Source organism: Muscardinus avellanarius, assembly GCF_963383645.1.
Source record: "Muscardinus avellanarius genome assembly, chromosome: 18".
NCBI classification, from domain to species: Eukaryota; Metazoa; Chordata; class Mammalia; order Rodentia; family Gliridae; genus Muscardinus; species Muscardinus avellanarius.
In genome coordinates, this window is record NC_137804.1 from 7608070 (window position 1) to 7748374 (window position 140305).

Below are 140305 nucleotides of genomic sequence, written 5' to 3' on the forward strand. Positions count from 1 at the left end.
ATAAACAGGTGTACGGAACGGAAGAGCTCTGGCTTTCATTTCTTTTGAAAACCTGACAGTCATTTTATGTTCGTGTGTGTGTGTGTGTGTGTGTGTGTGTGTGTGTGTGTGTTGGGTACTGGGGATTTAACCCATGGACATCCTACCTCTAAGCTACGTACACCTCCAGCCCTTTTTTATTCATTATTTTGAATGGGGATCTTGCTAAGTTGCTGAGGCTGGCCCTGGACCTACCATCCTTCTGTCTCAGCCTCCCAAGTACTGGGATTACAAGTGTGTATCACCAAGCTTGGCTTTATGTTAGCTCTTAAAATAAAAAACTGCACACACTTGGTAAATAAACAACAGTGTCACTTCCTGCCTGTCACCATGGTTCAGGATCCTTCTAGAAAAGTCTCTGTACTGGTCAGCTATGAGGCGTGTGTCCTTCTGCATGTTTTTTAAAGACCACCCAACAGTGTTCTCTACCTTGCATTTTAATCTAACAATCTAGTCACCTCTCTTTTGCGGTACTGGGGATTGAACCCAGGGACATTCTAACTTCAAGCTGCACCTCCAAGCTGTATTTATTTTTTTAAATTTTGAAACAGGGTCTCACTAAATTGCTAAGGGCCTAAGTATCTGAGGCTGGCTGCGAACCCGCAGTCCTCCTGTCTCAGGCTCTCCAGGACTGGGATGACAAGCGTGCCCACCACGCCCGCTGGGTCAGCTCTCTTCTGCCGGCCTGAGGCTTCTTCCTCTTCTTATTGGCTGTGTGGCTCACTGAATCGGTGGATCATAACATAACCAAGTGCGTGTGTGTGTGTGAGAGAGGGGGGGGAGGGAGAGAGAGGGAGAGAGGGAGAGAGAGGGAGAGAGAGGGAGAGAGAGGGAGGGAGAGAGAGAGAGAGAGAGGAGGGCAAATTCCCAGCAGAAGGTCTGTGGTCAGAGTTGTCTTGCTTTTTAAGTTTGACAGATGCGGCTTAAATGGGCACATCTGGCGGCATTACCACCTATCTCTGTGGCTCTCTAGATGAATGTGTGCGTCCATCTGGAGCCCACCTACCGTCCGCCTACCAGCGCCTGCCCATACCTCTCAGTCTCTATGGATCGCGTCCTATGTGCCCTAGATGCATGGACTGACCTGGTACCTAGTGTCTATTCCATTTATCACCTATCATTCCACGTGTCTATCACCTGTTCTTTGGCTGCCTACTTACCATTCTATGTGTCTATAGACGTATAACCGACCTGTTATCTACCACCCACTCCTTGTTGCCTGTCATTCTGTCCCTGCCATCTATCAGTCTATGCATCTATCATCTCTACCTGCTATTCTGTGCATATCTATTACCTACCACCTGCCCACTGTCGACTCTATCATCTACCGTCTCTGCGTCTCATCGCCCAGCCTCCCTATCATCCGTTGTCTGACCTGCTTTCTAAGCCGAGCGTTGGTGAGGCTCGTCGGCTCCCCTCGTGGCCCGGGGCTGCTGGCGGGAGGCTTCGGGTCAGCCCTGGGCCTCCCGACCCGCTGGCCACCAGGAGTGAGGCGCAACTGGTGTTTTCCTCCTGCCGTGCTTGCTTATCTCTTCACGTTAACAGCGCTGCCGAGGTCCAGTAACTGTAAACTGCAGGTATCTGAAGTGTAGAATATGGTCCGACGTGCGCGCATAGCTGAGAAACCATCCCTCGCCATACAGTTTGCTTCCCCCCAGGCTCCCTCCATGCCTTTGACCCCCGCCTGACCTCTCACCTTCTCTTACCAGGAAAGTCTCTTCCTGCCACTGCAGACAAGCACGCATTTCCCAGAGGTGTATGTAAGCAGAAGCTCAGCGCGCACTTTTTGGGTCTGGCTTCCTAGCGTGATTCTTTGAGATTCCCCGCGTAGCGGTGTGGCTCAGTCACGCAGCCCTTACTCCGCTGTCTGGCCCATCCACAGCTCACTCGTCCATTCTGTGTGAAGGAATCTGGGCCATTGCCAGTTGGGGCTGTTACTGATACAGTCGCCATGACGTTCACACACAAGACTTTGAGGGCCCATGCTTGTGTTTTTCTTAGGTAAATACTTAGGAGTGGGGTGGTCGGACTGGGTAAGTATATACACAAAGGACATCAAGACATGAATGCACGTGCGCGTGCACACACACACACACACACACACACACACACACACACACACACTCCAGGGCTTCATGCATGCTAGGCAAGCACTGTGCCATGAGCTACAGCCCCAGTCCTTGGACTTTTTTTTTTTTTTTCAGTACTGGGGACGGAACCCAGGGGCATTCTATCTCTGAGCTACACCTCCAGCCCTATATTTTATTCTTTATTTTGAAACAGGGTCTCACTGAGTTGCAGAGAGGCTAAGTAGCTAAGGCTGGCTACGAAATGCGATCCTCCTGTCTCAGCCTCCCAAGTACTGGGATTACAAGCGTGTGCCCTACCACGCCCGGCTGCTCATTGGACTTTTAAGGAGCCACACGAGCGGTTTCCCACAGTGGCTGTACCGTCCTTCATGTATTAGAAACCACTGTCTTTTCAGAACAGCGAAGTGGGCCTTGACGAAAAGGAGCCAGCAGGTTGGGGGTGGGTTTGTGGAGGGAATATTTTCCCTGGAACCTTGGGGTGTGGTACGGAGCCATTTCTTTGGGGTGCAGCATGCTGGCTGAAGGTGGAGAAGGCCCAGCCTGCCAGGGGTGACCCCTGCCGGGCAGCTCCAGCCATTGCCTGAGTAAGGGTGGTTCTTCTCACTACCTGTGTTATCAGACATAGAGATTCTCAAAGTAGTCACGGCCTGGTGTCTTTAGCCAGTCCCTCAGTTGAGGGAACGGGTGGCGGCAGGGAGAGGCAGGAGCCATACAGCAGTCCAGGCCAGAGAAGCTGGATCAAGGGAGTGTGAGTGGGTATGAGAAGAACAGGCTGGAAGCCCAAGAGCCCACCCTCGTGCTTGTCCTCAGCGGTGGCAGACGCACTAAGTGTTGTCCAAGCAAAGAGAAAGCAGGTCCTAGTGCTGCGGTGACCGGCAGAGTCAGGGCAGTACACAGTAACGTCTAAGGAGCTGTTCCCGCTCTTCTGGGTTAAACTCAGCCTTGAAGCCCAGGGTCTCTGACTGCCGCTCGCTGGGCTCCTGCAGACCACGGCTGGGTCTGCTGTCGACCTTCGCCAGACTGTTTGGCTGCTGGTGTGTGAGCCAGGCCTCTTTTTGACTCTTGCCCTTTCTTTCTAGGAGGCTTGTGTCTGGCCCACCATGACACCCACAGAATTTGCGGTGAGTACAGTTGTGCCCCCGAGCACCTCAGAACACACTCTGGCTTCCGTCTTTGGGAGATGTGTGAGGAATCCATCGTTGGGGGGCTCTTCCTGTGTGGTTCCCCAGGGTGGGGTCTCTGCTCCCAACCCAGGGCTCCCGAGGGAGGAGAGGGGAGCCACAGTCACTGGGCTGAGGCCCCAGCCTGCAGCAAGGTCTGGTCACATGAGCCAGGTGGTCCCTCAGGATCCTGGGCCCCGAGTCCCGTGCAGCGTGCTTGTCTGGGATTCCGCCCTTGGTGGTGAGGTGTATATAAACCAGGCCTTTTGTGTATGAATGGAATTGTGGGGCTGCTGTGTGTGCAGCTGAGACGGCTGTGTGTGTGTGTGCCAGCCTCGTCAGGGCACGTCCTGCACTCTCTAGCTGTTCATCTGCTTGTCTGCACCCTTCATGGATGCAGTTCCCCAGTGGGAACCGCCCGGCCGGCCACTGTATCGGCAGCAGCCGGCACAGCTACCAGCCTGCGGAGTGGGCTCAATAAACAGCTGCGGGGTGCACAGAACAACTGGACGGCCAGACCTCTGTTGCGGTGACACAATACTGCATGCCGGGCCATGCATATTTATCTAGCTCACAGACCTGGAGGTGGGAGTCCGAGACTGGGCGGCCCCCCATTGGCTCAGCCCCGGTGGTGCTGTCTGGCTGCATTTTGACGTGGCAGGCGGCATCCAGGTGGGCACACATGGGAGAACAGACCCAGAAACAGAAGGGACTCGGCCGGCTCAGTCTCTAACAACCTGTGGCTGCAGGAACCACCAGGCCCAGGGAGAGCTGTGCTAACCCCTTCCGAGGGCAGTGTCCACCACTAACCACCTGCTGCCGGGCCTGCCTCTTCATGTTTCTGTGTCCACATGGACCCAGCCCCACCTTGGGGGACACGCCCAGCCCAAGGGCACCCTCAGAAGGTGAGGTGGTCCTCACCTCTGCCACGAGACGGGACTCTCTGACGCAGTGCTGCTTCTGTTCCCCTGCAGAGCCTCGTCTCTGACATGTCTGACGACTACATGTACGAGTCCACCCCGTCCATGGACGACTACATGAGTTTCAACTCCACTGACGTCTTCTGCCAGAAGGGCGGCGTCCGGCGCTTTGCCGGCCTCTTCCTCCCGCCCCTGTACTGGCTGGTGTTCGTGGTGGGCGCCGTGGGCAACAGCCTGGTAGTGCTGGTCTACTGGTGCTGCACGAGGGTCAAGACCATGACCGACACCTTCCTCCTGAACCTGGCGATCGCCGACCTCCTCTTCCTCGCCACCCTGCCCTTCTGGGCCATGGCAGCTGCCGGCCAGTGGCATTTCCAGGCCTTCACGTGCAAGGTGGTGAACGGCATGTACAAGGTGAACTTCTACAGCTGTGTGCTGCTCCTGGCCTGCGTCAGCGTGGACAGGTACCTGGCCATCGCGCAGGCCACCAAGGTGCAGACCTGGAGGCCACAGAGGCTGCTGTGCAGCAAGGTGGTCTGCGCCGCCGTCTGGGTCCTGGCGGCCGCCCTCTGCACCCCGGAGATCCTGTACAGCCAGGTCAAGAGGGAGGCGGGCCTCACCGTGTGCACCATGGTGTACCCCCGCGAGGGCGCCGGGCTCAAGTCGGCCATCCTGACCCTGAAGGTCGTCCTGGGCTTCTTCCTGCCCTTCATGGTCATGGCTTGCTGCTACGCCACCGTCATTCACATGCTGGCCCGAGCCAGGTGTTCGTCGCGGCACAAGGCCCTCAGGGTGACGGTCGCCGTCCTCGTGGCCTTCGCCGTGTCGCAGTTTCCCTATAGCTGCATTCTGTTGGTGCAGGCCGTCGACGCCTACGCCGTGTTCATAGCCAGCTGCGCCGTCTCCACCCACCTCGACATCTGCTTACAGGTCACGCAGGTCCTGGCCTTCGTCCACAGCTGCCTGAACCCTGTTCTCTATGTTTTTGTCGGGGAGAGATTCCGCCGCGATCTTGTGAAGACCCTGAGGAGCTTGGGTTGCATCAGCCAGGCCCAGTGGGTCTCGTTTACGCGGAGAGAGGGCAGCTTGAAGCTGTCGTCCATGTTGCTGGAGACCACGTCGGGGGCGCTCTCCCTGTGAGGCTGCCCTCTGGGGTCCCTTGGGAAGTAACAAATATATGGACGTGCTTCCCCCACTGGTGGGATCAGAGAGAAACCAAGGGATAAAATGGAGGTCAGAAAAAGGAAGAAAGAAGCAAAAAAGCTCCCAAAGGGGTGCACCTGGTTGCTCTTGTCACTTGGGGTGAGAGTTCGCCAAGCCAGAGGTTTTGGATCTGACTCCCCTGAGGACCGTGGGTGGCTCCCAGCTGCTGAGTGCAGTGGGGCGGGAGGAGTGCTGGTTTCTCTTGGCGTCCCTGTGTTGTGGTGGCTTCAGATCCCCTTCCAGAGGGGAGACAGAAGCTTGGCCACTGCTGCCCCCCAAGCAGTAGGGTTTGTGAAAAATGCTGCCATTGTGGAATCCCCACCACGGGCTGCTCCCGAGACACGCTCACTGTCCTGACTGATCTGTCGCTCAGCTCCCCACCCACCCGGATGGAGCAGAAGAGCTGAGAGGAGGGGCGTAGGTAGAGCACGGACATCTTTCTCAACAACTGGCCGCCATGTTTGAGGTGCAGAGCGACCGGTTCGATTGCCCCAAGCCACAGCCAGTAGGTAGGCTGATGAGCCCTGTTTGTTCAGAGGTTGATGAGAGCCTAGCTTATGACTATCTGATATTCACTTTCTTTTTTTTTTTTTTTTTTTTTCGGGTCTGGGGATTGAACCCAGGGGCATTCAACCTCTGAACTACACCCCTTGCCCTATTTTTTTATTCTTTATTTCAAAACGGGGTCTCACTAAGTTGTGGAGGGCCATGAGCTCAGAGATAGAATGCTCCCTGAGTTCCATTCCACCGTGAATCCTCTGGTCTCAGCCTCCCGAATGCTGGGATTACAAGTGTGCGCCACCATGCCCGGCTTGATATTCACTTTCTGAATGTTGTTACACGGTCTCCAGAGTTCAAGCAGAGTTCCAATGGTCAATTCACACCACAGAATCTCCTGTCACACGGGCTGAGTCTATGTGATCAGCCCCCAGAAAACCCTGAGCAGATTGCGGCTTCCTCTCGGCCCCTCCTTCTAGGGCTTCATGCTGTCGAGCTTGTTGCTAAGTAGGCAACACTCTCACATTTAAGACTTCACCCATTGTGAGTTGGTTTTGTGTATAATGAGCCCTGAGAATCCAGTTTCATTCCTCCATAGGTGGATATTGTTTTCCCAGCAGCATTCATTGAAGAGACTGTCTTGCCCCTAACGTTTATTCTTGGTGCCTATGTTAAAAAAAATCAGTTGATTATAAATGTATCTATTTGTAGGTTATCTATTCTGATCCCTTGTCTATTTTTATGCAAGTCCCATGCTGTTTTGGTTACTATTGCTTTGTAACTTTTTGTTGTTGTTATTGTTAAGGGGGTCTTGCTATGCTACTTAGGCTGTCCCCAATTCCTGGGCTCAAGTGATCCTCCAGACTCAGCTCCGGAGCAGGGGACTGCAGACCTGTGCTGCCACGCATGCTCCCAGTGTATCTTGAGCTCAGATGGTGTGCCGCCTCCAGCTCCACTCTGCTTCAGATTCCTTTGGGTACTCATGTTTTTTTTTTTTAATTAAAAACTCTAGGATTGTTTATTATTATTATTATTATTATTATTATTATTATTATATATTTTTGCGGGTCTGGGGATGGAACCCAGGGGCATTCGACCTCCGAGCTACACCCCCTTCCCTATTTTTTATTCTTTATTTTGAAACTGGGTCTCACTGAGTTGCAAAGGGCCTCAGTAAGTAGCTGAGGCTGTCTGCGAACCGCGATCTTCCAGGTCTCAGCCTCCCAAATGCTGGGATTACAAGTGTGCGCCACCACGCCCGGCTTCTCTATTTTTTGAAGTAACTTGCATTTGGATAGGACTGCACTCAATTTGCAGATTGCTTTGGGTGCAACGGACATTGAAACAACAGCAATTCTCTCAATCCATGAACACGGGGTGTCTTTCCACTTATGTGTGTCCTCTTCAATGTCTTTCATTTGTGTTTCATAGAGCAAATCTTTCATTTCTTGGGTGAATTTATTCCTATGGTTTTTTAGGGGGATAGGTATCGTAAATGGGATTGCTTTCTTGGTTTCTTTTTCACATACGTCACCGTTGGCATATAGGGGCACTACTGACTTTTCTATGTTGATTTTGTATCCTGAAACTTCAATTAAGTTCATTTATGGGTTCTAGTAGCCTAACAGGGCACACAGCCACAGGAACCGAATGTCTTGCCCCCGTTTGTTGCAGCACCACGCACAACAGCCCAGGTATAGAACCCACAGATGGTGCTTATGTTTGAGGCACAGAGTGGTTACTTCATGAGCCCCCAGTGTATGGGTAGTGACGCCAGGAGTCGATCAGTCAATGGTCCAGGTCTTTTGACGGACATAACATCGCCTTCCTGGACATGGTAGTTGGCTTCAGCTCGTGGCCACTGTCCCTTACCCCAGGAAGGAGGCTGGCCTCTGCCAGCTGAGCCCCCTGTACTGGGAAGGCCCTCCCTGGCGTATCCCTCTTCTCACAACTTCTCGTTCTCCTTTCATCTGTACGCCTCCCTCCTCACCAGCGGCCTTCCTCATGCTGGGGAGAGGTGCTCAGGCCTCTGGGGAACGGCTCCCTTCTCTCCTCCATGGCTCAGCCAGAGTCTGGCCCTGCAGGCCCAAAGCCGAGCAGGTCTGGAGGCCAGGCATTTGTCTTGGTTAGGACGCAGCACCTCAGGCGTGGTGAGGTCCGTCTCGTCTGTGCACTTTGGGCTAAGACTTCGTTTCCTCCAGGCTCTGAGATAACCACAGTGCAGACGTGCCAGGAGGTGTGAGGACTACACAACTGCCCTCCCACAGAGCTGGGCCGGCCACATCAAAGCCAGGGAGATCGCACCTTGCTCTCAGCTGCAGCAGCAGCCCTGTGGGGAAGTCAGGCTGCCCTTTCTCTCACCCTGAACCCACTTTAAACACCTTCCGGGACAGCTCCACTCACTTCTGGCTTTTGATGGCTTCAGCTTCTCTTGCTGCTTCAAAAGGCCCACGTGCTCATCTGGGCGATGGGGTTCATCAGCTTGCTTCACGGATGTGTGTGGGTGGAGAGATTTTTCCCACGCATCTCAAACTGAAAGGGCTGACCTGTGGCACGTGCCTGAGTCACTGGGGTCACTGGGTCCTCAGCACCTGTGGGCGGTGCCATGGCTGGTGGGGCCCCTGGGTGTCTCAGAGAACTGCGCTGAGCCGGGGTTACCGGAATGGGCTTGGAGATCCTCCAGCTGAGACTCTTTGTCTTGGGTTACTCGCAGTCTGGCGGGTGGGGTGGAATGGGGTGGGGTCTTGAGCATCCTAGATGCACAAGCAAGGCTACTGCGCCTGCAGAGGGGTGGAGCCAGCTACCCCCCCCCCCCCCGCCTGACAGGCAGGGCTCCAGTTAGGCACATCTAACGCAGAGGACCGAGCGGGCCAGACCAGGCACGGCCCCAGCCGGCTGGCCGGGGTGCCCAGGACCTTGTGGCTGGCCCGAGGTGCCCTTACTGACCTTTGTGGCTGGCACGCTGCAGGGGGTGGAGCTGAGGATGAAGATGAATGAGACTCAGGAGGATGAGTTACAAAAGACAGTCATTCAAGAAGCCACAGAAAAGCAGGGCGAAGTGGCGCATGCCTGGAATACCAGTAGCTGGGAGGCTGAGACAGGAGGATCACAGGTTCGTGGCCAGCCTCAGCAACCTTCCACAACTTAGACCCTGCTCTAAAATAAAATAGGACTGCGGATGTAGCTCAGAGATAGAATGCTCCCTGAGTCTTCCACTCCACAGTAACACAAAGTAAAAAAAAAAAAAAAAAAAAAAAAAAAAAAAAAAAAAGAAAGAAAAGCCACAAAAAACCTGGGGCAGGGGTACTGGGCAGTACCCTGAGGAGAGGCACACAGGGACGGCACCCTGGCTGCCCATATGGGGGTGTAAGGTACGCACATGTGTGAACTGCCCAGCCCGAGCACAGCCCTGCCGGTCCAAGAGAGGCTGGGGTCCAGGCCCTGCCGCCCTGTGCTGCAGCAGGCTGCCCTCTCCCTCGCTCTGCCGGTGCCACGCACCCACTCATCACAGCTCACGGCCACCTGTGGTCTTCCTGCCCCACACCATCATTCCAACCAACATGGCCTGATCACCGTGCCCTGTGGGGTCTTGGGAGCGGGACACTGGCTCACACGTCTGACCTCACCCTTGCGGGGGACCTGGGAGCACTGGTGGAGACCTCCAGAAACGACCCGCTGGAGCCCCACGCAGCCACTGGGGCCGCAGCGTTCCTCCTGTGGCCAGTCCTTCTCAGGGGAGTGAAGCACGAGGCCACTCTAAGTGTTGTAGTGTTGACTTTATTCAAATCCTGAGGTTAAAAATATCTCCCACTGGCACAGCAGATGCCATAGAGGAATATGTTTCGGGGATACAAAAGCTTCTCACTCAGATTGTGCTGGTGGGGTGCAGAGATTTGATGTGCTTCTGGGGAATTCTTTGGCAGAGGGGATGACGTGGGGTTCCAGGCCCACCATCCCATAAGGCCACATGAAGTGAGGATCCGTCGGCTAAAGTGCATCCCAGTTTCCCAGCCTCCCACTGGGCCCGAGGGCCCTGCAGCGGCAGAGGCAGGCATCCCTAGAAAACACACTCGCAGGTGCCACATAGCCCTTTTCCCATCAGAAGACTCCTGCAGCTTAGATAGACCTCATCATCTTAACAAAGTGCTCCAGAGGGCAAAGGGGACTATGCATTGAGTGTTTCCTCCGAGGAGCTGCAGGGGCGGAGGGACCAGCGCTGCACCTCAGCGGTCCTGAGTGTGGCTGCGTCTCGCTGAGCTTTGCCTGGCTCTCCTTGGTTCTCAGCACCAGACGCGGCCCCGCCTGGCTTCCCAGGCCCCCAAGCCAAGGTTCTCTTGGAGGTCTAAGAGTCCTCACAGAAGAAGCAGCAGGTGGACTTTGACAAACAAAACTCCTCTTAGGTGCTACCAGGGACCATCTGACCAGATCATGAAACAGGCCCTGGGCTTCCTCCCAGCTGGGCCTGGAAGGACTTCACCACCTTAGGAGACCAAGAAACTCCAGGGACCCCGTCTCCTCTAATATTAGTTCTATTTCGGGGCTTTTCCTTTCTACCTCCTGAACCCTGCAGGGTTGCCAGCTCCAGGTTCTGCTTGAAAACTTCCTTGCTGCTCTTGGTCGGCCCACCTGGAGTCCAGTGTGCCTCTGACAGGGTTCTGCAGAGGCCACTGGGCCGGAGGACCTCCTGCGGGCGGTGTGCGTGGGTCGGCTTTCTGGGGTGGTTGGTGGTGTCAGAGACGAGCAGCTGGTGTTTACACTAAGATGTGACTGTCACCCAGGGTGCTGGGCTGTGGGGCTGTGAGCGGCAGCGATCTGGGGTGCGATGTCTAGTGTTACAGTCCAGCTGGGCTTCTTCAGCTGTCATTTGCATGTCACCCCAACCTCCAAACCTCAGTAAAGCCGGGAACTGTCTAAAGTAATACAGCTGTCTGTGAGAGCCACACTTAAGTAGGCCAAGATGTTCTCTAGCTACGTAGTGCACAGCAAGCTGGGGCCTGCACGGTGACCCAACAAAGTACAAAAGTCCACTCAGCACAAAAATAACTAGGCCATGAAGCCTAAAGGAAGGGTGCGGGCGCCACTCTGCAGAGCCGGGTGGTGCCCGCTGTGACCAGAACAGGCGCTCAGAGTGGAGCTGTCGGACCACACCAGGCACCACTGAGGCCGCTGCCACTTGGGACAGAGGTGGCGATAGCACCAGCAGGGCCGTGGGCTGCAAGGTGCCGTGGACAGGCAGCCCCCCGTGAGACGCACTGTGCCTGTGCACCCACGGCTCCTTCTGCAAACAGCCGCTCCGGGTTGCCCCTGGTGAGGGGCGGGTTCAAAGGTAGTGGGCTTGCTCCTGAGCAGTCTGGGGACTCTGGGGCCTGGCAGTGGGAGATGAGTCACCTGGCAGCTCCCCGAGGGCAAGAACACGAGGGCCGGGCTGTCCGCTGGCCTGCTCGTGGCCCAAATCTGCTTTGCTGGTGCTGGGACTGAGGCTGCGGTGCACAGTGGGCTGGCCCGAGGTGGACTCAGCCTGGAGGCCCTGGCTCCTCCTGAAGCTCCTCTGGACAACAAAGCCAAGCCGAGCCCTGGAGGCCACAAGGCCAGCTGAAGGGCCGCACTCTCCCTTTGACAGACGTCCAGCTGCGGAAGGCCCAGCCCTGGCTGCAGGGGCTGGCTTTACACAGGGCAGAGACCATCAAGGGTCCGTCCGTGGTGGGCCAGAAGAGGAAGAACATCTCAGCCCTGTCCAGGAGGCGGCTTCTGGTGTCAGGTGCAGGCTGAGCCGCCGTGAGCAAAGGTCGCGGGGAATCTGGGGCAGGAGGGCAAGGATGGCTTGTGCCTCACGCCCTCGCATGCCTGCTTCCTCTGCAACTCTGGTTCTTAAGGAACCAACGGCTTCCGCTAGAAGCCCACTTTCCAAAGTGTTTCCTGCCAGGGCTCTGCCTGCCGCTGGCCCGCAGGCAGAAAGCTCTTGTGTACATAGATGCGGGCAAGCGTCCGCTGAGGAGTGAGCCCCAAGGCAGGTGTGGCTGATCTCGGTCAGTGTCCATCCTGGCTGGCAACCGGCTCCAGCGTAGTGTGCACAGCCCTGCAGGCCCTCGGTATGGTGGCTGTTGTATCCTGGACTATTTTTGATTCTTGGGGTAATGTTTTGAGAGGCTTGGCTGAGTGGAGGTCAACCGCCTTGGCCTGAGGACAGAACCCCTGGGACGGGGGTCAGGAGAGTGGGGCTGAGGCCTCCTGAACTCACTGTGGTGCCGAGGGACCGTAGTAAGATAGGAGGCAGGTGGGGCCATGGGGCTCACACAGCAGCCGCGGCCTCCTTTTCCTGGGACTGCGCAAGAGCTTGAGGCCTCACGGGCAGTGGTCAGTGCCCGGGCTTGGGTCGCAGGCTGCTTGCTGAGGGTGGGCAGCAAGAGCAGGGCGCCTCCCTCTGGTGTGGGAGTCGGGGCCTCTGGTGTCTGCACCCCTCCACAGGAGGCTGCGGCCAACAACTGTGTGCCCAGGAGAGGTGGTGGCTCCGAGTCTGCTTCTTTGGCAGCACGCGCCTTTGGGTGTGAGGATGGCGTGGCCCTCCTGGGTGGAGCCGGCAGGAGCCCAGGGCCGAGAGACCGGACTGGTGCTGAGGACACGCAGCTTGGGAGGCCCGGCTACCCCCAGGCTGCAGGGCGCGGCACCTTCTCTGCTTTTTTGTTTCCTTTTTTTTTTTTTTTTTTTTTAAACTTTTGTGCTTCAGGGTTAGGTGAGGAAGAGCAGCGTCTCCTGTGGACGAGGCGAAGCCCTTGAGGCCCGGCCGGGCTCTATGGGAGATCGCTTCCGTCGTAGATCACGGGCCGGTCGACTGCCAAGTGGTAAAACACTTTTTTGGAGATAAACCTGAGGAGACAGAGCAGAAGGAGCCGTCACCCCGAGAGCTGAAGCCAGAGGGAGCGGCTGCCGCGTGGTGCTCGGCTGAGCCTGCGTGTGGTGTGGGGTGCTCGCTCCCTGCCAGGCCGGGCGGTCTGGGCCCTCGCGGTGGCTCTCCTGGGCCGGGTGGGACTGCAGTGGGGACAGGCCGTGGCATCTTTGGCTCAGCAGCGTCAGCTTGGCCCAAGGTGGCCTTGGTGACCGCTGGAGGCCGGGCTCTGCCCGCCTCGTCTCTGGGCCTTGCCATCAACCAGCAGTTCTCGCCGCCACTGCTGGAGTTGGTGCGGGTGTAGCCCAGAGGGGAGGTGACTGGCCCGCTCTCCACCCACGTCCGCCCTGCTGCCAAGGGGCCAGCCAGGCCCACTGAGGGGCTCCAAAGGCAGCCCTGGAGCTGCGGGGCATGCTCTGAGCCCTGCCGACCCGGGGGACTTCAACTCCGTGGTGGAGGACCAGGAAAGGGGCCTCTGCTGCAGGGGCCATGGGGGCCACAGCCCGGAGTCCTGGGCCCGGGGGCGGTGTGGGCTGTTGCTGCTTCCCCAGTGCCGTCTAGTGATCCTGCTAAAGCGAGTGCCTGTGTGGGGACAGAGGGGCCAACGGCCCGGGAGGAGCAGAGGCCCTGCCTGGGGTCCTCGCTCCCACCCCCACGGTCACCCTCAGCTTCCCTCTCCACATCCCCTGCTGACCCCTGGACTAGACCCCTGGACTAGCCCGACAAGTGCTTCCCAGAGGCGGGAGCCGCCTTCTCAGCCCCGCCCAGCTCACGCTCTACCTTCCCTCGCTCGCTCTTGCCGATCCTTCACGGGAAGCCCCAGCCTCTTGCCACACTGGCCGCGCTGTGGGAACCAGCCTTGGACACCAGGGGAGCGTCCCCCACCCTTGGCCTCAGACCTGGGGGGAGGCGGCAGCCAGGGCACAGGCCTACCTGGAGAAGGTGTTGTCGAAGACGAGCATGTAGATGCCAGGCATGCGCACCTTCAGCTGGCCCCGGATGCTCTCCTTGTGGGAGTTGCACCGGGTGGTGGGGATGAGGACCTGAGGGGCAAGCGGGACGGGGTGTCAATAGCCAAGACCCATGGCTCCTCGGGTAGGCCTCCCGTCTTTGGGGAAGAGCTGAGTGCCCGGCCACTGGGCTGCAGTGGGGTGCACCACGCCCCTCGAGTCTGGAGAGTGGAGTGCTATCCACAGCCAGAAACAGGTCCCCGTGCCGGCTTCAGAGCCAGCTTGCTCCCGGGGCGTCCGCTGTCTGGCCCACGCCCCTCCTGGCCCATGTGGTGCGGCGGCCCAGTGCCCAGCACCATCCCCTCCCCTCTGCTCCCGGTCACTCCCTGTTTCTCTGGGAATCATGAATCTATCCCAGGGATGGTTTATTTTCTCGGGCCGTTTTCCAAGGGCCTGTTGTTAGAGGCCGATCCTGAGCAGATGGTGTGTGCCGGCCAGGCCCGGGGCGGGGTTCTTGGATGGTCAACCTTGACCATGGAGGCAGGCACTCTACCTGCGGCCAGCTAGGGCAGAGGCCTCGGTTTACCACCGAGGTGTGATTGGAGAGGAGACATAACATTTTATTACCCCGCCTCCTACCAAACGCAAGTACCTAGAGGGCCCTGTCTCTCAGCACCCTGGGCGCTGCATCAGAAAGGCCTCCTCTTACCCACACACAGGCCAGGGGCTGGAGACCCTGTGACATCTCCACAACTCCGCCCCGCCACCCGCCGCGGTGATATTTGCCCTGGATCCCAGGTGCCTCTCCTGGGCCTCCCTGGTCACTCGGAGGCAGCTCGTGCTGCCTTTTCATGTCTCTTCCCCAGCGGGCCCCTCAGAGCTGGGTGCCAGCAGAAGAGCCACAGCTGGCTGTCTGGAGACGGCGAGCGGGCACACCTCCTGCCCGCCTGAGCCCACGACCCCCGAGGGCTGCAGCGCAGGGCCCTGTCACTTCCCAACAGGCCCCGGCTGCTCCCCATGGGTGCTGAGGACACAGGTCAGGCAGCCTGGGTTAGTGCTTCCCAGAGGCTGGGCAGAGAAGTGTACACCTGTGTGGCGCCTGCTGCCCCCTGCTGCTCACGGTGGGAAAGGCAGTGGCCAAAGCTCCCGAAAGGCAGGTTTCCAAGGCCTGGACAGCTGGTTCCCTCCCTTCTTCCTGCCCTGCCGCCCTGCCAGCCCTCCTGTGTAGCTGGGTGGGCGGTATCTGGGGAAGCTGAGGTGGCAGAGGAGGCGCCCTGACAAGCCTGTCAGCGGGCAGGTTCTTCATGCAGAGCCGAGAGCTCACCAGCCACACTGCACTTGGCCAACTGTGGCCGGGTGAGTTCCTGTGCCCCTCAGGACCGAGCCCTTCTGCAGCACGAGCCAACACCCGTCCGTGGGTGCAGGGGCTACAGCCCCCTCTAGGTGGGTTCCCAGGGCTTGGGGAGGGAGGCCCCAACGCTAGGCACTTGGCCCTGGCGACAGGCCCCGAGCGAGAAGAGGGCAGGGCAGCTTCAAAGCAGGAAGCTCAGGAGTCCTGTGAATAAGGCCAAGAGGATGGGAGGACGAAGCAGCCCCTGCTACCAGCGGACTCCATCCCAGCAGAGGCTGGAGAGCCGGCCAAAACACCGGACCCTGAGCAGCGTGGCAGTGTCCCACGTCCCCCTCTGCCCTCTGCGTCCCTGCCTGTGAGCCCCTGGGGTTGCCAGGGAGCTAACACGGTGCTGCAGGGACACAGAAGAGCTGCATGTCCTGTGACCTCAAGATGTACTCCTGTCTAGACCTGCCATTCTTGAAACAGAGGGCTGCAGCAGGACCCGCAGCCAGGAGCCACCTTCTGCTCCAGGCTGGCGTGCGTGACGCCTGCACCGTTCCTCCTGCCCAGTGAACCTGCACCCTACCATACCGCTGCCCTCCATCGCCCCCAGGCCTTCCTCCGCAGGGCTCCCTCCTCCTCGCCCACACCAAATTGCCCTGAGTTGATCGCTGGCCCAGCCTGGCTGCCCACAGGGTCAGGGACACCGTGCCCTGCAGACCCTGACTTGGCGGTTGGGCTGTGGCTTTGGCTTTGAAAGCTCTCTAGGTGCTGGCAGGGTGCAGCCAAGGTAGAGACCCAGCAGCTGGGCACTGTCCATGCCACCTCGGAATGTTGGAGCTACCAACTGGTGTCTGCTGCCCGAGTGACACCGGGTTGTCTCTGCTGTCCTTGTAGGCAAGATGCTAAAGACCCAAAGCTAATGACCAGGGGCTGGGAGGGCACACCTTCCACAGCGGCCCACTCCACACCACCGCTCTGCAGAGCTGTGAGAAAACTGTCCTTACACAGAGCCTTGTGTCTGCAGCCCTCTAACTCCACCAGCCGGCCACCCCAAGGTCAGACCAGACCTCCCGAGCCTCTGGGCCTCCCTGCAGCAGGCCACGCAGGCCCAGTGCTCCGCCTGTGGTGTGTGTGTGTATGCGCATGTGGAGGGCCCTGCAGGGCGCCACCTGCCTTGCACTGGTCCAGAGGGGTGTCCTCTGCCTCTCGGAAGACCACGCTGAAGGAGATGCTCTTGGGGTCGGAGGAGAAGACCCAGCTGATGGTGAGGCCGGCCTCGGCCACGGTGATGGGGATCAGGCTGTAGGTGCTGGACCTCACAAACAGCTCCCTGTTGCCCTCCCCAAAGTGGGCGATCTCATCCACCGTGAGGGGCAGCTTGATCCTGAAATGAACACACAGAGGGACCTGACCCTGGGCCTCACACTTTGTGCACTGGCTGCGTCCCCTGGGCTCAAAAGTGGCTGGGGCTGTGGCAGTGACGGAGGCCCAAGGAAGCTGGAAGCATGGGGCGCCGGTGCTCCCCACCTCCCGCAGGGGATGTGCCCGGGGCGAGGATGAGCTTCTGGCCCCTCCTCAAGTCAGGGGTGAACAAGGTGGTGAGGGTGGCAGTGTTCCTTCCACAGGCCTCAGGCCCCAGTGGTGCCCGCCCCGTCAGCTCAGGATGCACGGGCTCCAGGTGGGGCGACCTTGGGCAGGTCACAGAGCCCCACTCCCTCATGGCCTCTCCTTCAAGACCCCACAGCTATGGGAGACGGGCTGCGCCCATTCTGCGGACAAGGAAACTCAAGGCCCAGAAAGAAACCTAGTCCAGTCCACGCAGTCTCGCCCAACGCCATCATCTCTCCACCAAGCTGCCCTCTGCGGCTAGGACACTTTACTGTCCCTTCCACACAGGGAAGGGACTAAAGCGGAGGTCAGGTCCACCTGCCCCACAGCCAGGCCGTGGTGGAGCAACTCCCCACAGCTACCCCGAGAGGAGCGGCGGGCGCGAGGAGCACCGTGCGCTCCCCAGAGCAGCTCCGTGAGCGTCACTGCTCGTGAAAAGCTCGTGCTGTTATTTTGTGAATCCGTTTTGGAGCGGTTCTCTCCTGAGGTGGGACGCCTGCTGGACCGCCACGTGTGAACTCGCTGTGGTAGTGATCACACAGGCCTGTCATCAGAACCTAAGCACTGCACACCGCAGGGGACCTGAAGCCTCGCCCCACTCACATCAGCTCCCCCGACTTCAGCAGGCAGATCTCGGCGTCCTGCCCCACAGGCACGTCCTCCACGTCCTCAGGGGTGGGCGAGTGCGACGTGGTGTCCCTGAAAGTCACCAGCGAGAACGTGCCCATCAGCCAGCAGCAGAGGCCTCGCACCCTGAAGGTTGGCGTCACGTGGCCAACCTCAGGGTGCCAGGCCCGGGGCAGGGGGAGCACAGGCAGGTGTGGTGGCTGCTCCTCCCTCCAGAGCGTACTCTCAGCCGACCAGCGACCCCTGCAGCAGCCCGTCCACCGTCCACCCGTGTTACAGCTGCTGCGCAGCCTTCCTTCCTGCCCTCCCTCTGGGCCACATGCCCGATGCAAGGCTGCTGTGCTCGTGGAGGCCCCGGGCCAGCAGCGCGGTCAGGCTGGGGCCACTCGGGCCCCACGTCACTGTTCTTATCCTTGTCCAAGTGCAAACACCAAAACAGAGTTTGAGGAAGTGCTATGGAGGGGGACGCTCTGGAAGCCCCTGTGGGTTTCCTGGTTCCTTGCACTTGGGGTAAAAGCTGTGCGGTCATTCTCTTCCCCCCAGACCCCCTTTCTGACCATGCCGACGCAGGACTCTGTGTCACGCTTAGTCACCTGCAGGCAGAGGCCTAATGGGTGGGGCACATCCTCCAAGGTGACAATTAGTCGCAGTTTCCAACTGTGGGTTGTGATCCATCTGGTGGGCTAGGAATCAGTGTAATAGGTTGTGGCCGGCAAAAAAGGGCTCAAATAAGACTCACCGTGTGCTGCAGGTGCTGCGGGGGCAGGAGGTGCTGAATGCCTGACCTGGCTGAGGCCCAGGTGCGCGCTCCGCACGTGCACGCTGGCCAGCCCTTGGCGCGAGTGAGTGCGCAGGTCCGACCCCCCCCCCCAGGTCCTCCACCTAGACGTCTGCCTGGCCACTGAGGCAGACCGCACGTCTGGCCCAAGAACACCATGGTGACTGTGTAAACACCAGGAGCCACTTCCCTGCTCTCAGGCCAGCTGGCCGCGTCCTTGGGAACAAGGAATGACCTGGCTCACAGGGCTCAAGTCACTCGTGCAAACATGCCCCCCCCCCCCCCCCCGAGGATCACACTGGCTGGGGCTTGCTTCCAGAGCCCTAGGGCGCACACTCTGAAGCCTCGTGCGTGGGAGAGCACATGTCCTGCCTGGGAGAGTTGGGACTCTGCCGCTGTCTACAGGGGCTTCCTGGCCATGATGCTCCTTACCCCAACTTGGTGTTGCATATGTGCCGTACATGGCCCTCTGCGGTGACGACCTTGGTGAGTGTACGTACACACTGTCTGGCACGCTGCAGCGTGACTGTTTTATTCCTTTGCTTGCTCTTATAATCAAGTTTCCTTCATAATAAATTACAGTTGTTTCTAACAAAGATTGATTCCTCCAAATAAAACATCAAGTAAAACATATGACTATGAGCTGGAACATGGTGGCGCACGCCTGCAATCCCAGTACTAGGGAGGCTGAGACAGGATGATTGCAGGTTCAAGGCCAGCCTCAGCACCTTAGAGAGACCTCATTTTTTTTGGTGGTACTGGGGTTCCTGGAAGCCCTTCTACCTCCAGGCTACACTCCCGATTCTATTTTTATACTTTTTAAATTTGGAAACAGTGTCTCTTAAGCCAGCTGAGGCTGGCTTCGAACCTGCGCCATCCTCTTGTCTCCGCCTCCCAAGCGCGGGAATTACAAGTGTGCACCACCACACCTGGCTGAGAGACCCCATTTAAAAACAACAAAAATAGCCAGCTGTGGTGGCACACACTTGTAATCCCCGTGCTTGGGAGGCGGAGACAGGAGGATCGTGCAGGTTCAAAGCCAGCCTCAGCTGGCTTAAGAGACCCTGTTTCCAAATAAAATATAAAAATAGGTCTGGGAGTGTAGCCCGGAGGCAGAATGCCCCTGGGTTCCATCCCCAGTATTATAAAAAATAAACAAACAAATAAATAGGGCTGGGGGTGTAGCTCCGAGGTAGAACCCCCGTGGGTCCAATCCCCGGTGCGCCACACATACACACATGCACACGCACACGCACACCCACGAGGTGTTGAGGGATGGCAAGTCTGAGAGTGACAAATGGCCGGCTCGACCACCAGGGGGCAGAAGGCCCCTCCGGTGGCCATTTCCTTCCCTTGCTATTGAGAAAAGCTGGGTAAGCTGGCCGGAGGTGGCCTTGCTCCCGTGGCTGATGGCACGCCACCGCTACTGCTGGGTCTCCATCTCTCTCTGGAGCGGGCAGGCCAGGCTGCGGTCCCGCTGGGTGCACATCTGGGTGCTGCTGGGCCCCTGCCGTGCACCCAGCCCATGCTCAGCAAACGTCTGCACCAACAGAGGTGCCGTGGCCGTCTCCATCCTGGGCTGAGGTGCCCAGCCCGGTGTAATGAGCCCAGCATTGAGTGGTGCTGCCCAGCTCCACAGCCTCTGCTCGTCGCCTTCTGGGAAGAGGGTGGCCTTTGGGCCAGCACTGCACGTCCAGCCCGGCAGCCACTACTACACTGCTTCAAACTGAGCAAAAGGCGGGCTCCTGGGGAGACACACGGGACGGATGGCGCGGTCCCCGGGGCTGGCCACTGCGATGGCCAGCGGCTCTGTTGGCCGGCACAGTCCGGATGGCTGGGCTGCAGCACGCCTCCAAGCACCGTCCCTCTGGATGCAGTATCTACTTTCCTACTAGGTTTATTTTATGGCTATCTGTCATTTCATTAAGTTACGTAGTTAAGCTTCGCTCTAAAGTTGGTAGTAAAGCCCTAGTAGTTTCTCCTCTGGTCACTGGCTCCCTTCCTGCCTACAGCCAATTGGGGGCCATCAGCTCTGGAGTGGACGAGCACCTCTGGAGCCTGGACTTGACTTGGCGTCAGCGGTGGGATACAGTGGCACACCGGGCCATCCTCCAGGCCAGCACAGGGGCTAGCAGGTGAGAGCAGGCCGGGCCTAGCTCACCAGGAGGCCAGGCTGGGTGACCGTGACCAAGACTGGCAGGACTGCCTCGGACCAGGGGCCAGGGCCCCCCTCGGAGGGAGGGAGCAGGCGACAGGCTGGCGCCCATCTGCGGTGGGTATCCTCCCTGACTCTATTCAGATGTTCAGTATTTGGGGGAAATCCAAGACACACGGCTGGCTGTCGCCCTTCAGGTTAGAGCTTTGTTTCAAAGCAAAGTAATAGGCTTGAAACAATGATCTCTCCAAATTGGCAGGAACGACAACCGTGTTTGAAAAGTGGCTCTGAAATAAACGTGTGGCCCCAGGTGGTCCGCATGTCTCTGGCGACATGGAACTTCCCACTGGGGAGGACGCAGGAGAAGGGTGTCTCTCCCTCAGGCCTGCTGTCTGGGAGGGTGCTAGGGACCAGGCCTCCATTCCTCCCCCAAGGCGTGCCAGTGATTCACCTATGAACGACGCCGACAAGGCGCAGGCCATTCTAACACCGCCTGTGACCGTACCCTGACTGGCGTGGGCCGGCTGACCCCTAGAAAAAACCCTCTCAGAGCTTAAAAATCCAGGGTCAAGCAGTCCTTCCTGCCCAGAGGCCGGGAGGCCGCTGTGAAAGGGCGCGGCCATGTGCTCACCACCCACCCTCCGGCACCCCATGGCCCTCGGCCCCTCCTCAAGGACTGCCTACGCAACTGCTCCTGCTTGGTGGGAGGCCAGATTGCCCAGGTAGTCCCAGTGAGGCTGGAAGCCCACTAGAGGCCCCAGCTCTGAGCTCCGTGCTGTGCTGTTGGGGGCAGGGCGCTCTGGCTCTGCAGTCAGACAGACCAGGACACTGCCGGACAAGCACGACCCCGCCCTCCACTAACCCACCGGGCACTCACTCGGAGTGGCTAGGGCGTGTCTGGATCCTGAGGCTGCTCCAGGACCCCACTCCTGACTCCTGGCCTGCCCTTAGGAGGGGCCCGACAGGGGTGCCCAGTGAGGGGAAGCAGAGGGTCCACCCTGGCTGCCTGCCCCACTGGGACGGGTGGGAAAGCAATCCAGGCGGCCCCCCACTCCTGTCCTCAGGGTGTGGCTTCCCAGGAGGGTGGGGCCGCCAACGGGGGAGGGGTCCCGAGAGGGAGAGGGCGGCCCAGGGAGCTGCACACCCTGGCCGGGCCTGATGGGGCTGAACGGAGTCTGGATCTGGAATCAGCAGCTGCTGCCTATGTGCATGCGGTGCTGTGATTTTGGCTCTGGCCCCATGTTCTCTACACAAGGGATAATGCCCAACCCGGAGGGCGGCCATGAGGATACAGGGCTGCTGGGCACCTTGGAGCCATGTGCACCAGAGCCTTGGGCACAGTGAGGACTTTGCCTGGGCACAGACTCAGGCTCTTCTGAAGGGGTGTGCTATGGGCAAAGCCCACCATCTTGTGGGCCGACAGAGCCAAACCCGCCCATCACCCCCTTACTTTACAAATAAAACCCATCTGGCCTGGCAGAGCAGAGTCACCTGCCGGAAAGAAGGGGGCGTGGGCTGTCTACCCGGCAAGCCTTGTGCCTCGACTCTGACGACAGGGCCGCAGGCTGGTCATGTGGGCCCTGGGAGTCACCAGCAAGGGCTCTTAAATATTCAGCGGAAACACAGACCACATCACAGGGAGGCAGAGGCAGACCTTGCTTGAGCAGCCCCTCTCTGGAGCTGCCTGCCTGCGGGCGTCTCTGCTGGTGAGTCTGGTGGGTCACTTCTTTCTCTTTATGGTGGAAAGAAGGTGGGGACCTAACCCTGTGCTCGGTGTGGGAGCAGGCTCCCCTCCCGGTGTGGGAGCAGGCTCTCAGGGGGCCTCCTCAGGGAAGGCTGGTGTGGGCTGGCCGCAGGGGCAGCCCCCTGCAAGCTCTCCAGATGCCTTTCTCCGCTGCCCCCTCTGCTTGCTGCTCACTTTATTTTCTCAGTATAAATCAGTAGCCACTGTGAAAACTACTGAAATATTTAAAGAACACGGTTTAAGAGCCCCTAGATTACTTTTTGGGAAGTGTCTGCAGCTTTTATGAGATTTTCAATGGGGTTTATGAGCAAAAGATTAAGAACCAGGAGTTTTTATCGTCGATATAAATATAATTATTTTACATATTTACTTGGTGGTTACAGTATTCTGAACAGTGTAAGTGTACTGTGCTTTCCAAAAATCAAAGTACTACTTTTTTGGTGATGTTGGAAATCCAGGGGTGTTCTACCCTGAGCTACACTCTTAAGCCCTATTTTATTTTCTACTTGGAAACAGGGTTCACTAAGTTGCTGATGGCCTCACTAGGTTGTTGAGGCTGCCTTCGAACTTGTGATCATTCTATCTCAGCCTCCCAAGGACTGGGATTATATGTGTGCGCTGCCATGCTGCGGTCTGGGCAGTGGCTTTTAATGCGCTATCTATAGAGAAGTGTCCAGTCCCTATCTGCCAAGATACCATTTAAATTTGCCAACTACTACACATGAACCTATACTGGTCCTTTCAGAAAACATGTGGTGCCAATGTAGGAATCCAGCAAAGCTGCAACAAAATTTTTGAAAAAGACATGAATAAGCCGGGTGTGGTGGCGCACACTTGTAATTCCAGTGCTTGGGAGGCTGAGACAGGAGGATCACACAGGTTCGAAGCCAGCCTCAGCTGGTTTAAGAGACCCTGTTTCCAAATAAAATATAAAATAGGTCTGGGAGTGTAGCCCAGAGGTAGAAGGCCCCTGGGTCCCATCCCTTAGTACCACCAAAAAAAAAAAAAAAAAAAGACATGAATAAAGTCACAAAGGAGAGTTGAACTCATACTGTGTGTGTGTGTGTGTGTGTGTGTGTGTGTGTGTGTGTGTATGTGTGGTGTGTGTGTGTGTGTACAGTGTGCATGTATATGGTGCTGAAAATTGAGGCCAGGGGCATTTCTCTGAGCTACATCTCCAGCCTTATTTTATTTTTTATTTTGAAACGGGTCTTGCTAAATTGCAGGGGCTGCTCTCAACTCTGCGATCCTCTTCCCTCAGCCTCCCAAGTACTGGGATTACAAGTACATGCCACCATGCTCGGCAGACCCATATTCTTAAGAAAAGCAAAGCGGCCTGTTTCCTGTTTCAAATGATAGAAAGGTTTTGTTCTACGTGAAGCAATAACACATAGACTTCGTTATCTGACCTACTTAATCTAGGGCTGCAGAGCCTCGTGGGGCCGGATGCCTACTGCTTGACCTATCACCCTGGCAGATCTGACCCCCTGTGGTCTAGGTGTGAGACCATTTACCAAGCCAGGTCCTTCCTTGCTGGTGAGAAAAGGGCTCTGGGCCCAGGAGGCCGAGGCCCACAGAAAGCCCTGGGGCCTGTTCCAGTTAGGACTCGACTTCAGCCAAGGAGCGCCCAGGGAGGACAAGGGGACACGCAGCCTACAACCTGCCCTCCTCCAGTCAGGTGGCTGTCCAGACCATGCTGAACATGTCCTGGAGGTGTAGGGCGTGAGCCTGGGCCACTGGGGTGGGCCAGCGGGGAGGGTGGCCGGGATCCGCCAGCCCAGGGCCCGCGGTGCTCCTTAGCGGGATCAGGGCAGAAAAGGCCAGGCAGCGGGGACAGTCCTTGCAGGCACAGAGCCCTGGCCTCGCCACAGCGGCCACCCACAGGAGCCCCATTTCAGGTCTTCCGTCTGTGAAAGAAGCTGCAACCCCCAGAGGTTGACAGGTGCGGAGGGGAGGGGCCGCTTGGCTGGCAGCAGCGCCCTGGCCCGTCCGGTGCCAGGCTCTCCACTAGTCGCCCTTTCAAATCCACGTGACTGAGGGAAGAGCACTGTGATGGCCAGGCCACGCGCTGCGACCTGGAACTCAAGAGCAAACAGGCGGGGGTGGGGGTGGGGCAGCTGCTGAAGACAGGCTTCCCACCGGAAAGCAGCGCCACTTCCCAGGCCACGGCCCCAGTGGGCTGCGTGGCAGCTTGTTTCCACAACAATGGAGCACTGCGTTTTAGGACAGGCATGGGGTTTAGTTGGGGGAAATCCTGAGCATTTTAGGGCCAAACAAAAGTCCTTCCTCCTGTCTGGGCAGGTTCCCCTGGAACAGGTCACCTTCAGGGTGCTGGCGTAGGAGATGGCTATCTGTCCTTGCATACGTCGTCCGTCCGGTGTTGCTCTCGGCCCCGGGTATGACTCCTGGGTTTTCACTCACAGGTGCACATCGGGACGAAGCCATGGAGGAGTACGACTACCAGGACACGGAGCTGGGCGGCTTCAACCACAGCCGCCAGGCGCACCAGAGCTTCCTGCGGTTCAGGGGGGTCTTCCTGCCCTGCGTGTACTTGGTGGTGTTCGTCTGCGGGCTGCTGGGGAACGCGCTGGTCTTGGTCATCTACGTCTTCTACCAGAAGCTGAGGAGCATGACGGACGTGTTCCTGGCGAACCTGCCCCTGGCCGACCTGGTGTTTGTGTGCACGCTGCCCTTCTGGGCCTACGCGGGCAGTCACGAGTGGGTGTTCGGCAGGGTCCTGTGCAAGACCCTGCGGGGCACCTACGCCATCAACTTCTACACGTCCATGCTCACGCTCGCCTGCATCACCGTGGACCGCTTCATGGCGGTGGTCCAGGCCACCCAGGCCTACGGCCAGCAGGGCCGGCGCTCGGCGTGGGGCCGGGGCATCTGTGCGCTCACCTGGGCCGTCTCCCTGCTGGTCTCCCTGCCGCAGGTCCTCTATGCCGACGTCCTGCAGCACGACAGGCTGGTCTGCGACTACCAGGACGACAGCATCTCCACCGTGGTGCTGGCCACCCAGATGGTGCTGGGCTTCTTCCTGCCTCTCCTCGCCATGGCGCTCTGCTACCCCGTCATCATCAAGACCCTGCTCCGCGCTCGAGGCTTCCAGAAGCACAAGTCTCTCAAGATCATCTTCCTGGTGGTGGCCTTGTTCCTGCTGACCCAGACGCCCTTCAACCTCGTCAAGCTTGTCCGCAGCACAAGCTGGGAGTACCACACCAGGACCAGCTTCCACTACGCTGTCGTGGTGACGGAGGCCATCGCCTACCTGCGGGCTTGCCTCAACCCTGTGCTCTATGCCTTTGTCGGACTCAAGTTCCGGAAGAACTTCCGGAAACTCGTGAAGGACGCTGGCTGCCTCCCTTACCTGGGGGTCTCAAGCCAGTGGAAGTCTTCCGAGGACACTTCCAAGACTTGCTCTGCCTCCCACAACATGGAGGCCACCAGCATGTTCCAGCTGTAGGCCAGGGGCCTTGCAGCCACCCCAGAACGCACGGGAGCACGGCATGCGCTCTGGACGAATGAGGAGGCTTTGTGCATAGCACATGCATTCCCAAGAGCTGGCTGGTGCAGAGTGCCCCTCAGACAGACAGAGCTCGCACTCTTCCTAAGACCCGGCCCAAGGCTCAAAGGTGTCGGGCAGCCTGAGCGTCGTAAGGGCTCCCCAAATGCGGGAGTGGAAGGGACAGCACAGCGCCCTCAGGTTTGTGTGGCTGGGACTGGGGCTGCAGGCTGGAGAGGGGCAGACAGCACAGCTGCAGGCAGCCTCGGCTCAGAAGACCCCGACTGTGGGCAGTGCGCCCGAGCAGCCTCGAGGCCCAGCGCGGGGCCGCTCAGCCACCAGGCGCCGGGGCGGCCGACTCTTGCATGCATAATGCTTGCGCGCCCTCTGATTAATCCTGGAAGGACTGCCACCGGGGCTGTAAACGGACTTGACGAGCCAGAGTTGGCTGAGAATCCCAGCGGTCCATAAAATGCTCACAAAAGGTGGAAAATAGAGCTTAAGGCTATCATAAATCTAAGCAGCTCATTTAAAGTACAATTATCCCATGCTGGTCACATACACATATAAATGTGCACACGCACACCAAGCAGTGTATGAGGTTCACGTCTAATAAAACTTTTGGACTCCAAGCTCCTCCCGCCTTTGGCGAGCTCTGCTTTGCTGTGGTGTGCCGGGCCGCGCTCTGGGCAGTGGTGCAGGCAGGAAGCAGGAGTCGCTGCGGAGATGCCCGCTTCTGCGCTGTGCCCCTCGGCCTGGGGCCAGTGTGGGGCACTTTAGAGTAGCTTCCGTGGCACAGTCAGGAGGCGGCGTGGTGTCAAGTGCTGATTATGTCCTGACGAGCTGTTCAAAGGCTTCAAGAGGATTGCTGGACTTCCGGTTCCCCCAATCCCCGCCAAAACAGTGCACAGGTGGAGGGCTTGGTGTCGGTGAGGCCCTGGCCGAGCATCGCTGGCTATCTGCCTCCTTGCCCTGTGGTGGCGCATGGCTCTAAGGGCCTCCCCCAGTGCTGGGTGCACGCAAAGCCCCGCACCGTGTGTGCGCGGGCGGAAGCCCCACATGGTAACAGGTGTGATTTCTTAGGAGAGGGAAGCCCTATGTCAGCTCTGAGCCAGCCGGTGAGGGGCGGCTCGTCCGGGTGCACACAGGCCAGGCGCCAAGGCCCCCTGGTGCACTCAGGCGGGTGTCCCAAGGTTTCCTTACAGCGCTCACGCCGTACTCCCTCCGGCACCCAAGGGTGCCTTCTGCAGGAACAAGGCAGCACTTACACTTTTTTTTGTGGTCCTGGGGATTGAATCCAAGGGTGCTCTGTTTCTGAGCTACACCCTCAAAACTATTTATTTATTTAGGGCTGCAGTTACGGACTGCGCTCCGGCAGCTGCGGTCAGGGGAGGCAGGGCCAGCTCCCTCTCCAGTCCCACATGGCGCCAGAGGCCTGGCACGAGGAATCCAGTCCAGACAGCCCTGGGTTGGCCTTGAGGTCTGAGCAGCGCAAAATCCCTTCTGGGGGTAGGGGGTGCTAACGCAGAGGCCATGGGAGGCTGCAGCGCTTGAGATGCGCTAAACACAGGAACCCCGCCCTGGGGCTGATGGTGACCCTGGCTTTCTCGGAGGAGACAATGCCCCAGGAGGGGAACGCCATCGTGGGGAGCCCCGGCAAGGTCCTCTCACCGCTTACAGAGAGCTGGCTCCTGCAGCAGAGTGGGCTGCACCTGTAAGCCCGGCCAGAGGTGCTGGACAGCTGTCCCCACCCCCATGCTGGTGGCAGAGCCACAGATGCCTGTCAACCCTGTGCTCGTCTGGAGCAGAGACCTGGGTTGGCTCAAGCGCAAGGTGGCTTCTAACCATATCCTGCTCTTGTTTTGCTTCTGAGACACTGGGCTGTCGACCACAGCCCCCACTGCGCTCTGACACAGACCTCTGGCTCCGCGCCATTACTGGCAGAGGCTCTGCGGTGGGTCTCAGCCCCCATGTCACCCGGGTGTCTGGAGAAGATGGCAGGCATGAGGACATAGCAGGAGACGCACAGCTCAGTGCAGCAGCAGGGGTGAGCCCTGCTGGAAGGCTCTGGTGCCGGGCCTGGGCCTATGCGTCCGCCCGGTCCCTCCCCTGGAGCTGCGGCTGCTCTTGGAGCTCGAGCCCCTTACCACACACAGCTGTGCAGTGGCACCCTGCCTTGCCCTTCCCGCTGGGAGGGGAGTAGACACCTCAGCCCTGGCGATGGCGGGCCCCAAGGCCGGGGGGATTCAGAGGAGAGGGCTCGGCTCCCCTGCTCCACCAGGAGCCTGGGCTGCAGGGAGGGCTCGGGTCCCCGCTGGTCTTAGGAAAACAGGACGAGTGACCTGGCCTGCTAAGGCCTCACCCCTATACCCCCGTAAAACGTGGAGGCGCCTACTGGACCTCAAGGACTTGTGACGTGTATCAACCAAGACACTGCAGCAAAATGCAGGCCTCCTTCCTCCTGCAGCTCCCGCAGGCCCAGCTGGCATTTCCCAAAGATGAACCCAGCTCACCGACAGCCCACTCAGCAAACCCACGCCAGCCCCGCACACAGCTGCTTCTGCTGCTCTGGACGACCCTGCCCCGCAGGCACGTCTTCCCTCCCACTGTGGCCCATCACACTCAGCCGAGTCCTGCCCCCAGGCTGGGCACGCGGGAGGGAGCTGGCAAGGTGGGGTGCCCGTAGCCCAAGGACTCGGTGGCAAAGGTTGTAAAGAGCAGCCGCGGGCAGCACACAAGGAAGGCGCTGTCGCCTCTCTCCCAAAGGCACGAGCTGAAGCCCCAACCCAGGACCTCAGGGCCAGAGGCAACCAGGTCACACAGCCTCGAGGGCGGGCCGAGTCCTGTCAGACCAGTGTCCTTAGCAGACAGGTCAGGGGCCACCGGGTGTGCACACCGAGAACACTGGCAGGTGCCCATCTGCAGCGGAGGAGAAGAAACCAGCTCTGCAGCAGCTGGGTCTGGGCCCCGCCGTGCCTCCAGAACCAAGAGGAAGTGCTTCTCTGTGGTTAAACCACCATCTGAGCTATCTAGGCAGACTAGGGCAGCTGCCCAAGCCGGCGCCCCCAGGCTGCCCACCTCTGAAGGGCTCTACCAGACCAACAGACTGACCGCCTGCCCTCTGGTGCTGCGCTCCAGGGCCCCCACCGGGCACCACCCCAAGGCCCTGCCCTTCTACAAGGGCAGCCAGCCCTGCTCCCAGCGCTCTACTTCCTGCCTCCGCAGCCAAAGCCCGAGGGGCGGGTGCACAGCCAGCCTGGAGAGGCGCGGCCTCCACTCACTGCTCAGGCCCACCGGGATCCAGAGAGTCAGTCTCGGTGGGCGTCTCAGGCAAGGAGGAGCCGGACTCCTGGGCCTGGCACAGCTCCTCGTCCGTGATGATGTCAAACACGGCGTCGTCGGGCGGCCTGCGCTCGGAGCTCGCTCCTGTGGCAGCGGGAGAGAGGACACACCATTACACCAGGAAAGCGGTGTGCAGCCGCGCAGAACAAGCCCTGACACGCTTTAAACAGCCGCTGACAGCATTCTGTCCAGGTGGGGGATGCCTGTCGGGACACTCCAGGAAAGCAAAGGACCACAGGTGGTCTGGACGCGTGGCCCGGAGACTTCCAGAGTCAGGCTCGGCGAGGCTCCAACCTTCCCTTCTTGGGCCTTTACTTACTTCAGTTTGGTACTGAGGATTGAGCCCAGGGGCATTCCACTTCTAAACTACATCTCAGCCCTTTTATTCTCAAACAGTTTCACTACGTTTTTATTTTCACTGAGGGTTTCGCTAAGTTTCTGAGGCTGACCTGAACTTGTGATCCTCCTCTATCAGCCTCCAAGTATGGGAATTACAGGCTTGGGTCTTAATTTTGAAGGGAAAACTCTATCAAAACCTTATTGGTGCAGAACTCAACAAGAAAGAAACCACTTTTGTGCCGAGTTCCCTGTAAGACATGGGCAGTCCTTGCTCTTGCCTCTGAAGCAGGACTGTCTGACCTGCACATCCCCCAAGCCACTAAGGGGTGGGGCAGAACTCTTCTCTGCTCAGAGTCCAGCAGGCACTGCACTCCCAGCTGAGCCTTGTGTGTGACCTCATAGGCCACTGGGCAGGAAGGCTGTGTCAGAGGTGCCACTATGCCAGCCGCCCGCCACAAGCCCTTGCAAGCATGTTATAGAAAGCAGCAGGGCGGGACTGTGGCAGAGAAAAGAGGAAAGAGAAAAAATTGAGCAGGCCGGTGTGGCGGTGCACGCTTGTAATCCCAGCATTTGGGAGGCTGAGACAGGAGGATTGCAGTTCGAGGACAGCCTCAGCTACTTAGCGAGGCCCATTGCAAATCAGTGAGACTGTTTCAAATTAGAATAAAAAAAAGAAAAAGCGCCGGCCGTGGTGGCGCACGCTTGTAATTCCCGTGCTTCACAGGTGGAGACAGGAGGAGTGCACAGGTTCAAAGCCAGCTGTGCTGGCTTAAAAGACCCTGTTTCCAAATAAAAATATAAAATAGGTCTGGGAGTGTAGCCCGGAGGTAGAAGGGTTTCCAGGAACCCCAGTACCACCCAAAATAAAGAAAAAAAGAAAAATAGGGCTGGGGCTATATGTAGCTCAGAGGTAGAATGCCCCTGGATCCATCCCCAGTCCAAAAAAAAAAAAAAAAAAAAAATTGAGCAGATAGGAAATGTCAGAAGTCAGAACAGTGAGCCTCGGCACCCTGACATGAGGCTGCGCTGTCACTCCTGGAAGACCTATGAGCTGGGATGAGGGAAGCCCTGGGCTGTCTAGTGGGAACATTCATGAGCTATGAACTAGAGTCCTTGGCTTTGGAAGGAGCATTCTTCCTTTCATCTCTAGTTTGTACAATGGAGGGCATAAGGCACAGGCTGCCAAGAGGGACCATAGATCAGTTTCTTCCCACAGATCCAATCATACTCTTGAACTTGTCTTCTCAGGTTGGCAGAAGGATGGCAAAGCAGGCAACAGATATCTAAAATGATAACCACTGAGGAAAATCAAGGAAGAACTAAGTAAAAGGGAAACTATACCATGTTCATGGATTGGAGCAGTCCATTTAAATAAAATGTCAATTCTCCAATTAAAATTTCACCAGGATTTTTTGGGTAGAAATTAGCAAACTGATTCTAAACTGTATATGGATAAGCACTGAGTCTACAATAGCCAACACTGTCATAAAGAACAGAATTGGAAGACTCACTGCACCTGATTTTAAGATGTCTTATAAAAGGATGGCTGCCAGAACGGCACAGTATTGGTGAAAAGCAGGCACAGACAAATAGAGTGGAACAGAAACTGATTTCTGTTGGTCAAGTGGGAGATGCCAAGGACGGTATGTCCTCTTTGGCCATTGTGAGAGTGTGTGAAGTATGTGGACTGTTCCAGATATAATCCCTGGAAGGACAGACACCAGGGCTGAGGCTCTAGGGGACAGCATTTTTCAGTGTGGGTGTATTCCACTGTCTACCCACAGGCCTCACAGTAAACCACATCAGGAGAAAGTTATTCCCTTTTCAATCCAGATTACAGCAAAAAGAAAGTCTCAGATTGGTGGTAGTATATTTTTAGCATCATGGAATTAAGCTTGCAAGAGCTACCTGGCCACAGTGAGGTAGGGCAATACCTATATGCAGTGGGCGAGAGCCTGACCTGGGCTTCCTGTGGCCGGGGGCCCAGTGTGGGCTGGTGACAGCACAGGGCTAGCCTCTCCCTGGCTAGTGCCTGAGCCAGTGCTATCAGGGGAGCCAGGGCCTTCGCCAAACTTCCGGAAACAGGCTCGGCAGCAGCGCTCCTTCTTGGCCCCCTGCTTGGTCAGGACGTAGTTGTTGCAGCAGTAGTAACAGAAGATGTGGCCGCAAATCCTGGGAGTGAAAGGGGCGTGAGCCATGAGGGTGAAGCCCGTGGGCCTTACGTGATCCATTCGGCTTGTTGGGCTCTGGTGCCACGTGGCTCTGCAGCCCGGCTCTGCCCTCCCGTTTCAGAAGATCCCACTAAAGACACCTTGACAAGCTCAGTAGGAGAGTGTTTGCTATCTCAGTCCCAGGAGGCAGAGAGTGTAGATGGAGGTCTTCCCTGACACCTTGCTGGGCTGTGCACCCCACACCTCAGGGTAAGAGACCAGGCGCTCACAGGCCTGTGCTCACGCCTCTCCACCTGCCCCACTCCGCCCTTCATCTTTACCCACCTCTGCCTGCAGGAGACCAGGACCAGAGCTCAGGTTTCCAGTGGCGTCCTCCCGCCCTTCTGGTGTGTTGTATCTCTGCGGGTCCCCTTAGCCCTGTCTGCCCTTTATATTTAACTCTTCCCTTTCAGAGAACCCTCCCTGGGTGTCCCACTAGGACTCTAACCGCACACCTGCCCTGGGCTCCTTCCCAAGCCACCTGTGCTGGCTGACCTGCAGTGGTGCCGCCGCACCATCCAGCTAAATTCCCGCTTGCAGTCGTGGCAGTGGCTGGCCTCCGTGTCCCCCAGACCCTTCTCCTCGGCACTGAGCTTCTGCTGGAATTCCAGGGCATCCGACTTCTGCCACAGAGCATCCTTGTCCCTGGGATAAAGCACATCAGGAGAAAGAATCCATGAGAACAAGGGAACCATCCCTGGCCATCCCAGAAGGCTCTCGAAGGAGAGTGCCCTCTTATGGTGGAAGTGCTCTGGCCCACTGAGGCCCTGGCAGCCCAAATGCGCAGGCTCTGAGCACACCACCTGTGCAAAGCGCAGAGGCACCAAGGACTGGAGGCACTGACAGGCGCGGCACTGTACGTGAGGGTGGGCGGGAGGTCCGAGCAGCAGTGCAGGTCACCATGGCAGCTCAAGTTAAATAAAACATGGCACGCTGCTGGGTGTGGTGGCGCACGCTTATAATCCCAGCATTTGGGGGGCTGAGACAGGAGGATTGCGGTTCGTGGACAGCCTCAGCTACTTAGTGAGGCCCTTTGCAACTCAGTGAGACCCTATTTCAAAATAGAGAATAATAAAAAAAAAATAAATAGGGCTGGAGGTGTATCTCAGAGGTAGAATGCCCCTGGGTTCCATCCCCAGTATGGCAAAACAAACAAAACAAAAAAAATCCCAAAAAACATGGCATGCTGATGGTCTGCATGTGGGTGTCTGCAGCAAGCCCAGGGCTCATGATGGTCACTTGATGGCTCATGATGGCTCATGATTCCCACTTGAATCTCGGGGTTATTGGGGTCCTGTGTGTGATGGTCTGCTCAAGTAACAATCAAATGGAGGCCAAAGATGTCCCAGCCTAAATCCTGACCAGACGCTCTGTCTTTGCTCTTCACAAAGATGGCATGGTCATCCTGGATGCCGGATGCCCTGGGGATGGGTACAGAGCGGACCTCCTGGCTGCAAACTGTCATTTTTAGGCTTCTGGTTCCTAACTTGGGAAATGCACCTCTTCTGCATCCGGAACCCAGCCAGCACCCTGGGGACAGACAACTAACACCAGAGCCACTCAGGTTGGGAGAAACTGGCTCCGTCACCAGTCAGAGACTGCGAGTCAACCACGAGCCTTTCCCTTCAACAACAGGCCTGGACATGGAAGCGCCTGGCTTCTCCAAGGATGCTTGGTCATCAGGAGGCAGAAGGCTGTTCTCTGGGCCAGCCTGGCTCTCCTAGCCAGTCTGCCGTACCAGGCTTCTCTGCCCAGGCCGGGTGCCCTCAACTGTGGGAATACTGTTGGGAACGCCACTGGGCTCTGCCATCACCCTCTCAGAAGATGGGCGCGGAGGGCACAGAGGTCTGGACTTCCAAGGCAGTTTTTAAACTTTTAAATTACTTGTAATTTAATTTAATTAATTAATTTATTTTTTTGGTGGTACTAGGGGTAGAACCCAGAGGCTTCCTACCTCTGGGCTATACTCCTAGATCCATTTTATATTTTATTTGGAAACAGGGTCTCACTAAGTTAAGTTGCTGAGAGCCTCACTAAGTAGCTGAGGCTGGCTTCGAACCTGTGCGATCCTCCTGTCTCAGCCTCCCAAGTTTGGGGATTATAAGCATGCGCCACCACGCCCAGCTTACTTGTAATTTTAATATGGCCATTTTGAGCCAGGTGTGGGATTACATTTGTAACCCCAGCATTTGGGAGGCTGAGACAGGAAGACTGTAGGTTTGAGGCCAACCTCAGCAATTTAGTGAGGCCTTCTAAAACTCAGACCCTGTTTCAAAATAAAATAAGAAAATAGGGCTGGGGTGTAGCTCAGAGGTAGAATGCCCCAGGTTCCATCTCTAGGAACACACAGACACACACACTATGGCCATTTTGAAACTCCTAAAAATTAGCATACTTAGGCTCAGTACAGCTAAGGTCATAAACAGAGGGTGAACCGGATCGTACCTATTTTTTGAGGAGAGACCCAAAGCTCTAAGCCAATTCTATGATATACTGCCCACAAAATTTTGTTCCCCAGTTGGGGTAAGACTCTGTAGAGCAATGGTTCCCAACTCTGGCTCCCTGGCTCTAGAGGTCCCGCTCCCGAAACGCCCATGCATGCACACTGGGCAGGGTGTCTTGAATAGCTCCTGAGTTCTCGGCCATCCATTTACAGGCGGACAAAGAGAGATGCCAAAGGCTGCGTGCAGCGAAACCCAGGCGGTGGGGAAACGCAGACCAAGGGCCGGGCTTCTTTAAAACAAAGTGCAAAGAAACCAAGTGAGAGAGTTGCTGCGTCACCCCTCAGAGAAACGTGTGCGCATCACGATGGCAGCGTGTGGATCTAGCTTAGATTCTGACTAGGTGCTAAGTCTGGGGTTTGCTTTGACCAGTCCGGCGGTGGGGAAGCAGATGGGACCCTAAGTGCACAAGAGTGGCTGAGAGCTGAGCTCCGCGGGGCTGCTGCGGGGCTGAGGAGTGCCTTACACTCCTGTTTCCACATACTGGAAAATTTCCCTATGGAAAAAGTCACAAGTGACTCGCTAACACTTTTTGTTTTTTGGTGGTACTGGGGTTCCTGGAAGCCCTTCTACCTCTGGGCTACACTCCCAGACCTATTTTATATTTTTATTTGGAAACAGGGTCTCTTAAGCCAGTGAGGCTGACTTTGAACCAGCGTGATCCTCCTGTCTCTGCCTCCCAAGCGCGGGGATTACAAGCACGCGCCACCATGCCCGGTGTGACTCACTAACATTTAAGTCAGAATGTTTCCACCTCTTGAGAAGTAAGGCGGTTGATGCCAACATGGCCCTGCTGGCAGGAGCAAGGCGCTGGGGCCTTCCTGGCCCAGTTCCACTTTTCCAGGGCTGCCTGGTCTCTGCAGGGATTGCTGATGCTGGGGAAAGGGGGATGGCAGAGAAGGAGGAAGGCTCGTGGGGGCAAGGGAATGGTGTGACCCACTCCACATCGTATGGTCAGCCCCGGGCAGGCCCCGCAGGCATGTTCCCTTCACAGCAGAACCTGTGCACACAGCGAGGGGCGCAGGCCCTCACCGGGGCCCACCTGAGCAGCTCGATCAGCCGCTCCTCCAGGTACTTCTTGGTCCTGTTCAGGTCATCCAGGTCTGCGAGCATCTTCTGGTCGCTCCTCTCCCGGCTGCTCACCTCCTCGCACAGTCTGCTACAGTACTCTTGGATCTTCCGCGTGGCTTTCTCGAGTTCCCGCTGGGTCCTGAGGGAGGAGTGAGTGTTCTTAATTAGCGGTGACGTCTGGCTTCCCCCACCATGAGGGATCCTGCTGCCCCTCGGCCTCCCTCATTCCAGCAGGAGCCCCTGGGCGCTATCTGCTCATAGCTGACTCGCCTTCACACAAAAGTGCATTCTGGGAGGACACGGCGGCCGCAGGTTGCTGGGAGAGCTGGCCTCTGCACACCTTGGCTCTTGGGTGAGACCGAGGCTGCGCGAGGGGCCTGAGGTGGAGGTCCCGTGGGTGGTGATGGAGGAGGACAGGAGGGACTAGAAGTCGGGACAGCTGTAGCTTCCTGGAGGTGGCTGCACTGGGGCCCTGGGACGCCACAGAGGAGGCTTCCCTGCGCAGCGGGCCGTTCTAGGCGCTGTGGGCTCTCAGCGTGCAGCGGGGACCTGGCTGTCCTCCCACCCCACCCACTGCACTTCCAGCCCGCTGTCCTCAATATGGCTGTTTAAGGACGCGCCACAGCCCCGGCCCAGCAGGACTTTGTAAGCACCACTTCCACGTGAAGGGAGGCCCTGCAGACCGGTCTGTGCCCAGCCTTAGCCCCCTGTGCAGCATGAAGTTGACAGCGCTCATCACCCACTGCCCACCACACATCATGGCATGCACGGGCAAGTGGCGTAGTGCCCAGCCCTGGCAGAGGGAGCACGCCGCTGAGCACCAAAGCCAGCGTCTTGAGACCTCGCCAATAACAGCCGTCATGGAGTACTAGCATACCACTGACTGCAGAGCTCACCGCTGAATCCACACAAGGACCAGAGACCAGGATCCCGGAGCCAGGCCTGTGGGGCAGGCAGGAGGAAGGCCGGGCCCCGGGGTGTGATGTGGCCAGTGCTAGAAGCTGCCCTCTTCACAGAGAGGGGAAGGTGAGGGCAACAGCACACTCTACTCCAAGATAAGGCACTAGAAGCCCACATCAAGACAGGTGGGCACGGACCTCGGCATCCTCCTCCTCCTCATCAAAACAAAGGTACGAGACAGGAGGACTGCGGTTCGTGGTCAGCCTCAGCTACTTAGTGAGGCCCTTTCAAACTCAGTGAGACCCTGTTTTAAAATAAAGAATAGCTGGCGTAGTGGCGCACGCTTGTAATCCCCGTGCTTAGGAGGCAGAGACTGGAGGATCGCGCTGGCTTAAGAGACTCTGTTTCCAAAAATAAAAATAGGTCTGGGAGTGTAGCCCGGAGGTAGAAGGGCTTCCAGGAACCCCAGTACCACCAAAAATAAAATAAAGTAAAATAAAATAAAGAATTAAAAAAAAAAAAGAGCCGGGCATGGTGGCACATGCTTATTTTCCCAACGCTTGGGAGGCTGAGACAGGAGGATCGCATAAGTTCGAAGCCAGCCTCAGCTACTTAGTGAGGCTCTCAGCAACTTAGTGAGACCCTGTTTCCAAATAAAGTATAAAATGGGTCTGGGAGTATAGCCCTGAGGTAGAAAAGCCCCTGGGTTCCATCTCCAGTACTGCAAACAAAACAAAAAACAAGGGGGAAATACTGTCCTTGTAGGACGGTTGGGAGGATTCAACGGATCCTAATTAAAACTGAAATCCAAAATGCCCCAGAACCCAGACTGCTTCTGGCCCTAAGCATCGGATGAGGGGTTCTCAACCCGCACGTGCAATGCACAGAAGCAGCGCCTGCCACGTTCTAGGCGGTATCTAAGCGCTGCCGCCGCATCCCACTATCAGCACGCTGACACTTTACCTGCTCTCCGTTCTCCAGAGCAGAGTGGGCGAGCTCCCTGGAGCTGGAGAGCTGAAGCCGGCCCGGGCTGCGGGGGCCGGCCAGCCTCCCTGTGGCGCGCTCCCGGGCCCACAGCTTCTCTCAGGAAAGGATTTCCACACCCTCGCGCCCTCTCCCCCGAGCCCAGCGTGGCCACACCACTGACCTCTGCAGGTTGTTGCGCAGGGCGGCCCCCTCCTCGTCCTTCTGCAGCATGGCCGCCTGGCACTCTGAGAGGCGGCTGCTGGCGTGGCTCAGCTTCTCGCCCATGTCCACCTGGGTGGCCTGGCACAGACACCAGGGAGAACTCAACATACACAAGCCTGCCCGGATGCCAGAGACCGCGTGCCCCCTTGCTTCCCAAGGGAAGGCTGTGTTGCTTTTTAGGTTCAAGGCCGAGCAGCTCTACTCTGCACCTGCAGGGTGTGACCTCAGTTAGCTGTGGTCACCGAGGGCAGCAGGTACCAGACTCCGGGTGGTACTGGGTCAGGCGGCAGGGGACGCTCACCTGGAGCCAGGGCCGCCCTGCACTGCTCGCCGCTTGGCGTGGCTGCTGACTCGAGGAGGCCACAGGCCAGCTCGGGATGCCAGGCAGCTCCAGCAGTATGTGAAAGCGGAGGGTGGCAGGGGTGTGGACTGGGGACGGGAAGCGCCTCCCTGCTAGGCCCACCTTCAGCGTGCCCACGGCCTCCTCGGCGGCCCGCAGCTGCTGGCCCTGCTCCTCCAGCTGGGCCCTGAGGCCCCTGCACTCATCGCTGGCAGTCTGGAGAGGGTGAGAAAGGGACGATGAAGGGGAGCCACGCTCGGAGACTCCTTCCGCTCCCCATCCAGGACAAAAAGCCACCACTGCTCACCAAACTGCGCCCAATGAGCGTAGGCTCGACTGCTCACATAACAGGCTCGCTAGGAAAAGACTGCCTGGTCCTCACGCTTTGAGCTAACTTCCGCCAGGGGAAAAGTGCAGCTTCTGCGGGGTAGGTACCCCAAGTGCAGGGCGAGGACACCCAATGCAGACACCAGTGGCAGGCCCGGGGGCGTGCCCTACGGCATCGCCCAGGCCCGCTGCTCAGCCTTCCCGCCCTTTCTTCGCCTAGTGAGCAGCTCAGTGATGGGTGACTGCCGGCCTCGTGCACTTGTCTGTCCCCAAACCTGGCAAGTTCTCTACACGGCATCTGCTCTCAGGACTGCACCTGTGGAGTCGGCTGTTCAGGAAGAGCCCGAGACAGCCTTGGAGGCAGCGCGCAGTGCTGGCTCTCTGCAGGGTCTCTAGAGGCCAGGGCCAATTCTGACGCTTACACACCCAGGGAGCCGGGCCAGGGCGTGGGCGAGGTCTGAGGACGCACACCTGCTTTGAAGTGGGCAGCCGCACTGAGCTCCAGTGTCTGCTGCAAGCGGGGATGCGGGCATGGGCTTTCAGATCTTCTGAGGTTTCAAAAGAAGCCACAAACCTGAATCTATAAACATCCTGCTCTTTACATGCTGGCTAACTTTAAAAAGTTCTGTGCGGGCAATCTTGTTTGCCACAGCCTTGAGTTTAGGATCCCGGGCTAAGGCATCCTTCCCTAATGCTGGGCCCTAACATGTTCCTGCAGAGAACACGCTACTGAGCGCGGGCAGCAGGGCCACAGGTGTGCCTGTGCGCCCTGTGCACTCTCGCAGACCGCCGGGCCACCTGGGAGGTGGGAGCCTAATGGAGGGGCTGGGTTACCTTCAGTCGGCTCTGGTAGTCCATGATCTCGGCGCTCAGTTGGAACTTGAGAGCATCCCGCTCCTGGTGGGCGGCCTCCTGCAGGCTCTGGGCCTGCTGCTCAGCCCGGGCCAGCTGGGCCTGCAGGCTGGGCAGCGAGCTGGCCGCCTCCTCGGCTGCCTGCAGCTTTCCCTGCAGGCTCTCCTTCTCTCGCTGCAGCCCCGCCACCTGGTGCTGCAGGCCCTCCTGCTCCCGTGCAGCCGCCTCTCTCAAGTCCCGGAGCTCCTGGGCAGCCTGGGCCAGCGCTGCCTCCACCCGCTCCTTCTCCGCCGTCAGAGCGCAGACCTGGATGCCGAGCTCAGCCGTGTCAGTGTTGGCACGGTGCAGCTGCTCCTGCAGCTCCGCGTGCTCCAGCTGGGCCTCCTGTGAGCTGCACTTGGCCTGGGCCAGCGCCTCCCGCAGGGCCTGCAACTCTAGCTCCCTCTGCTGTGCCTCACCGGCCCTCTCCTCCTGCAGCGCCCCTTCCCGCTCCGAGCACTGCAGCAGCTCCTGGACGTGGCTCCTGTTGAGGGCCTCGCTGTGCTCCTTCAGCTGCTGCACCAGGGCCTTGTGATCCCCCAGCACCTCCTCGGCCACACTCAGCTGGCTCTGCACAGTGTCCCGCTCTCCCAAGGCCTCCTGGAGCTTGGCCTGAAGCTCTGCTACCTTAGCCTGCAGCCGCTGGGCCTCGCCCTGATGGACTTCCAGCTGTGCCTGCGACAGGGCCAGCTGGGCTGTGTCGTCCTGGGGCGGGCCGCGCTCCTGCTGGCCTTTCTCTGCTGTGAGGGCCTCGATCTGCTGTGCCTGCTGGTGGCACCGGCTCTCGAGAGCTCTGAGCACCTCGCCCCGTGCCTCTGCCTCCTGCTGCAGCTGCTGGCACTCGCCCTCCTTGCTCCGCAGGGCAGCCTCCTTCTCCGCCACCTGGGCCTTCATGACCTCCTTGACCTTCCTGACAGCCAGCAGGCTGGCCTCCATCTGGTTGCCCAGCTGCCGGATGCTGGCCTGCTCGGCCTCCAGGGAGGCCAGGGAGCCGCGGATGGTGGCCTCCCGCTCCTGCAGCGCCCGGTAGTCAGCCTGCAGTGCCTGCAGCTTGCCCTCCAGGAGCTGGTTGCGCCCAGCCATGTTCTGCAGCTCTCTCTGCAACTCCCCGTTGGCCTGCCGGAGCTCGGCTTCCCTGTCGCCACCCGGCACCTTGGCACCATCCGCCTGTGGGCCCGACAGCGCGGCAAGCCGCTCCAGTGTGCCCACCCGCTGGCTGAGGCGGTCCTTTTCCTGGATGAGCTGCTTCTTCTCCTCCTCCAGGTCGCTCACGTGTTGGCTCAGCTGCTCCAGCTGGGCCTCCAAAAGCTGCAGCTGCCAGGTCAGGGCCCTGGACTCCTGCTCCAGCAGCCCCTTCTCCTCCCGCCGCTGCCGCTCCTCGGCCCGTGCCTGCGCCAGCTCCTCCTCCACGGAGCTCAAGTGGGCCAGTGACTCGTGCAGGTGGCGCCGGAGCTGGGATGCTTCCTGCTCCTTCATAGACAGCTGCTCCTGGAGCGGGGCCATCTCCTTCACCTGGCGCTCCAGGTTAGCCTGGACCTCCTCCTTCAGCTGCAGCTCCCTGCTCAGCTGCTCCAGCCGGGCACCCTGCTGTCCATCAGGCTCCTGGGCCGAGGGAAGCTTCTCCCCCAGCCCGGGGTCCAGTGCCTTCTGCTCAGCCCTGGCCAGCCAGTCTGACAGGCTGGAGAGAAGCTGGTTCCTCCTGCCCAGGGAGTCCCGTGCGGCCTCGAGCTCCTGGGCCAGGGGCTGCAGCATGGCCTCCAGCCGCCCCAGGGCCGGGCAGCCGTCCTCTTGGGCCACACCCAGCTCCAGCGTCTGCAGGCAGGCCTGCAGCTCCCGCATGGCGGCCTGGGCGGCCTGGGTAGCCTCCCAGTGCTTCTGGAGCTCGGCCACCAAGCTCACGAGGCGGACGCTGTCCTCGGCTGCGGCACACCCCCGCTCCCTCTGCGCCTGCAGCCGCTCCCCCTGCACGGTGACTGCAGCCCGCAGCTCCTGGTTCTCCCTGTCCAGCTGCTGCACGCGCTGCTGCAGCTGCTTCTCCCGCTCCTCCAGCTGGTCCAGCTCCAGCCGCATCTCATCGAAGCCCTCCAGTGCCTCGTTGTTCAGGGAACTGTTCATGTCAAAGCTGGAGGTCAGCTCCTGGGTCTGGGGGTAAAGAATGCAAAAGACAAGGGGCTCAGGACAAGGCGACCTGGCTTCCAGACACTGCAGAGTGCGATCGAGCAGAAGCAGAAACACGGGAATTACATAGGCTGGCCCAGGTGAGCCAAGGAGCTGCGCAAAGCCCAGGCTCAGAGCCCATCAAGGAGGCCACAGCACATTTCGGAGCCACTTGGCCGTGTGAGCTCCGCCGAAGTGCAGCCTTCCGCTAGCCACCGCCTCCTCCTGCCAAGTCGGCCTGATGGGCCGCTCAGATCGTTTAAGTTCCGTAATTTAACCCACGGTGCATCCATCGCACCATACCTATAGCTGCCTTCAAGGTCTTTCAAAGACTCTCTGAAGGACTTTAAGAAAGCTTACAACCACTTGGGTTGTAAAAACCGAGACTCCAGGGAGCAGCGGCTAGAACTGCAGACACTCCACCGCTGTAGCTGGACAGCAGCTCCCTGTGGACACACAGCAGGCGTGTGAGAACACACCTGGAACCCCAGGGGTGGGGCGCCCTAGGACACACAGCAGGGGCTCGTGACCTCCCTGAATTACCTGCAGGTAGCCGCTCACCAGGCTGCTCATGCTGGAGCTGCGGCTGGGGGGTCTCCACAGGTACGCAGAAGGGCCAGTGGCCAGCGTCCGCCTGCGGGCCACAGAAGACACAGTGTTCAGAGTGGCAGACACACATGTGTGTGAACACACACACAGCCCTTGGTGGTCACTCAACCCCAGGCGGCAGCAGGGGTCTGCTGGGCTGGGGTGGGGTTGAGGTACCCACTCAAGCGTGTACTGCAGGGCGCTTGGTCCCTATTGGGCGGTGCTGAGACGGTTGGGCCTCTGGCGGTGCGGCCTGATGGGAGGCCTCAGGTAATTGGGGTGGCCCTGGAGGCCTGCTCCTCCGCTTCCCTCTGGAGCTGAGGAGCCCTGGCCGGAGCCTGTGAGCCACGTGGCCCTGCATCAGGCGCTGAGCGGCCTCAGGCGGTCGCTGTATGCAAGGTGAAGGGACACAGGCGCCGCCCTCCCACAGGCCACGGATGCGTCTGAGACGGGCTCCACCACCACAGTTTACACAGCGTGTCTTCCTCTGGCTGCCACAGAATGAAGAAAACATGTTTCCAACTTGGGGGTTAGAGTTTCTTGAGCTGTTGGTGCCTGCTCTGGCCTGGCAGCCCACAAGGAGCAAGCAGCAGTCCACTGGACGACAAGGTCACCGCACTCACCTGCACCACACACGAGAACGTGCGAAAGACATGCTTTTTGCTCGCGCACCCACGGTGGGCAGCCCAGGCACAGACAGCCCCGCATGGTGGAGACGGAGGCTGGGCAGCGCACGCCTGCAAACACGGGCTCGTGGGGGAGTGCCCTTGGCAGAACGCCGCACCTAACTCTGCCTGGTCACACGTCAGTCTCCCCGCCTAGCAGCCACCCCTCGGCATCTGAGACAGCTGCCGGCGTGTGAGGCAGAGCAGGGATGCCGCGTAGCCCTGCGCCCTGGAGCGTGCCGGCCACTCTGCTGACCAGGTGCCATGGTACTCCACGCTGCGGGCCAGTCTTCTCTTGTGAAGGGCCAGGCAGGAAACATTTGGGGCTTTGGGACATCTGGCCTCTGACCATCCAAGGGCCATGGTGGCACGAGAGCCGCCACAGATGGCCGGAGAAAGATGACAGGGCTCGGCTCCATGGGACCCCACGCGCCCACCCAAGCCTACAGCCTGCACGCCACGTCAGGCACGAGGTGAGGTGAAGGGCAGGATGGGAACAGACACCAGCTCATGATGCCACACGCGCAGGCTTTAAAAGGACGCGGAAACGAAACCACACACTGACCACGTTTGCACACGGATAACCAAACTGCGCACCATCAACATCCGTCTGCGCAAGCACATCGCAAGAGCAGGGCCTCCGCTCTGGGCTGTGGCCGCTCTCGACAGGGAAAGGGGTGATGGCAGTGCTGGGGTCCCGCTGCAGCCATAGGATTTTATCCCTAAAAGTATCAGATGTAAGGCAGAACCCCACAAGTGCCGGCCTGAAGGGACCCCACTGATCAACTATGGGTTAAAAAGTTCACAACAAATAAAGACAGTGACAAGAGTGTATCCCACTGAAGCAAGTAAGAACCAGTGAGTTGGCACTGATAGAAACAAAGGGCGAGGGGAGATCTTCCCTGATGCTGAATGCCAGCAGCAGCAAAGTCAGAGAATCAACCACGGTGGTCACCAGGCTGCCGGCGACTGCTGCAGGCCAGGCTTGCCCAAGCATGTGGGAACTTCTAGATGAAAGACTTAGGAGGAAGGGGAACAATAACCTCAAAGTATTTTTCCATGAGATACATATTAATCACCCAAGAAGGAACAGTAACTTTACGAGAAGCCTGGCAAGTACCCCCTTAACCAAATGATCATGGTTAACCAATCCAGTAATGAAACCAGTCAACACCAGGCGCCTCCGGATGTACTGTGCCGACAGGGACACGGCACTTCAGGTTATTTCCGGAAAAAAGCTCAACCTGCCTCTACCAACAAGCAAACATCAAACTGAGATGAAGAACTTACAGAATAACTAGCCTGTACTTTTCAGAAATGGCAATGTCGTGAGAGGCAAAGACTGAGAAATGGTCCCAAGTTAAAGGGCTGGAGAGGCAGGACAAGCCACTGCGCGCAGGGTCCTGGGCTACAGGAGAAACTGTACCATCAGCACGGGCCACGAGGCAGCAGCCAGCCACCAGCTCTGGTTTCCTTGATACCATAGTATCAAGTCTGCAACTTACTCAAATGGCTTAGGAAATAAAACAACGTGCGCATATAAAGAGTCAGAAGGAAGCCGGGCGTGGTGGGCAGGCTTGTGATCCCAGCGCTTGGGAGGCTGAGGCGGGAGCACAGGTGTGTGGCCAGCCTCAGCAACTTAGGCCCTATTATTTCAAAATAAAAAATAAAATAGGGCTAGGGGTGCAGCTCAGAAGCAGATGCCTCTGAGTTCAATCCCCAGGACAGAAAGGAAAGAAAGGAAAAGAGAAAGAAAGATAGACTGCAGTAAAGTACCAACAACTGGGGACGGACTGAAGGACAGTTAAGTACCACGCACTTTATAAAGCCATTTTCATGGCTTTATAAAACTCTGAAATGGCTCAAAATTAAAGTTTAAACAGGACATATGAACACAGCAAGATGTTAGCTAAGTCTTGGTTGCTACGTGGAGATCATAGTACCATCCTCTACATAAAAAGTGTTTCCTAATAAAACTATGAGTACTAAAATGAAGGAACCTTGTAAACACAAAGTGAAACAAAAGAATGCTGGCTGGCTGATCAGAGCCTGGGGTGGGGCCTGCCGCTGCAGCTGTGTGGCTCGGCCAAGCGGCTCCTCTCTGAGCCAGCTTCTTGCCTGGCCCTCCTGGAGTTGTGCTGGACTGCCTGGCGAGTGTGAGCACCACACTCGTGGAAGGTAACCCTGGCTGGCTTGCTCGCCTTCAAGAGAATAAAAAGGTGCAAACGCTCAGCAGCCTGTCCAGCAGCCCTGACGGGACTAAGCCTCCAGGATACGGTGTAAGAACACAAATTGGGAGAGCCCACGCTCTCCCCTACTCCCAAGGCAACAAACTTTCAAAGCCCTTAGCCCTGCAGAAACGTCTCCACTGACTCACACCCCAGTCAGCAAGGTGACTTATGGTGGGAACCTTCAGATGTTATCTTAGTCACGACCCAACAAAGTCTGTAAAATTAGCAGGCAGAAGAGTCGAGAAGCGGGGTGTAACTTACTGAGCAAACAAAATTGCTGCGTTGCCATCTTTGAGATGACAAACATCTCTTCCCCTGCCTTTTAAACCAAGCGTTTCTTCCAAGTACCTGGCAAATGTTGGCCAGGCAGCGTCCAAGTCGTGGCCCCTGGACGCCAGGTCAAACTGAACGTCGGTCAGCTCGTAGAGGTGGCCCACGATGTCAGAGCTCAGCTTTGGCTTCAGGAAGGGGCTTCGCGCATAGTACCAGTCGCTGGAGGGAAGGAAAGTGTGTGAGCTCAGAGTGGGAGAGACAAGGGGAGAGCGGGTCTACCAGCCTCCTGCGGCCGCCTTGCCAAACCCAACCCAGGCACCGAACGGGTCACGCACACGCTGATTCCGCGCTCACCGTGGGAGCGAGCGGCTTCTAATGAGCTTGCCTCTTCAGAGCCATCACTACAACGCTCTCGTGTCATCGACTCGTCATCCATGCCACATCTACTTCCCCAAAGGATGTGAAAACCCTCAGGTCTCAGCTGCTGGCCAAGGGAGGGCAGTTACGGGGCCAGAACACTTCCCTTTAGAAAGATAACCTCACCTTCTATTCCTTTCCAGAGCTAACTCTATAGAAGCCGTTCCTGTTCAGACACCAATTCAAAGTTAAGGAACAAGCTATGTGTCCAAAACCATCATCTGTGCGTAAAGGCAGCAACACGAACAGCTACTGCCGATGCGTCCAAAGGAGCTGCTTGGCTTGACTTGGGGCGCAGTCAAGCTGCTCATGACGGCTCCGCCAGACATCTAGGACTGCTGCTCCCATCGAGTGTGCCCATGTGCTCGCCTCACAAGGCCTGTGTGTGCACAGGAATCTCCATCTGTGCAAATCAACCTTAAAGGTGATTAAATGAAACAAAACACTGTCCCACCATTGTTTCTTTTTTTTTTTTTTAATTCAAAAGCCTTTCTTTGATTAACCAGACCATGGAAGGCTACCGGGTCACCTCAAAAGTCCAGTGTGCAGGGGCCCCAGGGCCTACACTGGCACCCCGCTTCTCGTTCGCTCGGCCTACCTGGCCCTCCTCTCCCTTCCCTGCCGAGCTTACGACTGGCTGCTCCTTAATCTCCAGGGACCCCAGAGACCTGGCGGGGGGCTGAGGCTCAGGGGAGTTAGGAGGCCCTCAGGCAACCGTACACAGGCGCCAAGGGCCTGCTGGGGAAACCAGCTGCCGTAGGCGTTGAGCCTGGCTTCACGGCGCAGCTCAGCGGGGCCTGAGGAAAGGCCCCAGCCCAGGGAGCGCACGCGACAGACAGGTGTGGAGGGCCTCTGCGGGTGCTCACGGTGGGGCTCAGGCCCCTGCCGCACCTACCCGGTCACTCTGGTGTTCATGAAACACTGCTGCAAGGTGTCTGCCAGCCTCTGGTGCACCAGCGAGTATCGGATGAAGGCCCTCCCTCTCCCCAGAGATGTGCGGAGCTGGAAAGCAGATCATATGGAGAGGAGCCGTGAGCCTGCCCCAGCAGGGGCCTGTGGAGCAAACAGGAAAGAGCGCCCCAGTCCCGTTCCACACCGCGGCCTCGCTCCTGTCCCCCAAGGACAGAGGCTCCCCACTGTCGCTCCAGACGGCGAAGCCTGCGGGCGGACTTCGCAGCCTCCTTCTCAGAACCGTCAGGAGACTGCTGACACGTGGCGGAAGGAAGACATTAACAGAACTCTCCAACACCTGCAATGCCGGACGCCCCTCCCTCCACTGCCCAGCCCAGTCTCGGCGCCAGTCACGAAGCCCTCCGACCTGCTGGGCGTGGTGGGCAGCGGGAGGGGGAGGGAAAGGCTCTGTGAGGGCTGCAGGTGCAAGGGCCCTCGGGCTCCATCAAGCCAGGGAAGCCCAGCGCATGTTGCGGTTTCCCGGTTGGCTCGCTGCACTTGGCCGCTCGGCCCGGGGTGCGGGCAGGGTTGCCCGGCCGGCTGGCCCCACACCTCTGCTGCATGGAGGCCTCTGCAGGCGGCTCGCCCTGCTCACCTCAGAGATGGACTTGACGAAGCGGATGCCGTCGTTGGCGCCCTTCACCTTGGCCAAGCAGGCACAGAAGTAATCCCAGTAGTCCTTCCTGGTGCCCAGGAGACTGGCCTTCTCCTTCAGATCAAACTAGGGAGAAAAGGGGACGAGAGCGGAGGTCAGGCCCTTGACCAGCCGCTCCTTCAGTGACAACCAGCACTAGCTTCTTAGGCTCTGGCACTGTGGGAGAACTGCTGGCATTATTTTATTTACTGGCAAATCAGGGTATTTCTTGGGAGAGGTCTTTTTTGTTGTTTTTGGTACTAAGGATGGGTCATTTTACCTCTGAGCTACACCCCTAGACCTGTTTAATTTTTTGTTTTGAAACAGGGTCTCACTAAATTGCCAAGGCTGGCCTGGAACCTGCAATCCTCCTGTCTCAGCCTCCCAAGTACTGGGATTACAGGTGTGCACCGCCACACCTGGCCTGTAAATCAGGGTATGTTCATTCTCACATACAGGTGGTTAAACGTCCAACTTTTAGATGAGAACACTGGGGCTAAAGAGATCGGTGCCAAGTCGTAAGCAGTGAGGTTTCAGGGTGACCCCGTGACAGGGCTCCTGTGCGTAGAGCCCGGTGGAGACTATGGAAGCTGCCGCCACTTGACAAGCATGGGGAGGGCCTTCAGTCCCAGTTACTCAGATCTCAAGTTTCAATACTGCTTTAATACATACATACCAAATTCAAATGAATGTCAGCTTTGAGTCATCTCAAATCCAAAACCAAAGTGAGCTTAAGCAAAAGGAAAAAAATAAAAAAAAAGAAAAAGGGGCCGCAAGTACTAAGGGCTTTGACGGCATTCACACCTGCTGGCAGCAGGCGAGGCGCCCGCCGCCCCCGTGCTGTGGTGGGAGGCGATGTTACAGGACGACAGTGTCCGGGGGTCTCAGTGGTCCTCGCATCACAGCACCTGCTTCCGCCTCCTCCACCTCCCGGGGCAGCCCCGCCCTCCCCAGCCCTCCTGCCCCTGACAGCTCTCCCTGTGCGCGAGGTGCTCTGCGCCAGCGCTCCTCCAATGGGGCAACGGGGCCGGCACGTGTGCGACTTGAGCAAGTGTGACGGAGTGTGTGAGCCCCGAGATCTTGTTCAGCAGATCCCGGGGGACAAAAATGTGCTCTGACCAGCCCTGGACAGCGCTGCTGCTGGTCCTGGCCTGCACTTTGAGAAGTGAGGCTCTGAAAGGGGCTGTGGATGACTGTCGGGGCCCATGTGGTTTTGGAGGCCTCCTGCACGGCCGGGTGTGCTCACACACGCTTGTCTGGAAGTCCTTGATACCCAGCGGCCCCAAGTCTTGCCATAAGATAACCTAAATCCTGGGGAACAGTGTCTGCTCCCTCCCGGCGCCCTCAGAGAGCAACCCGGGTCCCAAGGGCGCACATGGAGGGCCAAGCTTTTGCTCTGACCTTCAGTCCAACCACTAGGCTAAGGGCTCGCTGGGCTTTCTGAACATGCCCTCTGGCTGGCAAGCCACCCCAGGGGAGAACGCTGCCACATCGGCACACAGGCCGCCACCCACCTGCAGAAGGTACTCGAGCTTGTAAGAAAACTTGTGCAAGCTGGTGCTGTCATCTGTGACGGGCTCTCCGCCTTCCTTGAATTCATTGCTCAGTTCTGTCACCGCATCTGCAAGACAGCAGGCAGGAACATGGGACCAGATGGCCGAAGTCAGAGGGGCACCGTGGCCAGCGGCAGCCGGGCACCTGGAGACGAGGGCTCATCAGAGCAGCATTGCAGGACCGGGGCCTGCAGACTGTGTTGCAGCCCGCTCACCCTACGTCCACCGGGGCAGGTGGTGCATGCAGGAGCACCCCCGATGTCTGCTAATGTGGGCATCACCAGCCTAACATGGCTTCTCGAGAGCTTGCTCCTCGTGGTGCCCATGGTCCAGGCTTCACTGTCTTAGTGTCTGTTATGTTGCCACAAAATACCTGGGCTGGGTGCTTCATGAACTCAAGGCTTATGTATTCATTTATTCATTCATTTTGCATTTTAACAGCCCTGGAATTGTGATGCATCTTTTTTTGGGGTACTGGGGACTGAACTCGGGGACATTCTACCTCTGAGCTATAGCCTTGGTCACATTTTATTTTTCTTTTGAAGCAGGGGCTACTTGCTGGGGCTGGCCTCCAACCCGGGACTTCCTGCCTCAGCCTCTCAAGTACTGGGCTTATAAGCCCGCACCGCCACACCTGGCGGGATGCGTCTTGAAATCAACCGTACCTTAGCTTTGTTGAAACGAGGCGATCCTTACCTCGCGATGTGTAGTAAATGAGCAAAAGCACGTAAGGGCCTGGCCTCCGTCTTGGAGGCTGAGTCCAGGGTGGCCAGCTGGGCTGGCCTCAGCAAGGCCTGTGGCTACCTCGTGGCTGGTGGACAGGGAAGGGCTGCTCTTTCAACCAACCTGCTCTCACAGGGACTGACCTGCTCCTGCGGGGAGCCCGAGCTACTCCCTCCCCAGGGCCGGCATGACCTAGTCACCTCCCACTCCACGCTGGGGCCCAGCTTCCTCACAGAGGCCTTGGGCTCCACTACAGCACTCAGCAGGAGCTGGGGCTCCTTCTGGGAGCAGCACTGCGCCAGAGAGGACAGCCCGCCTGCTCCGTCAGAGCCCTGCGCTCCTCTCCACGGCAGCCCCCCGGGGCAGGCCGTGCCACCTGTCAGCTAATGTAAGGTGCATCCCAAACTCGGAGCTGTTAAACTCAGCACAGCCTGGATCTGTGAAGTCAGCGTCACTGGCCCCAGTTTTCAGCGAGGAGGGCACGGGGCCAGGCTAGGCTGAGGAGCATGTAGCCAACAGCGCTGCTCGCTCAGGGCTGCCCTCTAGACACCGGCCTCCTGAGGGAGGGAGCCCGGCCCTCCTAGCTGGCCTGGCTAAGGGCAAGTGAAATGCCCGACCAGGCTGGACGGTCGGGATGTGGACAAAATGTCCCTCTGACGAGTCTAAGAGGACAGAAGCCCTGCCCTGCATGCGAGCGGCGCTCAGAGGGAGGGAGGATCGCCCTCAGGAAGCCCCAGAGCCGAGCCCAGGGCTGATGACTAAGATACACACGTATACACACACGTGTACACATATACCACACACTGACACCATATACCATACACACATACCATACACCACACGCACACACGCATGCACATACACACACACACACACACACTTTGAAAGCAGCCCTGGTGGCAGAGATGGCATTTGATTCTGTTTAAAGCTGGCTTTGCAAGCTCTGAAGAGTGCCTCCCAGCCTCGCACAGGGAGGCATCTGAGCCCAACTATTTCTGCGTGGCGTCCCGGGGCTGCAGTGGCTCCTGCTAAGCTCAATGGGCGAGGGCGGAGCCGGGCCCGGGTGGGCACCAGCCACCTTCCAACCTTGCAGGTCGCGGATGATTCTCTGCAGCTGGCTCTCAGCGCCGGGGGAAGCCATGGCGGCCCTCCTTTCTGGGCGTGGGGTCTGGAGAGAGGCTAGAACTCCTGCGCTCGGCGGTCGCGTGGCCTACACGGGTTAAGCTCCATGGTGGCACCTGCGGGGGGGGGGGGAGGAGACCAGGCTCAGTGGCGAGCTGGAGGGCCCTGCCCTGCGAGGGCTCGCCCTGTGCACACTTTTGGTGGCTTCCGACCGCTGAGGCCGGGTGACCTGGTCTGTAGCTCAACCAGGAACAAGATCAACCAAAGAGCACAGCCTGTTTGCCGGAGCTTCCCACCCGTTTCCCTTGCTTCAAACAGCCAGCAGCCCCCACCACCCTGGCCAGCTCAGATTCAGACACTCCTTAAGCCAAGGTGCCAGCACCTGTGGGGCCCTCTCCTGTGGCCCAGCACCCCGGGCTCTGGCCCTCGCTGCCCGGTAGTTTGCAGCCTCTACCTGGGCGGCCAGCCAGGGGCCTGCGCAGTCCCTCGCACCAGCCAAGGGACATGACAGTCTATTCTAAGCTCAGTTACGGTCCTCTCCTGGCAGCGGAGTCCTGAGTTTCTAGTCCTACTTGGGCAGCTGTTCAAGTGCCCTCAGGACACAGAGGCGGCTGAAGGCCAGCAAAGGCGAGGGACGTGGGCTCATGGGAAAGAGGGGGTCCGTGGACACCCCGAGTCCTGTCAGAACCTCTGCTTCCTCCCTGGGCTCCAGTACAAAGTGGTGGTTTTTGCTGTGGAGACGGAAGGCTGCAGCCGCCCGCACTGCCTGTGGGCCTGCTGCGTACCGCACTCCGTAGCACACCCCACCATCCCCCAGCAGAGCAGACACCATTGCCCCTGTTTACAAAGACGACCCGACACTCGGGGAGCCAGGGAGCTCGTCTCAGGCCACGGGCTGCTAAGGAGCAGAATGGCAGTGGAAATGGACCAGGGGTCACTGTGACCTCAAACCTGGGGCCTTTCCCAATCTGCTGACCTCAAGCCTCGGCCATCACCTCCACAGCGGCCAGCTGCCCGCCCGCCCACTCCCGCAGGCTCCTGGGAGCTGCCCCGAACACGGAGCCTTCTGATGGAGCGTCCTTAGCATGCACACCGCTTCCTGGGGGACGAGGGGAGCTTGTCACATAGCATTCCAGCAGCAGCCTGGGTGGGGTGCTGTCACAGGCCAGGGGCCTAGGCCTATGTTTAACCCACACGCCTGTGGAGCTGCGACTGAGGGAAGACAAGGCTCAGAGAGGCCTCGCCAGCCCAGGCGGGGATGGCCGAGAGGCCCAGGACCTGCCCCACCAGCACTCTGGCTGGGACCAACTCACAAAGCACTGTCTAGCCACAGTGGAGCCTGGCTGGCCACCAAGGAGACAGATGGAGAGTGTCCTCATGTCCAGACGTGGACGAGGCCCATGCAGGGACATGGGGAAAGAGCCTCAGTGCTCAGTACAAGGAGACACGCCGGGCCAGGCCTCCAGAGCACGGGCCGTGTGAGGCCCGCCGAACAGGATGCCCACGCCCGGTCCCTGTAAACCTACAGGCGTCGAAGCCTGGGGAGAGGGCCAGCAGCTGCCACTGGCGAGGGAGGCGTGGTCACCAAAGGAACGGGGCTCTGGGGCAGTCCTCTCTGTTGCAACTGTACTAGCCACACAATGACAGCTCACACTCACTCAGTTGTCAAAACTCTTGTAAATTATATCTCAAAAAAACCCACCGCAATGCATTTTTAAAAATGCAGCGGAGCCGGGAGTGGTGGCACACGCTTGTCATCCCCGCGCTTGGGAGGCTGAGACAGGAGGATCGCACAGGTTCAAAGCCAGCCTCAGCTACTTAGTGAGACCCTGTTTCTAATAAAATATAAAATAGGTCTGGGAGTATAGCCTGGAGGTAGAAAGCCTCTGGGTTCCACTCCCTGTGCCACCAAAATAAAAAATAAAAAATAAAAATAAAAAATAATAAAAATGCAGCGGAGGTGCCAAAGGGATAATTTACACTGTGTGGGGAAGGAAGTGGGCACAGATACTCTGCTGGCCACTGGCTGACCAGGCCTGAGAAAGGAACAGGAGGCCACTGAAGAGACCGGAGAGGCTGAGGCTGGCAGAGGGGATGGCAGAGGGAGGGCTGCTTCTGCACTCCGCTCCTCTGGCCGGCTGCTACAGACTCGAGGCTGGTGGCTTCTGGGAGAAGCGCTTTTGGAGGAGGGTGACCACACTCACACCATGGTCATCAAACAGCCAGTGTACCTGCGTGCACACCCAACAACAGGTGTGACCGGCTCACCTGGGCTGAGGCACGGGCCAGTAGGGTTTTCTGGAAGCCACAACAGGTGTGACCGGCTCACCTGGGCTGAGCAGGGTTTCTGGGAAGCCGTGGGCCCTGTGTGCAATCTTGTCCAAAAGAAGCAGTGTCCCAGCCGGAAGCGCTCCTTCAAGACTCGTGCCCCTGTGCCCACAGGCCAGGAGGCCCTCCAGCTCTGACCTGACCTTCCTTTGCTGCTGAGCTGCTTCCAGGGTCATGGGGTCAGCTGTCCCCAGGTGCTGATTCCACAGCTGTTTTTCTTTTTTTCTTTTAGTGGTACTGGGGTTCCTGGAAACTCTTCTACCTTCGGGCTACACTCCCAGACACCTATTTTTATATTTTTATTTGGAAACAGGGTCTCTTAAGCCAGCGAGGCTGGTGGCTTCAAACCTGTGCGATCCTCCTGTCTCCGCCTCCCAAGTGTGGGGATTACAAGTGTGCGCCACCACGCCCGGCCACAGCTGTTTTTCTAAGGCGCTTACGGGCCACCAAGATACTGAGCCCTAGGGAACTGGCCACAGGCCGTGGTCACCAAGGGCTGTCCCCGCAGCTGAGCAGCAGCCCCAGCAGGGAGTGAGGAAGTAGAGAAGCTCTGGGGGAAGGCGGCTTTGGAGAGGTATTCTGGACCCTCAGCACGCTACCCTCCCTGTGGGGCCCAACGACTAGGTGGAGGCACAGAGCAGCCCTTTACCCTCCACACCGCGGCCAGCTCCGGCGTCTCTAGACAGCACACCCTTTTCTTGAGGGAGCCGGGACTTCTGGAGTGGACCAGCCCCATCCTGACCCCTATGATCCAGAGCAAACTGCTCCCCTAACTCTGAGGTGTGCTGAGCTTCACACACTGCGTCCCCAGGGCGCCTGGCTCCAGGGTGCCACTCCTCCAGGCCCTGGGTGCAAGTAACCTCCACGGACCCAGGTCCTGGATGCATGACACAAAAGCCTTACCACAGCCTCGGGTGAGCTCATTCAAATGCCAGAGAAATTCACTGCAGGAAATCTTTGGGACTATTGGACTTTCTTGCCAACCACTCAAATTCTATGTTTACGCCTATCCAAACCGTCTGAAAACATCCAATCTCTGACCAAGAAGAAAAGGGGCTAAAGCATTTCAGAACCTTTGTTTACTGCCTGGGACCCATGTCTGAGATGCCGCTATGGCCCAGCTATTACTCTGGAGATAAGAGGCCTCTCCAGGCCTCCAGATTCCTCCTGTACCTCCCCTCCGCCCTGAACAATGGACCAGTCCTTGATGAGGACCCAGAGACACGGATGACTCCTCCAAACTTAGTTCCACTGTGGTGCAAATGAGAGCCAGCGTTGCCCAGGAGCCTGCACAGGCAGGGGCGAGACGGGGTCCCAACAGTCCACGGGGAGGACAGGAGGGGCACACGCCAACCCGGCCAGAGCTCACAATTTTCAACACAATAGCTAAGAACTGACCCAGAAAGGACACCATGTGTCCCCAAAGAGGTGGGGCACCCCAGCTGTAAGCGCCAGCCTGACCTGAAGACAGGGGTGGGGGACAGTCCAATAGCAGAAAGCCTTCTGGGAGGGCCGTGCACCCCGTACCATACTCACCACCACTGAACCTGTGCTCGGCTGGCATCTGTAGGCCCTGAGCTGGGCGGGCGGGCGGCCCTCACCCTTCATGAGGCGGCAGGAGTGCTCAGGCACCTGCCAGAGCAGAGGCCGCCCGAGACAGCCCTGAGCACACGTGAGTGCAGGGTCACTGGGCGACCCAAGCCGGGCCCTATAATTAGTATCCCGCAGCTGGCGTGGGTCCCTCCCTAAGCACTCCTTCCTGATGGCTGCTCCTCTCTTTGAAAGAGAAGGAGGGGTGAGGACCCGGCCCCCACCTCCAAATGACTCACTCCCCAGATCACACGCAGAACCTGCCACAACTCCAGCTGTGGGTCCCAGGCAGGGTCAGAGGACAGGAGTCTCTGAGGGTCGCCTAGGAAGGAAGGCAGGCAGCAGCCCTGAGGGGGTCAGGTCCTGCTGCTGGGAAGCCCAGGGAACCTCCTGGAGGGGAGGCCAGCAGGTGTGGGAACCCTGCGGCCTCTGAGCAACTGCGCAAATGGCAGGGATCCACCTGGCGTCTGGCTCTGCCCCCGAGGACCGAGCGCCTGGTGGGGAAGTGCCAGGGCTCCAAGTCATAGGCTCCAGGAGTTTCCTGACCAGTGCTGCGGGGCCGCCTGCCAGTTAAGAAATAGGAATCTTGAAGCTGAGTGTGGTGGCACACACTTGTCATCTCAGCACTCGGGAGGCTGAGACAGAGGATCCGGGTTCTCGACCAGCCTCAGCTACTTAGTGAGGCCCTCCACAACTTAGTGAGACCCTGTTTCAAAATAAAGATTAAAAAATCGGGCTGGGGTTAGGTAGGGTTAGAGGCTCAGAGGTAGAATGCCTCTGGGTTCAATCTCCTGTACCAACAAAGAAAAAAAAAGAAAAAAAGAAAAAAAATAGGAGTCTCCACTAGAAGCCGACAAAGCACTGTGCAGGCACCAAGGGCGCAGCGTGCCACCCCTGCACCAACACTGAGGCAGGCAGAGGGGCTTCCTGGCACCACTGCACGGGGCAGGTCTGATCTAGGAGCCCAGTGGAGCAGTGGGCGGGGCCTGGCTTTCAGGGAACTTAAGCCCCAGGCTTCCAAACACAGGGTCACTAGCGGCTCCAGCCGCGCTGGTGGGAGCAAGTGGACACACCAGGCATCTGCGGTGTCCTCTGTGACGCTGCCGTCTGGGGTCTCCTCCTAGGCCTTATGAGAAGGGGAACTTTACACACACGAGGCACACCACGGTGCACAAACACAGGCGATGCGGCAAGAAGACCAGCATCCTCGAGAGCAGGAGGGAGGCCCCGCAGGAGCCGGGCCTGCCAGCACCCTTGGGCTCCTCGAGAGCAGGAGGGAGGCCCCACAGGAGCCGGGCCTGTCAGCACCCTTGGGCTCCAGCTCCCAAAACCGCGAGAAAAGCCACTGTGGTGCTGACCCAAGTCCCGACTCTCCAGTCCTGGGGGCTGGCACCTGCCACAGCCGGCCAAGCACCCGGGCCTGGTCTGCAGTGTCCAGGGCGGGAGCAGGGCCGAGCGAGCCCAGGAGGGTCCGCCGCGCGTCCTGTCCTTGCTTTAACCGTGGCAGCTGAGTCTTCCCAGCATGGTCCCCATTCAGATTTGGGGGATCAGGCCGTCTATGTGAATGGTCCTTGACCTTTTATGCAACAAGTAACTTGATGAACACCATGCCAAGCTTGGGGGAGGCTCGAGGTATATTTAGCTCACCAAACTATTTTCAAAGGATCTGTCTCCGGGAAGTTATCTGACCTCTTCTGACCACGGCTTTCCCAGTGCAATGTGGGGAGGTGACCCTTTACCTTCCTTCATTTGATGTGACTAAAAACTGTTCCCCCTCTGAGGAAATGGGAAAAGGGAAGCACACATGTTCCTGAAAGCTCTGGTCCCACACACATGTAATCCCAGTACCTGGGAGCTGAGAAAGGAGAATCACAGGTTTGAAGCCAGCCTTGGCAACTCAGTAAGGCTCACAGCAACTTAGCAAAACCCTGTTTCCAAGTTGAAAAAGAAAGAAAAAAAAAAAAAAAAAAAAAAAAAACTAGGACTAGGGGCACAGCCAGAAGTCAAAGGCCCCTGGGATCCATCCCCAGTAGCACAATGAAATAAGTAAATAAACAAGAACTATGGGCTCAGAAAGGGGGAGGGAAGAACAGCTTTCTTAACAGCTAACTCTGCATCCAGTTTCAGGAGGCTCTCCCTGCCCTGGACAAGTCTACAGTTACCATGGAAAAAGCACCTGGGCCCAGGTTCAGGTCCAGCGCCATTTAGGCCTTTCTGGCCCAGTGCTCCAGCCTCGCCTGGACCTCTTCTGGGGCTCCTCCTCTCGGCCTGGCCCTGCGTGTGAGGGTCTGCTTGGAAGGCTTCTTTGGTCCGTTTCTTCTGGAAGCTAAGGTTCCTCCAGTTCTATTTCCCACCCCAGACCACGGGTGCAGCTGCCTAGGTCCCTGGGCCACAGTGATTGGCCAGCCCAAGGCCAGCCCTTGGGCCCTGGAACCAACCACAAAGCCTTAAAGATTCCCCGTAAGTCTTTCCTCAGAACCACACTGACGTCACGCCCTACCCCTGTCAACAGATGTAGCCTACATGCACACTGGTCCTTGGCTTTCAAATGCTGAGACCTTTATGAACAGGAAGGACTGCTGGTGGGCACTAACACACCAGGCAAGCGGGCTCCACGTGGGAGGTACCGGGCTTGGCTTCTGCCACCCTCCTCTTCCCGAGGTCGTGGGGCCTGTTTGTTCCCAGGATGGCAGATACTTCAGTCATTTTTAGTAAGTCATCAAAAAATAACAAGTGGGTCGGCAGTGTTCCCACGGGTAGACACACAGAAACATTCCAATTGCCACCCTACCAGCTTACTTAACTGCTCACATGGAGGCTTGAACACTGCTTGAGTGAGAAGAATGCAGGGCCGCCGGAAACTGGCGTCCAATGGCCATAATGGACGGCTGCTCTGCTGTGCCGAGCCCCACAAGGACCCTTTCTTGCAGCCTGCTGGGAGTGCGGTTCCTAACAAAGACCCACAGGAGGGCGCAGCTGGAGTACCACATTGCTCCTGCCTCTTTAAAGACACTCTGGGTCTTGAGCTACCCAAGTCTTGTCTTGGCAGGAAAATACAATTTACCCATCAGCTAAACTTCTGCTAAGGAAGCTGGGCTGGAGAGGACAGGTATGGAGTGCTCTGCTGTGTGTGGAGGCAGTGGCCTTCAGCCTTAATGAGCATCATGGGTCAGTGGTGGCACACCCTTGTAATCCCAGTACTTGGGAGGCGGAGACAGGTTTGGGCTCGGAAAGCCTCAGCTACTTAGTGAGGCCCTCTGCTACTTAGTGAGAACTTGTTTCAAAATAAAGAATAAAAAAATAAGGCTGGGGGTATAGCTCCAGGGTAAAATGCTCCTGGGTTCAATCCCCAGTATCACAAAAAAAAAAGAAAAAAGAAAAGGAAGAAAGAAAAGAAAAGAAAGAAAGAAAGAAAGAAAAGGAAAAAAATAAGAAAAGAAAGAAGCCACCAGCTGCTCTGATCCGGATGGGCCCATTCCACCCAAAAGGACTCTGGTTCCTGAACCCCAGGGGTCACTGCCCCAGGCTATTCTGTCTCTAAAGCAACTGCAAAAATAATGGGAGTAAGACATTAAGAACTGAGTACCTGGGTATTCTCTGTACAAGTCTTTCAAAGAGTCTGTATGTTTGCCTATTCTCTTTGTAAGAAATTAAAACCAATTGAAAAATAAATGGAGCACGGCACAATGATGAACGCTTTTAACATAAGCAGATAAACCCTATTTACTAAAGCAAGAACCTTTCGCCTCAACTCAAATAACTGATGACCTCCGTAATCACCGTGGCCCCCAGCTAGCCTGAGAACTTCAATACACTCCAACAGCGGTCGTCCCAGAGGGTGGCGCGGCCCCCACCCGATACAGGCCGCCCCAGAAGGTGGGAGCGCTGAGCACAAACCCACAGCCCGCCCCGCCCCCTCAGGCAGATGGCGGGGAAGGTAAGCCGGCTGGCTGCCGGAGCCCAGGAGGCGGGCAGCCGCAGGAGGGCGGTGAGCAGATTAGGCCCTGATCCTCTGCCCCTAACAAGCCCCTGACCCACTTCCCTGCGGCGAGAGGAAAGTGCTGCGGTCAGAGAAGCGCAGGGACCGCGGCCTCTGGCGACGCAGGCAGTCAACAAGTGCTCTAGTTTTTCAGGAGGGGGCAGCCAATGGAAACGGCAGTGGCGAGGGGCATCAGAGCAGTGTTTAACAGGAAGCCACGTGGGTAAAGCGTCAACCGCGGGCGCGTGTCTTATGTCAAACTGAAACTCGGTCCCCCTCCCCGCCGTGCGCCTGAGCCCAGGTCCCGACGCCGCAACCCACGAGCGCCAACAGGTCGCCGGCGCCTGACTTTCTAACAGGGTCTTTCTAACCGATGGCCAGGGCGGCTTGGCTCCGGAGCGGGCCCACGGCAGCGGGGGCGACCCCCGGGCCCCGGGGCCGGGATGGGCGGGGACCGCGGGCAACAGGTGACGCTCTCGGCGCGGGACCGAGGCGGCGCCCGGGCCCCAGCGCCCCGCCGGTCGCCCGCGGCACTTACGCGGTCGTGGGTCCACCGCCGGGCAGAACCGAAACTTTCCGGGGCCGAGCGGAAGAGTTGGCAAGCACGAGCGCCCGGCCGGCGGCCATGACGCGCAGAGCCGACCGCGGGCGGGCGCGACTACGACTCCCGGCGTGCCCCGCGGCGCCGAGCCTACAGTTCCCAGCGTGGACTACAACTCCCGACGTGCCCCGCGGGCCGGCAGCCTACAGCTCCCATGGGGCCCCGCGGGCGCGATGTGCTGGGAAGGATGCCCGCGGGCCGTAGGTGGGGGCTCCGTCCCGCGACAGTCGCGGGTGGATCGCAGCGGTTTCCTGGGATCCCCGGGCACCCCGGGATCTAAGAGCGACGCCGGGCTTCATGTTGCTGATGAACACTTGGAATGTGGCCAGTCGGGATTGAATCGTGCCCGTGCTGTGCATGGAAAACACGCCTGGATTTCCAAGATTTAGCCCGAAAAAAAAGAATCGAAAATAGCTCGTTCGTATTTTTATATTGTTTTGTGTGGAGAATGTGTTTGACTTCTTGGGTTAATTTTAAACCCCTCACAAGGACTTAGAAAGAGGGAAGTTGAAGAAATGACCTTCCTCGGGAACCACTGTGGGTTTTTTATGGTCCAGGAGCCCTGAGGCAGGGCACTTGTCTTAGACTGGAGGCAAAGAAGAGCTTTTTGAACCCAGTTGGGGCGGAACGGTGGCTTCCGTGGCGAGGAAGGGAAGGTTGGCCAGCAAGGCTGTCCCTTCAGTCCTCCGTTCTCAGCTCTGTGACCCCACCTGCATTACGGGAGCTCTGCTGGGGGACTACAGCATCAAGAGATGTCGAGACCACACGACTGTATTTAATGAAATGCACCCAGGGAGTAAAACACGCTGGATTCTCAAAACTGAGATGTGGGGGAAGAAATACATGAGTGCTTTGGGATGCAGAGTAGGAGGGGATGGGGAGGGGCACGCCTTCTAGCCAGGGACAACTCAGTCCTGCCTTCTCAAAAGGGTGCTTCGGTTTGGCCACGTGGCTGTAGGAGCTGGGGCCCTTTCCCCTCTGTTCCCTGGGACAGCCCACCCTCTAAGAAAAGCTGAGAAAAGTTCTAGGCTGAGTTCGCCCCCAGCAGGTCTCACTGTCCCCTCCTTCCGTGGTTCCTCCCATCGGCGGTGACAGCCCTGCCTGTGGGCTGGCACCCTGCCCCTCCACTGTGGCACCACACAGTCCTCCCCAGCTGCCACTCTGGCCTTAGTATTAAGACTAGACCCCTGCCTGGGCTCCCCTGCACAGGTTGCTGGTCTCCTCCAGCACTAGACAACAGCAAACAGATCCCTGGAGCTGCAGCAGAGCTGGGTAGGTTGCTGCCCGGAGTTCTCCAGGCTCCAACTGAGGGCTGGATTAGTGGCCACTTAATTCCTAATTCGATAACAAATATGGAGTGCCTTCTGTGTGCAAAGTCTTGCTCGCGGGAGTGTGGAAGATTCCCAAGTGCCCAGTTTCAGGCAGTTGCATCCACAAGTTCCTAAGAGGGTGCATGTCAGAATCACACCAGTGGCTTTCCCTAATCCCCACTCCAGAGCCGATCCAGGTAACACCGTGGGCTCAGGGCTCTGCGGCATGTTGAGGTTTAGAGGGTGACTTGTGTCTGTGCCCTGGGGTGTGAAGCTATGGGACCCCGTCAGAGGTCCACTTGGGTACCACCAGGGCAGAATCTAGCCACTGCCATGAAGAGGGGTAAGCAACGTGCTGCAAGAGTGCAGACTAGGAGAGGTTAACACTTAGAGAGAGGCAGCCTGGGCAGAGGAGGGAAGGTGTGAACCCTAGAGACCGCAAACCCAAGAACTGTGACAACTGTTCTCCTCTGTTGCTCTTCAGCAGCTTGGCGTCCGATTGGGCAGGGAGATAAGACGGTGTGTGTCGCTGATACTGATGGAGAGGGACAGATAGGAGGTGAGTGGGACACAGTGCCATAGTAACCGAGATGCCCCTCTGATTTGCATCGTGGGGGTTTCCTGGAGGAATTGCTCTGTCAGCGGGGCTGGAGAGGAGAAGGACGTAGCTCTAGGCCCGGGAACAGCCTGCCCCAGGCCGGGAGCAGGAGACTGACTGGGAAGAAGGGTGTTTTGTGGTTGGATGCAGTGCTACCTGGAGTGGGGGGTGAGAGCAGAATGAAAACAGGAAGTTGGTGGCTTTGAACACTTGCTCTTTATTTGTACATTGAGAAGCTGCCCAGGGTCTGCGGCCTCCCAGATAGCCTGGCTCTGAAAGGGAGCCGCAGGAAGACGCCGAGGATCCCAGGCCACTGCGGGAGGAAGCCATGCACGGCGGTGAGGGCCGTGCGGAGAGGGGCTGGAGGCAGAGTCTGGGGGCTGGCTGTGGGGGAGGGAGGGAGAGGCAGGCAGGGCTCCAGGAGGACGCCGGGTACAGAGAGCGGGAAAAGGAGCTGTTTCAGGGACCAGTGACCAGCATGAAGTCCTGTGAGCCCGCTGCCCCACCCTAAACGTGAGCATGTCAGCCGGCCCACCCGGTGAGGGGGCAGGAGTCTGGTCAGTCTGCTTGTGAGTGTAGACTTAGCACGCGCATCGAGCCCTCAGAAGCCTCAAAGGCACTCCTTTCCTGGCACCCATCCGTGTCTTAGACGCTCCCGACCAAGCACCCTGCACGCGCGTCTGAATCTGAGCAAAGAAACGAATGAGGAATGCAGCGTCCAAAGACTGTTCTGGATGGTGATGTGGAAGGCCCAAGAGCCTGACCTCCCTCCCTCGTGACACGTGACTTCTTCACTGCTCCCGGTCCGCAGCCCCGCCAGCTCACCCCAGTCCGCCGTCCTCAGTAGAAGGAGGGGCCCTCGTAGGTGAAGGCCCTGGGGCCCTGGGCCAGTGGGCCAGGGCTGAGCGGCTGCTGCCGGCCCGGCCACACCTGCCGGAGGAGTCTCCTGAGGTGCTTGCGGAACTTGACCCCCACGAAGACGTAGAGCACGGGGTTGAAACAGCAGTGGGCAAAGGCCAGGTTGCGGCAGATGAGCAGGGCCAGGTCCAGCTGCTGCCAGAAGGTGCAGCTCCGGATCACCCGGGTCCTCAGGAGCGTCTGCAGGAACAGGAGGAGGTTGTAGGGTGCCCAGCTGAGGAAGTAGGCGGTGACGATGGTGAAGATGAGGCGGACGGTCCGGTGGCGGCGCTTGGAGCGCGAGCGGAACAGGGTCCTGAGGATCTGCACGTAGCCGAACAGGATGACCCCCATGGACAGCAGGAAGAAGGCGTTGTGCTGGTAGACGGAGGCGAGGAAGCCCTGGAGCTGGGAGTACACGCATTCAGAGGTGCATCCAGAGGTGACCACCTGGTGGAAGACGGCGTCGGGGATGGAGGACAGGATGCTGGCCGCCCACACGGCCATGGTCACCAGCACGCGGCTGCGGAGGCTGTGGGCGCCCAGGGTGGACAGCGGGCTCACCACCGACAGGTAGCGGTGGACGGTCATGATGGTGAGGAAGAAGATGCTGCTGTAGAGGCTGGTGGAGAACACCATGCTGAGGAACTTGCAGAAGAAGTTGCCCAGCACCCAGCCCACGTGGTGTGCAGAGATCCACACGGGCAGCAGGCAGGAGAAGAGCAGATCGGAGAGGCACAGGTTGAGGATGAAGAGGTTGGTGAGTGACTCCAGGCTCTCGTACTTCACCAGGACCCAGAGCACCAGCGTGTTGCCCACCAGGCTGAGCAGGAGCACCAGGCTGTAGAGCACGGTGGTGATGCTGACAGCCAGCGCGAAGCTGGCGTTCTCGCACATGAAGCTCTCCAGGTAGTAGTCAAACGGGACAGTGGTGGTGGAGCCGGGCGTGCTCGAGAGCTCCATCTGGCCGGGTGGCGGGGATGCCGAGGAGCGTCTGCAACGACACACGTGGAGATTAAAGCCCCGTGCTCGGGCTGGAGGTCAGCGGGACCTGCGACACAAGAAGGTGTGGTCCCTGCACTGGGCACCATTGGCGCACTGTTTGTAACAAGACTAGGGATGTGGGCCAGAGCCTGGCTAGCGGTCAGCTTGGCCAATGTCGTTCTCTTCCATAGCGCGACTTTCTTGTGGAAGGAAGCAGAGACTGGGTTTGCATTCCGTCACAGCCTCCTTTCTCCTAGGAGATGGGCATCCGAGCGGCCCTGAGCTGGCTCAGACTCCAGCAGACAGAGGGAACAGGGCAGGATAGCTGGATTAAGAGGCTTGAGGCCAACCTGGGCTGCGTTTTTGCGCTCTTGGGGCAGTCACTTGACCTCTCTGAACATTAATTCCTCAACTGCAGCCAGGTAGTGATCCCAGAGTCATCCATTTTTTTAACAAATACTTCGAGAGCATTTACTGTGCCTCCCTCCCTCCCTCACCCCTCCTGCAGAGCGCCAAAACCCTGCTGGAGCTGGTGCGCGGAACTTGCTGTCACCTGGAACGGCCTAAAAGCAAGGACCCACACAAAGCGAGAGCATCGCGGGGCTACAACGAATGTTCGCGTCCTGGGAGACCAAATCCTGTTCACCCGGGATCGGCTCTCGGAGCAGAGAGCTCGTCATTTCCTAAGGAGGCAGCGTGGTGTGAGACCTGTCAGCTCTTTCCCATATCCCCTCCTTACACTGTCTTTTCCTAAGTTGTGGTCCTGAGCGATGCAGCTCTAATGGGTTGGTAAGATGACTTTACAGTCCAAATCTGCCGAGTGATCCGAGTTAATACCCTGGGCTATTTATGGTGGAAAAGATAACGTAGCTCGGTTTTGCTTTTGATAGTGACTAAGTAAGTTCCTCCGTGACTAATACTTCTACAAATGAGAACTCTAAGTCCTGGACCAAAACCTATGAAAGAAGGTACAAGCGTTCCTGAGAGCACTGATGAACACAGCAGATGAATACTGAGAGGGAGTAGGCATTTGAAAGAAAAGAGCAGAATGAACTGAGACAAGATTTCCAATTTTATGACTTTGGCCTGAGGTAGGACCTTATCACGGGGCCGACTAATACTCTAGTTAGCAGAAAACTCACAATTTCTTCTACCTTGAAGCAGCAGCTGGCCAAGTCTGGGGCAACTACAACTTCTGGGAAGTGCTACGGGGATCATAGAAACGGAACGGGTTGGAAAGCGCGAGCCCCCAGTTCTGTTTGTATACCCTGCACAAATGTCATCATGAGAGCTAAAGAACGCAGCGGAGGCTCGAAGTGCTGCCCCTGCAGGGAAGACAGCGCGGAGCTTTTTGAAACTACTGAGTCAAGGCTTCAAAAAAAAAAAAAAAAAAAAAAAAAACAACCAGTGCTCTTCAGATGAAAGAGACAGAGCCCAGCCCAGATCTGCACAATGTGACAATCCCAACGCTCAGGATAGAACCCACTTTACTCAGCCCGGAGAAGGAGAAAAACATGACTCACACCAAAAGGAAAGACGTGCTGATGCTGAGACGAGGCCCATTTACAAATGAGGATTAAGGTAGATCTATTATTATTGTGCTCAGGAAAATAAAGGAAAATATATCCATGATGAATTAAATAAATCTCAGCAAAGAAAAACAAGTTATATAAAAGTTGAAGGAGGGATCAGAAATCAATAGTAATAAGAGTTCCATAAAAGTTTCAATAATTTGGAATGCTGCAACATGTTCTAAAGAATCCATAAATTGAAGAAATCAAAGCCGGTCGTGGTGGCCCACGCTTGTAATCCCAGCATTCAGGAGGCTGAGACTGGAGAATCGCAGTTTGCAGACAGCCTCAGCTACTTAGTGAGGACCTCTGCAACTCAGTGAGACCCTGTTTCAAAATAAAGAATAAAAAATAGGGCTAGGGTGTAGCTCGGAGGTAGAATGTCCCTGCGTTCCAATCCATACCCGCAAAAAAAAAAAAAAGGCAGGTTATAAAATATTTTGAGATTAATAATAAAAATATTATCACGTTAAAATTCATGGGATGGAACTAACACAGAACTTAAATAGAAATGTATACGTTTAAATGTTTATGTTAAAATAAAGATCTAAAATCAAAGACTTAACTAAAATCAACCACTTAAGAAGCTAGAAAAAGCAAATAATCTCCAAGTAAGTAAAAGGAAAGAATAATAAAACAAAAGCAGAGACAAGGAAAGAAAAATAACGAGATAAAAGTGAAGAAAACAAACTGTGTTGTTTGAAGCAATTTGTAAAGATCAATAAAACTTTAGATTGATCAAGAACAAAAAGAGAAAGAATACAAATTGTTCACAACAGAAATGAAAAGATTATTGCTTTTCATTATAGGTATAAAAGATTATATAGAGATTATAAAAGATATATAAAAGATTATAGGTTTTACAGATTTTAAAAGAATAACAGAGATACTATGATTAATTTTATATTAACAAATTCAACAACTTATATAAAGTAGATATTTTTCTTAAAAGTTCAACATACCTAAACTGACATGAGATGATTCTCGCGAATCTGAATAACCTTGCCTTTGTAATAGAAATATAATTAGCTCTAGAAAAAATTGCCACAAAGAAAATTATAGAACTAGATTATTTTCTAAGGAAATTTTCAAACACTTGAGGAAGAAATAGCACCAATCTTACACAAATGTCTGAAAGAGAGGACAGAATTCTTCCAACTTATTTTATGAGATCAACAGACCCCTGACACTAATCAGACCAAAAAATTAAAAGAAGCAAAAGCTACAAACTAGTATTTCTCATCAACATAGACACAAAAAAATCTTACAAAATATCAGCAAATAAAATCCAGCAATATATTTTTAAAGTATAATACCACATGACCAAGTGGGGCTTATCCTAGAAATGTAAGGTTGCTTTAATATTTTAATATCAGCTTAAGTCACCATATTAACAGAACAGAGCTAAAACCTGTGAATCTTTTTTGATAAATGCAGGAAAGTACTTGACAAAATTCTACACGCACTCATGATATAAGCTCTCAGCAAATTAGAAATAAAGGGTATATTGAACATCCATTTTTCTATTGGTTATTAGTTCATTTACTCAAAACTTTAAGGAGTGGGGAGAGGGGTGCATTCCTGTAGTCCTAGTACTTGGGAGGCTAAGACAGGAGGATCATAGGTTTGTGGCCAGCCTCAGCAACTTAGTGAGATCCTGTTTCAAAATTGAAAAATAAAATAGGACTCGGGGTATAGCTCAGTGGTAGAATGCCCCTGGGTTCAATCCCTAGTACCACAAAAAAAACAAAGGTAATCATGTTTTGCATCCAGAGAACCCAGGCCAGAAAAAGAACAACACACATCCCAAATGCCTGGAGGTTCTGTGCTGAGGGCCTGGCTGCCCTTCATCCGCTCCTACTCCCAGCTCTTGGCCCAGCTCAGTGCTAAGGGAGGGGACTTAGCTTTCTGGTCTCTGCAATAATTTGGACTGAGAGACACAGCTTTACATTATACAACCACCAATAATAGCACGACCTTCCAGAAAGACTTACAGTCAAACAAGCCCCTTCGCTTCCTTCAGCAAAAGGAAAAGAAAAACATTAGCTAGGTTGTTCTAATTGGGTTTGGCCCACAGATAACCTTCTCTAAAAAATAAATAAATAAAACCCGCGAATTCTCAGGAAACCCTAGATAAAGGAACGGGAGCCGCTGGCAGGAGGGCCCGGGAACCTGCACGGCTTACCTGCCCTCAGGTGGTCCCGTGGCCTCTTCAATCTCAGAAGCCCTGGCCGGACGTCCAATTAGAGGAAAATGTGTGTTTACAAGTCTGTAAAGGAACTCACCTGGACCCACCTCCTCACGGGTCTTGAGGCAGAAATGATACCTCTTTGTTTTGTATATCCTTAAATTGAATACCCGCTGCTTGGCCACAGCTGGCGGCATGGGTAGGATGTGAGAGACCAAGGACAGTACCCCACAGCTGCGTGTGCAGCTGGTTTTACTTCTCAGTGTGGGGATCTTTTATTTCTTACCCTCTCGCCTTAGCTGGAACCCCCATACGGTGTCAAATAGGACTGGGAGGGGCACGTCTTGTCTTGTTTCTAATCTTTTTTTAAGGGGGGGGGGTTCCTGGGGATGGAACTCAGAGGCATTCTACCTCCGAGCTACACCCCCAGCCCTATTTTTTTATTCCTTTTTTTTTTTTTTTTTTTTTTTGCAGTACTGGGAATGGAACCCAGGGGCATTTGACCTCCCAGCTACACCCCCAGCCCTATTTTTAATTCTTTATTTTGAAACAGGGTCTCACTGAGTTGCAGAGGGCCTCACTAAGTAGCTGAGGCTGTCCATGGATTTTGATCCTCCAGCCTCGGCTTCCCAAGTGCTGGGATTACAAGGGTGTACCACTATGCCTGGCTTTTGCTTCTGATCTTTAGAGGCAAGTGTCACTCATTTGCCTTTAGGTATGGCGTTGGCTGTGGCCTTTAATACAGTGCATGCTTTTTAGTAGACTGAGGGAGTTTCTTTCTACTTCTAGTTGTTGAATTATTATTATTTTTATCACAAAAGAGTGTCAGAGTTTTGTAAATGATTTTTTTTGCATCTCTTTCTGTCCTGTGGTATGGAGATACTGTAGATTTTTTATTTATTCAGCCACCAAAGGATATCTTGTTTGTTACCATATCGTGGCAATTATGAAAAATACTTTATATAGTATGATATACACAACTAAACTGCATATACACCATGCGTACTTGTGTAGAGGTCTTTGGGCATAAGTTTCTAGCTCACCTGTGAAAGTAGCAGGTGAGAGAGTGATTATTCCGTGGTAAGACTGGTTCCGCTTTGTAATAAACTGCCCAACCGTCTTCCAAAGTGGCCGGGTCTTCTCACATTCGACACTGGTACGTGTCCATTTCTCTTTCTGTACATCCACATTCCCGTCTGCACTGGGTATTGAGAATCTTTTTTTAAATTAGCCAGTCTGCCAGGCATGGTGGCACATGCTTGTCATCCCAGCACTTGGTGAAGAGTTCGAGATTCACCCACCGACCCAAATAACGAAGGACACACAAGAGATGTAATATCAAGCGGGATTTATTGTGCTGCAGCTCTTTCCTGGCTAGGCAGGGGTCGAAACCCAGATGTCACTCACCAGTCGAGGGAGTTCGGTCGAGGGCCAACTCCCAGCCTCCGGACAGCTCTGACTTTATCGCCGGAGTAGGGAGTGGGTACATACGTCAGAGCCCGCCAAAGAGGAGCCCGCCAAAGATACATCCAATCAAATAAACTGGTAAACAGGTACAACCAATAATTTTAAAAGCAATCACACATACATTTGAATTATAGCAAATGGTTTCACAGAGCTGCCTCCCTACGTCATTGCCCGCCAAGGGTCTCCTTATCTTCCCTATGGGGGATGTGGGCCCGTGCTTCAGGAGCCGCCCCTAGCTGGCAGATGTTTGCCCGACAGATAAACTTTTACAAGCTCCCAACATTCTCTACATACCACCCATATCTAAGACAAAGGCCATCTCCGGACACTATCTCCGGTGCTTAAGCCATAGTATACAGAAGCCAGGATTTTAAGCAGATTATAACAGAAGTAAGAAATTTGCCCGTTTACTCAATTCATTGCTTACACAAACTGCTACAATTCTTATCCTAACCTTATATTCTAACATCCTACATTATGCCCTATTTCTATATCCTACTCCCTTAACTCTAATATAGGGAAGGGCTTCCTTAACTAAAACCTCAGGCGGGGGAAGACTTTTCTTCCTGCATTCCTACATTGGGAGGCTGAGACAGGAGGATTGTAAGTTCGTGGCCAGCCTCAGCTACTGAGTGAGGCCCTCCGCAACTTAGTGAAACCCTGTTTCAAAATAAAAAATAAGCCGGGCGTGGTGGCGCACGCTTGTAATCCCAGCATTTGGGAGGCTGAGACAGGAGGATCATGGTTTGCAAACAGCCTTAGCTACTTAGTGAGGCCCTTCGTAACTCAGTGAGACCCTGTTTCAATAAATAAATAAAGAAATAAATAAAAAGAACAGATTGACAGAACTTTAAATAAATGGGAATTAAGTATTAAAAAGAAAAGACTAAAATACAGGGCTGGGGGTGTAGCTCGGAGGTACAATGCCCCTGGGTTTCATCCCTAGTACCTAAATAAATAAATAAATAAATAAATAAATAAATAAATAAAGTAGGGCTGGAGGTGTAGCTTGGAGGTAGAATGTCCCTGGGTTCCATCCCCAGTGCTGCCAATAAATAATTACGCAAACAAAAATAAGTAAATAAGTAAATTAGCCATTCTAATTGAATGACTATAGGGACATCTCACTGTTATTTGAATTTTAACTCTTTAATGACATATGTTGAAGATTTCTTCATATCTTTTTTTTGTAATTAATGCATCATCTGTGGTAAGGTGTATGCTCACATCTTTTGCCCGTTTTTAAGTTTGCTTTCTTATTGTCAGTTCCCAAGAGATCTTTGCATTGTTGTATGCAGAGTTTGCGAGAAGTCAGAGACTCGAGAGCCCAAGGGAAATGTGCCCATCGAAGCCTTTATTAGCTGGCCAGCGGCGGAGCCCTCAGTCTGAAATCAGAGCAGCGGGGCGCCGACTGGTTGGGACTAGGGGCTTCTAAGGGGTAGGCAGGCGGGTCGGGGCACAGAAGCAAATTCGCAGGTTAGGAGGTGTTGGAGGAGGGACACCACACAGGAACTTTAGGTAGAGATGAGCCATTTGCATGAGTTGAGGGGCTCTCCTTCCTGCTGGAAGTAGCTCAGCCATTCCTAGAGGTGCGAGATTCAACTTTAGATTAGCAGCTTCCAACGGGAGAGGAGACAAAATGGGGCCTCTTCTGTTTCTATAGTATATTCTGGATACTGGTCCTTTATCAGATGTGTTTCTTGCAAATATTGTCTCCCAACGTGTGGCTTGTCTATTCGTTCTCTCAGCCGTATTTTAATTTTAATGAAGCCCAACGTCTTGATTTTTCTTTTAGGGTCTGTAACCCTCCTAAGACCTCCAAGGCCATCCTGATTTCCTCCTATGCCGTGTGCTGGAAGTTCTATATTTCTGCATCTGGACATATGGTCCATTTTGAATTAGTTTGTGAGAGATGTAAGTCTGTTTTCTGGTGTCCCGTTTGTCTGTTTGCACGAGGCTGTCACCTGTTCCGTGGCTCTGGTTGACAAGACTGATTCCTCAGCCGTCCATTTGTCTCTGCCCTGGGTCCCAGATCCGGTGACAGACCCTGTTTCTGGTCTCTCTCTTCTGCTCTGCCTGTCGCCCTGCTACTCTTCCAGCCATGTAGCACGCCTTGATTACACTTGGGGCTTTTGTCTGATATTCTATTTTGAGGATTTTTGCATCTATGTTTATGAGCCATATTGGTCTTGTAATGTCTTTATTTTATGGTCTGGTATTAGGCTATGCTGGCCTTCTAGAATGAATTAGTAGGTGTTCCTCGTGCTTTTATTTTCTGGAAGAGAATATATAGAATTGATATTCTTTCTCTCTTAAATTCACCAGTGAGACTAGTGGGCCTATTTTCTTCTTTTTCGGAAAGTTATCTGTTATTGATTCAGTTGTAAAGATGCAGCTAGGCCTATTCTGATTATATTGTTCTCCTTTAGTGAGTATCGTCGTTTGTATCTTTCAAGGAACCGGTCCGTTTACTCTGTTATGAAATTGATGGTATTTGTTTATCATCTCTCCACTATCAGGCTCAGCGTGAGGAATCGCCTTTCACTTCTGAGAAGAGTCATCTGTGTCTTTTTTTCTTTGTTAGTGAGATTAGTGGTGTATCGCTTGTTTCAAAAAGTCAGATTTTAGTCTTTTATCATTTCTGTTGATTTCTTGTATGTTTGTTTGTTTGTTTGTCTTGTGTTACTGGGGACTGAACAGAGGGGCGTCCTACCTCTGAGCTACACCCCGGCCCCTTTTATTTTGAATCTCGCTAAGTGATGGAGGCCAGCAAGTCTCACTACATTTCTGAGGCTGATCTCAAACCCGTGACTTTCGTATTTCAGCCTCCCAAATGCTGGGATTGCAGGGGTGCACCACCACACCCGGCTTTCTTAAAATCTCATTTACAAGTTATAGAATAGGAGAAAATACTTGCAAAGTATGTGTATCTATCTATCTGTGTGTGTGTGTGTGTGTGTGTGTGTGTGTGTGTGTGTGAAAGAGATAGAGAATTAAAAAACATACTATATAAAACTCCTACAACTCAACAATAAGAGACAATCCAACTAAAAAGGGGCAAAAGGACTTGAGTGGACCTTTCTCCAAAGACACACAAATGGCAAGTAAGTGTGCAAAAGGGGTCCAACATAATTAGTCACCAGGAAACACAAATACAATCCACAACGAGGGACCATTTCACACTCACTGCAGTGGTTACCACGTAAAACAGAAAATAACAAGCTTTGTGAGTGGCGCTGTGGAAGTTGGAACACGCAGGCACACAGGTTGTTTTACTTCTTTCCAATTTGTGTGCTTTCTATTCATTTATTTTTTATTGCCTAATTGTTCTGGCTTGAACTTCTAGCACTATATTGAACAGAAGTAGTGTTAAAGCCAGGCATGGTGGCGCACGCTTGTAATCCCCGCGCTTGGGAGGCTGAGACAGGAGGATCGCGCAGGTTCGAAGCCAGCCTCAGCTACTTAGTGAGGCTCTCAGCAACTTAGTGAGACCCTGTTTCCAAATAAAATATAAAATAGGTCTGGGAGTGTAGCTCAGAGTTAGAAGGCCCCTGGGTTCCATCCCCAGTACTACCACCACCACAACAAGAGTAGTGTTAAGTGGGCATTCATGTATTTTGTCAGTGAGTACAGCCAGATTGTCCCCAGAACGGTTGAATATACTTTGATTTCCACAGTACTGTACAAGAGGTCCTATTTCCATGTACCTGGGCTGGTCAAAATAAGATAATATTAACTTTTAAAAAATTAGTTGTTCTGCCGGGCGTGGTGGCGCACGCTTGTAATCCCAGAATTCAGGAGGCTGAGACAGGAGGATCGGGGTTCATGGCCAGCCTCAGTTACTTAGTGAGGCCCTCTGCAACTCAGTGAGACCCTGTTTCAAAATAAAGAATAAAGAATAGGGCTGGGGGTGTAGAGGTAGAATGACCCTGCATTCTATCAAAAAAAAAATTATTCTGAAAGGAAATAGTTGTATCCTGTAGTTTGGGTTTAAGTTTTATATTCTGAGATGGAGCATTTCCCCACAGATCTGTCAACCAGTTGAATTGTGTATGGCTACAAGTGGGTTAACTATTCTTTGCCACGCAGGTAATATCAAGAGAACTCATACAGAAAGTGTTGGCAAATGTTTATTCCCTAAATATAATGACAGTTTGAAACTAAAGCTTTTCTATTTCCTCATATTGGGTTTCAGGATGAAAAGCATTCAGGTTCTTGCCTCAAACAGAAAGTTCCACAGCTCCTGACAGGTTCCCCTGAGTCCCACCGTGAGGCCGAATCAACGCGCAGAGGGGAAGTCCACCCAGGGACACCACAGGGTGGACGGGGACCGTCACCTCAGTTAGGCTCTGAATCCCTCAGTGGTCAGCGCAGAGCTGTGCGGGGCTGGGAGGCGCCGGGGGGTCCTGTCTGAAATTCCCCATGGAGCGTGGCCCCCACCCCTGCCCAGCCGTGCTCTCCCCGGGCGCCAGCGGCACCCAGTGTCTACTCTGTTCTCTGTCCTTTTGCACACTGCCACGTCTCAAAGCATCCATCTACCGAGGGCAAAGCGTGGGTCCCTGATCATTTCACAGCCAGGGGACCCGTCGTCCACACTTTCTGGGCATTTGCCATGTGCCAGGCGGCGCATAATTATTGGTCACGCCATCCCTTTTTCTTCTAGGGGTTTCTATCTCTGAGCTACACCCTCAGCCCTATCTCACTTTTTATTTTAAAACAGGGTCTCACTACATTGCTGAGGATTTCACTAAGTTGTTGAGGCTGGCCTCAAACCTGTGATCCTCCTGTCTCAGCCTCCTAAGTACTGGGATTACAGGCATACACCACCATGCCTGGCTCAAATGACTTCTTCTTCTTCCTCTTCTTCCTCTTCCTCTTCCTCTTCCTCTTCTTCTTCTTCTTCTTCTTCTTCTTCTTCTTCTTCTTCTTCTTCTTCTTCTTCTTCTTCTTCTCCTTCTTCTTCTTCTTCTTCTTCTTCTTCTTCTTCTTCTTCTTCTTCTTCTTCTTCTTCTTCTTCTTCTCCTCCTCCTCCTCCTCCTCCTCCTCCTCCTCCTTCTCCTCCTCCTCCTCCTTCTTCTTTGGCACTGGGGATTGAACTCAGGGGCATTCTACCTCCAAGCTACACCCCTAGCCCTATTCTTTTATTCTTTATTTGAAACAGGGTCTAAGTTGCAGAGGGCCTCACTAAGTAGCCGAGGCTGGCCACAAACCTGCAACCTTCCTGTCTCAGCCTCCCGAGTGCTGGGATTCCAAGCCTGCGCCACCACGCCCTGCCAAATGGCTCTTCATTTCAAGCTTCCACAGGTTGAGTCACACTATGGGGAAAGAGTCAATTCAGTCGGCCAGGGGGGTGCCCAACCGCAGCCCGCAGCCGCCCCTCCCTCCCGGCTCCTCTGCAGGGCTGTCCAGCAGGAGCGGCTCACTCTGCAGAGGCTTCCCTTCGATGTGGGGCAGGAGAGGTGTGGTGTCTGCTCAGGGGACTCCCCCTCTGGCGCCCTCGGGCCCTGTGGAAGCTCCCAGGGCACCTTGGCCTTGGTGTCAGCAGAGTCCGCTTTCTCTGCAGCCGCTCTCTCCTCTCGCACCTCCTGGCTATGGGTCAGGCCTGTCTGGGGCGGACCCTCTGCTACAGGCCCTGCAGCCCTCCGGAAGGCCCCACTGAATGCTGGGGCATGCTTCCAGAGCTTGGAGTCCAGCAGAGCCTGTGTATGTTTCTGGAACCTCACAAGAAGCCGACCCGGGAGGCCAAGGCCTCGCTGCGTGCAGCAGCATCTCTGGAAGGGGCCTGGCAGGCATTTGGCTACCGGTCCTGAGGACTGTGCTCTTAAGGCAGCCGCTGTGGCTCCGAGCATCCTGTCTTTATCACAGCATCCAAGCCCGCTGTGGGGGGCGCGTGCTTGTAATCCTAGCAGCTGGGAGGCTGAGACAGGAGGATCTTGGTTCGTGGACTGCGGCAGACTGGCTCAGTCGGGAATAATAAATCCAGCACTGAATAAGGCCACTGAGTCTGCTCGAGATCGATTTTCTCAGAAAGATGGGCAAGGATTAGGGTGCAGTTCTGCAGCCACCTATCTGCAGCGATTCTTTCCCTTCTATGAAATAAATTCCTTTAAGTTCCTATTTACGGCGCTTCGGGAAAGAATCTGACATGGACAAAAGCTTCTTGAGCGATTGACACTTTATTACAAGAATCCAGAAAATTTATATCCTTCACCAGTGAGATTAATAGTAGAAAAAGGAGAGGAGTGCAATCACTGCAAAACAATAGTGAATGACATGTAAACAAAGTAAAAAAAAACTAGTCCGGCATTCAAGAGATTAGCTCCGGATCTTCTCCAGATCTTGCGGCAGATCCAGCTGCCCTTGCAGACAGGCAGCTCCAAAGGGCAAATTCCAGAAGACACAGGCACGCCCAGGGCTTGGAGAATAGGCCTCTCATGGAATCTTCTTTAACTTTTTTGGAACTTTCCATCTCTAGGGCTTAGTCCATATGGCAGGCATGGGGAGATATGGTGATCCAGGGGGATGCAATGGAAGTCTCCCAGGTTTCATCTGCATTACCTTCTAAAGTCTGAAAGCTTAAGCAAGCTCATAACACAGTTTAGCAAGTAAACACCAAAAAATAACATGAAGTTTTTAGATTTAGTTGTCAGATGTACTTCTCTAGCTGCTGAACACTTTTCCTCAAACGATAGGCTTATTAGAAGCCTATTCATCTTTTTTTAAAAATTTATTTTATTGGTGCACTGTATTCATACATCATAATGGGATAAAAATAATACTGTTGTAGACATACATGCACACATCGCCCAGTTAGCCCCTACCCGATCCCCACCCCGTTCCCTCCCCATCCCTCCTTCCCATGCTTGGCTTAGTGGTTGACATCTAGTATTATAGCAATTTATCCAATATTAACGTTGATAATCTCACATAACAGTTTCATTTGTCTGATACCAAGCTTTTGATGACTTAAAGATAACATTTCAATATTTCTTTTTGCTTTCTTTCTTACCAGAGGATATTTCTTTCTTTTTCCTTTTTTAAGGTGAAACTATCATATATTTATTTATTGATTTTTTTTCACAAAAAAATCTATCCTAATATGGAATATGGACTCTAGATACCCAAAATGATCTCGAAAAAGAACAAAGCTAGAAGATATATTTTCTTCGAAAAAGAACAAAGCTAGAAGATATATTTTTTTATTTCAAACCATATAAAGCTACAATAATTGAAACAGTGTAGTACTGTTCTAAAGGCAGATATATAAACCATTGGAGTTAAATAAAAGCCTAGAGCTAAATTCTTCCATATCTTCTAAGAGCGAGATTCTATTCTCCATGTGGTCTAGTCGGTTGTTTGTACTTTGAATTGAGGCCTTTACTTCATTAATTGCATCCTTTATCTCTTTTTGGCTCTCTCTGAATTCTTTTTGAAGCACCTCTATTATTTCTACAGTTATTTTCCTGATTTGATCTTCTAGAAATCTCTGAATTTCTGTTTTATCAGGTTCTGATGTTGTGGGGTTGTGGGCATTAATTGCTCCAGTATTATTCCTCTTTCCCATGATTTCAGAAGTTTGTGCCTTCTCTGGGTTCTTCCCTTGGGTCACTATGACTTCACTTAAGGTGCTCTGGATCTCGAGTCTGTGTTATCTCAGTCACCACTACTCCTTTACTGGGTTGTATCTCAGAGTCTCTGACCCAGGGAGTCAATAGAGGCTGCTTTAGACCATGGGGGGTACCAGGTTGGGCATTCTCCTATGGTGTGATATCTCTGCCACCGCCACTCCCCCACTGGGTCAAGTCCCTGGGAATGCAGTACTGGGATTTCTCCTCTAGGGGCCGCAATTTGACTCACTGTTGTTGAGTGCGCAGATGTAGCTGTCGTGGACTCGGTGAATTCGCTGCTGCTGCCGCCGGTGGCAATATGGCGCTGCTGCCATGCCCTCGGCCGTGAGGCTGGCGTATTTCTTCTCTGGTTTTGAGCTCCACTCTGAGTCCCTGCAGCGTGTGCTGAGCTTTAGATGCTCCCTGCGCCGAGAAATGTGCCAAATTCCTCCCAGCTGATCTGCAGCGGCTCACCTCGGCTCGCTGTCCGCCACTCCTCTCTGGAGCTTGGTGGGCTGTTGAGTGCATTGGTCTGGTGCTGTCCGGTGAGCTCGCTGCTGCCGCCGGCAGTAAGGCGCTGCTGCCACGTCCTCAGGCATGAGGCCGGCATACCTCCTCTGTGGCTCTGGGCTCTGTTCTGAGTTCCCCTCCTCTCTGGGGCCTGATGCTGCAAGAAAAGATGGCTCCCATGCTGTTCCATGCCACAGCTCCGGCCGCAGCACTGTGGTCTGGTTTCTTTCTGGTGTCTCATTTTTCCAGCCCTCTTTTTCTCTGTCCCTTGTAATTACATTTTTTGTTTCTCTGCTGATGGTGTTTTCTGGCTATGAAAGGCACTGATTTTGTGGTAATAGAGATTGGTTGTTAGCGGGGCTCGTAAGCCCAGTTTTCCTCCATCACCATCTTCCCGGAAGTCCCTATTCATCTTATAAATAATCCATATTCCTATCACAGACCCTTTGCAATATCCTGATTCTCTCTTTCCCATTTGGGACAATCTTAGCATAAGCTCTTCTTCATATAAAAATCCTTTCTTACTCTCACCATATTTCCTTTCTTACACACTTACACATTTATTATATCTGTCCTTTGTTCTGACATATCCATTTCTTAGCCACATGGCACCTCCCTGTCTCGGGCAGGCAGCGCTCATACTGGGTGTAAAGGTCAAGAATCTTCCTGGCCTTCAGCTCTATTGTATTGGGCAGTATTAGCTCCTCATCAGCTAGGCTGCTTTGATGTCACACACAAAGTTTATCTTCTCTGTATCTAGGCAGGATCACAAGGAGAGGGGTAAACGGAGGCACTGGGTTGCCTCCCTTTTAGGGCTTTTATTATAAGTTAATGATTAGGATGAAGGTCAGAGATAGAGGGGAAATCTGCGTTTGTAATTACTGTGACTGGAATGCTGCCACTGCATCTGAATTCTAACTAGATTTTATTACCATTTGAGCAAAGCCGAGGGCGTTTAGAGGCTTAGACAAATTATCAGAAAGTTTATTTTCAACGGACTCAGTTTCTCTCACAGTCCTGATCTTATATCACCGGAGCAATTCGTGTGGAAAGTTAAAAGAATCATTACCAAAAGAATAATAGTTATGAAAGAATATCTAAGAGTGGGGGAGTACTTTGTCCAGAGACAACACTTCCTCTCGGGGCTTCGCTCACGTTGAGGTTCAGCCAATTAACTGCGTGGGAGACCATCACACAGATGCCGAGGAGAAGCAAGTAATCTCGGCAGTGGACAGCTTCAGCTACTTAGTGAGGCCCTTTTAACTCAGTGAGACCCTGCTTCAAAATAAAAAGAATAAAAAATAGGGCTGGGGGTGTAGCTTGGAGGTAGAATGCCCTGGGTTCCATCCCCAGTACTGAGGAGATAGAAAGGAAGTAGGCAGATAGGGAAGAGGCCTTGGTAGAAAAATGTCAATTTCCTGAGGGGCGAGGAATACTAATTAACTTCCAAGGCTCCTAAAAGGTTCAGAGATAAGAAAGAGGAAGCTTCACAAAACCATCTGGTTACTAATCAACAAACCCAGAAGACATCACTGGAGCAAGTCTGGCACTCCTACTGAAAGGAGACTCTTCAAAGGACATGCAAATTCTGAGAGCTGCTTCCCAGAATTCCTAGGATTCCAAACTCACCACAACCAACAGAGGACACATGCAGACATCTATAAAACCCCTAACACAGCCACCAGGATAGTTTTTCCCTCTCGGGGAACCCCTCCCCTTTGGGGAGCTTTTCTCTCTCTTGCAGGTCATGTTAGCCTTGAGAGAAGGTGGAGTGCAACTGACGGCCACGTGGCCCAGGCCACACTTGGGTCGTGACCTGAAGGCAGCTGCTGGACACCAGAGCCCCAGCAGCCCTAGAGGTGTTCTGCCACTTTCCCTATTCCTTTCTGGCAGATCACGTGGACTCTGGGAGAAAGCAGCTTGCAACTGAAGGCATTCGGCTTGGGCTACCCTCAAGTATTGTCCTGAAGGCAGCTGCTGGACCCCAGAGTTCCACTTTTCCCTATTCCCTGCTGCTTCCAATAAACCTTTTACTCCCCTTCCTACAGTCTGCGGGTGTCATTCTTCGCTCACCGTAGACAAGAACCCGGTAAGGAAACGCCGAGTTTCTTCTCAAGAAACTCCGTTTCATCTTTGAAGAAACTCTGGGTTTCTTCTCAAGAAACCCCTTCTTCATCTTGGGGGCTCTCTAGAAACTGCCCATGTCAGTACCACAAACAATCCCCCCAAAAAACAAACCAAAGCAGCCAATCAGGACACAGGACACAGGCGTTTAAGTGGCTCTCTTTGGGGGAACTTGGCTGTGTCTGGAGACTTTTTTTTTTATATATCACAGTCAGGATGGGGAGCTGCTAATATCTAGGAGGCAGAGGCCAGCGGGCTGACAAATGGAAAAAGTCACCAAAGAGAATTGCCAGGGTGAGCCCTCGCTTAGGCAGGGGAGTGGGCTCGCCTCCTCGCCACACATCCGCAGCCTGCAGCCCGGACCCAGATCTGCTCCACCTCTGTGCGGTTGTTACACAGCAATGGCCATGCTGTCCAGAGAGGTCTAAGTATAGGAAACAAAGCCACTGCTGGGTGTGGTGGTACACACTTGCAATCCCAGCATCTGGGAGGCTGAGACAGGAGGATGGCAACTTAGTGAGGCTGTCAGCAACTTCTAGAGACCCTGTTTCCAAATAAAAAAGATAAATAAGGCTGGGGTTATAGCTTAGAGGTAAAATGCCCCTGGGTTCAATCTCCAGCAACACACGCACACGCACACACACACGCACTCTGAAGCCATAAACATATGTATATGTTTATCCATCTTGCACATAAACAGGAGGGCAAGGTCCTTAGCAATCATCATCTGAGAGGATGACACTGCTCTCTGTCAGGCACTGAATGACTTCACTGAACTTGGGTCTCTGTCTCTAGGCTTACAAGTTGCGCCACCAGGCCTGGCTCTCATCTCCCCTCAGTGTCTTCCCATTCTATTATTTTTCAAAGCTGAGTTGGTCTGATCACCTGGTACGTGGGGCGGTGAGGATGGGAAGTGGGGAGACTGAAGGTGGATGCCACTGCCTTACCATCGACACGGCCGCGGACGCCCACCTTCACACCCGCCTGTCATTTCCCCGAGGTGTCTGGTTTGGCCTAATTATTTTTGCGATGCGAGGCTGACTTGATACCCCCCAGCAGCTTCCTTTTCCTGTTTCTTGTTTACCGCAGTGTCTGCCGTCAGCCTTACTCTTTAAAAATGAGCAGTTGAGGCCCGCTGGTTGGTGTGAGCATTGTGTGTGTGTGTGTGTGTGCACGCATGTGTGTGCACGTGCGTGAGCATGCCTGAGCATGTGTCCGTGTACAGGTACGCGTACTCATGTATTTTCATGTAATACATGAGTCTGTGGTTCTCCCCCTAAGCTGGGAAGGGGCACCAAAGAGGAAGCTGGCACCATTAAAGAGAGGCCTGCAGCCACACGCGCGCCACGCTGTGTGCGGGACAGTTGCTCCAGGGATCCTCGAATTCAGGCCAGTCGGGAAGACACTCAAGTGCCGGCTGCCCCAGGGCAACGTGGGAAGACACGGAGGGAGGGGACCGGGTGCGCTGCTCTCACCGACTGCCACTTAGTAAGAGTGGGACCCGGGCAGCCACTGCTGGGGGGTGGGGGGGTAGGAGCTCACTGGAGCCAAGGGCAGCGAAGTCGCAGGGGAGGATTGTGAGTTCTGAGCAGTTCACCTTGGGAAGGAGGAGAGTTTCGGCGTGGTGAAGCAAGGTGCTGGACATCTAGGGTCCCAAATTGCCCTCGAGGAGGTGGGCCTTTGGGGGACATTTCAGTTGAAGACGCTACAGGAATCTGCCGCCAGCCGCCGCCCTCTACTAAAATAGCATCACTTTTTTTTTTTTCCAGTGCTGGGGGTGGAACCCAGGGGCTTTCTACCTCTGGGCTACACTCCCAGACCCATTTTATATTTTATTTGGAAACAGGGTCTCACTAAGTTGCTGAGAGCCTCACTAGTTAGCTGAGGCTGGCTTTGAACCTGCGTGATCCTCCTGTCTCAGCCTCCCGAGCGCGGGGATTACAAGCGTTTGCCACCACGCCCCGGCTGAAATAGCATCCCTTTTGATGGACGTGTTCCAGCACATGGGGAAAGCTGCCCCCTAGTGGTCATGTGCAGAGGCTGCTGATGCGGAGCTTCCCATGTCTGTCCTGAGCTTGACTTGTTATTTTGGAAAAAATAAAATTAATTCCACCACAGACACAACCCATTACACTGCAGAGACCAGAGGCAGATACTGTTAAGGTCTGTTACACAGCCAGGCGTGGAGGCACAAGCCTGTAGTCCCAGGACTTGGGAGACTGAGGCAGGAGGTCCTCAGCAACTTAATGAGACCCTGTTTTAAGATAAAAATTAAATAGGGGTAGGGGTGTGGCTTGGAGGTAGACTATCCCTGGGTTGAACCCTCACTACTACTACTGATAGTGAGGTGGACGGGGATGAAGGCGTGGGGCCGCACCTGCGCACATCACCACCCATTTCAGTCTGTCCTGCTGCCTCATGGCCTCTTCCACCTAGTGTGTGTGTGTGTGTGTGTGTGTGTGTGTGTGTGTGTGTGTGTGTTACTGGGGATTGAACCCAGGGGCATTCTACCTCTAAGCTATACCCCAGCCCTATTTTTTTATTTTTTTAAATTTTGAAGCAGGGTCTCACTGAGTTGCGGAGGGCCTCTCTAAGTAGCTGAAGCTGGCTGTGAACCGTGATCCTCCTGTCTCAGCCTCCCAAGCACTGGGATTCCAAGCGTGCACCCCCACGCCAGCTCCCCCGATCCTGGCCAGAGCCTCTGTGCTCTCCTACTTGACTGGCTACAGCGGAAGGTGCAGGAAGGACTGGGCCACATCTGCTCCCTCGGGCTCCTGCCCGACGCCTGTCTCCCTCTATGCGGCTCGGGCTCGGCCCTCAGCCAAGTGGTCGGCCTCTTCCCCAGCCGGGCAGCGAGGGTGCAGAGCTGAGCCGGATCTGGACCGGCCACACCCCCGCCCGTTCTGAGGGTCAAGGTGAATCACAAGGGCATCCCAGATTCTGGGGGAAGGGAAGGGACCCCAGATCCCGGTGGGGAGGACCGCAGGGAGATGCGTAGCGGGATGGCAGCTCCTGATGGCCACGCTTGGACACACCTGGGAAACGGAGAAACAGCCCCAATTTACCGCAGCCAAGCACCTGGACCCGCGGGCTGTGGGCTTCTGCATCCAGCCACCAGGAGGCGCTCTATTCCATCTTATGCCCGGTGCGGGGGGGGGGGGGACGACTGAGGTTCCCACTGCTTTTCTCAGACATCTGCAGATAAAGAGATGTCATATACACCGAACGGGGCGGGGGAAGGTCAAATAACCTCAAGATATCTGCTCCAGCGCCCCTCCCAGCCTCTGCACCCAGATGCTTGGGGCTTTTCCAGCCTCTCCAGCTTTGGCTCAGTCTCCTGGTCCCCCACGCACTTTCCTGTTTTGACCACCAGGGGACGATCTTCTCTACTTAAAGACAATTCCTCCTCCAGGGCTGAACCCAGAATGGACTGTCTATGGGGCGGCCGGACCACGCCCAGACGTCCAGGCCCCATGCGGGCATCGAAGACTTCTGACAGTAAGGAGAATATAAGTATCTTACTAACACATGTGAGACACTGGTTCCATGTTGAAACGATATTTCAGATATACTTAAAGCTGTTAAAATGAATTTCATCTGTTTTTTTTTTTTTAGGGTTTAAACAACAATTCCCAGAAAGTTATGTTTTGTTTTAAATGCATATGTGAGTCACTTTATGCCTCTATCAGATAGGGCTGATGTGAGGCTCGGCCCAGTGGCACACCCCAGGGAAGGACTCCAGGGACAGTCTGAAAACCTTCAGCTTAGGCGGGTAGACAGAAGGCAGTACCCAAGGGCTGTGCAGGCATGTTCTACCACTCTGAATCTCCCTGTGATGTATAATTCCAGTGCACCAATAAAAGTATGAAAAAAAGAAAGAAAACGGTTAGCTTGACTTTACTCAGAAGAAACGCAGGCCGAGATCAGCAAGCCACGAGTCCAAGGCTATCCAAGCAGGGGCTCTGGAGCCGAGTGTGCCCAGGAGATGGGAGGTCTGGGATGCCCCGGGGGCCGTGGGTATAAACCACGCGGGTCCTTATCAGAAGCTGCACCGTGAGTGTCTCCTGACGAGGCTCTGGAGGCCAGCGTGAGTCTCAGGCTTCAGTTACTATGCCCCTCAGCCAAGGTCATTGCAACTAGTGCCGCAGCTGACCCTGTGACCACCACACCCAGCCACGCGCAGGCCCTGGGGTGACTGCGGCTCACACGCCCTTGACTCATGGTGCTCCCTGGGGGGGAGGGGAGAGCAGCGCCTTCTCTGGAATGGCCCAGGAGTGGGTGCTGGGAGCAGGCCACACCACCCCCGCTACAGTCAGGGAGTTGCAGCCCAAGCCCGCAGCAGACCTTCTCTCTGGGTCTGCACCTGGAGGCCCCAGCGAGTGGGGAAGAGGGAGAAGGGTCACCGCTCTCCCAGGCCTGCGTTCCCCCAATCAGAGGCGCGGGGGCGCTTGGGCAATCTCCACACGAAGCCGCAAGCTCTCCCCCTCTCCGGGAGCTGACGCAGAACTGCCCAGCCCGGGGCCGTGAGGGACGGGTCACGGGGCTGGAGCTTCTTCCCTGTCCTGCGCCGGCTCTCCATTCCAACTCTGGGCTGGGTGCCGTGTGTCCCTGAGGCCCGATCTCTCATTTGAATAGCGCTCATATCACATATGGCCCTGTAAAAATCACCCCAGACGTAGCGGCTTCCACGATAAGCATTTGTTCTCTCACGCCTGCTCTGGACTCTGGGGTCACTCAGTGGGGTGTTTGGCTCAGGGTCTCCAAGGGGTGAGGTCGAGGTGCAGGGTGTGCATGGGGTGCCCAGGGAGCCGAGCGTGCCCGCCCCTCACACCGCCTCTGCGTGGTGTTGTTTGCATACCCACCAAGAGGAAACCAGCTGCCAGAGAATGGCTGCAAATAGTCACGGCTGCAGCTGCTGAAAACCGCTGCCCAGAGGCCACCGGGCGGGGTCCTGGGACAGCTGAGGCTCTTGCTGGCCCTTGTCTTGCGGAGTGGAAGAGTGAACCGCAGATACCAGGGGAGTGGAAGTAGAACGTTTATTCTGAACGAGCCAGCAGGCAGGAGGGCAGTTCATCCAGAGTCCAGCGGGGCCTCGGGCCCTGCCCAGGGCAGCCCGGGTCTCGCACGCCTTCCCCAAAGTGCACTCGGTCCTCCAAAGAGAGCAGCAGGCGTCAGGCTCCCTCGCAGGGCGCCCCAGAGGCCAACCGTGATGCTGGGTGCTAGGGCTGTGTATGTTTAAAGCGCGGCGAGGAGAGCCCCTGGTTCTCATTGCTGTTTCTGGGCTTGGTGAACTCTTTATTTGATGGCTGGTCACTCTCCAGAGCCGTGAGGCGGCTTGTTCTGTGTGTTCTGTGTGTTTGTTCCCTGGTCTATACATGATGGTGGGGCGTCTGGTGGGTGCGTGCACACCTTCAGTTCTTGACATCTTGGCTCTGCTCGTCTGTGTTCAATTGTGTGTTAGGGTCAGGTGAGCAGCACGTAACCACCTTCCTTCTTAGGGGGGTCTGGGTTTTGTCTTTTCTGACCTTTTATCTCTAGGGGGTCCCCTTCCTTCTTTGCCTGCTCCGTATCTAACTCGTGAGAACTCTCCGTGAGCGGCCCAGGGAGCCAGCTGGAAATTCAGGAGCCCAGAGGACCCCAGCCCTCCTTGCTCGTCCCATCTGAAAGTACATTGTGGAGAAATCTAGGAAAGCTCCTGCCCGTCACAGAGGGATGCTCACCGCAGGCAGGCGGGTCGCAGGCTCAGGAGAGGACCTGACCAAGATGGTTGGACTGTGTGCCAGCCCTCAGCTTAGAGGCTCGGATGAGGTCGGCTGCTCTTCATGAACTCCAAAGGGCTGCATGAATGTCAAGGGCCGTTGGATGACCTTGCGAGACTGCCCTAGACAGTCCTCAGAGATCCTCTCCGCCTCATCTTTAGAATGGTCGCAGGAAATAATTTCAGTGTTTTTGGTGTTTTGCATTAGGAAAGTTGACCCTAAATCTTTTCTGGTGCATTTATGACCACTTCTCCGTAGCGATGTACTAGTTATCACCGCTGTGTAACAAGTCACTCCAAAACACCGCCATGGAGAGTGCCCTTCTATTCTGCTTGTGATTTTATTTTCACTAGCAGTGCAGGAAAGCCTTCGCTGGACCGTCCGCCCGAGGGTGGTGCACTGCTGTAGGACGTCTGCAGAGGCTTTGGTCGCCTGAAGTCCAGGCTGGGCTGGGTGTCTGTTACCGTTTGTGCTCGGCAGCTGAGGCTGGCTGTGGGCTGAGGTTGCTGACCCTCAGGCCTCTCCCTGGTCTCTCCAGCATGGCAGAGTGCTTGGATTTCTTCGATGGTGCTAGGTTCTGTTTTGAAACACAAGTGTTTCCAGGCTGTGTCTCTGGGAACAGCTGTCACAGTCACCCACTCTGTGACTCAGACGTGATTGTCCTAGTAGCCCACAGGCTGGGGTACCAACACCTGGAAGACTCCCTCCCAGTACAACTATTCCATCGCGCTGGGCTGGGTGAGGGTGGATGAAGAAGGGTGCCCCGAGGCTGACACAGACCGGCTCTCGATGTGCTACCAGCTGGGTTGAATTGTCCACAGGAGTCACAGTGCTCTGGAGAGGCAGCTGGAAGTAAGGGGTAAGAGTGAGTTTGGAATTCAAGGCCTGGTTTCAAGCCCCAGTTCTGCCCTCGACTACCTAATGACCTTGACCAAGTCCCTAAGCTTCTCTCTGCCTTCAGCTAAGCCCCTGGCCTTTCAGGAAATCCCAGTCTTGCTGAAATTAACCCGGGCTCCCTCCTCTGCGCCCAGGGAAGGCTGTGGGCGGGGCACAAGGTCAAGAGGTCAGCTCTTGTTTGGGATGTGGGTAGGGGTGCAGAGTTCCTCTTCAATGCCACATGTCTCACCTGGGGGTCAGGGGAGAGGCCGCGTGCTTGTGGGTGTGCATGTTCGGCCGTGCTCCTGCTGCAGGGAGCCCACCCTCTGGCAGGGCTGGCGCTCTACAGGCCCCTTACAGGTCACGCTTGGCCGTTCCCCACTGCCAACACCGGGCCCCACCATGTCGGACACTCTACTGAAGGAGACCAGAGGAGCTGGCGTTGGTCACACGGTCTCAGCAGATGAGCTCGCCTGGGAGAAGTGAGGGCTGAGGCTCCTGCTCGTTTCTGTCTTGTCGATAACCTCCTACACAGCGAGCTCCATTTCAGACAGAACGCTCACATTCTAGCCAGGTCGTGTAGAGATGCTCGGTGGGGCGGGCGGTGGCATTGGTCCCGCCCGGGTCCCTGTAGTGAGTGGTGTCCCGTGCCTAGAGGACACCTCTCAGTCTGTGGCAGTTTTTGCTGTGGTCATGACTTTCGACACACTTCCTACTCTTCTTGCAAAACAGAGACTGCGTGCCCCGCCGTGGGAGGCCACAGCCCAAGGGGTGATGAGTCCCTGGGGGCTGAGGAGGGCCCTGGGGGCACCACCCTCGACCCTCGCTGGCCTTTGTCTACAGGAACATCAAAGTTAATCCGGGCGCATTTTGCTTTTCAAATGATGGCCACACTTTGAGGAAGCATGAGGTTCGCAGCCCTTTATGGCTTCGGATTTCAAGCCCCTCAGTAACAGCAAAGAGCCAGCCCTGCCAGAGCCAGCCTGCCTGGTCAAGCCATGTCGGGGACAAAGCTGGCGTCACCGGGAACTCAGGTTCAGAAGCTGCTGAAGCGGACCAGGACCTGAGAACTCTCCTGGCCAAATTCTCCAGATTCTCTTCATTTCAGTCATACACACACACACGCACACACACATATGCACACACACATGCACACACACCCAAACACACACACGCACACGCAACCCACACACCCAAACACACACGCACGCGTGCACACCCACGCAGGACACCCACCCAAACACACACGCGCACGCACACAAGCCCGCACACATACACACACACACATCTTACTGTTTCCTAGAATTTTTAATTCATTGAGAGTAGAAGCGTGCACCGCCATGCCCAGCTCATGAAGTGATTTGAGGGAACAGAGAGAATTCCAGAGCCGCACGTTCTGTGTGCGTAGGACAAAGACGTCCATCACGACAGGGGGGTCCCTTGTGATTTTGATTTTCCTCCTGAGCTCTTTTTGAGATGCCGCGCCGTGGCCACCTCTTGCCCTTGGAGTCTGTGCAGTGGGGTCGCTAGTCGGTCGATGGGAGGTGCCAGGAAGCTCTGTGGGTGACGGGGCCTGGAGCAGGGATGAGATGGAGACGCAGGGGTGGGAGGAGGGCAGGGAGGCACTGGAGCAAAGAGAAGGGCATGTGAACTGGGCGTGCAGAGACAGCCCTAGGACGCCAGGCCGGCTCCTGACGGCCACTGGCCCTCGGAGCCCTTCTGAGCCTCCATGTGATGGAGTCGGCCTCCAGGTGGGGCTTGGGGACCAGCCCTGGCTCCAGCTGCTTCCTCCTGTTCAGGACACTGCAGCCTCCGGGACACTGGGGTTCCCGTGGGGAGGGACACTGCCGGCAGCCACCAAGATATGCAGAAGAAGGGATGTGAAACCAGGCAGTTTTCTAGTTTTGGAAAGGACTGCGAGCCCACAGAGGCGGGATGGCTTAGGTATCAAGAATGGACCGCATGGAGGACATGCGGAGCTCACAAGAAGAAACGCCCAAGGCCATACCTGTGACAAAGTGGGGTTTACACCAGGCTGGGCACTGTCCCTGTGCCTCCCCCACGTGACTCTCAAAGAGTTGTAGGCTTTGTTAACAGAGATGTTAACTACGCGGCCAGTCCTGCAAAGTGTCCCCTCCCTTAGCACCAGCCAGCACCCCAGGAGAGCAGCCCACCTCCCATGCCCTGAAATCCCCGAAGTCAGCCCTGCTCACTGCCAGGCACCCCACCTTCTCCCTCTGGAGTTGTGGATGGCTGTGGAATTTCCCACAGAGCCAGGGAACGAGGCCCACGCCCCCCCATCCCCATGCCAGGGTGATTCTAAGCACTGAACTTTCCCAGGAATCAGTGGAAAGAGGCCGTGCCCTTTCCCTTCTCGGAGCATTCCTGTGGGGAGCGGGCGCTGTGAACCCTCCCTCTGCTCCTTTGATCTGTGTGTAAATATTTGTAGACGCTGAGCAGGCCTGTTGCCAGCTCTAAAGCCCAACCTGCTCTCAGGGTCTGGGAGCCATCTCTTTGGAACCCAATCAAAGGAGAAGACTGGCCCCTGTCACCCTGGCCCTGGGAGTTTAGCCTGGGCCCTCTGCTCCAAGCTGTCACGGGACAAACCCAGGATGCAGGACATTAGCTAATTAGGAGATGCGTCTTCCAGCATCATTCCTACTGCTGGACCCAATAAATCTGACTGCGCACGACCTGGCAGGAGGGAGGTTCATTTGCTCAGAGTGCTTGGAGATTCAGGGTTCGGTCTGTGATGGGCTGGGTCTGTGGAGCTCAGGGCATGGGGGCAGGAGGCAGACTGCGGGAGAGAGGAAGGCTCTGCTCTCACATCAGAAGGCCAGAAGCAAGAGAGAGCCGGCCAGCAAGAGGATTAAAAGACATAAGCACAGCCCTGAGCCGCACGCCCAGGGACCCAGCTCCTCCAGCCACACTCCACCCGCCTCGGCGGCCACCCAGTATCCCTTACATTGGCTTTATCCACTGGTGAGATTGCAGCCCTCATGACTTATTAATCAGCTCTGAACATTAGTGTATGAGCTCTTCAGGGAGATTCCATGTCTGACCCTGCAGTGAGTGTGGGGTGAAAGGGTGCAGAAGTGCTGCTGGGAACTCCACAGGAAGACACATTAGGGTAACCTTGACCTAGCACGGGGCATGGGGCACGGGGCATCCCAAGGAGATGGAAATGGAGAATTTTCTTTCTGTCCCTGTAATGTCACAGGGGGCCATCTGCCCTGAATATTGCAGTCTGGCTAAGTGCCTAGGCAATCACAAGGCTGTTGTCCTCCTACCTGGTGTGGAAAGGATTCTCTGGGTCCACAGGATTTTCAGTTCCCCCTGACATCTGCAAGCACTAGCTTTTAAAATGTCTATTCGACATGTAATAACTGTACAAATTTACCCGTACAGCATGAGATTTTGATACATGCAGACAGCGGTTAGTGGTCAAGTCCTGGTCATCGGCATATCCACTGCCGTGTCTGCTGGCTTTTTAGCTGGATATAATAATGCTGACTTCTGGAAAGTTCTCCAGCATGCCACACTCACGCTTTTGAACAGGTCCCTTCCTCTCCCTCTCCTGGCTTCCCTCTTCTGTCCGCCCTTCCTGGACCAGCCCTCAGCCCCAGCTGAGCAGGAGTGTGCAGCCCAAAGGCTGGAGCTGCTCTCTGCCTGCTCTTGGGAGTGAGGCTCTCTGGCTTTCCAGGCCTGGGCCGGTGATGCTGTCATATTTATTACCCACCAGCACTAAGGAATCTTTGCAAGCAGGATCCTGACGTTTGCAACCAGGGCGCAGCCTGCCCCCTTCCTGTCCTCGCAGAGCTGGCCCGGCAGGGGTGGAAGAGTCTGATGAGTGCCCTGCCCCCCTCAGCAGGGAGCTGCTGAGCAGAGACATGGCACCCTCAGTGCCACTGTCCCTTCACAGTCAGAGCGCGCACACCCACATGTTTACATTAAGGTCTTTGAGCTGAAACCTGGCTCTTTCCAGGATGCGGACTGTTGTTGCTGTCAGCCACGCCCGCCCGGGAGCCTGGACCCGGCTGGCTGTCCACGCACAGGAGGGACGGGCAAACGATGGAAACAGGAAAAGCGATCGTTCCGCGCCCTAGGAGGCAAGCCTTGACCACTCAGCGTGCGCCACTAAAGCTCAAGAGACAGACTGGAGAGAGCAAACAGGTTTTATTCAAAGCTGGCTTTAAGGAAGATAGAAGAGGTCGTTTTCTTTCTTAAATCTCCATCTTTGGGGCCTCAGAGAGCTTTAATAAGAGGAGAGGGCAGCTGCGGTGAATTGTGAACATGGGTGTCTGGCAACAGATGAGTAGGTAAAGAACATGTGGTCTCCGCACGCAGGGGAGTTTTACTCAGCCGTAAAGAACACCAAAAGTATGCTGTCTGCAGGAAAACAGAGAGACTGGAGAATCTTACGCTGAGATGAGCCAAGTAAAGGCTGGTGTGTTTTCTATGTGAAGGCTAGAGAGAAAATGGGAAACAGGGACTTCAGGTAAATGAGGAGAGACCAGGAGAGTAGTGGAAGGGGCGCGGAGGAGGGGAAACGGAGAAGCGATGGAGGAAAACGTTCAAATAACGCTACGCGAGTCTGTGAAGGCATCGCTACGACCCTGCGCTGGTCGGAGCAGGGCCGAGTCACGCCAAGTGCTGTAGGATACAAATGTTGGTATCACTGTGAACCTCGCTGTGGCAGATAACTACAGTGCACCAAGAAAAGTATTCAGGATTTTTAAAAAAGGAGGGAGGGTGGGGCCAAAGGCAGGCAATGCACTTAGGTGGACTCAGCTAGGCTGTGCTGGTCAGGAGCATGTCTCGGTCTCGGCTTCCCAGAGCCTTCCACCCTCAGCACGGCGTCGTCCACAAGTTTAGGAGCTTTTAATTTCAGAGGGGGTCTGCTTCAGTGTGGGGCTAAGCAAGGGACAGGTAGACGGGCGGAGGTGCATGGGGGCCTCACTCCCTCTCACCAGACAGGGCCAGGACTGTACCCCTCTGCCCCCGTGGCAGGTTCTCCTCCTAGCCCCACGCCCTCACAGAGGCTGCGCGTCCACGTCCGCCTCTGCTGTTGGCGTGTGACCTTGGGGGCAGCAGGGCCAGGCCGCTGTGGTATCTGGAGTTTTGGGGGCTCATCCAAGGTCGTACACAGGGGCAAACTCTTGGGCCTGTCACAGAAGAGCATCTCGTCTCCCTTGGTCTGCTCCGGCTCCGCTCCTTCTGTTTCTCCAGATGCAGACAATGATCAGCCCCTCTGCTATTGTTTATTACCTGTTTCTCTAGAGACAGGACTTTATTTTACTTTTGAAAGAGGGTCTCCTAAGTTACCCAGATCAGCTTCAAACTTGTGGCCCTCCTGCCTCAGGCTTCTGAGCAGCTGGGATTACAGATGTTCCTCAACAGGCAGGCCTGGCTTTGCATTTTTGAATGTTCGAGAAGTTTCATAGTTAATATTAAAATGACTTTTTGAGAGGAATACCTTTCCTATAGAAAAGTTAGAGAAACACAATGAGAGATAGACACACTTTGCTCCTCCGTGCGGGCCCAGCAGTCAGCGCCGGCCGGGCGGGTGCTTCCGCCTGGTCCTTCTGGGGAAGCTGAGTTCACTGTTTTCCATTGTTACCATGTAGCACGGGGGCCTGTGGTTTTCTCCACATTATTTCGTTAGTTCTAGAAAACGACTTTACTGACCATGCATAGTATGTTCATCATAGGGGTGGCTCTCGGTTTATTTAACCAGACACCGGTTGGCGTGCACCATGCCTCCAACTCTTCAACAGAAATGCTGAAACAGCATTGAATTTCTTTTGTAGTGCTAGAGATCGAGCCCAGGGGCTTTCTACCTCTAAGCCACACCCCAGCCCTATCTTATTCTTTTATTTTGAAGTTGCCGAGGAGGCTGGTCTTGAACCTGCAATCCTTTTATCTCAGCCTCCGAGTACTGGATGACGGACATGCTCTACTGCGCCCAGCTCAGCATCGAACACTCTTGCACAAATCTGATTACTTCTTCAGGACTGTTTCTAGAAATGAACTTTCTGTGTTAAGAGGCATAAACAAGCCGGGCGTGGTGGCGCACGCTTGTAATCCCCGCGCTTGGGAGGCAGAGACAGGAGGATCGCGCAGGTTCGAAGCCAACCATGTGCGCTGGCTTAAGAGACCCTGTTTCCAAATAAAAATATAAAAATAGGTCTGGGAGTGTAGCCCGGAGGGAGAAGGGCTTCCAGGAACCCCAGTACCAAAAAAAAAGAAGAGGCATAAACAATTTTACAACCTGGAGGAAGATTCTCCCCAGGGAGGGTGTGCCAATTTCCACCCCACCTCCCCAGCTGCACACGCTCCTCCTGGCGTTTTTTGCAGAAATAAATGAATAATCTGATCTTAGATGATTCATTTGGTCAGAACAAGATCACATGTAGATGAGAATACAAGACGTGGAAAAGGCAAATAGCAGCAAGGAACGTCTCTGAACATTAACACGGTGGCCTTCGCCCTTTCTATTAAATTTATTTATTTATTTGCTTTGGGTACTAGGGATAGAACCCAGAGGCATTCTATTCCCAGCTACACCTCCTGCCCTATTTTTTTATTCTTTATTTTGAAACAGGGTCTCATTAAGTTGCAGAGGGCCTCACTAAGTAGCTGAGGCTGGTGGCAAACCTATGATCCTCCTGTCTCAGCCTCCCAGGTGCTGGGATTACAAGCGTGTGCCTCCAGCCAGGCACACTCCCAGCCCTTTTTATTTATTTATTTTTATTTTGAAACAAAGTCTCACTAAATTGCTGAGGCTGGCCTTAGACCTGTGATCCTTCTGTCTCAGCCTCCCAAGTACTGGGATTACGGGTGTGCCCCACTTTGCCCAGCCTATTAAATTTATTTCATACACACACACACACACACACACACACACACACACACACACACAGAGTCTCAGTTCAAAGAGGCCATTCCTGCCCTGTGTGATATACACGAGTCAGGCATGAGCGTACGGACGCTTGGGATATGAGGAGGACTCTGCTCTGACTGGCCCGCGCTCACAGTGGAAGGCCAGGCCTGGCCAGGCGCTGGATCACGGTGGATGGATGGAGCCCTGACCCTGCTGAGTGGCTGTTTGTGGTCGGGTGGGTGCGGCTTGGCACCTGAGGAAGCTCCCGGTTGGGTGTGATGGCCGTGAGGCCAACCGGGCGGTTAGGGCCCAGGCTGGGGTGAGATGGGTGGGCCTGGCCGCACCTTAGCCTCAGGGTCCTGTGAAGGGACAGGCCCAGAGAGGGCGATTCCCTCTTCCCTCTTGGGAAGTTACCACACAGTGCCAGCTGGCTACTGAACCACAGAAAGGGGCTGCCCAGATCACATCTTCCTGCTGGGAAGGAGTCACAAGAATCCATGGCACGCACTCCTGGGTCCCTGCTGCAGGGAGGGATGGTGGAACCCAGCACCCTGCGGTCCGAGACAGCCTGTCCAGGGCAAGTTGGCTGGAGGGGCGGGCTGCTCGCTGGGGACAGACAGGACAGCTTCGTGGGGACAGGACAGCGTGGTGGAGGCAGGAGAGCTGACGCAAAGCCCGAGCCAGGCTCCCCAGGCTTGTTTTAGGACGGCCGGCTGGCAATGTTGGCTCTGGTGTTTGGATGGGAACACTGAAGGCAGGTTAAGTCTCCTGATTTTGATCGTTCTTTCGTGGTTGTGTGAGAGTGTCCTTGTTCTTAGAAAAGATACACTGCAGTACTTAGAAAGGCTTCCAGGGCAGGATGTCTGTCACAACCTCTCAAGCAGTTCAGGAGAACCGTGCATGTCATATACCACGATAATGAGGAGAGAGGTGCGGGAGGAGGAGGGTAGCAACAGGGCTAAATGCTAGCGACTGGTGAGTCTGGAGCAAGCCCTCAACGTGCACGGACCCTTCTCAGCTCCAGGGAGCTACGAAAGCAGACCAAGGGACAGGGGCGTGGGGGCTGAATCGCTTGTCTTGGCCAGAGCTGCAAATCCAGGTGGCCGGGCTCGGGATCTCCTTGTGAGACAAGCCCTGGATTCTGTTGGGAAGCATAGGCTCTAGTGCCAGCCCTGAGGAGCCCCAGAAGGAGCTTGTCCCAGGAACAGCTGAGCTGCCCGCACCTCTGAAGTGTGCCCCACCCAGAGCCCAGGGAATCACTATCTCAGCAAACGGCCACGCCTCCAGTGGAACAGCCAGCCAAAGGGACACAGGAGTCCCCGCCCCTTCCCTCTCTGCACCTGGGGTCTCACAGGGACATGGGAGTCCCTGGCCCATATCCTCTGCTCCTGGGGTCTCACAGGGATGCGGGAGTCCCCGGCCCATCCCCCTCTGCTCCTGGGGTCTCACAGGGACGCGGGAGTCCCCGATCCATCTCCCTCTGCTCCTGGGGTCTCACAGGGATGCGGGAATCCCCGGCCCATATCCTCTGCTCCTGGGGTCTCACAGGGACGTGGGAGTCCCCAGCCCATATCCTCTGCTCCTGGAGTCTCACAGGGACGCGGGAGTCCCCGCCCCAGCCTGCTCCCCAGGCCCCTCTTGGTCCTGCGCTCCTCCTGCTGGGCAGGCACCCCGCCCTGCCGCCCTGTGCTCGGGTCTTCTCAGCAGCTTTCATTTCCTCAGTGAGCCAAGCCCTCTCTTTCTCACTTCCAGGTCCGTGCCTCTGTTGACCCTCCGCCCAGCATGCCCTCTGTCGCTAGGGCAGTGGGAAGGGACCGCCACCCCGCTCCCTACCCTGCCTCTCCGTGGGGCCCGCTGTTCTGCCCTGCCAGCCTGGCCCCTTGCCCACGCCCGGCCTTCCTGTCTCTGCTTTTCCTCCGCAGACCCAGAGTTGAGAAGCTGTCAGCGTGAGGGGCTTCCCAGCTCTGCCTCTTTCTCTTCTCTCTTACGCTACAGGATCCAAAAGCAGAGACTCCTTCCCAAGGAATATCCTGGATCGAAACAGAGAAGCGGGGTGCAGACGGCAAAGCCGACTCCGACGCTCCGGGGCCTCGTGCCCTCCGCCGCCGGCCTTCCCTTCTGCCCGCCCAGGTCCTCGGGCTCTTCCCAATGGGCCCCGTGGAAGCCCTCCCTTCACACACCCACTGCGCTCTGCTCATCTCCATGACATGGGTGTTTGGCTCCTTCGAGGGACCAGAACTAAACACGGCTTGAAGACGTCGGCCAACATTTTAGTTCTGTCCTGGCAGCTGTTTTATAATCGTCTACAGAATGGTGTCCCCCATTGCGAGTGGCCGGTTTTGAGGGAGAAAGCACAGGTTGGGATCATGTGAAACATGAAAGAGAAGGTTCACAGGGGCCCTGATGAACTATGTTTCTCAACTGAAGCTAACAAGATAAAATCTAAGAAGAGAGAACGTAAACTCATGCTCTAAGACTTAAAAACCTAGTCATACAAAAGAACCAGGCAGCAAATGCTGCAATGGATAGCACTTCCAAGGAAGCCAATAGTTTGTAGCCAGGTCAGACATGGAAATGACCTAGCTCAGACAGGTCAGTAAGAACCAGCCACCAGACGCTGCTTAGAAAGTCGACTGCAAAGATCTATCTCTGGACTCAGAAAGCAAGTGACCCTACACCCAGCACTTGGGAAGGACCAGAGCAGCACTACCACAGGCCAAACACCATCTGGGTTCAGTCAGCACCTGGGCTGGGAACTGTTACGGTTAGGATATAGGCTGTGCCTGGGAGAGCTCGTGGTTTGCTGTTCAGAGATGACATCATTGAATTATGAGACTTCTAGTCTCACCAGTGGATCCGTCCATTGTAATGGATGTGCTGGGTGTGACTAGAGGAGGTGGGCCCCTGGGGTGTGGCCTTAAGGACTCTCTTTCTCTCTCTCTACACACACACACACACACACACACACACACACACACACACACACACACACTCGTGAGAGCAGTGTTCCAGCTCCAGCACCCATACTCTCTCTGCTCCCAGAACGATGCCTTGAGATCCATAGACATGACCTGGACTGAAACTGCCATGGGTCAGCACGATAACTTCTGTGGGTTCTTGGCTTCCATGGTGAAGAGAATTTCAACACGCTCCAGTCAGAGATAAAGGCAGAGGTTTTAATTCAAGTAAAATAAAGATACACATTCAGGGGAAATGTGGGCCATCTCAAAGAGCATGAGAGTGGCTGCGGGGAGAGAGAGACCAAGAGCTGCCAACGCTGCCCAGAGTGTCCACAAGCTGCCCCCCCAGTGGCCCAGAGTGCCTCAGATCTAGACTTTCTTATAGGGCCCACTAGATGGGGTGGCCAGGGCACATGTGGGCTCCTTCTTTGAAGCTTTAGGGTAACAAAAGATGGGAATTCCTCTTGGAATAGGACTCTTTAGGAGTGGAGATGGGAAGTTGGAGCTGCCAGGGTGCAGGGCTCTTTAACAAAAGGTGTGACTTTTCTGGGGATTTTCCTGGAGGCTAAGGAAACTTTGACAAAAGGTGAAGCTCTCTCAGATTTAATCACCTCAGGATTTCCTGAGCCAGCCCATTATGATTTAAAAGTATGGGCCTGGCTTTTTTTTTTTTTTTTTTAAGAATAACAGGGGAGACCAGTGCTGGGGCTAGTGAGGCCAGGATTGGAGGGCAGGTGCTGGGGTCTCTGAGGCTGGGATCGTGGAGCCTGCCAAGGGGTGAGGCTGGTGCCAGGACAAGCAAGGCTAGGATCGGAGCCTGCCGTGACGCAAAGTCAGTGCTGGGGCCTCAGAGGCTGGGATCAGAGCCTGCCTAGGGGTGAGGCCAGTGCCGGGGCCAGCGAGGCTGGGATCAGAGCCTGCCATGAGGCAAGGCAGGTGCTAGGGCCTCTGAGGCCAGGATTAGAGCCTGCTGAGGGGTGAGGCTGATGCTGGGACCATCGAGGCCAGGATCGGAGCCAGTGTGAGGCAGCGTTGGTGCTGGGGCCTCCAAGGCCAAGATTGGAGCCTGCCATGAGGCAAGGCTGGTGCTTTGGCTTCTGAGGCCAGGATCAGAGCCTGCCATGTGGCGAGGCTGGTGCTGGGGTCAGCAAAGCCGGGATTGGTGCCTGTCATATGATGAGGCCGTAGCTGGAGCCAGTGAGACCTGGATAGGAGCTTGCTTTAAGGTAAGGCCGGTGCTGGGGCCTCTGAGGCCGAGATCGGAGCCTGCCATGAGGCAAGGCCAGTGCTGGAGCCAGCAAGGCTGGGATCAGAGTCTGCTGGGTGGCCAGGCTGGTGCCGGGGCCTTCAAGAGTGGGATTGGAACTTGCAATGTGGCATACACAGAGAAATATCACAGAAAATTAAAAAATCAGATGCTTTCCCTAATACGCAAAAACTAGGAAGAAATGGGTAATAGGAGGAAATCTGATTGAAGAAGGGGTCCTATGGAGGAGCAATTAAAGTGACCAATCAGAGGGGATGGGATGGGGGAAGATGGAATCTCTTTAAAACACATGATGTACATAAATATATCAAAGTTAATCACTAAATCAAGCATGAGATTGAGGGAGGGGGAGGAAATGGGGTAGGGATTGGATAAAGGCTAATTGGATGATGTGTGCTTGGATGTCCTCACAAGTCTTGTATTCCATTGTGATGTTTGACTACAATGCACCAATAAAAATATATTTAAAAAAAAGAATAACCAAACTCTGTTAAGCAAAACTAAAGATTTCAGATTTTATATTTTTCTGTCCTTCCCAATCTGTCTCCTTTCTACCTAAAGTTTATTTCTTTTATTCTACCTTGTCAAAACCTGGGAAACATCCAGAACTGTGAGAAAATATATCTTTCCTCCTCTAGGTTGTGGTCATCAAGTGTTGTGGCTCACGGCAGTAAAAACAGGAGTAGACACAGCGACCACTGCACTTCAAATCTGCAGCCTCGTTGCACTCAGAAGCTACTCTTTCAGATGGGGGTGGGTTGGAAATAAGGTCTCCAAGAATTGACCCTGGTCTTTTACAGAAGCCCTTCTGTCCTTGTCCTGCTGTTCAGTTCTCAGATCTTAGGCTGGTCAGAGGTTGGCGGACCCAGAACAAGGACACACTGTCCTCATCTTCGTGAATTCATGGAAGAAGGCGAGTTCCCAGCTACTGGATGGCTGCGGAGGGAGCAGCATGACCTCCGTTGGCCTGTGTTAGGGGTCCTGTCCTGGAAAGGCCTTTCCATAGGATCTGGCAGCTTCAGAGGGGTCACATGTGGAACTTACAGGCTGAGTCTTGGGACATCGAGCTCAGTGGTGGTCAAAATGGTTTTGACCCTAGTCTTCCAACACCTCTCTTAGCAGATTATAAAGATATTCCTCCCTCTTTTTTTGGGACTGGGAATTGATCCCAGGGGCATTCTACTTCTGAGCTACACCCCTAGCACTAATTTTTATTCTTTACTTTTAAATAGGATCTCACTAAGTTTCGGAGGGCCTCACTAAGTAGCTGAGGCTGACCACAAACCTGCAATCCTCCTCCCTCAGCCTCCCACGTACTGGGATTACAAGCGTGCGCCACCACGCCTGGCTTCAAGATGTTCTTAAAATAACACTTAAAAGTGTTAAAAGTGTGAGATCCTAGGCCGGGCGTGGTGGCGCACGCTCGTCATCCCCGCGCTTGGGAGGCAGAGACAGGAGGATCGCGCAGGTTCAAAGCCAGCCTCAGCTACTTAGTGAGGCTCTCGGCAACTTAGTGAGACCCTGTTTCCAAATAAAGTATAAAATAGGTCTGGCGGTATAGCTCCGAAGTAGAATGTCCCTGGGTTCCATCCCCAGTACCACAAAAAACAAAACAAAATACCCCTTTTTTAGAGTATGGCAGTCAGAAGTCTGAAATGAACCTCGTGGGGCTAAACGCTGAGGTATAAGCAGGGCGTCCTCCTGCAGAGTCTAGGGAGAGCTCGTTCCCCGCTTCTTCCGGCTCCTGCTGGCCGGCGGAATTCCTGGGCTGTGGCCACGTCACTCCAACCTCTGCTCCCTGGTCTCACCTTTCCTTTCTCTCGTCCCAGTCCCGGGTCCTTCCACCTTCCTCTTGTTTATGTGTGGTCATGTGTAAGACCCTCGGGGATCCTGTCTCCATCAATCAAGATTGTTGACTTAAAAGCACCTGCCAGGCTTTGGGTATAAACCAGGACCTGGGCCCTGGACCACGACCCCAGCCAGCTCTGTGCCCACTCAGGGCTCCTTCTACTGGAGCAGGGGCTCGCGCTTGGCTGTGCTCGCAGCCGGCTGTCATTGTGAGGTGGCTAGAGCCTTTCCACAGCAGCTGTCCACGCAGGGCTCGATGGGGGCCAGGCAGGTGGCCGATGTGGCCACAGGTAGCAAAGGGAGGCGGGCCTCTGGCGATGTGCGGAGTGTGGGGTGTTCAGACACAATGGTGCTAAGACAACTCAACACTGCTGGAGTCAGACCCGCAGTGAACTAGAGTGTAGAAGCTTCTTACGTTTTTACGTTTTAGGTCTTCTATCGTTTCAGCAGCCAATATGCTGAAATACCCCTCAGGGGTCCAGGGAAGAAACACCTTGAGAAATACCGATCTGAATGCCCCTTCATTGGGAGGGCGGGGCAGGGCAGGCTTCCCACGCTGCACACACACCATCTCAGATGGGAACAAACCTCTGCGTCCAAATGCAGGAAGCAAGGCTTTCCACCCAGAAGGTCTTAAGCAGTTACTCCATCATTCAGTCTTTGAGGTTTGGAAAAAATTGAAAAGAACAAAAAGAAACCCCCCAGTGAGTTCTTGACTTCGCATCTGCAAGACAACTGCAGTCTCATGTGACCAAGCACATATCGGACCATCTGTAAGGGTGTTTGCCTTTTGCAGAGCAAGTTCTGCGGTGAAGCTTTCCACAGGAAGCAGAGAAAGAGAGAGAGAGAGGAGACAGAGAGACAGAGAGAGAGACAGAGACGGAGAGAACGAGAGAGCTGCTGCATTTGCAAAACGGATAATACGTCAAGAAGGCACAGGTTTTGAAATTAACATGCCTATGGAGCCTCACCGGTTCAGACTTTACCGACTGGTGTGGGCGAATGTGGTCTTGTAGCCGTTAGTAGCCCCGGGGCCATAGCTCTGAGCCGGGAGAGTTGGAAGAAGGGCTGTCCTTCATGGGCCACTGCTCAGAAGCCCCCAGGGAGGTCCTCAGTGTCTGTTCATCAGGCCTGGGCTTCGCTCCCTGACAGCCAGCCCAGCACACAAAACACAGAAAATAAAATTGGAAGAGTCAGGCGTGGTGGCGCACGCTTGTAATCCCAGCGTTTGAGAGGATGAGACAGGAGGATGGCGGTTCGTGGACAGCCTCAGCTACTTAGTGAGGCCCTTTGCAACTCAGTGAGATCCTGTTTTAAAATAAAGAATAAAAAATAGGGCTGGGGGTGTAGCTCGGAGGTAGAATGCCCCTGCGTTCCAACCCAAGTACCAAAACAGAAAAGAAAGAATATAAAATTGGTTTCGTATGTGTGTTGATTTTGTTCATGAAAATTCGCTACCTCTACTTATAGTATCAAGGGGTTTAGGGATAGATTCCTTTCAGATGTTTTGTGTAGACAATCTCGTCATGTGAAATGGGGCCATTTCAGCTCTCTCTTTGCAATCTGAATGCCTTTTGTTTCTCTTTCTTGCCGCATCCGGGTGGCTGGAACGCCAAGTGGTCTTGAGGAGCAATGTGGGATCTGCGTCAGTGGAGATGGTCACGTTTCTATTTTTTGTGTGTGTGATACTGGAGTTGGAACCCAGAGGCTTTTCTACCTCTGGGCTACACTCCCAGCCCTATTTTATATTTTATTTGGAAACAGGGTCTCACCAAGTTGCTGAGAGCCTCACTCAGTAGCTGAGGCGGCTTTGAACCTGCGCGATCCTCCTGTCTCAGGCTCCCAAGCGCAGGGATGACAAGCGTGCGTCACGCCCGGCTTCACGTCTTTTAACATGGCCTGTGAGTATGGTGAATGATACTAATTGATTGTGAAATGGCTGACCCAGCCTTGAGCACTTGGAATACATCTCATATTTTCATACAGTGCAGTTACTCTATGGAAGCATAGCAGGACGGATCTGCTGACGCCTTACTGAGGATCTTGTGTCTGGGCTCAGGCCTCTTGTTTCTTCTTGCTGTAACGTCCGTCTTGTTTTAGTATCAAGACAATACTGAGCTCCTCGGGTGAGCTGCACAGTATTACCCTTCCATTTTCTGGAAGAGATTGTTTTAAATTGGCATCGGTGCTGTAGCATTCCCCATGAAACGTCTTGGTCCTGAAGTTTTGTTTTTTTTTTTTTTTTTTTTTTTTTGTTGTTTAGGGGCTTTGTAATTTACAAGCTCCTTTTCACGAGTGGCTGTTGCAGGTGCTTTCCATCTGTTTCACTCGGCTCTCTTGGCGCTGCCAGTCTGGCTTTGAGTCTTACATGCGGCTGATCCACTAGGGTGCGTTGGGGTCGTTCCCTTGTGATTCCTTACTACTCTCTCGATGCGTCTTTTCTCCTTTCATCTTTGCCAATTTGCACAGCGATTTGTCACTGGTATTGACTTTTTTCAAGGACTAGCTTATTTTTCTTTATTGTTCTCCTGTTTTCAATGTCACTGACTCTGTTCTTATCTAAAAATAAGATTTCATACTTTGAAATGTTAATTGACAAGTAACTAAATATTATTAAATTACATACTGAATTAATTAAATTTGCTATGTCACATTTATAAATTATATATGTTCAAGGTTTAAAGCATGATGCATATGTACCCTCCCGCGATGATGGCCATCTAATTATCTCACCTATCACTGCCCACGCTAGAGCCTTGCTTATATCATAACTAAGCGTTGCTGCCCTTGACCAGCTCGCTCTGTGCAGCTCGCTCTCTGGTCCTCCCTAACTGACCACTGTCCTTTTTGCTTCTGTGGGTCCAGCGTTTTAGATTTCACATGCAAATGGGATCGTGCAGCATGTCTCCTTCTGTGTTTGGCTTACCTTACGCAGTGTGATGTTCTCCGGGCTCATCCGTCTTGGTGCAGGGGATATAATTTTACACTTTTTTGTGGCTGAATTGTAGTGTGTGTGTGTGTGTGTGTGATATTTATTTATCCATTTGTCCATCAGAGGAGGCTGAGGTCATTTCTATATCTCGGTTATTATAAATAAGGCTGCTGTAATCACCGGGTGCAGCCACCACTTTGAGATACTTATTTTGTCTTTGGTTTTAATACCCATTAAAAATTCATGACAGTGGCTGTTGTGCCACATTGTTACCTGATTTTATCATTAATAAAATGAAATACAATCTCTATCACTGACAGAGGGCAAAAGAAGTATTTATTTATTATTTATTTATTTATCTTGGTGGTACTGGGGGTGGAACCCAGGGGCTTTCTACCTCCAGGCTATACTCCCAGCCCTATTTTATATTTTATTTGGAAACAGAGTCTCACTAAGTTGCTGAGAGCCTCACTAAATAGCTGAGGCTGGCTTCAACCTATATAATCCTCTTGTCTCAGCTTCCCAAGAGCGGGGATTATAAGCGTGCACCACCACACCAGGCAAAAAGATGTATTTATTTTAATTAGCTTTTTTTTTTTTCCTCAGCACTGGGGATGGGACCCAGGAGCATTCTAGCTTTGAGGGACTCTCCCAGCTCTATTTTTTATATTTTTTTAAATTTTGAAACCTGGTCTCACTGAGTTGCAAAGGGCCTCACGAAGTAGCTGAGGCTGTCCTGAACCATAATCCTCCTGTCTTAGCCTCCTGAATGCTGGGATGACAAGCGTGCCCACCACGCCCGGCATTTTCTTGATTACTATTTAGATTAATGGCTATTGCATTTATCCTATGACCTGTTTATCTTTGTTCATTTTTAAAACATAATTGGGTAGAGTAATGTTTTTTCTCGTGGACTTGTAAGACTGCTGTATATATTAGGAGAGTAGACACTTTGGCACCCTTAATCTTCAGTTCATTACATTTTTAATTTTTTGTAAAGCACATTTGTATTTTATACTTTATAATGTGTGTCAATGTATAAGCAGGCAAAATTCTCATTATAGTTTTTTTTTTTTTTTTTTAGCTCTACTGAGGATGGAACCCAGGGTCATTGTACTTCCAAGCTACACCCCTAGCCCTATATATTTTTTTTAGTCCTTTTATTTATTTATTTTTTTAGTCCTTTTATTTTTGAAACAGAGTCTCACTGAGTTGCGAAGTGCCTCACTAAGTAGCTGAGGCTGTCTGCGAACCGCCATCCTCCAGTCTCCGCCTCCTGAATGCTGAGATTACAAGCATCCGTGCCTGGCTAGTACTTTTCTTTTCTGAAATCTTATTCTTATATCAAATCTGATTATTCTCCAAATGAATTATTGATTTGTTAAATTAAGAGCCCAAACAAAATGCTTTGGGGGTTGCATAAAAGCTAGAAAGTAGTGCACCGGTCTTTCTGTCTCTGGCAGAGCATTACCCCATGGGCCGCTCATGTGGCCCTGCCCATCAGTGCTTGACTGGGTGGCAGGTCCTGCGCTTCAAATCCCCCCAAGCCCGGGCACAGGTCGAGCGAGCCCACCCACTCCTCGGTGGTGGGGCCCCGCGGCTCCAGGCCAGGCAGAGAGGGCGGCCCGGCTGTGAGGCCGAGGCTGAGGCTGGGCAGGGCCCTCTGCTGTGGAAGTGCGTTGGGAGGGACAGGAGCTTCCTGCAGACTCACCCTCCCTGCTGGGGCGAGTCTTCGACAGACTCTTCTTAGACAGTCGCCTGGAGGGCTGCTTGTATGTCAGCCAAGCTGGGGCTGCTCATGGTTCCTCAACTCTTGCCACAGAAAGTGGAAACGGGAAACGAAAGAACCAGAAATAAGTGCTGGGCTGGGCAACTTCAGAACTGGCTAAGCAGCCGCGTCCAGACCTGCCCAGCACAGGGACCCGGCAGAGAAGAAATGTCAAGCCCAGCTAGGAGGGCCTCTCACGACCCTGCCAATAATGTGTCTTCTCCCCGTGGAGAAACCCAGACACATTCCTCCTGGCTGGAGTTTCTCATGCTTTACTTATTAGAATCACCTTTTTGGGGTTCTGCTGTATCTCCACATACGGGATTGTTTACTTAAATACATTTATTTTCATCATAACACCCACTAGTGTGAGGCCCTGTGCCAGATATTCCCCCAGGCACTTTATATGCATCAAGCCCTTTAATCCCACGACGACCCCATGAGGTAGGGGCTGCTGTTATCTTCACCTCAGAGAACCTCTGAGAAGCTGAACAACTTGCCAGGCACACACCAGGTCAAAGACCTAAATATAAAACGAAGCCTTAGTACAGTGGTGAAAACTACATTTAAGTAGTGACCACCAAAGGAAAAAAATTGACAAATTCAATTACATCAAAATTAAGGATTTCAGGCCGGGCGTGGTGGCGCACGCTTGTCATCCCCGCGCTTGGGAGGCGGAGACAGGAGGATCGCGCAGGTTCGAAGCCAGCCGCGCTGGCGTAAGAGACCCTGTTTCAAAAAAATATATATAAAAAATAGGTCTGGGAGTGTAGCCCGGAGGTAGAAGGGCTTCCAGGAACCCCAGTACCACAAAAAAAAAAAAAGAAAAAAAATTAAGGGTTTCAATTCTACAAGGTATAACAAAGTAATGCAGAGATACTATAGTCATAGAAGTCCTTTGGAATGTCGAAAGCACTAAAGGTTAGGGTATATCAATTACTCTAGCTCACTGATAATATCAGCAAACCCAGCACTAAGGGTCAAAACTGTGAAGAGTGATTTGCCGGAGAAACTCAGATCTAAGTAGACCAGTGGCCAGAGAAATGCAAAGTGCAACAAACACGAGCACGCCTTTCTCTTAAGTGCCCAGAGAGGGGAAGCAGCACACACACAGGCTGGGGAGGGTGCGAGCAGAGGGGCAGGACTGAGCCCCCGACACCGCCCTGCGACCCCGCACTCCCGCTGGGTCTGAACAAGTATGGCGCAGCTTCATCCCCAAGAGCAGACCTTGGTGCCCTTTCCTAGGAGAGCAGAAGGTGGGCGACACCATCCACGGAGCACTACGCAGCAAGTAAAAGAACTGAGTGGGGCGTTCTGCGGGGCAGTGCGGGTGGTCCTACAACCAAGGGCTGTGCTTAAAAGTCAGAAATGAACACCGTAGTGGGGCTTCTAGAAAATGATTGGGTCTGATCTCATGAGTGGATTAATTCATCTGGTAAATTCTCAAACTGAATGGATCATTGGGGAGTGGTAGCAAATATACACAGCTCCTCCCTCTCCGTCCTCCCTCCCTCCTTCCCCTCCCCTCCCTCCCTCTCCCTCTCCCCCTCCTTTCTCCTCTCCCTCCCTTCCTCCTCCCTCCCCTCCCTCCCTCCCTCTCCCTCTCCCCTCCTCCTCCCTCCCTCCCTCTCCCTCTCCCCCTCCCCCTCCCTCCCTCTCCCCCTCCCCCTCCCTCCCTCCTCCCTTCCCCCTCCCTCCATCTCCTCTCTCCTTCCCTTCCTCCTCTCCCTCCCTCTCCCTCCCCCTCTCCTCTCTCCCTCCCTTCTTCCCCTCCCTCCCTCTCCCTCCCTCCTCCCCCTCTCCCTCCCTCTCCCCCTCCCCCTCCCTCCCTCTCCCCCTCCCCCTCCCTCCCTCCTCCCTTCCCCCTCCCCCTCTCCTCTCTCCTTCCCTTCCTCCTCTCCCTCCCTCTCCCTCCCCCTCTCCTCTCTCCCTCCCTTCTTCCCCTCCCTCCCTCTCCCTCCCTTCCTCCCCCTCCCCCTCCCTCTCCCTCTCTTCCTTCCCCTCTCCTCCCTCCCTCCCCCCTCCCTCCCTCTCTTTCTCTCCCTCTCCTTCCTGGCTCTCATGAGTGGGGAGCTTTCCTGTAGCTCACCAGCCACCATCACTCTGTCTCGTCCCAGGCCTGGAGCAATGCAGCCAGCCAACCATGCCTGAAACCTCTGAAACCACGGGCTGAAATAGAACCTTCTTCCTCGACTCTGTTCACATCAGGTCGTGTGGTCCTAGTGATGAAAAGCTGACCGACACAGACATCATCTACCTAAACTAAAACACAGCACCTACAAACTCCAGGACGTCCATTCAAGACACAGGAGAGGAGGGCCGTGTGTGCTGGACCTTCCACCTTGGGTCTTGGAGGAGTCACTGGTGCTGGATTTGCCTCTCAAACACTGAAGCCCCTGCACAATCACGGCCAGAGGCCGCTGTCTGGAGATGGGGCCAGCAGGGAGCTGAGGACAGGGAAGCAGGAGGAGGGAGCTCCTTGCCCTGGGTCTCTGCCTGGGACACTTTCCTGCAGGTGGAGAGGGCTGCCAGGCAGGCAGGGAGGAGGCAGGAGCCGTCCTGGGGGCTCAGCAGCGGAAGACTTGAAGGGCAGGGCCCGGAGAGAGCTGGGCAGAGAGACTTCCTGCTGGAGGAAGGGTTTGTTTGTTTGTTTGTTTGTGTTTTTTTGTGGTACTGGGGTTCCTGGATGCCATTCTACTTCCAGGCTACACTCCCATGTTGCAGGGGATAGGTTGGGGGGGAAAGGTGCGTGGTGTGTGTGTGTGGAGAAGTAATCCCCCTCCCACTATCACACAGACAGACAAACAGAAAAACCGTGGATTCTTGTCCTAAGCTAAGAATAAGTATTCATCGCTTGGACAGCTGCTGAAGATTTAAAGAAGTTTATTAAAAAGATAGAAATATAGAGATAGTTACAGCCCTGTGCCGGAGCGGGGCACAGGGGGGCAATTCGAATGAAAATGCCAAAGAACTCCAGTTTACTGAGTTTTTATCCTGTCTAAGTACAGCAGGTCCCTCTGATTTTTGGAGATCATGTTACCCCTTATCTCCAACCCCGGCTATGCTTCTGTTATCTCTCCAGCCGAATTTATGGCCTAAAGGGGGAGACATCTCTGTCTCCAAACACAGGCCCAGATTTATGGCCTGAGAGGGAGGCATCTCTGTCTCCAGACACAAGCTTTTACCTTTCGTCTTCTCCCCCAAAATGTGTTAAATTGTTCTTAGGAATGCAAGGACATGTTGGCTAACCCTGGCTTTCTTAGTAAAGAAGACATATTTCAAGATTGGACATCTTTCCCAGTATTAACACATTAATACATTTTAAACCCTCTTCCCAATACCAGTACATCCCAGACCTATTTTATATTTTTGAAACAGGGTCTCTTACGCCAGCACAGCTGGCTTCGAACCTGCGCGATCCTCCTGTCTCTGCCTCCCAAGCGCGGGGATCACAAGGTGCGCCACGCCCGGCTTGGAGGAAGGATTTGAAAGAGGAAAGTAAGACTATAAGGGCCCAAGAGAGGGTGGCTGCCTGGGTCTTGCAAGGACGGACAGGAGAGCTGGCCAGCCCCAGGGAGGGAGAAGCCCCGCCACCTCAGTGAGGAGGGGCTGCGCCTGGAGCAGGGTTCTCTAACTTTAGTGGGAGCCAGAGGCCCTTGACATGCATGGCAAAATACAGGTTGCTAGAACTTGCCCTCAAAAATCCACATTCACTAGTTCTGAGGAAGGGCTGGAGATTTACGGGACAGAGGACCCAGGCAGAGAGATTCTGGCCACCAGGAAACCAGAGGCTCAGAGATGTCCACGCGTCTGGTGTTCATGTATCGCTCACACGTGTCTAGCAGGACCGAGGTCACGCAGACGGCACTCGGCGGCCCCCAGGCCTGTGTGTGTGCACTTGGAAACAGCCCTCGGTGGAGATGCCGGACGACACCAACGTGCTCCGGGAGGTCAGGTTCAGGCCCCGGGATTTGTGGTTTTTAGCTGTTTCTAGTTTTCTACACGAGTACTTATTTATTGCCTTTGTAATAGGGACAAAGTATTACTCTGAAATGGGGTGGGGGGTGTTGTCATAAAACTTTCCTCATTATGAAACTGCTGTGGCCCAAATACTCCTTTTTATACAGTTTTGTGTTTTAATCAGTGGGCAAATGCTTGTAACTCGGGCAGGCCCCCTCCTTCACTCCGAGGGAGCCCTGAGGTAGAGAGACAGACCCCCCCGAGTCCAGACGTGCCCCCGTGAGCTGTGCGGGAGGGGCAGGATGCAGGCCCAGCTGGGCCACCTTCTCCCCGGCAGGAGTTCCCCAGCCTCTATGAACGAAGAGGACAGGAGATCTCAGCCCATCCGTCCCCACCGGAGGGGAGGGCGGCTTGGGAGGGTGCAGCTCTAGTGTCCAGAGAGGCCAGCCCACAGGGTCAGCGTGCCGTGGGGGACTCCCTCGGCTGGGGGCCTCCTCTTTCCCCCTCCCGTAGTCACTCTGGCTGCTCCACCAGTCTGGCTGGCCCATGGGCATCCAGGCGCCATCCACCAACAAGCTCATGGGGCTGCCCCACTCACCATTGTGGGATTAACTCGGGGGTCAGGGGAGGTGGAGCAGGTGGCGTCCCTGCTGTAGAGTTCAGAGCCCGCACCCAGAACAACCTTTCAAATGATTTATTGGCTGGGAAAGCAATCACAACCTACTGCTAATTAAAAACACCAGAGCTGTGGGCACAACCCAAGCCTGTCTTTGTTATCATCGCAAACATACACAGGAGGGACCAAAACGAAAACCTACCCGAGGTCCCGAGCAGCTGTCTTTGGGCCGTAGGATTATGGGCGATTTCAAAGTTTTCTTCTTCCTTTTTTTTAGCAATAATTTTTGTTCATAGAAAAGTGATCTATATATGTGTGAGGGAAAAAGAGACAGAGGGATACATAGGGCTCTGGGTTAGGACACAGTGAGCAGGGAGTTGGTAGTGAGCTCTGGCTGAGGCCCCGCTGCCCGCGGGCCAGCTCTTCCTGATGGATGCCCGCCCTCCTAGCCGGGCACCCCGCCGCTCGCACAGTGGGCTGGGGCACCAGAAAGCTAAGCCAAGAGCTCAGAAGATGGAGGGAGAGCCAGGGGGAGAAGGCCAGCCTTGCCTCCTCCTGCCTGCTGGTCACGTCTGCAGTAAAGCCGTCAGAATTTACCAGCGCCCTCCAACTTGCAAGGAAGGGAAATTCTAAAAAATATTCAGAAGGGAAAGAATGGCAAACAGAAAGGAGGCCTCTCCTTCCTTTGTGGCTGTCAAGAAACTCTGTCAGTTTGGAGCCAATGGCAGGAGGTCTTTGATTCTAGCAACTATGAAATCCCTCTAAGGTCCCCAATCCTATTTTCCAGTAGGTCTGGAGCCCTCTGCCCCGGGTCCCGGGTCCCCAGGGCTTCCAAGTGCCCGGACCCTGCAGTGGGCCTGGGGGGCGCTGGGGAGCCAGGGCTTCTGGGCTCCTTGGTGTGGAGGGGTGGGGCGGGGCTGTATTAGCTTCCTTTGCAAGTGCCACGTTCACAAGCTGACACCCAGAGCCGCCCTGGCAGCGCTGTGGAGGCTCTGGAAGGTCCCTTCTCCATTTGATCATCTACCCATGAAGAGATTCACAGAGAGAATTCAGTATTCTGTCTGGCCGAAGCCCAGGGGCTAAGAATCCAGCAGTGCCGGGTGTCAGGGGCTGGCCGGAGGCTGACCGCCTCCTCGCCCTGCCCCGGGGGCTCGCCTGGCCGGTCCCTCCCACCGGCACTGAGATTGGTCTCCAGGGGTCCGAGTCAGAACCCAGCAGACAGCTCGTGCTCCCCCGTGGATGGAGACAAGGAGCTGGCCCGCTCCAGCCGGTCCGTGGAGAGGAAGGGCAGCCACGTGGCCACGTGCCTGTGGAAGAGCTGGCGCAGGTACTTGCGGAACCTCTCGCCCACGAAGACGTAGATGACGGGGTTGACGCAGCAGTGCGTGTAGGCGATGACCTCCGTCACCTGGATGGCCAGGTCCAGCTGCCTGCTCTGCGCGCACGCGTCGGTGAACAGGTATTCCTGGTAAGCGGAGACGAGGATGGCGAGGTTGTAGGGTGTCCAGAAGAGGAAGAAGATGACCATGATGGTGAAGATCAGGCGGACGGCCTTGGCCTTCTTCTCGTTGGGCCGGCTGAGCAGAATGTGGATGATGCCCGAGTAGCAGACGATCATGACCAGCAGGGGCAGGACCAGCCCCAGCATGTTCAGCTTCAGCGCCTGGAACCGCGCCCACTGCCGCAGGCTATCGTGGGGGAAGTGGAGGCTGCAGGAGCGGTGGGTGAACTCCCACTGGCTCTTGGAGAAGAGGAAGCCAGGGGTGGAGGCCAGGAGGGCCAGGGCCCAGGTGAGCGCGCTGGTGAGGACGCCGAAGGTGACGGTGCGCGCTCGCAGCGCGAACACGGCGTGCACGATGGCCAGGTAGCGGTCGACGGTCAGCAGGATGATGAAGAAGATCTCGCTGTACAGGCCCAGGTAGTACAGGCCGGATAGCAGCTTGCACATGCCGCTGCCGAACGCCCAGTCGTCCTTCAGCTTGTAGTGAATCCAGAAGGGCAGCGTGAGCAGGAAGAGCAGGTCGGACACGGCCAGGTTGAGCAGGTAGATGCTGGTCAAGCTGCGCAGCCGCCGGTACTGCAGGAGCACCAGGAGCACCAGGGCGTTGCCCACCACGCCGACGATGAACACCAGGGAGTAGAGCGGGGGCAGCAGCTGGGCCCCCAGGGCCCGGACGGCCACCTTCTGGCAGGGGGTCGAGTCCTCGTAGTCGTACTCGGTGGTCATGCCGTAGTCCTTTGTGGTGGCCGGAGTCTCCATCGTGGCCTCCCCGTGGCCGAGGCGATGGCTTCTAACCTTGCTGCTGGAGGCTGGGGTTCTGCGCCTGAGACAGAGACAGGCAGGGGTGGTCAGGCTTCCTCGGCCACTGGCAGGTGTTTATTGAGCACCTACTGTCTACCAGGCCCTGGGATGACGTGAGCTGGGCTCGGCCCCCACGGACTCTGCAGTCTGACAGGGCCGTGTGAGCAAGGCGCGGCCAGCATTGGATCAGCTACTCCGCCAGCCAGCGAGCGAGCGAGCGAGGTCTGCAAAGGAAGAGCTCAGAGTCAGCGCCATAGGCTCGCCTGGAGCTCCAGCCGTGGGGAGGCTGAGCTGTTTGAGGCCAGGCTCAGCAACTCAGCGAGACCGTGTTTCAAAATAAAACAAATAGAAAGGGCTTGGGGTGCAGCTCAGAGGCAGAATGCCCCTGGGTTCAAGCCCCAGTAAACACACACACACACACACACACACACACACACACACACACACACACACATACACACCCACCAAATAAATAAATACATACATACATACATAAATAAGAAAATAAGAAAATAAGAAAACGAATGTGAAGAGTGCCCCTGCCACTGGACTGTTAGGAGCCCTCCCCCCACCCCCGGGGGGGAACTCAAGAAGAGGTTCCCGGAAACTTGGGCTGGGGAAGCGGAGTGCGCTGCAGTGGTAAGCGCTTTTTGCAGGGTCATCTCCTTGGCTGGCCTCAGCTTGCCTGCTCTTCCCTGACTTGCGGGGCACCACCCAGCTGCCGCAGGGCATGGGGCTCCTGAAGGGAAGGGAGCCGGGGCGGGGTCTTGGAGGAGAAACTCAAGAACCCTTTCCTGTCGCAGCCCGCTGAGAGCCTGCCAAGACACAGGGGTCAGGTGGGGCCCCGGAGCCTGGAAACTTCCAGCGCCATGACCTCCAACCTGGGTGCCAGAGAGATGTCTGAGCAGCGTGTGGTGGTGTACTTCTTCAGAGGAGCGGATCGTGCGCTGTGCTCCCCAGCCTGTGCTCCCCAGCCCCGTGCTCAGCAAGTGGGGGCCCGAGGCTAATCAAGTGGCTGGTACTACTGGCACCCTGGCGACTGCAAACGTCATGGCTACACATTCACCAGCACATCACCGCCGGGCCTCGGAGACCCAGCACCAGAGCCGTCCTGCCGCTCAGGGTGGCAGCTGAAGGATGGCAGGGGACACCGGGCCTGTTGGCAGGCCGTGGAAACTTCTGCGAGTTTCCAACTCTCCTTTGTAAATCAGCAACCCTCTCCAACTCCTGTGGAGAAGCAGGCAGAGCAGATTCCTGCAGGCAGCTGCCCTGCAGCTCCCCCCTGCAGGTGGAGAAATCCCACCTCTTCCAGACAGTCGGCAGTCCTGGTTTTGAGAAGCCCCGGCTCTAGCCTTCTTAAGAAATGGTTTGGTATCCATCACCCCTGGATCAACAGTGCTTCGCTTTTGTGTGTGTGTGATATTGGGGATGGAACCCGGGGCATTCGACCTCCGAGTTACATGCCCAGCCCTATTTTTTTTTTTTTAATTCTTTATTCTGAAACAGGGTCTCACCCAGCTGCGGAGGGCCTCACTAAGTGGCTGAGGCTGCCACGAACCGTGATCCTCTGGTCTCAGCCTCCCGGATGCTGGGATGACAGGCGTGCGCTCCCTGCCCGGCTCCACTGTGCTTGTCTTAAACAATACTTTCCTCTTGCTGTGGTGTCTCTGCACCATCTCTGATCTTCCTTGACACCGGGAAATGGCAAGAAGTTTCTTCTCGCACAGCCGTCCACAGACGGCGCCTCTGGCGTCTACGCACAATCTGACTTTCTTAACCACCCAGTCACTCAGTCCGTCAAGAGAACTGCGCACGGTGCTGAGGACTGAGCCCAGATGCAGGCCACACCCTCAGCCCTTTTTGTTTTTTATTTTTTATTTTTATTTTTATTTTTTGGTGGTACTGGGGTTCCTGGAAGCCCTTCTGCCTCCGGGCTACACTCCCAGACCTATTTTTTACATTTTCATTTTGGAAACAGGGTCTCCTAAGCCAGCGCGCGTGCGGCTGGCTTCGAACCTGCGCGATCCTCCTGTCTCTGCCTCCCAAGCGCGGGGATGACAAGCGTGCGCCACCACGCCCGGCTTGTTTTTTATTTTGAAACAGGGTCTTGCTAGCTCACTGAGAATCTTGCTAAGTTGCCGAGGCTGATCTTGAATCTCTGACCATCCAAGTACTAGGATTACAGGCATGCAAGAGAGCTTTCTTTTTAGCAGAAAAAAGTTTTTTACACCTGAGCACCTAGAGTTCTCCACCTAGAGTTCTCAGTATTACTGTACTATGAACTGACCTACTCGGCACCCATGGGTGACGTGGACACCTGCCCAGTCCCAGAGCAGTCCCTACCTTTGAGAAGACCAGACTGCACACAAGCCTTTAAGCAAGTTCGCCCTTCCCAGGAATGGACAGCACAGAAAAGACAAGGGCCACTTACTCTGGGTCCGAGGGACCTTGTCCACCGGCCTGTCTCTGGGGCTTCTCGAGTCCTTATGAATTCAAGGTTTGAGGTCCTGACCAAGTGGGAAGCACTCAGCTTCCTGAGAGATGGTGGAGATTTGACTGTGGCTTCTCAGTTGCTCAGAATAAGAAGCCAGACAAGTTCTTCTTTTTGTACGGTCGGGTGCTCCTGAGTGTCCCCGACGCCCACCAGTGGCCAGTCCCTGAAGGCCACACTCAGGACCAGGATTCTCTCTCCCTCTTCCGCTGCTGTGCCAGCTTCTCCCCGGGCGCTGCCGGAGGGGTCTGGGTGGGGGTGAGAGAGGCTGACGAGCTGTCCCCAGAACTTGTGAAACACTGGGCTGCGTGTGTATGGGGGGCGGGGTGTAGAGCCCTTGTGGTCAGTGGGTCACCTTTTTTAAAATATGTAAGATTGCAAATGGAAGGATTTAAATGGGGACCCCAAGTGCTCTTCCTCAAAACCGACGGGAAGGGGCGGTGGCTTCCCTTGGGGCCCAGCTCCCTGCGGCCTCCCCGGGCCCCAGGCCCTGCACCTCCCTCAGCTCCAGCACGGAGCTTTCAGCGCCTGTCTTTCCTCCCAGTAGGCATCCCTGCTCCTGTTTTCACAGTGCTCAAACGGGTCAAGTCAAATCCCAGCCAGCCACTCTGCCTTCGAAGTCTTGGTTCCTATTCTGTCAAAGGAGCATACCGAGCACTTACACCCAGCACGGGAGGAACCTGAGGTCAGCTCGCTCTGAAACCTGTCAGGGGCCAGACGCAGAGATGCAGGAGGTCAGCGATGCTCTCGGACCTCCCCGTGGCCACCGCGGTGCTGTGCCATCAGACGCAGAGACGCAGGAGGTCAGCGATGCTCTCGGACCTCCCCGTGGCCACCGCGGTGCTGTGCCATCAGACGCAGAGACACAGGAGGTCAGCGATGCTCTCAGACCTCCCCGTGGCCACCGCGGTGCTGTGCCATCAGACACAGAGACACAGGAGGTCAGCGATGCTCTCGGACCTCCCCGTGGCCACCGCGGTGCTGTGCCATCAGACGCAGAGACGCAGGAGGTCAGCGATGCTCTCGGACCTCCCTGTGGCCACCGCGGTGCTGTGCCATCTGCTACACCTGCCTTCCTTGCGGATTGCAAAGCACTGTTTCAGAAGCCATACCAGCTTTCTAATCTGGATGTGCCAAGCAAATAGTCTTGTTAATTGAACAGGTATTTAGTAAGTGCCCACTATGCACCAGGTACCGTGCTGGGTGCTGGGGATCTAGTGGTGACCGAGACAGGCAGACACCATTCTTTAGGAGCGCATGATAGTCAAGTGAGTGATGCATAAATCATTACTTTTATGGCTTTTGGGAGGTGCCTTGGGCTGAGGAAGGTTGTGTGTGTGTGTGTGTGCGTGTGTGTGTGTGTGTGTGTGTGCGCACGCGCGCGCGTGTGCATGCATAGCGGGAGCAGTGAATTCCTAAGTGAGGCTCCTGGAGCAGTAGCATCAGGATTCCCTGGAACTTCCTAGCAACACACATTCTCAAGTCCATCCAGACCTCCCGAGGGTGAGGCCCAGCAATCTGTGTGTGTTGTGGGGTGGGGGTACTAGGGATGGAACCCAGGGGCATTCCACCTCTGAACCACACCCCCAGCCCTATCTTTTTATGCTTTTTATTTTGAAACAGGATCTCACCAAGTCTCAGAGGGCCTCACTAAGTTGCGGAGGTTGGCCGCGAACCTGCAATCTTCCTGTCTCAGCCTCCCAAGTCCTGGGCTTACAGGTGTGTGCCACCACGCCTGGCTCCCGGCAATCTATTTGAACAAGACCTCCATATGATTCCAAGGCCGGTTTAGACCGGAAATCAAGCCTGTGGCCCACAGCCCTGCGCGGTTCCTGTCCAGGATCGCTGGGCTGGATGGAGGTCAGGTAGGAACCGTCTTTTGCTTTATAGCCTGAGACTGAACAGGAGCCGGGAAGGGGCCGTGCCCTGCTGAGACTTGCTAACTACTTCCAGGACAGGAATTCTCAGGCAGGCCTAGCCCCGAGACTCCATGCTGTCCAGCAGTAGCACCCCTCAGCGGTCCCACCTGAGCCAATGGCCAAGGTGGGCCCCTCTGCGCCCTCTCGACCAAGCAGACGCCACCGTCTGCCGCGCCCAACCAGGAGGCACGCTTGGTAAATAACATGGGCATGGTGCCGACTTACTGAGCTCAGTGCAGAGTGCAGGGGCGCGGGGTGTCTCGAGCCCAGATCACACAAGTGGAGCCCCTGAGCGCCAGCCTCTCCCAGCGTAACCCTCTGGCTGGCACACAGAAACGGAGAAGCACAGCCCGGGGGAACGCCACGCTGGCCCTCTGGCCGGTCTCCTGCCGTGTCCCCGCCCAGCTTTGTCTCAAAACCACCTGCCGCCCAGATCCTGGTCAGAGTAAATGGCCCAGCTCTAAACAGATTCACCAGCTGCCGCCTGAATCCCATCTGACCAACTGCCCTACACCTACTGTGCGCCTCCTGGACCCCTTGTGGACACCTTAACCCTTTCTTAGCTTTTCTACAACCCATAGATATCACTGTGTAGAGAGAGACCTGGGGCCAGGTGTGGTGGTACACACCTCTGGTCCCAGGAGGGTCACAGGTTCAAGGCCAGCCTCAGCAACTTCTTAATGAGACCCTGTTTCAAGAAGAAAAAATGTGACATGTGCTTAAGTGTTGTAGACATTAGTAACCCTCTTATTAGACTGGAATAAAAGAACCCACGCTTTCCCCACTTACGACACCAGGTGACCCGCGAGTGCTCGCTGAGTCGCAACTGAAGAAAATGATGTTGTTTGTGAATTTTTTGTTGTTCACCAGATTCTAGCACCGTGGGAAGACACAACGTGCGTGGTCTACGTCCACGGCGCAGCTCACCACAGCATGGGCTGCTTGGTGTCCCGCTCCGCCTCTCCTTCCTCAGCCCCTGGCCCTTTTTTATATTTTATTTTGAAACAGGGTCTTGCTAAGTTGCTGAGGACCTCGTTAAGTTGCTGTGGCTGGCCTCAAACCTGTAATCCTCCTGTCTCAGCCTCTAATGTACTGCAATTCCAGGCATGCACCATCATGCCTGGCTTGTTTTTTTAAGCACACACAGCCTCTCTCTCTCTCTCCCTCTCCCTCTCTCTCTCTCTCTCTCTCTCTCTCTCTCTCTCTCGTTACACAGGTGGGTAGATACATTTCTGCTGTGGTTTGGATAAGTGTACCCCAAAGGCTTGTGGGTTGCAGGTGTGGTCTTGCTATTGGGAGACAGTGGAACTTTCCAGAGTGGGGCCTAGGGAGAGGAGCTTAGGCCCCAGGGGCGTGCTCTTGAGGAGACCCTGGGGTGCTGGTGTCTTCCTGGCCCTCTCTGTCTTCCCTCTGCCTCACGGTGAGCAGACTGCCCCCGCTGCTCGCTGCTCGGCTGCCTGGCCGCGGCCTGAAGGCAGAAAGCCAAGTAGACGCACTAGCCTTGGGCCCAACTCAGCCTTTCTCCTCACAAGGTGGTTATCCCGGGCACCTCGTCACAGAGGCAGGAAGCTGCTCCCACGATGCCCCGGTCACCGAAGGCCACACTGAGGAGAGCTGAGTAATGGTGTGCTAATAGTAACGTAATAAGGGAGGAGCTTCGTGGAAATAAAGACCCCTGGGCTGGCCTGACCTGTGGGACCGGAACCCTGCCAGAGCCCTATCTCTTAATCTTTTACTGTGAAACAGGCTCGCCGCAGGGAGGGGCATGGCAGGAAGCCCACGCTAGGGGCAGGATTGGAAGCAAGGCAGCACACACCACTCCAGGCTCCTCCTCCCCCTTGGCCCAGATGCCCGGGGCTAGGGGCACCCGCTGGCACAGAGCGCAGAGCAGGGCACCGGGCACACCCCTGCGGGCACGAGGGGAACAGAGCGTCCACAGGAAGAGAGCAGCAGCCAGCTGAGCCTGCGAGGCTGGCGGGGATGGAGAGGCGCACGGAGAGCCCCTGCGCCCAGCAGAGGCAGAGGGGCCTGCACGGTGCTCTATACGTGCTGGGGGCGGCTCACCTGGCTTCGTCCCCTCTGCTTGACGGCCGCAGGGTGTCCTCTGTCCAGCGGTGCACGTAGGAGGCCTCGGATGAATGGGATGAGGTTGGAACCAAGGCCACGCCTGGTCCCCGGGCCCCACCAGACCAGGGGTCAGAACCCAGGAGAGAGAGCTGGGCCCACGGATAATCGCAGTCTGGGTCTTGTCCACCCCTTTTGCGGTCCCGGGGATTGAACCCAGGGTCACATTACCACTGAGCTATGTCCCTACCCCTTTTTATATACTATACATCAACAAAAGTTCTTTGGTGTCTTTTAGAGAGAAAATTCCCAAGACTGAAAGGTCTGTGAACCAGTGACGCAGGGCAGGCCACTAGAGTTGACTTATTTTATTATTTATTTATTTATTTATTGTGGTACTGGGGATGGAACCCAGGGCATTCTACCTCCAAGCTACACCCTCAGCCCTATTTTTTATTCTTTATTTTGAAACACGGTCTCACTGAGTTGCAAAGAGCCTCGCTAAGTAGCTGAGGCTGTCCACGAACCGTGGTCCACCTGTCTCATCCTCCCAAATGCTGGCTTGGCCTTCACTTTTGAGGCTGGCTCCTTGCCCCATCCCCAAGGTGGTTTTTTCATCATGGAAACATGTTCAGATCTTCCAGTGGACGATCCTGTATTCTGTCACTGTGCTGGTATTGGGAAATCGCTCCGGTATTAATTCCCAAATGTAAAAAGTAGTCAGAGCCTGGGTGCCGTGCAGATGCTCAGGCAGGGAGGGCGGCAGCTGTTATGCAGAGTTCCCCTCTCTCTCTCTGCCCTTTATTCTAATAATTAACCTATAGTAAAAGCCTTAGAGATAATTGAAACCTTTAGCTCTAAAACTATAAAGAGGCAATCAGTGCCTCTGTTTACCTCTGCTTCTCTGTGACCTGGCCTGGGTATAGAAAAGGTAAACTTTGTGTGCGGCTTCAAAGCACCCTAGCTGATGAGCAACCAATACTGCCCAATACAATAGAGAAAACGGCCAGGTATATTCTTGACCCCTGCACTTAGTAAGTGCACTGCCCGGAGACAGGCACCATCTGCTTAAGAAATAAGTTACTAGCCCATTGCCTCAGTAACGCCGATAAGAAGCCACCAACACACAATCTACTTAAGGGCTAGGGGTTCCAGAAAGGGGAAGAGTTCTATTTTCAGGCTCTTCCCTTTTTTTCTGTTCAACAAACTCTAGTTGAATAAGAAAAGGAGCCCTCAGCACCATTTAAACTGTAACGTCGCCTCCTGCGGGCCACCCTGCCTAAAGCCACTGGGGCCAAGTGGTTGATCTGAGTCTGCCGCTGCAGGTTGTGTAGTTTGGGCCAGCGGAGCCTCCCTGCCCCAGGTCTTTCCTTTGCAGTGGCTTGATCAACTGAGCGCTGGAGGAGAGATTGGGAGTCCAGATCCCTGTTCCCAGGCCCAGGCAGGGAGGGAAGGAGGGCTTCCAGGATGGCCACTGGGGCTCTGACCGCTGCAATGACGACCCTGCTTCAAAATAAAGAATGAAAAATAGGGCTGGGGTATAGCTTGGAGATAGAATCCCCTGGGTTCGATCCCCAGTAACACACACACACACACACACACACACACACACACACATACAAAATCCTACAAGCCCATAAGAAAAACACCAATAACCTAATTTCTTTTAATGAGCAACAGAGTTTGATAAGCATTTCATAGAAGAGAACATCTAAACAGCCAACACAGAAGCAAAAGGTGCTCCGTACCCTTAATCATTTGAGAGATGCAAATTAAAGCTATGACATATACCCACCATGAAGTGGCTGAAGTGAAAAACACCAATTGAGCCACAACAGCGAACCCTGGCTGCAGACAGCACCAAGTGTCGACAGGCTGCAGGGCGAGCGGGCTCCGCCCCACGCGTGGAGGCTCACGCTGGCGTGACCGCTTGGAAACTGGCTGGCAGTGTGTTAGTGGTACGCAAAGTATGCGAAGCTACGCACATGTCTCCCCGTGGGTAGGTGCAGCTTTAGGGGCCTGCGCCTGCACTGGGTCGGGGGAGGGAAACTGACTCTTGGCTGAGCAGGAGGGGAGGAAGGAGATAACGAATCCTTATTCTAACTGCTCTGTGTTCAGAAACTTCAGTGCCTTACTTTCGAGGCACTCCACCGCGTCCTCTCTGATACAGTGCTTTGACTGTCTGCCCCTTCTTTCTACCTTTGTAATAATAAAAGTTGCTTAAGCTTGCGGCAGTATAGTTCTGGCTGTTTTTTTTCTAAACTAGCTAAGAACAAGAACCCACGTCGACACTGCGATTCATTTTTCTTTCCTGTTTCCCTGGCTAGAATTTCCGGTTGAATAGGAGGGTAAGCATGAACAACACCTCGCTTTGTCCCTAATCTTCGGGGAGAGAACTCAGTCTTTCACCATTAAGCATGATTGTATCTCTGGGTTCTTTGTACATTCTGTTTCTCAGCTTGAGAAAGATTCTCTAAGTTCCTCGTTGGCTGAGTTTTTATCATGAGTGGGTGAAATATTTTGTCAAATTTTTTTCCTGTGTTAATATTTACCAAATTGGTCTACTTATTTCTACACTGTCAAGTTTGTAAGCATAAAGTTGTTCATAGTATTCTCTTATTTTTCAATGGCTGCAGAATTTGTAGTAATAACTTCTATTTATTCTTAATATTGATGCTTTGGGCCTCCCCCTCCCCCTCCCTCTCCCCCTCCTTCTCTTCCTCCTCCTCCTCCCCCTCCTCCCCCCTCTTCTCCTTCATCACTCTTGTAAAAGCTGACCACTTTTGTTAATTTTAAAGAACCAGCTTTTGGTTCCACTGACTTCATTGCTCTTCTGGTTTCAATTTTATTGGTTTGCTCTTATCTTTCTTTTTCCTTCTTTCTGCTTACTCTGGTTTCTGTTGCTCTGCCTTTTTCTAGTTTCTCGAGGAAGGAACTCAGACGATGGCTCCGGGGGTGTTCTTTTCCAATGTAAGCATTTAGTGCTACGATGTGTTCCTCCCTCAGAACCGCTCCAGCCGGGGTCACTCATCTTGAAAGCGATTTTACAGTTTTGTTTTTGTTTAGTTCTAGGTGTTTTTTATTTCCTTTGACGCTTCCTCTTTGACCCCTGAATTACTTAGATGTATGTTTTTAAATTTTGAAAGGTTCAAAGATTTCTTTCTTTCCTTCTTTCTTTCTCCTTCCTTCCTTCCTTCCTTCCTTCCTTCCTTCCTTCCTTCCTTCCTTCCTTCCTTCCTTCCTTCTGCTATCTTTCTGCTATTAAATTTCAGTTCACTCTCTTTTTTTGCTTGAGAACATACTCCATACAATTTCAACTTTAAAAAAAAAGCTTGAGGTCCTGGATATGGACCAAATGTCCCATGAGCACTTGAAAAAATATAATAGTTATAAAGCTAGCTAAGTCCTACCTACATCAGGCCCCTTCCTGATCACCACACCCAGTGCTTTCTTCATGACCAACTCTGACCGACAGTGCGGCACTGCCCCGCGCCATCAGCGCCCCTTCCTGAAGCCCCTCCTTAGCCTTCTGTCTTCCCCATCTGGTTGCAGGGCTCCCCTTTTCTTCCTTGCGGTCCCCATGACCTTTCAATTCCCCAGAGCCCACTGTCATTCTCTCTCTTCCCGTCACACGCACCCCCCATCCCACTCCCCACCCTTATCCTATATAGAGAATCATTTCCTCTCAAATTTGCCTCTTCATCAACATTTCATAAAACTCCCTCTGGAATTCCTGCCTGGAGTGCAGCGGGCACGGCCACCTGCACCCCGCGCTGCCTCCTGGGGCTGGCGCGGCCCCCGCCCCCCAGCTGCGGCTTACAGTGTCTGCTTGGCCATCTGCCCTGAGGTCTACGTGGTGGGCGGCATCTCCCTATCCTTCTAGAATCTGTGAGTGGCAGGACACAATCTTGATGGTCTTGGTGACCGGGCTTCTTTGAAAGCTGCTGCTGATACTTCCTGGCTCTCGTGGAGAGCAAACACTGCCGCTGACTTGCTTTGCGTGGTGTCAACGACACGGACGCGGGAGTCCGGAGAGACCTGGGCTCACATCTATTTATTCTCTTCCATAGAGAGCTGGGCCAACCTGGCAGGGCATTTAATTTCCCGCCGCGTAGTCCTCATCTGTCAAAGGGACCGCATCACAGGGACCGCGTAGACTGTGAGGATAAACCTGAGGGGGCACGGTGAGACCCACTGGCCTCAGCGCTCCCCAGGCAGCAGTTTACCTTAGCTGCGCACGCATTTCATCCTGTGGATGCTGCTGTCGGTGACAGCCCTACTGTCAGCGTCTCTGTCTCCTTCCTCTCTTCCTTTTCTGGTCAGATCGCTAGGTGTGCAGCTGAGAGCGTGGATGGCTTCTGTGCACACACGTGGATGCCTTCCCCGCCTCACCAGCTCTCTGTGCGGTCATCTCAGCCAGCTCTAGCCAATGGCACACTCAGGAAGCCCTTCCACGAGCTTTGCTTCCTCCACTGCTCCTTCCTCCTGGGTAATGCAGTGGTAGGAATTGTGTTCTTGGGCGCCAACTTTTTATTTTTTATTTTTGGCGGTACTGGGGATGGAACCCAGGGGCGTTTTACCTCTGAGCTACACCTCTGGCCTTATTTTTTTAATATTCTTTATTTTGAAGCAGGGTCTCACAGAGTTGCAAAGGGCCTCGCTAAGTGCCGGAGCCAGCCGGCAAAAGTACGGGTTCTGAAGAGAGGTGTGAGGATAAAAGAATGGGAGGGTCGCCAGCACACTCCTGGGCCGATATCTCTACTGGCCGGTAACCAGGTTTATTTCTCTTCTGGTATTTATACAATTTCTAGCTTTGGGTTGTACAGGAATGCAATAATGACAAATCCAAAGTACATATATCATTTGCAGGTCAACAATACCCTGGTACAACATAAACCTAATCTTTTTTTTTTGTGGGTCTGGGGGTGGAACCCAGGGGCATTTGACCTCCGAGCTACACCCCCTGCCCTATTTTTTTTATTCTTTATTTTGAAACCGGGTCTCACTGAGTTGCGGAGGGCCTCACTAAGTAGCTGAGGCTGTCCCCGAACCGGGATCCTCTGGTCTCAGCCTCCCGAATGCTGGGATTACAAGCGTAATACATAAACCTAATCTTAACTAGCAGACAGAACAATTAGCATCAATCATTCTGAGAGGATCTTATTTACTTAGACTCTATGACTCCAAACCTTGTTGACTCTGGGTGAAGGACAGTCAGAAGTGCACTTTTGAGTAAGGGTGAGACAAGATAAGGTAAAAACCTTAATGGCTCCCCACAGCTAAGTAGCTGAGGCTGGCCACAAACCCAGATCCTCCTGTTTTAGCCTCCTGGATGCTGGGATTACAAGTATGCACCACTACTCCCAGCGGCCAACTTTTGTGATAGCAGAATTGCAAAACAAAAAGCACCCAGAGTGATTTCCGGGAAGATGGTGACCGAGAAAAGCAGTGTTTATGAGTCCTGCTAACACTACATCTCTATTGCCACAAAATCAGTGCTTTTCATAGTCAGAAAACACTATCAGCAGAGATGTAAATACAAGGGACAGAGAAAAAGAAGAGTAGAAGAACAACCAGAGACCAGAAAAGAAACCAGCCCGCATTGTGGAGCCGCACCGGTGCCATCATGCCTCACAGCACCAGGCTCCAAAGAGGAAAGGTAAACAAGGAGCTGAAGTGAGCAGCTGCAGATCATTCGGGTGTAATTCAGCAGTTCTTTCAGCGCAAAGAATGTCTAAAACTCCCAGTGGCCAAGCTCATCACACCTTCCAGGGACTCAGAACGGAGCTCAGAACCAGAAAAGAAATATGCCAGCCTCACGGCCGAGGGCATGGCAGTGGCGCCACACTCGCGACAGCTCCAGATCAGCACGCACAATAACTGTAAGTGAAATTGCGGCCTCTAATGGAGAAGTCCCAGCACTGTACCCCCAGGGACTTACGCAGCTTTGATAATCTCCCTGGGTCTGAGATTTTGCAGTCCAACCCAGTGAAGGAGTAGTGGTGGCAAAGATACCACACCCTAGTCGCAGCTCCCTGTGGGAAAATGACCCGCTCAGCACCCCCACGGTCTCACACAGCCTCGATTAACTCCATGGGTCTGAGATTTTGCAATACGACCCAGTAAAGGAGTAGTGGTGGTTGAGATTACCACAAACTCGAGATCCAGAGCACTCTAAGTAAAGTCGTGGTGACCCAGGGAAGAACCCAGAGAGGACACAAACTTCTGAAATCATGGGAAAGAGGAACAACAATAGAGCAATGACTTACACCCAGATCTGTGTGCATGCATATTTGTACTACTTTGAATATCACTGTGAGCTGTAATTATAATGAATCAATAAAATATTAAAAAAGAAGATAAAATAATGAATAAGTATAAGATACATAAAATTAAGCAATGAATAGAAATAAAAAGAAAAACAGGAAAAAATGCACGTTAGGAAAAACTGATATTTCAAATGAAAAAATAATATTAATAAAAATTACATAAGGAATTTTGAAAACAGTTAACCTAAATAATTTTATTTATTTATTTATTTTGGCGGTACTGGGGTTCCTGGAAACCCTTCTCCCTCCGGGCTACACTCCCAGACCTATTTTATGTTTTTATTTGGAAACAGGGTCTCTTAAGCCAGCGAGGCTGGCTTCGAACCCGCGCGATCCTCCTGTCTCCGCCTCCCAAGTGTGGGGTTTACAAACATGCGCCACCACGCCCGGCCTAACCTAAATAATTTTACAGCCATAAAAATAAAATTTGATGTCATAGTGACATCTCTCTGCTTGTCATGCTGTTACCTTAGTCCAGAAAGTTTTCCCAAGTTTTCCCTACCATCTCCATCTATTCATTTTTCCATGTCTTTCTTTAAGTGCCACATTCACGGAGAAGCCTCTTCCCACCAGAATTAAGTATAATCTAACATAATATATGTCACAGGCTGACTTCTTTGGTTGTGCCTTCAACTATCTGGCTATTTCCACATTTGGTTTCTGGCAGATTATAAGGATAACGGTCAATTTCCCATCTATGTGTCCCTGATATTTAACATGTGGCATGGCGTTTATGAATACTCAGAGAATATCTGTTGGGGAAAAAAGTGTACGGTAGTAATTTACAATCCCACTAACAGTGTATCAGAGTTTCTGTTTCCAAGTGATGTGTGCATGCAGACTTGTATCTCTTTGAATCTCATTCTGATGTATAATTATAATGTACCAATAGAAGTATATATAAAACCCCCTGCCCCCCCCAAAAAAAAAAAGCACCCAGAGCCCTGAAATCACACCTGGAGGAAGACTGCCAGCCAATCAGCAATTCTCATAGCATCACATGACCCAGAAGTGTGCCACGATGCCGTAGGCCCAGGGTGCACTGTGGACTTGTTCGCTATAGGAGCTAGGATTTTCCTAATATAGAAACTGGCACCTTGGAGAAAGATGCTGCCATGTGAAAATTGAAATGCACGGCACTAGCTAAGAGTTCAGGCAGGGAGGGCCTGCAGGAGACTGACCCTGAGTGCAGGGGAGCCGGCGGTCTGCAGGGAGGAGGACACTGGGACGGGTTACCAAGGGGCTCAGGAATCTCTGGGGCGTGATGAGAACGTTTCCTGTCAACGATGGGTGCTGTTTTATAAATGCACACAACTGTCAAGACTCATCAAGTTGTAGACATTAAATTAATGTGGTTTATTGTGCGTGCATAATGCCCCTGGGCTCTGTTTCCGTTTGGCATGCCGCGGAGGGACAGACCCTGAAGCTGACGCCGGCAGTGTCTCTCGAGTTTGCCTGCCTCAGTGTGTCCGCCTCGCAGTCATGGCAGATGCAGGGGGCGGGTCTGGAGCCCAGCAGCGGGACTGGCCAGTAGCTCCCTGCAGTCGGAGGCGTGCTCAGGCCCCGCACAGGTGGTGTGACCCGTCCTGTGTTTGTTCTGGAGTCGGTACTAAAGCTAGACTCTGCTTTCGTTATCAAGCCTCTGGAGGCCGCAGCCTCCCTGAGCAGCTCCGCCTTCCTGCAGAATGGGCTATGATAGGGGGAGATGCCCGCGGGCCGCCGCTGTCCACAGGGCTTGGCAGAAGGGTGCTTGCTATCAACGCGCCATCGTCTCTAGCCCTACGTTGCCAGACTGTTAGGCAGCAGGAGGGACCAGGACACCGGTCTCGAGTCCAGAGGCTGGCTCTGGGTCTTCTTCCCCTCCTCAGAATTGAGGCAATCATTCTAGACATGGTCAAGAAACCAAGATCTGGCGACATTTCCTAGTTAGACACGTCGTCTCGGGACTTTTTTTTTTCTTTTCAATTACATGTTTCTGGAAACCAAACCACTTTCCTCGAAAGTCACCACAATGTTTTGACAGACTGATATTTTTAGTCCTTTGTAGCACATAAATGAGCCACTTTTATTGATAGTTTTTTTGTGTGTGTTTTTCTTTGGCTGGTTGGTTGGTTGGTTGGTTGGTGTTGGGGACTGAAACCAAGGCCATTCTACCTCCAAGCTATACCTCCAGCCCTTTTAAAAATAATAATTATTGTTTTTAAAGTTTGAAGCAGGACCTCGCTAAGTTGCCGAGGACCTCACTACCTCCAGGGGCTGGCCTCCACCCTGCCATCCTTCCTTCTCAGCCTCCGTCGTAGTGCATTGGACACCTAGGCCGCCATGTTGGCAGAATGGCCTCCCAGCAGTGCTCCCACAGGCCACGCGGGAGGGTCACGTCGCTCCCCGCTCGCTGACACGTGGCTGGTGTCCGTTTTCAAATGACCCGGCCGCTCTAGTAAGCGTGTGCTGGGGGCTCGTCGGCCACGTAATTAGCGAGGAGGAGCGTCTGCTCGCCTGGCGGCCTTGGCTAAGCCTTTCTCGGCAGTGGCCATTCGGGTATTTTAGTTGGGCTGGTTTGTGTTTTCTCAGTGTTGAGTACAAAGCTCTTATCAGGGGAACTTACTACAACGTGCTGATTTCCCACAAGGGAGGGGCATGGGGAGATGTTCTCTTTCTACTGCTCTGTCTATGGCCGGTGCTGGTGGGTGGCAGGGTTTGTGTGGGGCTTACACAGGGACTGGGGGGTTGGCTGGGGTTGGGGCTAGCTTCCTCCAGCAGTTGGGCCACGTGCCTGGGAAGGTCCAAGCCCTGCCGTGGGTTCCAGCAGGAAGCTGGCCAGGTCACCTGTATTTCCCAAGACAGAGAAAAGAGTGGGGGCCCTACAAGTGGGGATACAACCACCGATACAAACAGACCTCACGCTCACTCCGCAGAGAAAACACAAGAGCCAAAGCGGTGGGTGCAGTCTGGTTCCGTCCGTGAGACATTCTAACACATGCAAACCTAGGGCCGCACAGAGCAGACCTGGGCGCCTGGGACTGGGAGTCGCCGGGGCTGGAAGTCCTCTGCACCTGAGGACCCTGCCTCTGCACGAGAGCATGTGATCATTGGATCTATCAAACCGTACACCCGAAATGGGTGCTACACATGACACCTGGGTCCACCTCTAACTGAAAAACTGTTGGAAATCATGGAGAGTTAAAAAATTAAAAGGTCTTGGTTACACCAGGCGTGGTGGTGCACGCTTGTAATCCCAGCATTTGGGAGGCTGAGACAGGAGGATTGTGGTTCAAGGACAGCCTCAACTATTTAGTGAGGCCCTTTGCAACTCAGTGAGACCCTGTTTCAATATAAAGAATAAAAAATAGGGTTGGGGTGTAGCTCAGAGGTAGAATGCCCCTGGATACCATCCCCAGACCCTCACACACATAAAGGTCTTGGTTGTTAAACGCCAGGAGATGCTCGTCTCTGAGACTGACTTCCAAGGTTGGGAATTAGCAGTGGGTACATTTTAAAAATCTCTTACCTATTAGCTTTTTTTTTTTTTTTTTTTTGGTGTGTATGGTATTCGGGATTGAACCCAGGAGCATTCTACCTCTAAGGTACACCCCGTGGCTCTATTTTATTATTTTGATTTGAAACAGGGTCTCGCTAGGTTGGTGGGCATCTAGGCTGCCCTCCAACCTGTGATCCTCCTGCCTCAGCCTCCCAAGTACTGGGATTACAAGCGTGCCCACGACGCCTAGCAGGAATTAGCTTTCTAAAATCTGATGTATACAGCGTCTTTATGGAACTCCCCAGCTGCTTCTCAGACCTCAGAGCTGTTGTTTCCGGGAAGACCGCGTTGTTAGAGGTCTTTCTGTGCAGCCGTCTGTTGGTAGCGATGGCGGCTCTGCGGCGTGCACAGCACTGGCTCTGGTTTCCACCGTCAACGATGGGCTGGGCGCAGCAACGCCACGGTATGCACGGCCAGGCCAGGTCGCGCTCCGTCCCACCAGGGTGAGAAAACAGACCGGAGTTTGAGTTCCCGCCGCTCTGTCTGGCCACGCGCGGTCCCGGTTCCCTTATCTGCGAGGCGGGGGCTTACTGGGCTCACTTCTCCTTGAGGTGCCCCACGAAGTTCCGCAGTTCTGGGGGAGCCCGGGCATGCGCTACAGTGTGAATGGCGCCCTGGGAAGGCGCCTGCGAGGGGCTCTGGACCACAATTGGCCCGCACGTCTAAAAGTGGTTGTGGCTCTCCACCCAGGAGATGTGTGTGGGAATTCTCTGAAAGCTTCCAAGCGCCATTCTCAAACAAGATGTTACCAATACCGTTCCTCGGAAAACTTCAATAGCTCCCCAACACCTGTGGCATCTACTCTAAACTTCACAACGCTTTATAATCTGGCCAAGACCCACAGTCAGTCCCGTCTTCCTCCACTCTCTCCCCAAGCCCTCTCAGGAGGCCGTCCACCAGCCGGAGATCAAACTCCCAGGAGGAAGGCAGGGGAGCCACAGCTCTGGGGGCTTCCACTCTGCTGAGGGACCTTCTGCTGGGTGAGCTGCAGCCTCTGAATATGCCCACCCTAGTGGATTGATATATATATATAATTTTTAATGTGTGCACCATCTTCCTGGGTGCCAGGTCCCTGGCATCAGGACCCAAGACCATCTCCCTGCTTTTATTCCCATCTGACCCCGATGGGGGACCAGCCTGCCCCATGCCCTGGCTTCAGGACTTACCCTTTCTCAGAAACTTTTCTTCTTCCTTTCATGTTGTCAAGTTCTATCCACCCCCACGCACGCCTTCCCTTGGCCACGAAGCCCCCTGCATCCCCTCTAGCCACGTGGACCTCTGTCCCGAGCCCCGCAAAACTTGCCGTGGGTGTTCCTCACGCTCACTCACTCAGAACACGCACCTGCAGCTGTATTTTGGGCCTTCCTAAGCCAATGTCCCCATTTCAGAAAGAGGGTCGCTCATAACAAGTGACGCAGGAGCAGGCACCAGCCCGGCCACACGCTGCTCCCGCTGGGTCCTAATTCACTGCCTCCTCACACGAGTCCGGGCAGCACAGCTATGCTCGACCTCGGTGCAACAGGGGAGGCTGAGGCACACAGAGGCCTTATCCCTACTAAGTGGTAAGAATGACTTTAGCCAGGCGTGGGGGCGCATGTGTATAATCCCAGTACTTGGGAGGCTGAGACACAGGTTCGTGGCCAGCCTCAGCAACTTAGTGAAGCCCTCCTCTCCTCAACTTTGTGAGACTCTGGCTCAAAATTAAACAAGAGAGCCGGGCGTGGTGGCACACGCTTGTAATCCCCGTGCTTGGGAGGCGGAGACAAGAGGATCACACAGGTTTGAAGCCAGCCTCGCTGGCTTAGGAGACCCTGTTTCCAAATTAAGAAAAATATAAAAAATAGGTCTGGGAGTGTAGCCCGGAAGTAGAAGGGTTTCCAGGAACCCCAGTACCACCAAAAATAATAATAATAAAATAAACAAGATAGGGCTGGGAGTGTGGCTCAGAGATAGAGTGTCCCTGGGCTCAATCCCAAGTAAGTAAATAAATAAATGCTTTAACCATTTTGAATACGCTGTGTTGTATGTGCTGTAGAGTATGTATTTCAGTGTCTTTTGCTATTGCTTAACTATCTTAGCATTCTTGATATTTGCTAAGCCCTCTGTTCCTCTGATCACAGTAAGTGTAAAGATTCTGCGAGGGAGCCCTGAGCCCCGTCTCCTTCCTCCTCTCTCTCTTCCTCTCTCCCACCCTTCCTTCGACCTCTGTTTCTATCTTTCAGGGTGCAATGCTAAGCACGGCCCCATGCACGCAGTGATGGTTTGGTCAACGCCTGGCAAGTCCACCATCCCGCCCAGGTGGCTGGTTCAGGAGGATCAGGTATCCATGGCTGGGCTCTTCCCACAAACACCGGGAGGCACTGGGCCCAGCCCCGGGGCACAGCGGCATAGGTGGCAGGAGGTGGCTCTGGCCCGGAGCTCCCGTCACCATGGAACTGACCGACACTGTGCACCGGCCCAACTCTGTATCCTCTGAAGCAGTGTCATGGAGGCGTCTTAGCTGGCTCCATGAGAACTCTGGGGCACAGACATCCTCACGCCCAGCTCAGGCCCACGAGTTGAAATGATCACCCCAAGGTCATGCCGCTGTGGCACCACCCCTGAGACTCGCCCTCACGGCTCCCTGCATTGTCCAAAGCTTTGCTGCCACGGCTTTTCCACCAAAGCCTCTGGAGGGCCCCGCAGAATGGCCAGGCTTTCCCCGGCTGTCCTCCTCCCTCACAGGGAAATTCTCAGCCTCCCACCCATCAAAGCGACGCTCCTTGGGAATTGCTCCCCACCCAACACCAAACATGAGTGCCACCAAGGGTGCAAAGGGCCGCCACAGCGCTCCTGCTGGGATGACTCAACCCGCCCCAGGGTGCTGTCAATGAGAAAGAAAAGAAGAACTCTACCAAATTCGATAGTTGATGAAAACTTGCAAAACCTGAGAAGCGGGCTGTTTGAAACAGGAAGCTCTGTTGTTTACTGTCTTACTGATGCCTGAGATGGGCTGATATCTGAGCTGCCGCTGTGCACGGGGGGCACTGGACTACCTGCCCGGGGCGTATCTCATCTGCTCACTGGGCAAGACCGCACTGAGACGCGAGGGAAGGTGTCGATTAGGAGACACGGCCAGGTAGGCGGCCAGTCTCTGGGAGGTGGAAGGATCACCTTCTAGAAATGGAGTTGGATGGGAGGGAGTCGAGGGGTCCCTGGGGCTGCGGGGTGGGAGAGGGAGGGATCTCGCTCAATATGCCCATTTCCTTCTTTTCCCTGCTTTCTCCTGCGTGTCCTGCTTTCTCCTTCCCACACCCTGATGTTGGCTTGTGGCACTCCTCCAAGCTTGCGGCTCTTCACCTGTCCTACCGTGACCTAGGACCTCCCCAGAACGTGCACAAACTCTGGCCTGTGGAGAATAAGACCACTCCAAAGTGGGCCCCTTCTGTGTGCTGATTCTGACTTGTGAGAACCAGACAGGGAAAATGGAGTTTGCATTTGTATGTGTATGTATAACTCTATATGTGCATATATATATATATATATATGCATACACATATCACCTGGAGTTTCCGTTACGAATCCGCTCAAAGTCAAGCTATGGGACGAGCCACTGGATGCCTGGCTTGGTGTCTGGAGGGTGGGCGGGTTGACTGGCGGGACCTTCCGAGTCCTGCGCTGGCAGTAGAGACAGATGCTCTGGGAAGTGCTTGGGCAAGCCCTGTTTGCTGAGAAGGGAAGGTGTGCTTCGGGGGAGAGCGGTGGGATGTGGCTGGGTGTTGGGCCGCCCCTGCAGCGCACTTCAGAAGGTGGCGCGTCACCTGGGGCCAGGGGGCCAGGTGTCTGTCCTGCGGGGACTGTGAGCCCCTGGTATGACAGTAAGAGAGACGCAGAAACAGTCAGCAGAGGCAGTTCAGGAGGACACAGGTAGAAAACCCACAGGAAAGGGATGCCACTGGCCAACAAAGACCGTGTTAAAAACCTTCAGCATCCAGCAGACATGGCGCAGCGCCGCGGCCCTGAGGCCCGTCTACTCGGCCAGTGGTTTTTTCTTTAGCGTTCCTCTCTGGGGATGACTGCTTGCTCAAAGCGGCGCCGTCACCTAAGTGATGAGCGTACACACACTGCTTAGACGCTTGCTGGAAGAACTTGGCAGATGCACTCGGAGGCTTAGAACTACGGTTAGAGGCAGAGATTGCGCTTTGGAGAATACACTTTGAGGAAATAATTTTTACAAGGCAGACAAAGATGTTTACTGCAGTCTTATTTATAGCAGGGCAAATTGGGAACAAGGTACTCATGCAGCTTTAAGACGGTGACTATCTAGACGATATGTTAGTCGCTCCAGATGATGTTTTCAAGTACTTTGGAGCCACATAGAAATAGGTGCAAGGATATGGAATTTAAGTATCAGAATACAGCCAGGCGTGGTGGTGCACACTTGTGACCCCAGTGCTCCGGAGGTTGAGAGACAGGAGGATCACGGTTTTGCAGCCAGGCTCAGCTACTTAGTGAGGCCCTCCACAAATTAGCAAGACCTTGTTTCAAAATAAAGAATAAAAAAAATAGGGCGGGGGGGGTGTAGCTCGGAGGTCAAATGCCTCTGGGTTCCATCCTCAGACCCACAAAAAAGTATAAATAAATAAAATAAAATGGGGCTGGGGGTGTAGTGTGGGTGTCGAGTGCCCCTGGGTTCCATCCCCAGCATCACACACACAGTGGCATCAAATACAGTAAGGCAGTTAGCTTAAAATACCAAGCTATGTTCTCGTCTGTATGCTAGTCATTGGTTATAAGATATCTTGGGGAGAGTTCTGATTCAAAGTGGCCTTTGGGCTCTCAGCCTCAGTCCTCCAAGCATCTTGGCTGTGTTTCAGTTGATCGGTATTTGCTTTAAGTGAGCTCTGGACAGAGTTGGACCACTTCTAGAGGCCAGGAAATTATCACAGTACCCTCAGAAAATGTAGAGCTAGATACAAACTTAATGAGACATTAACAAGACCTGTAGCAAAAAAAAACAAAAACAAAACCTGATCAGAACATGTTAGAAACATCATGTCCCTAGGTAGAAGCACATGGTACTATAAAAGTATCTGTTCTTCCTCAGCTATTTACAAATGTCATATAATTCCACTAAAAATGTGCTTTTATGAGTCATCAACCAGGTGATGCTAAAGTTTATCTGATAGAAAAAATAGGTATAGTAGATATGACAGTTAGAAATAAAGAATGAAAGGAAGTCCCATAATCAGGTCATCTAGACCAAAAAATCCTAACACATCTGGAATAATTGACAGCATAGAAATAAGAGGCCAATGGAACAAAATACAAAGCGCACACACAGCACCAGGAGTCTTAGAGCACACAGGACAGACAGCCACTTCTAGTCTGCACACGGCCCTGCTGCTAACTCAGATAAGGCAGGGTGGGTGGGGGGCCGCGTGGAGCGCTTTCTTGACATGTGCAAGAAGGTTCAGTCCCAGGCACGAGGAGGAGGAAGAAGAAGAGGAAGAGGGAGAGGGAGGAGGAGGAGGAGGAGGGGAAGGAGCAAGAGGAGGAGGAGGAAGAAGAAGAGGAAGAGGGAGAGGGAGAGGGAGGAGGAAGAGGAGGAGGAGGAAGAGGAGGAGGAAGAGGAGGAGGAGGAGGAAGAGGAGGAGGAGGAAGAGGAGGAGGAGGAGGAGGAAGAGGAGGAGGAGGAGGAGGGGAAGGAGCAGGAGGAGGAGGAGGAGGAAGAAGAAGAGGAAGAGGGAGAGGGAGAGGGAGGAGGAAGAGGAGGAGGAGGAGGAGGAGGAAGAGGAGGAGGAAGAGGAGGAGGAGGAGGAAGAGGAGGAGGAAGAGGAGGAGGAGGAGGAAGAGGAGGAGGAAGAGGAGGAGGAGGAGGAAGAGGAGGAGGAAGAGGAGGAGGAGGAGGAGGAGGAGATACTCAATGAAGTAAGACTGTTAGATTACGTTTACATTCAGGAACTTTATGAAGCAACGCCGGGGCTATGATTTCCGACACTGAAATAGCCTTTTTTTTAAAACCGTGGCCCCCTCCTTCTAGTGGGTTCTCTTTGTTTGCTATTTGAATGTCCCTGGTGATGGCATCCTACAAAATAAAACTCAGCTCTCATAACAAAGAGAATTTGGTTTTCTTAAATGATCAAAGGGCTTGATAAAAATCAACATGAAGCACAGGAATTATTTTGATCAGACATAAGATCTGTTTCTTTTTCTAAGGCAGATCACTTAAAAGCCAAAGGGAAACCTTTCATAATTTCCATTCAAGAGCAGACTAACAATCTAAGAAAACTCTGCTGTTAACAGACATAAGACCCGTTGCAGTTTTGCATTAGTGTGCTTTGGATAGTAAGGCTCATTTAAAATCTGTATAACAATTCTTTCAATTTTATGCAGCTTGATCACGTCTCTCTCTCTCTCTCTCTCTCTCTCTCTCTCCCTCCCTCCCTCTCTCTCTCTCCCCCCTCCTTCTCTCTTCTCTCTCTTCCTCTCCCTGTCTCCTCTCTCTCTCTCCTCTCTCTCTCCCCATTTAGTTTCTGTGTCTGCTCCCCTTTTAATTTTGAAATAACCTTTAAATAATCTCCAGGATCTAACAAAATGGTTCTCCTTCTCAACCAGAAGCACAGCCTCCTATCTCGTAGCCTTCCTTCTCACAAGCACACCTGATTTTCCTTACGTACTTGCATACCAAGTTGTTCCTCTTATTTCTAGTAGTCTTAACTACATATATTAATTAGACTTCTTAACCTTTAGTTACCTCACCAGCAAAACTAGGAAGCACAAAATGCTTTCCCCCAAAAACCCACTTAATAAGTTTTATTGAAAAAAATCCAGAAACATCAGATTTTCTCTTTCTTTCTTTCTTTCTTTCTTTCTTTCTTTCTTTCTTTCTTTCTTCTTCTTCCTTCCTTCCTTCCTTCCTTAATTTTTTTATGGTACTGGGGGGGGGATGGAACCCAGTGGCTTTTCTACCTCTGGGCTATACGCCCAGACCTCTTTTATACTCTTTTATACTTTATTTGGAAACAGGGTCTCACTAAGTAGCTGAGGCTGGCTAAGAACCTGTGCGATAAATCCTCCTGTCTCAGCCTCACTAGGATTACAAACATGCACCACCATGCCCGGCTCAGATTTTCATTTTAAACTAAAATTGACAACATCTTCTAGAACTTTTCTAATACTGCACCATTCTTATCCCTATTAAGAAATAAAGTCGCTAGGCGTGGTGGCACACGCTTGTGATCCCCGTGCTTGGGAGGCAGAGACAGGAGGATCGTGCAGGTTTGAAGCCAGCCATGCTGGCTTAAGAGACCCTGTTTCCAAATAAAAAAGTATAAAAATAGGTCTGGGAATGTAGCCCAAAGGTAGAAGGGCTTCTAGGAACCCCAGTACCACCAAAAAAAAAAAAAAAAAAAAGAAAAGAAAAGAAAAAAAAAGAAAGAAAGAAAAGAAAAGAAAAGAAAAAAGAAATAAAGCCTAGTTTTAGATCCACAGTGGACCGGCCGTCACCGTGTTCTCACGTGGACTGCTTTTGCAAAGCCTGGGCTTCCTCCTGGCGTGGGTCTTGAGGGCACACGGGGCATGGGGAGCAGCACACCCAAACATCTTGGTGTTTCTGCAGTGAGAAGCTGGACGGCAGCAGAATTTGATCTCTATCTCCCCAGAAGTTTCTGCTGGGCCTGAAACTCCAACTATTGTTTGTAGAGTTTTTCTCAGCCTCAGCAGCGGCCTTCCATTCTTTTTTTTTTTTTTTTTTTTTTTCTTTTTTCTTTTTTGCAGTACTGGGGATAGAACCCAGGGGCATCCTACCTCTGAGCTACACTTCCAGCCCTATTTTTTATTCTTTATTTTGAGACAGGGTCTCACTGAATTGCAAAGGGCTCACTAAGAAGCGGAGGCTGTTCTCGAACGGTGATCCTCCGGTCTCAGCCTCCCGAATGCACCACCACACCTGGCTTTCAACCTCCCATTGTTGACAATAAAAACGTCAGCCCCTTCTGATACAGAGAAGGATGTCTTTCACATGGGAGCTTTGCATCCTGCTTTTAAGGAGGAGGTCAGAGTGGTTTTTGGGGGGAGGCTGCACCACTGGCTTTGGGAGACCTTCAACGCCACACACAGTCGAGCGCGGCACATTGGCATTCCAGCCGAGTGGCTGGACGGAGCTGAGCGCTTCCCCGTCCCCCGTGGGGGCACAGCCACGTGACCTCCGGCAGAAGACACCACACAGGTGCAGTCTTTACCCCACCACGGAGGTCCCCCTTTCTGCTGTAGTTTGAGAGGCTGAGGGTGATAGAACTCAGGGGTAGTATGATTTAGGGGGCACTTTTTTGTGGTACTGGGATTGCTGGAAGCCCTTCTACCTCCGGGCTACGCTCCCAGACACCTATTTTTTATATTTTTTTAAAATTTGGAAACAGGGTCTCTTAAGCCAGCGCGGCTGGCTTCAAACCAGCGCGATCCTCCTGTCTCCGCCTCCCAGGCGCGGGGATGACAAGCCTGGCTGGGGGGCTTTTTGCTTTTGATGGGCAGGAGGCATACCTGGGCAGAGCGATGCACAGGAGACTCCGCTCCCCCTCCAACCTGGGCGCCTCTCCCAGCCTCCCCTCCCTCCAGACTCCAATGCCAACACAGCTCTCTCAAGTTTGAACTCTAATCTTACCTGCAGGCTGCACCTGATCCTCCAGGTTGTCCTGGGGGCATCGCGGTCCTGATTTTAGAGATGAGTAGGAGAAGCTCAGAGTGAGAGGCTTGGAGGGCACCTGCGCGCCCTGTCTCTCCTCCTGTTGCTTTGCCTGCTTAGAATGTGGTCTTAGGATTCTTTTAAGTGTTCTATCGAAGCCGACGATTCCCAGCCCCTTCTGAGACTTACCTGGAGAAACGCCCATTGACTTTCCTGCTCATGACCCCACACTCATCCCTCCAAGGAAGATAGATACCTGCCGCATCTGCTTCTGTGTACGCCGCGTGTACCCTACTGTGTGCCCCTTCTCCTCTGAGAGGTTCTGAGGACTTGGCTGTGGGTATGTTCCTGCTTAGTTCGGCATTTCCAAGAGCAGGTGAAGGACAGGTTAAAGCTCAAGTATTTTAACAGTCAACCCTCATTATATCATGGCTAATTTGTCAAAGTTAAGTTTAAAAGTCACTGCATTTGGATCTAGTGACCGCAGACTGGACAGCGACAGACGCTGAAGGTCTAGCCCTGACTCCTGTAACGGCTCATTCGGAGGATTGGGATCTATGACTAAATCTCTTCCAGTTTCCGTTTCTCCCTTACTGTGAGGAGCTCAGGGAGCACGGCTGCAGGCCGTGGGGAGGCGTAGCTGTGGGTGATGATAACCATCACTACTACCACCGCATTCTGCTTTTCAATATGAAGATAATGATTTAGAAAGTCCCCCATAAACCATGAGGCATAAATGCAAAACACCCTAAAATATGCAGGGTACCACCACTTGTCACTCTATCAGCAGCAGCCGCCCTTTCCCTCTCTGCATCCCCCTCTCATCGTTGGTGCTTCAGCAGGCATCCGTTCCGCTCCTCCCCGGCACCCACAGCGGTTCTGTTTCCTTTCCCACCATGCACTGCGCTTCAGAAGCTGCAGAGCCCCCTGAACCCCCGATGGCCTTTCTGACCCATCTTTTGGAACACATGCTCGCTCACGAAGCCCCGAGCCTGCGGCTGCCGCCGGCACCTCTGCTGGCAACTGCATGGCGCGTTTCAGCAAGGGGGGCTTGCTGACCTGTGTGGTTTTCTTCAGTCACAGGGGCGAGCAGAATGGAAGCCTACACGGCCCCGATGGAGCCCGCGGCGGAGACCGAGGCCATTGGGACCACACCCTACGACTACGGGGAGGGCCTGCCCTGTGAAAAGCTGAACATCAAGGCGCTGGGGGCCCGGCTGCTGCCCCCGCTCTACTCCCTGGTGTTGGTCGTGGGCCTGCTGGGTAACGTGTTGGTCGCCGTGGTCCTCACCAAGTACCGGCGGCTCCGGGTGTTGACCAACATCTATCTGCTCAACCTGGCCGTGTCCGACCTGCTCTTCCTGCTCACGCTGCCCTTCTGGATTCACGGCGTCCTGTGGAGCCGGTGGGCCTTCGGCCCCGCCCTGTGCTCGCTGATCTCCGGCCTGTACTACCTGGGCCTGTACAGCGAGATCTTCTTCATCATCCTGCTGACCGTCGACCGCTACCTGGCCATCGTGCACGCCGTGTTCGCGCTGCGAGCGCGCACCGTCACCTTCGGCGTCCTCACCAGCGCGCTCACCTGGGCCCTGGCGGGGCTGGCGGCCCTCCCTGAATTCGTCTTCCACAAGCTCCAGGAAGAAGGGTCCCTGTGCGGACCTCTCTACCCCGAGGGCCAAGAGGACAGCTGGAAGCGCTTCCACGCGCTGCGGATGAACGTGCTGGGCCTCGGCCTGCCGCTGCTGACCATGGCCGCCTGCTACTCGGGCATCGTCAGGACGCTGCTGCGGTGCCCCAACCGGAAGAAGTACAAGGCCATCCGCCTCATCTTCGCCATCATGGTGGTCTTCTTTCTCTTCTGGACGCCCTACAACCTGGTCCTCCTCCTCTCGGCCTTCCAGGTGGCCTTCTTCCAGAACAGCTGCGAGCTCAGCAAGCGGCTGGACGTGGCGCTGCAGGTGACGGAGGTCATCGCCCACACGCACTGCTGCGTCAACCCCGTCGTCTACGCCTTCGTGGGCGAGAGGTTCCGCAAGTACCTGCGCCACTTTTTCCACAGGCACGTGGTCGTCTACCTGAGCAAGTACATCCCGTTCCTTCCCGGCGAGAAACTGGAAAGGACTAGCTCGGCCTCCCCGTCCACTGGGGAGCCGGAACTCTCCGTCGTGTTCTAGGGCAGGTGTGAAAGTGGCCCCCACAGAGGGCCCTCAGGTGACCCCGCTGACCTCGAGGCCAGGTCTTTGCACTTCCAGCTTGACCCTGGGGCTCTCGGAGACCTTTAGACACACCTACGCGGGCCCTCAAGGTCGCCAGAGGCCGGGCTGGACACCCACTCATCCTCAACCCCAAAACCACAGCTTGCTTGCTTCTCGGAAGAGTTACATAGCTGCGAGGCACCTAGGTGTTAGTGAGATACTATTTGCAGGCATGAAAAAGTGAACCTTTTCATATATACATATATTTTTGTTGTTGTTTTTGTGGCACTGGGGATGGAACCCAGGGGCATTCTTCCTCCAAGCTACACACTCGGCCCTATTTTTTATTCTTTTTTTAGTTTTTGAAACAGAGCCTCGCCAAGTTGTGAAGGGCCTCACTAAGTAGCTGAGGATGTCCGAGAGCCACGATCTTCTGGTCTCCGCCTCCCGAGTGCTGGGATTACAAGCGTGTGTCACCACGCCCGGCCTCATTTTTTTTTTAATACATATTTTAAACTTTCATTTTAGTTATTAACAGACATGAAACATTTCACAAGATGTGTTGAGTCAATCCCTTTATTTCCTAATTTGCCTCTTTCTTGGCTTAGTAAAAGGCTTTCTTTGTGTTTTGTTTTATTTTCCGGCATATGGACAAGTGCTCTTCACCCCGTGACGCACGCTGAGGCGGCAGAAGGGAAGAGGCGCAGAGAGCGCACGCGTCGGCCGTGGAGCCACAGGGCAAGGCAGAGAGCGTGTCGCTTGCGGCTCAGCCTTGGGTTTCTACAGTGACGTACCAGAGGCAATGAAGTTATAAAGAGAAAAGGCTTGTTTAGCTCATGGCTTTGGAAGGTCCAGTCCAGGATCCAGCAGGCCTAGAAGTCCAGACCTTTGAATGCACCAGCCGGCATCCAAACACGGGAGCCACGCTGGGGCACAATGCTGGCGCCATGAGCCAGGGCATCTGCTCACAGAGGACGAACAGGGGCACGGCCGCAGTGACCAGAGGACCCCCGCTAGGCACAGCCCTCCCAGGGCACAGCCCCAGGGACCCAGCCTTCAGCGTGTGGGTCTTTGGCACCATGACACATCCTCAAACCATAGCAATATGTTTTTTAAAATGATAGACGTGCATTTTTCTTTGTATTTATATGCACAGACCCCTAAAGGGCACAGAGAATCAGTGCTGATGCCTGTCTTTTGAGGGGCCCAAGAGGTTGCAGAACAGGAAAAGGGGGGCGACCTTCAGATTTTTTCCTGGGTGGTGTGGGATGGAATCCGGGCTTCAGGCATGCTGGGCGGGTGTTCCTCCAATAAGCTCCATACCAGCCTACGTTTGGGATTTCTAGCCATGGGAACATGTAAACTACTAAAATAAGAGTAAATCTTAGAATGATTTTTTTTTTTTCAGTACTGAGGATATAACCCAGGGGCATCCTACCTCAGAGGTATACCCGCCCCCCTGCTCTATTTTTTTTTTTATTCTTTACTTTGAAACAGGGTCTCACTGAATTGCAAAGGGCCTTACTAAATAGCTGAGGCTGTCCTCGGACCACAGTCCTCCTGTCTCAGCCTCCCAAATGCTGGGATTATAAGTGTGTGCCACCAGGCCAGCTTAGAATGCTATTTTATTTTATTTGCGATACTAGGGATGAAACCCTGGGGTATTCTACCTCTGAGCTACATCCTCAGCCCTATTTTTTTTTATTCTTTATTATAAAACAGGGTCTCACTGAGTTGCAAGGGACCTCACTAAGTGGCTGAGGCTGTCTGTGAACCACGATCCTCCTGTCTCAGCCTCTCAATTGCTGGGATTACAAGCGTGCGCCACCACACCCAGCTTAGAATAATATTTTAGAAATAAAAGGTGAAACGACTACACAGATGTCCATCTGTAGGTATCCATCCCAGTAGCCACAAGGACAGTAGAAACCCCTGGCCCGAGTTAACCCTTTAACCTGGCACAAATGGCCTCTTTGGCCATGATTTTCTCTAAATGTTAGAAGAGTTGGGGCAGATCATTTCTGAGCCTCCGGCCCCCACCCACCATGGCACACACAGACTCTGGTCAGGAGGCTCAGCGTGCACAGGACAGCAGAAAGAGAAGGCTCAGGTGCGGTGGCCGGTTCCCCAGCGCCACCTCCCTCGGCCGAGGGCGGGCTCCCGGGGCCACGCAGCCGCATGGGTCCCTCGCCCACACGTCCATCACTGGCATATCACACGCTTGCTCAGAGCACACTGCTGAGCGCTGGCTAGCGTGTCCTTGGTGAGGTGCCGAGCACGCGGTCTAGCCCGCTACGGAGCTGCCTGGGGAGCACTGCCGGGGCGCATGGGCATCCTCTGTCCCCTGCGGCTGGGCTTCGAGGCCGCAGCTGTGCCTAACTTCAATCAAAGCAAGAGGGACTCCATGTTAAGGCCAGGAAACACTTTGTGCTGCCCGGTGAGTGCCTGGAGGAGGCTCGCGTGTTCTCTGCTGCACACCTGCCCCTCACTCAGTGATGCTGAGCGCCCTTCACCTTTCTTAGCCTTATGCCCGCCCGGAGGCTCTACATGGGGACATAGGATGTGGACTTGGAACGCGCTCAGCCATGTGACTGGCTCTCGATTGGGCTAGGAAACTTTTTTTTTTTTTTTTTTTTTTTGGTGGTACTGGGGTTCCTGGAAGCCCTCCTACCTCCGGGCTACACTCCCAGACCTATTTTTACATTTTTTTTTTAATTTGGAAACAGGGTCTCCTAAGCCAGCACGCACGGCTTGGCTTCGAACCTGCGCGATCCTCCTATCTCTGCCTCCCAAGCGCGGGGATTACAAGCATGTGCCACCACGCCCAGCTGGGCTAGGAAACTTTGAAGTGCCCTTTTTCTGCTTCTGTGCTTCAGCCAAAATGTAAATAAAGCACCATTTAAACACTTCACTCTGTGTTGCTGCTGGTTCTCCCCTGGCCTTCAGGGAGCCATGGGTTGACGTTGTTCTGCAAGGCCCTGGGTGTCTTAACAAGACAGAACACTGAGGACCCCACCAGCGAGGGAGGATCGTGGGAGACAGTGATGGAGCCCTGACGGTCCCATGTCCCTAAAGAGCCAATCGCAGTGTTATCTCCGGCTGCACCATGGTGAGCCCTGTCGCAGCAGCTTAAAGCAACCACGCTCCTCTAGTTTCTTCTCTGCTGTCCGTTAGGGCTCCCGGGAAGGGCCGTGACTGACAGTTCTCTCCAGGCGGGCCTCCCTCAGCGGGTAGTGTGGCTGGTCTCCTGTGAGGCCGCGGCCCATGTTCACGGAAGAGGGTGGCAGTTTGTTGGGATTAAGGGTGTTGTGGGCACAGCGTCTTCAGACCCTGAGAGGGAGCACCTGTGTGCGCCACTGCCCTGGGGACCGTGGTGTGGGGTCTCCCCGCTTTATGTAGAGGAGGTCAGATGGCAGGGGGTTCGATGTCAAGGCCACCTGGCATCCAAAGTCAAAGTCAGTTTCCCAGCCGGGCGTGGTCCGTAATCCCAGCACTTGGGAGGCCGACACCGGAGGATCGCAGGCACAAGGACACCCTCAGCAAGTAGTGAGTCTCATCAACCTAGCAAGACCGGGGGTTGCCTGTACACACCACCGCACCCAGCAAGGGCTCTCGTGGTTAAAGCTCGATGGGGGGTGGGGGGCAGAACAATCACTCTGCGCGGCCAGCCAACAGCCCTGAGGACTCGGGGCACACGGGTCCTAAGTCCCCAGCAGTGAGGCTAGGCTTTGCAGGCCATGGTCACCAGTGCCATCGCCCGGCCAGCAGCTCTTCTTCCCCTGTCTCGCCCAGTCAGCAGCTTAGGTGGCAGCCTCTCTCTTCTCCAACTTCTAGAATTAAAGACAGCATCGTGGTGAAACGTCCAAGAAGCTTCCTGACTTCGGGGACACCGCGTCAGCCCCTCGGTCCTCGGGATCCTCCCGAGGAGCCTGTCAGCCCGGCACGGGGAGGGGGGCGGCCAGCCTGGCATCAGCTACCCCAGCCTCTTCCGTGGGCACTCAGTAGCCACACACATGCGGGAGGCTGCGGCTGGGGACACAGCTTTGACCCAGCCGCTGGTGGAGACGTGTGCTCCCTGCCTTCACCCCCAGATGGCGATCCTGAGATGCACCCGCCCCGGGTCAGGAAGCCGGGAGGGGTCCGGGGCTGTGGCCACACACAGCCACGGCCTGGCCCATCCTCCTCCCGGCCTTCCGCCGCTGCCCCTCATCTCTGCTGCCCCCGGGCTCTGCCTTCCCTGGAGCCCAGCTCAGGCTGCCTGTG

General features: G+C 54.5%; 6 protein-coding genes across 8 annotated transcripts; 3 read left to right on the forward strand and 3 right to left on the reverse strand.

Moving 5' to 3' along the window:
* Nucleotides 1-3229: 3229 nt before the first annotated feature.
* Nucleotides 3230-5349, forward strand: CCR9 (C-C motif chemokine receptor 9; the record flags this gene model as incomplete). Its single annotated transcript, XM_080715774.1, has 2 exons — nucleotides 3230-3250; nucleotides 4264-5349. 2 exons carry the CDS (start codon nucleotides 3230-3232, stop codon nucleotides 5347-5349), a joined length of 1107 nt encoding a protein of 368 aa, XP_080571900.1.
* Nucleotides 5350-12698: 7349 nt separating this feature from the next.
* On the reverse strand, nucleotides 12699-49972 carry FYCO1 (FYVE and coiled-coil domain autophagy adaptor 1; the record flags this gene model as incomplete). 3 transcript variants are annotated; one of them, XM_080715926.1, is made up of 17 exons in its annotated part: nucleotides 12699-12774; nucleotides 13727-13836; nucleotides 16253-16463; nucleotides 17291-17386; nucleotides 28778-28922; nucleotides 31138-31349; nucleotides 31883-32032; nucleotides 34931-35091; nucleotides 37000-37125; nucleotides 37511-37603; nucleotides 38549-40747; nucleotides 41306-41396; nucleotides 44595-44738; nucleotides 45832-45938; nucleotides 46483-46608; nucleotides 48036-48142; nucleotides 49884-49972. In XM_080715926.1, 17 exons carry the CDS (start codon nucleotides 49936-49938, stop codon nucleotides 12699-12701), a joined length of 4209 nt encoding a protein of 1402 aa, XP_080572052.1. The 3 variants fall into 3 exon arrangements, with proteins under 3 accessions (XP_080572052.1, XP_080572051.1, XP_080572053.1); XM_080715925.1 differs by lacking the exon at nucleotides 44595-44738 and having other exon boundaries at nucleotides 49884-49938; XM_080715927.1 differs by lacking the exon at nucleotides 48036-48142 and having other exon boundaries at nucleotides 49884-49913.
* CXCR6 (C-X-C motif chemokine receptor 6) lies at nucleotides 24435-25457 on the forward strand (the record flags this gene model as incomplete). The annotated part of the gene is made up of 1 exon (XM_080715682.1): nucleotides 24435-25457. The coding sequence occupies one exon, from the start codon at nucleotides 24435-24437 to the stop codon at nucleotides 25455-25457; it is 1023 nt and encodes a 340-aa protein (XP_080571808.1).
* An 11193-nt stretch (nucleotides 49973-61165) lies between the features above and the next one.
* Nucleotides 61166-66162, reverse strand: XCR1 (X-C motif chemokine receptor 1; the record flags this gene model as incomplete). The annotated part of the gene is made up of 4 exons (XM_080715332.1): nucleotides 61166-62216; nucleotides 62704-62769; nucleotides 62853-62889; nucleotides 66063-66162. 4 exons carry the CDS (start codon nucleotides 66160-66162, stop codon nucleotides 61166-61168), a joined length of 1254 nt encoding a protein of 417 aa, XP_080571458.1.
* Nucleotides 66163-107746: 41584 nt separating this feature from the next.
* LOC308276449 (C-C chemokine receptor type 1-like) lies at nucleotides 107747-108802 on the reverse strand (the record flags this gene model as incomplete). Its single annotated transcript, XM_080715227.1, has 1 exon — nucleotides 107747-108802. The coding sequence occupies one exon, from the start codon at nucleotides 108800-108802 to the stop codon at nucleotides 107747-107749; it is 1056 nt and encodes a 351-aa protein (XP_080571353.1).
* Nucleotides 108803-134941: 26139 nt separating this feature from the next.
* Nucleotides 134942-136021, forward strand: LOC308276515 (C-C chemokine receptor type 3-like; the record flags this gene model as incomplete). The annotated part of the gene is made up of 1 exon (XM_080715333.1): nucleotides 134942-136021. The coding sequence occupies one exon, from the start codon at nucleotides 134942-134944 to the stop codon at nucleotides 136019-136021; it is 1080 nt and encodes a 359-aa protein (XP_080571459.1).
* Nucleotides 136022-140305: the final 4284 nt, after the last annotated feature.